Source organism: Callithrix jacchus, chromosome 7 (assembly GCF_049354715.1).
Source record: "Callithrix jacchus isolate 240 chromosome 7, calJac240_pri, whole genome shotgun sequence".
Taxonomy (NCBI): domain Eukaryota; kingdom Metazoa; phylum Chordata; class Mammalia; order Primates; family Cebidae; genus Callithrix; species Callithrix jacchus.
Window position 1 is genome coordinate 122,020,446 of NC_133508.1, and position 102,511 is coordinate 122,122,956.

A 102,511-nucleotide genomic window follows, 5' to 3' on the forward strand; every position below is an offset into this window, starting at 1 on the left:
TGTCTTTAGCCCAAAAAGAAGCCTATTTAGCCAGGCGCCGTGGCTCACACCTGCAATCCCAGCACTTTGGGAGGCCAAGGTGGGTGGATAGATTGCTTGAGCTCAGAAGTTCACAACCAGCTTGGGCAAGATGGGAAAACTCCGTCTGCACAAAATATATAAAAATTAGCCAGGTGTTATGGTGTGTGTCTGTAGATCCAGCTACTCAAGGGGCTGAGATGTGAGGATTGCTCGAGTTTGGGAGGCAGAGGTTGCAGTGAGCTGAGATCACGTCACCGCACTCTAGCCCAGGTGGCAGAATGAGACTCTGTCTCAAAAAAAAAAGAAGCCTGCTTATATGATTTCCTTTTCTTCCTCTAGATCTCAGATAATTCTATATCAAATTACAGAGGCCCAATCTAAAAACTGCAATGCCAATAGCCATTATCACCAGTGTTCCAGTGTAATGCCTTGGGGGTAGCTAAAGCAATACATACATGCCCATCCCTCATATTTTCACCTCTCTTTCACTTTACTTCTCCTATTTGTGCATTTCTGTATATGTTTGATTTATGATTTTTGTTTATTCTTTTAAGAGCAGGTTTTTTGGAGGGTAGGTCTCCAGCACCCAGGAAATGTTCTAAAGATGTTGGTTAAATTAAATGTAAAACAAATATGTGGTTTTCTATTTGGCTTGATGGAGTAAAAAGCAGCTTACACATATCAAATTAAGTTCACTTAGGAAACATAAGTAAATCATCAAGCTCTTCAGTTTTCCGTATGGGATAGTGGTTCCATTTTATTTTGAAAATCCTTTTTCCCCTGTATTGATGATGAATTTATGACGACACATCTTGCACCTGCCTAAAGCATATAGATTTTAGGTTGTCTCCCTAGATAATCCTGATGCACACTAAAGCTTAGCTTGAGACTGCAGTAAACGAAAACAGATCTCCTCCTCTTTGAAATCTCTATGCAAAGAGTGAAATGGACAGAATCCAAAGACTTGGGTCTCTTTTCCAGGATTCACATTTGGGAGATGATGCACAGAAACCAAATTTTGGAGCTGAAAAGGTCCTTATAAATCATTTAATTTAAGCCTCTCATTTAAGAGATCAGCAGTCATATCTACAGTTTCTTTGGCAGTTTAGGGCAGAACAGAAATCAGAACACAGGTGTTTTGAACTTCAGTCCGATGTGTTATCTCCACATATCAATCGTACTGTGGACAGGCATATGTATTAGCAGTTTTCTGGCTGGTAGCAGTGACGTTTTTTCAATAGATGCAAGTGTCTTGAGGAAGAGATATCATTTTTCTAATATCCAAAAAGATGTAACATGGGCTTGTGGTATGTTTTTCTTTCATATATGTTATTATCAATATACAGTGTAGAGGCTCTAATCTCAATAACAAAATATAATACAGATGGATTTTAAGAAAATTTGAATTAAACAAAGTTGAAATTGCTGATACAAAAAAAATTACGAAGTTTTGCTACATAAAATTGCAACTTTCTAAATGGTTGCCAAGAACTGCAATTTCTAAAATAGGCTGGTACAGTGAATTGCAAACCACATTCACGGACTGTTATGCAAAGGCACTGTATTACCTTAGTATGATGTGACCCATACTTTTATTGATGTACACTGGAACCTGCCTGCATGTGATTCCAGTGACCACTGTGCTATTATTTGCACTATAAACTTGTATTTAATAAAATTAATTCACACGATTAACTTGTATTGAATTAAATTATTTATTTTTGAGTCAGACTCTCACTCTGTCACCCAGGCTGGAGTGCAGCAGCATTATCTCAGCTCACTGCCACCTTCACCTCCTGGGTTCAAGCGATTCTCCTGCCTCAGCCTCCCAAGTAGCTGAGATTATAGGCGTGCACCACCACACCTGGCTAATTTTTGTATTTTTAGGAGAGGCAGGGTGGGTTTCTCCATGTTGGCCAGGGTGGGTTTCTCCATGTTGGCTCAGGTCTTGAACTCCTGAGCTCAAGTCATCTGCCAGCCTCAGCCTCCCAAAGTGCTGGGATTATAGCCATAAGCCACCATGCCCAGCCTGTACTATAAACCTTTAACTCAGAAGTTATAGATAATATAACATTCTTAACCTCTAGCAACTGCCATTAGTAACTTACCATATGTTAATTTAGGAGCGAGCACACACCAAAAAGCACTGAAGACAATGCTGTAAAGATAAAATTTAGCATTAAAGCCAAGAAAAGAAAATAACCCACACCAACAGCATCTTCCATCTAATGTTTATTTCTCTGTGAAAACTAGCCTTAAGCTGTATTTTAAACCATGTGATGTGTTCAGGAGGGCATCCGTCACAGAAAAATGCATCTTCCCTGACTTCAAAAACATTTCCAGTCTTTACTCCTATGCCTGAAAGACAATGTGTAAAATTGGAAGGAGCCCTAGGGGGTTCCAATTTAACACCACATTTTGTGGCCCCCAAAGGTTTATAATTCTCTGGTGAGTCTCCTAGATGTGACATCTGTTTTTGCATGTTTTTAATTCCTTTTAGTATACAGTGACATGCATCATCATGTGTTTTTACTCCAGGCACTAGCAGGGCCAGAGATTGTCACTAAGTCACCTTCACAGGCATCTTCACAGGCCTCACCTTCATTATGTCCGCTCAGCCAATTAGAAAAGAGAGCCAAGTAATCTTATTGCCCCCTTCCCAGAATGATTAGAGGATGAATGAGCTGAAGGAAACACTGTTAAGCTCAGGAGGAACACTAGTCTACAAACATGGAGAGTGACTCGCTCTGTGGTCTGTGTGGGGTGATATCTGCAGATGAATAGAACTGCACCCCCAGCACCGCCTGATGCTGCCGCTGCCGACTCCACCGGGTCCTTGGTCCTGGGCCATCCAACCACGGGCCAAGCATGTGCTCAGTGTGCCAATGAAGTTGGGGCACCACAATTTCTAAATTTCAATTAGTATTTATAAAAAGCATCAAAGTGCTGAGTGTGAGGAAAATTAAAACTTCATTGGAGGCTTACATTTATTTTACGGTCTAGTATTGTTTTTATTTGGAATTACATGAATGAGGGCAGGGTGGTGCCATAATCATTTCCATGTTTAGGGCTTCTCAAGTCACAAACTGGTTCCAGGTCTTCTACTCACTTGAAAAAGAAATTCACCAAAACATCCAACAATTTATTTCCAAAAGATTATTTCTTTGCAAGCACGCTATCTTCAGGAAGTACTAAATTCTTTCACTGTACAGATTTATCGGACCACCTTATACAGTGCTACAAATCTAAGAAGAAAATTAAATCTCATTTAGCTGGGTAGTAGCCTCTGCTTTGGGTCAAGGGCTGGTCTGATGAAGTCTAGATGAATGACCTGCAGATAAGCTTTGGATCCTGGAATTTGAGAACACACAAACACACAGAAAGGGCCAGTTCTATCAAGGGTCCTTGGTGAGCTCTGTGACCCCTGCCGCTTGTCATTTCTAAACATTCCCGACTTCTCTACCCTTGCACCCTTGCTGAGATGTGTGTATGTGTGTGCATACAAACAAAAACTATATATTTCTAACCTGCGTTTCCACACTTTGGACCCCCTCCAGACACCATTCTGAATATGACACTCTGCTACAGGGTACTAAAAATGGTTCTTTCCTCAAAATAAAACCTTTAAAGATCCCTTAGTAGCTATTTGGGGACTGGAATTCAATTTCAATTCTCCACCCTTTGGCCAGCTGTAGATTCAAATGCTTACATAAAACATCCAGAGAATGTACTTCATGGCAAATTTGATTTTTCTTCTGCAATAGAAATTTGTGCTGTAGTTACCACAAACTCTATTTTTACTTAGAAAATACACAAAGCAATAATGCACCTCAACAAGAGACAACAGACCTTTTTAAATTTTATTTTATAGGTAGCTTTGATAAAAGCTTCAGATAGACTCACATACTATACAGAGTTTGTGAAATCTACACTTTCAAATCATCATACTCTCTATTTTAGGTTATTATATTTAAAAGCATACTTCTCAAATCCTTTTATTACAAGTAGTTCTTGCACATAAATGTTATATCACAATAGCAAAAAAATGTAAACTTGTTTTGCAAACTACATAAATATTATAATATCCGCCTTGAAGTTATCCTCATTTGAAATCAGAATACACTCTAAATCTTTTACATAGAAAACTCTGGTCAGCACAACCTATGTGTATGAAACATTATTTTTTTCTTACTGACTTGCCTTTCATGTTGCCTACTCAGGTCTCAGAAGGAGAAAAATTCAAAATAGAACCCAGATCAAAATTCAGTTCACATGTAAGCCAGGTATCAGAAGTATGCCATTAACCTTGGGCAAAATATGAGATGTGAAATTATTCTACATGCTAAATCCAACAAGCCACCAGTTGGTATGGAGGTAACTGAAGATAAGGACTGGAGTTAAGCTCATATTTCATTCCATAGAAAAGGGATTCAGCCTACATGTCAATACAGCTTTCACTCTGATGTATAAAAGCATCTGTTTTTTAATGAACATCTCTTTCTCGTTTCTTGTACAGCACACAGATCATTGCTACAGCTCTCGTCCTAGACTGGAAAGTCTAGGTGGCCCGAAAATTGACTTCACCATCACTGTGCTTTCAGACTTTAAATGCAAAGTTAAGTTGTTTAAATACACACATGTGCTCCCTGACATTCTCTCTCCTTTTTTTTTTTTTTGAGACAGAGTCTCACTCTGTCACCCAGACTAGAGCGCAGTGGCACGATCTTGGCTCACTCTGCAACATCCACCTCCTGGGTTCAAGCAATTCTTGTGCCTCAGCCTCCCAGGTAGCTGAGATTACAGGCCATGCCTGGCTAATTTTTTGTATTTTTAGTAAAGACGGGGTTGGTTTCACCATGTTGCCTAGGTTGGTCTCAAACTCCTGGCCTCAAGTGATCCTCCTGCCTTAGCCTCCCACAGTGCTGGAATTATAGGTGTGAGCCATGGCGCCTGGCCTCTTTCCTTGATTCTTAACACGTTCTTTGGTCCTCTTATTCCTCTGTCCCTTTCCTGATTTTTCTCTACCTGCTCCTTCCTTAAAGGATTGGTAATCTCTTGGCTTCTTTTTCTCTTACTAGGCAAGATTATCAGCTGGATGTTCCACAGGCACTTCAAACATTCTCTTCTTGTTTTCTGCATTAAACCCTTTACTAGCTTCCCATTGTTTTTCATCATCATGCGGGAAAATGAGAACTGATGTGGGCTGGTGGGAGGCGGTCTGGGGCAGTAACCCCATATCTGAAATACTCCAGGGACCCATGTTCCTTCCAATAGTCAGACTAAGCATTCCCTAATCCCGTCCCCAGGTATCTTTGAATAAAATCAATAAAAATCAGTAAAAACAGAAAAAATGTATATATACATACACGCATGCATATACACACCCATGCACAGAGGACCATGCCAAGGCCTTTTCAGGTCAAGAAGAGTTTTCACATTGACCTTTTTCATTATTTTTAAGTATTTTTCCTCAGAACGTTCCTTCCGTTAAAAAGCAGGTTTAATCTGGAGCTCTCACTGATTTTTCTTCGATTCCTACTGAACTACTGGCCATGGTTTCTTTGAGGAAAAAAATACCACTGCTGAAGCATTTCTAAACATTCTCAATGCATGCAGAGAGAACTACATAGACTTTCCAAGCAGCTATATAAGATGGCTCAAGTAACATTATTATTTACTTATTTTGGTCTAAACTCTTTCATAACATCCTTTTAAAACACATGGAGAATGGCTACAAAATGGCACCAGAACCCAGAAAGCCCTGGCAGCAGCTCCAAGCAGTTCACAGGACAAGCAGGGACTGGCCGTGCCTCTCCCATTTCTGTGCTTTCTCTAAATGCACCACGTCCTCTCTTTACTGCCCATGCTTTCAAACCATGAAAAGCAAATTTTAAAGGAAATCTAGCATTGATTAATAGAGACCTCAAATAACACTGTACATGGGTTTTGTTAGAGACAGGTAACCATTCTTAACAGCTCTTTTCCCACAGGAGGCCTGGGTGGGTAGAGAGGCCTCCAGAGTTTAGGAACTGCTTTTATCGCAGGCTCCACCTTGGTTAATACTGTCCTCTGTGTACTGGCTGCCTGTGTCACTCCTGCTGAGGACCGTGGAGGGAATGCGAGAGGGGCGCCTCTCTGAGTTCTCCTGAGAGAAGCAGCAGATCATCTTCTTCATGGTGCTGTACATGTCCTCATCTTTGTAGGAGTAGATGATGGGGTTCATGACGGAGTTGAGCAGTGCCAGCAGCAGGAACCACCTTTTCACGTGCTGCACACCACACTGCCTGCAGTTCAGGCCGTCGAGGAGCAGAACCACCAGGCCCGGGGTCCAGCATACCACGAATGCCCCTGCAAGGAGAGAAGAGGAAGTAACACATGCTCAGACCTTAGGCTGCTTATTCAGGTTTTCTTCTCTCCCAGCCTTCAGTCAGTGACGTCAAGGGACTCGCACGATTTGTTTTGACGACTGCAAAGCAAACTTCCACCTACCATCTGAGCATTCAAGACCTGGGCTTGGTACAGGCAAATAGCTGGGAGCCTCCTTGACTATCAGCCACATTTCATTTCACTTTCTTTTCTGCTTACCCACGTCTTGTGATTATGAGAGGCTCACATTTGCATTCTGCTTAGGAGGCATTGCACATGCATTATCTCTGTTAGTTCTCTGAACCACACTGGGAGGCTGCTGCACTCATTATCCATATTGGACAGACAAGAAAACCAAGGCCCAATTCTAGGGGGAGATGAGGGGAGAACTCTGACTCCAGGGCTCCCACACTTCACCCTACATTCTGCTGTTCTCGAAATCAGATTTTCTAAAGGTACTCTTAAAAAAAGACACAATGAGTCTATGGCATTCTGCTAGTGGTTTAACTAAGTTGCCTCTCATAAATTTCATTCTTCATAAATTCATGTGGATGCTTAGTAAGCACTATATTCTTTTTGACATATTCATGGGCCATCTGCATAATCATCTGCTCTACATTTAGATTTTTTGGTCAGAAATAAATCTTTCATGATGAGACAGTTAGAAATCTACTTTTCAGACTCTGCAATTGAACACAAACAGTAATCTCTTCTGAGTCTCTAGCCACAGGATCATACTTACCTTACCTATAAATTTCGTGATGTTTTTCTCCTATAAGACATGAGTCCACTATTGCCCTGCTATTATCACAACCTCAGAGAGCAATAACGACTAGCCTATACAGCACTTACTATGAGCGAGGACTGGTGCAAAGGCTTTCCTTCATTAACTCACAGGACCATACTATGACATAGGCGTTATTATTATCCCCAGGAAACTGAGGCACAAGAGAAGTTAAGTAACTTGCCTGTGATCAAATAACTTTTAAGAGACACAATTTTGAACAGAGGCCATCTTTCTTCACAGGCTGTGCTCTGGGTCACTATGTGACCCGCCTCTGTAGTATGATATGGTTGCTTTTGCTGAATGTCCTTGTCATTTCTAAATGCACTTCCTTGTTCATTCATAAATATTCACCTGAATCTTACAATGTGCCAGGAGCTGTACTAGACAGTGGACGAGGTGACAGCCACGCACTCAGGGAGCTAAAATACTAACAGAGGAGACGATAAACAAGCAAGTCTATAAATCATATCACCAACTACTCTACTGGTTAGAATTAGTTCTGCACAGTATTTCCCTTGTTGCTTTCTCTTACTTCTAAGAGATATAATTCTAAGCAGGGCAAGTCAAGGATTATAGAGAGGCAGTATAAGGAAGGGAGGAGCCATGAGCTTTGGGGTCAGACACGTATGCACAGCCCAACCTATGAGCAACCCAAATTATGGGGATTACTTTACTTTTCTCAACCTCTATTCCTTCCTTCATACAATAAAGCTAATAAACCCAACTATGTGAGGGGTAGTTGTGAGGATCTGAGGAAAGTGGTGCCCAACAGTGTGGTGGGTTCACTGAGCAGCGGTTATCACGTGGTGCTGTTTCCACAAAGAATAGATGTTTACTAGCTAGCAGGAGAGTTGAATTCTTTATTTCATAATTACAGTTCAGCAGTAGTTCCCTTTTTTCTCTGCTCTGTATTGCTTTTGGTCTGGCTGATATATGTGAATAAAGAACTGCACTTGGAGATCAGAGATCAGAGATTTGGATCCTAATTCTTCACTTTCTGAACAACGCTGGGAGACCCATGTCATCGTCCTGGGCCCAGCCTCCTCAGCTGTAAACTGAGGACTGACTTTAGGTTGGGTCTGGGTTTTTCTAGTGGTGGGTCAGAACTCATTAGTGGGTGTGCAATCAATGTGACAGGTTCAGACAGGTTTTTTTGTTTTATTCAGACTGGTTTGAAACAAACAAAAGAACTGGATGGGTAGCCAAGTTTGGAACTACCAGCTTGAGAATTCATCTTAGTAAGTTTTTAGCCATACCACCTGATAACTGTGTCTAAGAAATAAATAAGTCAAATTTGTCTGAGTTTTATGGTGAGTTAAAAGCCACAGTTTCACAGAATTCAGCAGTTTCCTACTTGGAAAAGAGTTCAGAAGCTGCTGAGCCCTATCTTTCATTCATAGGAAAAAGACCTTCCCTTTGTACATCTCAGGACAATCCAGGCAAAGGAAATGCCCAGGTCAAGGGAGGCTCTTCACCTGCTGAACAATGGGTTCTTCTCTTAAATACCTTCATGTAGGCTGGGCACTGTGGCTCACAACTATAATTCCAGCACTTGGGGAGGCTGAGGTGGGTGGATCACCTGAGGTCAGGCGTTCAAGACCAGCCTGGCCAATATGGGGCAACCCCATCTCTACTAAAATGCAAAAATTAGCCAGGTGTAGTGGCAGGCACCTTTAGTCCCAGCTACTTGGGAGGCTGAGGCAGGAGGACTATTTGAACCCAGGAGGTGGAAGTTGCATTGAGCCAAGATTGTGCCACTGCACTCTAGCCTGGGGAATAGAGCAAGACCTCATCTTCAAAATATATATATATATTTATATTATATATTATATTATATATAAAATATATATATATATATACCTTCATTTACTTAAAAAGGCTTGCATCCAAACTCTGTCTGTTGTACTCTTCCATTTGTTTCATGTGACTTTCTGGAATAGCACAGGAAAAGTCTGTGCTTCCTCTATGTGATGCCTTTCAGGTTTTTGAAGATGGTTAACAATTCATGTCTTTCTTCAGCCTTTTCTCCAGGAGACACATACTAAAATTGTCTACTAAAATATGCCTCTGGACTCATTCATATTTGTTAATGCCAAGATTTTTTTTTTAAGTAATCTGGGCTTCACATAAACTCTTCTTTGAAACCTGCTGGTTCTCAGCAGTCATAGTCTGAGCATTGAGGCTAAATACATTCCTTTTAGTTTTTCTGGAATTTATGCAGATGATAGGGTACTGACTGATGTATATTTTCCAGGATCTATCACACACACACACACCCTCCCTCACTTTTAAGAATTAGTCCAGTCACCCGTTTGTATGTTCCTGACATCTCCACATTCTTTATGAATCCTCCAAGATTACAGAGCCCAGGGTATGGGGCTGTGTGGGGAGGTCTTATATTTAACTGCTGACATACAGTAAAACCCCGCAAAGAATGAACTGTTAGATAAACTGTGCATCTCTTCTGAGATGTGTTTAGAGAGAGATCTTGGCCTCCAGGTGGAAGAGGCTTGAATCAGCTGTTTCCCAGGGTCACTGCTGGAGAGCATCTGCTCAAGGCAACATCTCTGAAGCACCTGTTCTCTAGTTTAGCTGCCTAGTATGTTTGGGCTGTTCTGTCAAAGATTTGCCTTTTGTTGTTCATGGAAACAGCATAAACATAAGGTCAGCAGGCTTTTATTTCTCTTCTGACACCATGGCCAGCCAATTAGCCAATATTTTTGTGGGATTCCTTCCCTCCTTCCTCCCTCCCTTTTTTCCCTTCCTGGCCAGAAGAAAAAAATCTTACCTTTAACAAACCAAAGAATGATGTAACTGTGATATACACAACTTCACAGTCAGACATGACATACTATGGAGGGGCCCTTGAAATGCAGAGGTACCTTCCCACTCCTCCTTCACCCTCTTTAGTAGTAAGACGTTTTGTGGCCCACAGCTCAGCAGTCTAGCTTAAGAACAGGAACACGGCTCTGGTGACAGGCTGTCTGGGTTCAAATCCTGGTTCTGTCACCAATCAGTTGTGTGCCTTTGACCACATCACCTAACTTCTCTATGCTGTAGTCACCTCAGGTTTAAAATGAGGGCAGTATTGGTAACATTTCCAAGGGTTTTTATAAAAATTCAATGGATTAATTCAAATACAATGATTAAAACAGACACAAAATCATTGCTCAATAAAAAGCTTACAAGGTTTTGATTGAGTGAATTATTTTATGTAATTCAATGGAAAGAGAAAATATGTAGGAATTACCATATTATGCCAAACGGCATCTATTTGAAGACTTATTTGGAGTGTTAGGTCATGTGATTAATTCAAAACAGAGTTTTGTGCTGGGGAGAAAACTTTCATGATAAAAAAATCACCTCATTAAAAAATGAAAATAAATCACATTAAAAAATTCACATCTAATACCATGAGAGTGAGGTTTTAGAAAAACGTTAGCAATTTACTTTTATCCTTTTATTGAGTGTGCTGTGCATGTGCACACATGCGGGGGTGTACTATATTATTCAAACAAAACTACATAAAATATGTGTGAACTTTAAAAAGTAACACTTAAAAGAATAAAGAATAATACCTGTTTACTTACCACCCAACTTAAAAGAACCTTATCACAACTTTAGAGCCTCCTGGGTGCCCACCCCAGCAGCCCTCTCTCCTGTTGAGATAAACATATCACACATTTTGTGCTAATCATCTACTTGCTTTTTCTCATGGTTTTTCAATATATGGATGTAATGTTAGACATCATATTTAGATTGATCTGTTTTTTAACTGTACCATGATTTACATTGATTTTGGTTATCAATATATTGGAATTCATTTCTAGCATCTTATTTTGTTCTTTATTTTTTTCTATGCTTTGCTTGTTCTCCTCCTCTCTTTTTTTGTACTGAGATCTTTTGTTCATTTCCTTCTGTTTCATTCTCCCCCTTCCATTGGTTTGGGAGTTAGAGACCCCACTAAATTTTGACTTACATATTTAACAAAGCATAAAGGTGTCCAGTGTTTGTCCTTCCTTCTCATCAACACAAGGACCTTGGAACACTCCCACCCGGATTTCTTTGGAATTACACAATTTCATATAGAAAGGACTCTTAACATCAAAGTCGGTAGCTATAGCTTTTGATGTCTGCTTTGTTTAGTTTTCCTCTCTTGACAACAGAGTAACCCTCTCTTGGGAAGAGCAGAGAGAATAAAAGTGTAACTGTTATAGGAAATACAGACCACTGGAACTGGATAAGGCCTTAAAGATTACCAGTGTTTTTCAAACTTTTGACCAAGCCAAATGAAAAAGAAAGGAACTTTCAAAGTAAGTGTATTCCCTGGTCCCACATCAGACCAAATTGTTAGAATCTCTGGGGTGGGACATAGAAATCTGCAGGACTAAAAAGTTCCCTGGGTGATCGTGTTGTAACCTATTTCTTAATGCTGACCCGAAATGGTTGAATCAAGCCGACTCCATAAGCAAAACTGTAGATGCCATATAGACTTAGCAAAAAGCCATGGAAAAGAGAGAGGGCGCAGGGTTCTTTCAAATGAGAAAATAATATCTCTAAAGATCAATATCTTCAATTTGCATTTGGAAAAATGTTTGAGTACATGTGCAAAAATAAATATACAAAGAGTGGCAGTGAAACTAGTCTATAGGCAAGGCATCCACAGTCCTCCTCTGCTGCTCTTTGGCTCGCTGTGCCAGGAATGCCTTCTCACCTCTTAACCTGAGGTCCGCTTTTCTTTCTAAACTTAGTGCATACTCCACCTTCTCCACTGGAGCTCTCCGATCGCTCCAACCACAGTGTCCATTTCCTCCTGTCAACTCCTATAGTACTTTCTACCCATGGCATTCACATGGCACTGGGCATATTACCTGCTTAATTCCTCTCTAGCACTTCCTGAGAGCTCTGGGTCAGGCAGTGTGCTCAGAGCTTTCCATGCACTTCCCCTGTAAAACTTACAGCCCTACAAAGTTGCTACTTTTATTATTATCCTAGACTAACATATGAATTTGAAGTTTATGCAAACTCTTGAGCATTGAGCTACACCAGAGGTAGTTTTTAATATATATGTCTTGTGTCTCAGGTGTGTTCTAAGCTACCTAAACATGTAGGCTGTGACTCATGTGTGTTTGTCTTCTTAGAACTAAGTATTGAGCGCCACTCTCAGTAGCACAGGAGATGAGCCAGGTGAATGCAATTGAAATTTATTAATACCTTCAGGGATTGACAGGGATAGAACCTGGACGTAACGACTCGAACTCCTGTCAAAGAGGGTCTCAGTCAAAGTGACACTCAGTTGAGCTGGTGCTAACGGCAAGGATGACTGCACAGGTGAGAAACAGTGTGATGCATCTGGGTAATTCCAAGTGGTTCAGGATGGTTTTAACCCAGGAAGATGATTGAGGAAGTAAGATAAAGTCTGGAAGGTGAACACAGGGCTAGATTCAGAAGGGCCCTATGTGCAATAATCAAGAGTTTGGATTTATTACAGATCAGACACGAATAAGCCTTTTTCAACCAGGAGTTCATGCAGAAAATTAAGTCTGAATGCCCCTAGGCACCCACTGTATGTATGAACTAACTACGCTTCCAAGCATCTAGAATAGTATGAGTTATGTACCATCCTTGAAAAGATTAAGAATGTATTTCTATGTTCCATGGTTCATAAAGGAACCCCATTGAGAAAGGCTAGATCAAAGTTTTTTGAGACATAGCAGCAGTTCAGTGGGTTGTGAAATCAATTTAGTGAGTTGCAACCAGCAAATTTTTAAAAAAATGAAATAGAAACAGAAAACACCAGAGTGCATCAAATATAGTAAGGCCATGTTTCATGAAACTTGTTTCAATTACACAGAAAAACAAGTGTGAGAACTGGGCTGTGATACAAATGTACATTATTTCTTACTGTGGGTCCTGATTTTTAAAAAGTTTGAAATCTACTTCTATAGATCAGTGGTTTTCAAACCACTTTTTTTTAAGCAGAGGAATACTTTTCCCAAAGGAAATATCTTGTTAAACTTCAAAATCAGAGCTGCTCTGACTAAAGAAAGAGATGGAGGAAGGGGGGGTTGACGAAAGCCCTATGTAACAGAATGGGCTCTCATCTTCATACTCCAAACACTCGCTCCCCATACATGTCCACACACTGAGGCCCCCCTGAGGGACCCTTGGCAACTCTTCTGACCACTATTTTAAAAATACTGTTATAGAATGGTAGTTCTTTGAAGATTTTTGAATCAAGGATGTAAGCAAATCTTAGATTTTAGAGCAAATTTTTATCTGAGTGCTCAGGATGGACTAGAGGTATTTGTGGAACTAGAAGTCAGCTCCAACCTGCATCAGAATCATCCAGGCTACCTGCTTAAAATTCACATTTCTTAAAACTTAGTCCTGCCAAATGAGAAATTGATGGCCTACAAAGGGAGACTCATCTGAAGACTCGCTGAAATCCAGGTGTAACTATCAGGATCCGAAAGAGCAGTGGTGGTAGAGATGCTCAGAGGAGTTGTAAGCAGGAAGGAACCATAAGACCTGAATATTTGGATCTAGGAATTGGGAGGAAGAAAGACTCCACGGTGAGTAAGTAGCATGTGGCTATGATAACTAAGCAGGGAGACAGGAGGGACAGGTTTAGGAGGAGGAGACAGCGTTCAGTTTTAGGTGTCAGGCACGTAGAGCGTCTGTGGCTCCTCCAACTGGACAGGTTTAGGAGGAGGAGACAGCGTTCAGTTTTAGGTGTCAGGCACGTAGAGCGTCTGTGGCTCCTCCAGTTGGAGATGTATAGAAGGCAGCCAGGAGTGTGGATCAGAATCTGAAAACTCCAAATTGAAATGCTGACTTAGGTGTCATCAGCAATAGGTGGCAACTGAAGCAAATGTCCTTCTATTGATAAATATTAACTAAGCAATTACCTACCTCATGCCAGTGAATGCCTTCATGATGATGAGTTGTGTAACAAACCTATTTCCTTCTGTGGCCAAGTGACAGGCCAGTTATATTGATAAGAAGCAATTTTTTTTTTATTTTAGTGATGTTCTACATTCTTTCAGTACCTGCTTAAGAGACTCACTAAGAGTTCAATTAGATTACAAATAAGCTTTCCTCTAGTAATTAAATAAACTAGTTTGAGAGTTGTACTCAAATATCAATAACATGAGTTCAATGTTAATTTTTAAAGTTTAACGAATAGTATGCTAGAATATTCAATTATAGCACTGAGATGCTATCTTAATGACTGCAATTTAAGGTAATCAGAAATATCAAATTAAGGAATGTCTAACATTTTGGAAGGTACAATTACAAATGAAAATATTGGTGACAAGTGAAATAAAAGATCTTGCAAAGTCCCTAGTCAACATTATTTTTTAGATACTCAATAACAACTCCCCCAGCTGAATTTGGAAGTTTATAAAACATCTCAAATGGTATCTTTGTTAATAACTCATCTCCATACTATAGGAAATAAAAAGGGAAAACACCCTCCCATCTGGAGAAGCACCCTTCACTGGAATGCATTTAAGATGGTTCAGCACTCCTGGGGTTTTGGTGATAGATAAGGTCTCAGTTATACAAGGCCTGTTCAACACTCAAGCTTTTCTATTCCTTCTATTTAGACTTGCAGCCATATTTCCATTTGTTTAAAAATTCACCCATGCAATTAATCAAAGAATGTTGACATGAGTGGCACACAAAACATTCACAATGATAAAAACACTCACACAGAATACTCTCACTTTGGCACATAGACTACTAATTTCATCAAACAGGAAGATATATTTTAAATCTGTTCACTCTCTTATTCTTTGTTTCTAGTCCAGGAAAAAGCAGCAGGGCACAAGCAATAATACTAACCTAGTAAGCCGCAGGGCCATCTGATTTACTAAAATAGAAAATTATAACTCTACATAAAAATCAGGTTTGTGGACCTCATCCTAGGGAAGCATTCTTCTTATTTGAAAAGGAATTTTTAAGGAAGAATTTCAAAGTAAGCATCTACTTTTGGTTAGAAGCATTGTAATGTGTAAGTCACATATTAACAGAATACTCAAGGGAAAATGCTCTTACGACATTAAAGAATTTGTTTAACAATTTAAAAATAACACTTTCAGATGCGGTGTACAGTCAAATTCATATTTATTTACCCACAGCATTTCAGAAGTCCAGTAATTCAGAAAATAGATTGTCACATATGTGAAAGGAATGAAAATATATACCTTTAGTAAATCTAACTTATATTTTCACTGCAGAAAACAGGACACTAAGATGCTTCAAACAGATGAGCAGCAAGTAAACATTCCACAAATGATTCATTTAACACTATTGTTACTACTGTTGGATATTTTGACCCTAACAACTGGTTTTAGATACTTGTTTTAAATTTATGGCCAGCTTTCCAGCTTCAGAAAACTGAAAATCTTGATACCAAGGGCAATAAAAGATAAAATTTAAAGCAGAGGCATACCAGCTAGAACCACTGCCTAGACTAATTCTAGTGTTTAACTACATTCAACAGCTGGAAGTCATAAACCATGTATGTAAGAAAACACCATCTCTACTTCCAGATTCCACTTTAAATGTTGTATGTACTAAACAGCAATGCCTCAATACTTCACTATTATATCAAGGGCTCTGTAGCAGCTAAGAAAAGGTGTGAGGTCAGCTGTGTGCACTGACAAGAGTAGCAGCTCTTTGCCTGGTATTATCTTAAAGAGTGACAGATCCCAACTAACCTTCCCAAAGATTGGACGTTCTTCCTGCTGAAGTCACTCCTTTGGATTCAGAAGGCCTCTGTTGCAACTCACCTAGAAATGCTAACATATTAGGGTGTAGGCATGTAATATTTAATCACATAAACTGTCATTAGCACAGAACAGGGCCCTGGGGGAATGTATAAGAGACATCTCTAATGGAGTTAAAAATTTTTGAAAGGACTACAGCATTGAATATTGCACAGGAAAGTTGACCTAACTAGGTCACAAGATTCCGGACATAATAGATGGCACAAAATATTCTGAGCTCAGAGGAAAAGAATATGAATGAAGTAGCAGGCACTGGGGGAGTGGGTTGAAACGACGCTGCCTTACAGAGAGATGGGCCTGGAAGAACTACAACATGGGATAGCTCAGGAATGACATGGTCCTGACACGGGCTACCACTTCCCATCCTACACTCAGTGTTAATAAACCACAACACTATTTGTTTCTGGGCCCAGATATGACCTAGAATTCCTTGCAGCACAATGCTCCAAGCAGTCTCTGGCAGTCAAATAGAATCAGCCTTGAAATGAAACCTCCTTATCCCCGTTGTAGAAAAACGAGCATAGGCTTGAAGTCAAGCAGATCCTGAGTTGAAATCCTGGTTAAGACTAAGGGGAAATCAGATCACCTTCCTGGGCCTCCATTTCTTAGCTGTGGAATGAGCATAATGATATGACCCAACAGGATTTCTGGGAAAATTTAATGAGATAATATGCGGAAAGTGTCCAACACAGAAAGCACTCAGAAAGTGTTAGTTCTGACTACCCAGATAGTGTTGGTTACTTCCTCTGCTGTCCTTCTTAGGCAACTTATAAGCAGATTGGGAGAGTGTTTCAGTTGCTGCTGTGTGCCCACACTTGTGTGAGCACACAATTTCTCACACTCTGCCCTGTCTCTGCATGCATCTTGCTATCCTGCTAGACTGACACCCTCAGCAGAGATGTCTTTTGTGTCTTATTCAACTTAGATTACTCAGTGCTTAGCCAAGTGCCATATACCTAGTGGTGCTTAATAAATGTTTGCTGAATGAAGGAGTAAGGAGTCTTGATTCAAGTCCAGATCCTGGACTAGAGTGTGACTTTTAAAAAACCATTCTATTTCTCTGCTTCCAGTGTCTCCATCTATACATTACTGGGATTGGATGAGAATGTCCATAAGGGTCCTGCCTGCTCTTACATTTGGTGGTTGTGGGGTTCTCTCATAGCTTCCTTTAGTCACAGCCAACATGCAGTGCTAGTAATTGAGGAGAAAGGCACACATGGATGCTCTGCAGAGTACAATGTGAGAGATTCTTATGGTAAAACTTAAGATGCATATTACGTGACTCCAGCAGAAACTGGGACCTTGATGGAGTACAGGAATGCCCTCAGATATTCAGTATTTAATTCTAACATGCAATGGGCATTTGTTAAGTGTCAGGCACTGTGTTCATCACTGGGAATAGCAAGATAAGGAAACAGAGGATTAAATGATTCCATGCAAGATATACCCAAGATGATGTAAGAGTACGCTGCCTGTCTTCACAAGGGCTGGATTTAATGTTCTCTGCAGGGCCTCCATGGTTTTGTTTGTTTGTTTGTTTGTTTGTTTTTTGAGACAGAGTCTTGCTCTGTTGCCAGGCTGGAGTGCAGTGGTACGATCTCGGCTCACTGCAACCACCGCTTCCCAGGTTCAAGAGATTCTTCTGTCTCAGCCTCCCAAGTAGCTAGGATTATAGGCACCCACCACCACACCCAGCTAATTTTTTTTTTCAGTCTTTAAAATTTTATTTATTTTTTTACTGAGGTAAAAAATATACAGTTTACCATCTTTACCATTTTTGAGTAGATAGTTCAGTGGTAATAAACACATTTATCTTCCGTTTTTCCCTTCCCTCTCCCCTTGCTTCCTCCTCCCCTTCCTGGCCTCTGGTAGCCACTATTCTACTCTCTACCTTCATGAGAGCTACTTTTTAGCTTTCACATATGAGTGAAAACATTCAGTGTTTGTCTTTCTGTGCTTGATTTATTTCACTGAACATAATGACCTCCAGTTCCATCCATGTTGCTGCAAATGACAGGATTTAATTCTTTTTTATGGCTGAATAATATTCCATTGTGTATATATATTACATTTTCTTTATTCATTCATCCACTGATGGGCACTTAGGTTGACTCCATATTTTGGCTATTGTGAATAGCACTGAAATAAACACAGGAGAGCAAGTATCTCTTCATTGTATTTGTTTCCTTTCTTTTGGATATATACCCAGTAGTATAATTGCTGGATCATATGGAAGTTTTACTTTTAGTTTTTTGAAGAACCTCCAAACTTCTCCATAATGGTTATGCTAACTTACATTCCCACTAGCAGTGTATGAAGGTTCCCCTTCCTCCATATCCTCACCAGCATCTGTCATTGCCTGTCTTTTTGATATAAAGCATTTTTAAAAAATCGTACTTTAGATTCTAGGGTACATATGCAGATCATGCAAGATTGTTGCATAGGTACATTCACGGCAAGGTGGTTTGTTGCCACCATCCTCCCATCACCTATACCTGACATTTCTCCCCAGGTTATCCCTCTCCCACCCTCCCTCTATCACTCCTGTAGTCCCCCACAATGGGTCCCAGTGTGTGATACTCCCCTCTTTGTGTCCAAGTGTTCCCATTGTTCAACACCCACCTATTAGTGAGAACATGTGGTGTTTGATTTTCTGTTCTTGTGTCAGTGTGCTGAGAATGATGGTTTCCAGGTTCATCCATGTTCCTACAAAGGACACAAACTCATTGATTTTTATGACTGCATAGTATTCCATGGTGTATATGTGCCACATTTTCTTTGTCCAGTCTATCACTGATGGGCATTTGGGTTGGTTCCCCAGGTCTTTGCTATTGTAAACAGTGCTGCGATGAACATGCATGTGCATGTGTCTTTATAGTACAACGATTTAAAGTCCTTTGGGTATATACCCAGTAATGGGATTGCCAGGTCAAATGGAATTCTATTTCTAGATCCTTGAGGAATCACCACACTGTCTTCCACAATGGTTGAACTAATTTACATTCCCACCAATGGTGTAAAAGTGATCCCACTTTTCCACATCCTCTCCAGGATCTGTTCTCTCCAGATTTTTTAATGATCACCATTCTAACTGGCGTGAGATAGTATCTCAATGTGGTTTTGACGTGCATTTCTCTAATGACCCGCAATGATGAGCATTTTTCCATATGTTTGTTGGCTTCATATATGTCTCCTTTTGAAAAGTGTCTGTTCATATCCTTCGCCCACTCTTGGATGAGTTTGTTTTTTTCTTGTAAGTCTGTTTCAGTACTTTGTAGATTCTGGAAATTAGCCGTTTGTCAGATGGGTAGATTGCAAACATTTTTTCCCATTCTGTTGGTTGCCGGTTTGCTCTAATGTTTATTTTGCTGTATAGAAGCTCTGAAGTTTAATTAGATCCCATTTGCCTATTTTGGCTTTTGTTGCCCTTGCTTTTGCTGTTTTAGTCATGAAGTCCTTGCCTATGCCTATTTCCTGAATGGTTTTGCCTAGTTTTCTTCTATGGTTTCTTATGGTGTTAGATCTTATGTTTAAGTCCTTAATCCATCTAGAGCTAATTTTAGTGTAAGGTGTCAGGAAGGGGTCCAGTTTCTGCTTTCTGCACATAGCTAGCCAATTTTCCCAACACCATTTATTAAACAGGGAATCCTTTCCCCATTGCTTGTTTTTGTTAGATTTGTCAAAGATCAAATGGTTGTAGATGTGTGGTGTTGCTCCAGAGGCCTCTGTTCTGTTCCATTAGTCTATGTCTCTGTTTTGAAACCAGTACCATGCTGTTTGGATTACTGTTGACTTGTAGTATAGCTTGAAGTCCAGCAGTGTGATGCCACCAGCTTTGTTCTTTTTGCTTAGGATTGTCTTGGCTATGAGGGCTCTTTTTTGGTTCCATACGAAGTTTAAAGTGGTTTTTTCCAGCTCTGTGAAGAATGTCACTGGTAGCTTGATGGGGAAAGCATTAAATCTATAAATTACTATGGGGAGTATGGCCATTTTCACAATATAGATTCTTCCTAGCCATGAGCATGGAATGTTTTTCCATCTGTTTGTGCCTTCTCTTATTTCCTTGAGCAGTGGTTCCTAGGTATTTTATTCTTCTTGTAGCAATTGTGAATGGGAGTTCACTCTTGATATGGCTCTCTGTTTGTCTGTTATTGACGTTTGTCTGTTACAATCATGTCAGCTGCAAATAGAGACAATTTGCTCTGGCTAGAACTTCCAATACTATATTGAATAGGAGTGGTGAGATAGAGCATCCTTATCTAGCGCCAGATTTCAAAGGGAATTCTTACAGTTTTTGCCCATTCAGTATGATATTCAGGCTGTGGGTTTGTTGTAAATAGCTTTTATTATTTTGTGATAGATTCCATCAATACCTAGTTTATTGAGAGTTTTAGCATAAAGGACTTAAATTTTGTCGAAGGCCTCTCTGCATCTATTGAGATAATCATGTGGCTTTTGTCTTTGGTTCTATTCTATTTACATGGTGGATTACGTTTATTTGCCTATGTTGAACCAGCCTTGAATTCCTGGGATGAAGCCTACTTGATCAGGATGTATAAGCTTTTTGATGTGCTGTTACAATTGGTTTGCCAATATTTTATCGAAGATTTTTTCACCTATGTTCATCACGGAGATTGCCTGTAGTTTTCTTTTTTGTTGAGTCTCTGCTGGGTTTTGGTATCTGAACAATGTTGGCCTCATAAAATGAGTTGGGGAGGATTCCCTCTTTTTGGATTGTTTGGTTTAGTTTTGGTAGGGTGCAAGTGTCCATTAATTTATCCGTTTCTTCCAGGTTTACTGGTTTATGTGCATAGAGTTGTTTGTAGTAATCTCTGATGGTAGTTTGTATTTCTGTGGAATCTGTGGTGATATCCCCTTTATTGTTTTTTATTGCATCTATTTGATTCTTTTTTTCTTTTTTATTAATCTGGTTAGCAGTCTGTCTATATTGTTGATCTTTCTGAAAATCCAGCTCCTGGATTTATTGATTTTTTGAAGGGTTTTTTGTGTCTCTATCTCCTTCATTTCTGCTCTGATCTTAGTTGTTTCTTGTCTTCTGCTAGCTTTTGAGTTTTTTTTTAAAATCTTTTTCCTCTAGCTCTTTCAATTTTGACAATAGGATGTCAATTTTAGATCTTTCCTCATTTCTCATGTAGGCATTTATTGCTATAAATTTCCCTCCAAACACTGCTTTAAATCTGTCCCAGAGATTCTGGTACATTGTGTCCTCATTCTCGTTGGTTTTGAAGAACATCTTTATTTCTGCCTTCATTTCATTGTTTATCCAGTCAACATTCAGGAGCCAGTTGTTCAGTTTCCATGAAGTAGTGCAGTTTTGAGTTAAGTTTCTTAATCCTGAGATCTGATTTGATTGCATTGTGGTCTGAGAGACTGTTATGATTTCTGTTCTTTTGCATTTGCTGAGGAGTGATTTACTTCCATTTATGTGGTCAATTTAAGAGTAAGTGAGATGTGGTGCTGAGAAGAATGTATATTCTGTGGCTGTGGGGTGGAGAGTTCTGTAGATGTCTATAAGGTCCACTTGTTCCAATTCTGCATTCAAGTCCTGTATATCCTTGTTGATTTTCTGTCTCATTGATCTGTCTAATATTGACAATGGAGTGTTAAAGTCTCCCACTATTATTGTGCGGGAGTCTAAGTCTCTTTGTAGGTTATTTAGAACCTGCTTTATGTATCTGGGCACTTCTGTATTGGGTGCATATATATTTAGGATAGTTAGCTCTTCTTGATGTATTGATCCTTTCACCATTATGTAGTGTCCTTCTTTGTCTCTTCTGAACTTTGTTGGTTTAAAGTTGATTTTATCCAAGACTAAAACTGCAACCCCTGCTTTTATTCCTCTCCATTTGCTTGGCAGATCTTCTTCCATCCTTAAATTTTGAGTCTATATGTGTCTTTGCATGTGAGATGGGTCTCCTGAATACAGCACACTGATGGGTTTTGACTTTTTACCGTTTGCCAGTCTGTATCTTTTGATTGGGGCATTAGGCCATTTACATTTAACGCTAATATTGCTATGAGTGGGAGGATCCAAGATGGCCTAATAGGAACAGCTCTGGATTGCAGTTCCCAGTGAAAAACATAGAAGGTGAGTGATCATCACATTTCCAAACAAATTTTTACTGCCCACAGACCAGGAGATACCCGGTGGAAAAGTGCCATGAGTCTCCAGCATGGCTGTCTCAGCTGATGCAGTAGGTCTCCATACAAAAACTCACACAAATCCAGGTGCAGTTACAACTGGCAACTGAAACGACTGAGAGAGTCACCCAATCAATGGGAAAAAAGGGGGCTGAAACAGGATCACCTGTGATCTGGCTCCACTGGTCCCACCCCTACAAAGACCGGCAATCTGAAACACTCTGGACTGAGTTTCAGAGCAAGCACAGCTGGACCCAGGACGGTCCAGCTCTGTCGGGGGAAGGGTGTCTGCCATTACCAAGCCAGTCACCACTACCAAGGCAGTTCACTATCACTGAGGCACCCCACCATTACTGAGGCAGTCTGCCATTACTGAGGCAGTCTACCATTACCAAGGCAGTCCGCCATTACCAAGGCAATCTGCCATTACTCAGGGAGACCACCATTACTGAGGCAGTTCTAACTGTATTCTTATAAACAAAACTGCAAGGAAGTTTGCACAGCAGCTGGGTAGAGCACATGGCAGCTCAGCAATGCCTCTGCTGGCAGACTGTGACCAGGCTATCTCACCGCCGGACAGGGCATCTCTGAAAAAAGGCAGCAGAATGACAGGAACTTATAAATAAAGACCCACCTTCCCAGGACAGAGTACCTGGGGAAAAAAGGTGGTTATGAATTCTGCTGCAGCAGACTTAAATGTACCTGCCAAGCAGCTCTAAACAGAACAATGGAGCTCACAGCTCAGCACTTGAGTTCCTATAAGGGACAGACTGTCCCCTCAAGCAGCTCCCTGACCCTTGTATAACCAAAAAGACACCTCATAAAGGAGAGCTCAGGCTGACATCTGGCAGGTATTCTTCTGGGATAAAGATAACAGAAGAAGAAACTGACAGCAACCCTTACTGTTCTGCAGCCACTGCAGGTGATTCCCAGGCAAGCAGAGTCTGAAGTGGACCTCCAGCAGACCTACAGCAGAGGGGTCTGGCTGTTAGAAGGAAAACTAAGAAACAGAAAGAAATAAATTCATCAGCAACAAAAAGGATGTCCACTCAGAGAACCCATCTGAAAGTCACCAACCACAAGGACCACAGGTAGATAAATCCACAAAGATAGGAAGAAACAAGCACAAAAAGGATGAAAACACCCAAAAGCAGAATGCGTCTCCTCCTCCAAGGGATCACAACTCCTCACCAGCAAGGGAACAAGGCTGGATGGAGAATGAGTCTGATGAATTGACAGAAGCAGGCTTCAGAAGGTGGGTAATAACAAACTTCTCTGACCTAAAAGAACATGTTCTAACCCAATGAAAAGAAACTAAGAACATTGAAAAAAGGTTTGACAAAATGCTAATGATAATAAACAGCTTAGAGAGGAATACAAATGAATTGATGGAGCTGAAAAACACAACATCAGAACTTCGCGAAGCATACACAAGTTTCAATAGCCAAATTGACCAAGCAGAAGAAAAGATATCAGAGACTGAAGATCAACTCAATGAAATAAAATGAGAAGGCAAGATTAGAGAAAAATGAGTAAAAAGAAATAAAGCCTCCAAGAAATACAGAATTATGTGAAAAGACCTAATCTACACTTGATAGGTATACCTGAATGTGACAGAGAGAATGAATCCAAGCTGGAAAACACTATTCAGGATATTATCTAGGAGAACTTCCCCAAACTAGCAAGGCAGGCCAACGTTCAAGTCCAGGAAATACAGAGAACACCGCAAAGATATTCCTCAAGAAGAGCAACCCCAAGGAATCGTCAGATTCACCAGGGTTGAAATGAAGGAAAAAATGCTAAGGGCAGCCAGAGAGAAAGGTCAGGTTACCCACAAAGGGAAGCCCATCAGACTCACAGTGGATGTCTCAGCAGAAATCCTACAAGCCAGAAGAGAGTGGGGGCCAATATTCAACATCCTTAAAGAAAATAACGTTCAACCTAGAATTTCATATCCAGCCAAACTAAGCTTCATAAATGAAAGAGAAATAAAATCTTTTATGAACAAGCAATTGTTCAGAGGTTTCATCACCACCAGGCCTGCTTTATAAGAGCTCCTGAAAGAAGCACTAAACACAGAAAGGAACAACCAGTACCAGCCACTCCAAAACCATAATAAATGATAAAGAGCATTGACTCAATGAAGAAACCGTGTCAACTAATGGGCAAAACAACCAGCTAGCATCAAAATAGCAGGATCAAATTCACACATAACAATATTAACCTTAGATGTAAATGGGCTACATGCCCCAATCAAAAGACACAGACTGGAAAATTAGATAAAAAGTCAAAACTCATTGGTGTGCTGTATCCAGGAAACCCATCTTACATGCAAGGATACACAAAGGCTCAAAATAAAAGGATGAAGGAAGATCTACCAAGAAAATGGAGAGAAAAAAAAAAGCAGGAGTTGGCAATCCTAATATCTGATAAAATAGACTTTAAACCAACAAAGATCGAAAGACACAAAGAAGGGCATTACATAATGGTAAAACGATCAATGCAACCAGAAGAGCTAACGATCCTAAATATATATATGCCCAATACAGGAGCACCTAGATACATAAAGCAAGTTCTTAATGACCTACAAAGAGAGACTTAGACTCCCACACAATAATAGTGGGAGACTTTAACACTCCACTGTCAATATTAGTCAGATCAATGAGACCGAAAATTAACAAGGAATTCAGGACTTGAACTCGGACCTGGACCAAGCAAACCTAATAGACATTTACAGAACTCTCCACCCAAATTCACAGAATATACATTCTTCTCAGCACTACATCACACCCACTCTAAAACTGACCACATAACTGGAAGTAAATCACTCCTCAGCAAATGAAAAGGAACGAAATCATAACAAACAGTCTCTCAGACTACAGTGCAATAAAATTAGAACTCAGAATTAAGAAACTAACACAGAACTGCACAACTTCATGGAAACTGAACAACTGGCCCTTGAATGTTGACTGGATAAACAATGAAATGAAGGCAGAAATAAAGATGTTCTTTGAAACCAATGAGAACAAAGACACAATGTACCAGAATCTCTGGGACACATTTAAAACAGTGTCTGGAGGAAAATTTATAGCAATAAATGCCCACATGAGAAGCAAGGAAAGATCTAAAATTGACACCCTATCATCAAAATTGAAAGAGCTAGAGGAGCAAGATCAAAATAATTCAAAAGCTAGCAGAAGACAAGGAATAACGAACATCAGAGCAGAACTGAAGGAGATAGAGACACAAAAAAAAAACCCTTCAAAAAATCAATAAATCCAGGAGCTGGTTTTTCAAAAGATCAACAAAATAGACAGATTGCTAGCCAGATAAACAAAAAAGGAAAGAGAGAATAATCAAATAGATGCAATAAAAAACGATAAAGGGGATATCACTACAGATTACAGAAATACAAATCACCATCAGAGATTACTACAAACAACCTTATGCACATAAACCGGTAAACCTGGAAGAAATGGATAAATTCCTGGACACTTACACCCTCCCAAGCCTAAGCCAGGAAGAAGTCAAAATCCTGAATAGACCAATAACAAGGGCTGAAGTTGAGGCAGAGATTAATAGCTTACCAACCAAAAAAATCTCAGGTCCCAATGGGTTCACAGCCGAATTATACTAGACATATAAAGACGAGATGGTACCAGTCCTTCTGAAACTATTCCAAACAATCCAAAAAGAAGGAATCCTCCCCAACTCATTTTATGAGACCAACATCATCCTGATACCAAAACCTGGCAGAGACTCAACAAGAAAAGAAAACTTCAGGCCAATATCTATGCTAAACATAGATGCAAAAATCTTCAATAAAATACTGGCAAACCAATTGCAATAGCACATCAAAAAGCTTATCCATCATGATCAAGTAGGTTCATCCCAGGGATGCAAGGCTGGTTTAACATATGCAAGTCTACAAATGTAATTCACCACATACATAGAACCAAAGACAAAAACCACATGATTATCTCAACAGATGCAGAGAAGGCCTTCAACAAAATTCCACAGCCCTGTATGCTAAAAATTCTCAATAAACTAGATATTGATGAAACGTATCTCAAAATAATAAAAGCTATTTATGACAAACCCACAGCCAATATCATACTGAATGGGCAAAAACTGGAAGCATTCCCTTTGAAATCTGGCACTAGACAAGGATGCTCTATCTCAGCACTCCTATTCAATATAGTATTGGAAGTTCTAGCCAGAGCAATCAGGCAAGAAAAAGAAATAAAGATATTTGATTAGGAAAGGAGGAAGTCAAATTGTCTCTATTTGCAGACGACATGATTGTATATTTAGAAGACCCTATCGTCTCAACCCAAAATCTCCTTAAGCTGATAAGTAATTTCAGCAAAGTCTCAGGATACAAAATCTATGTGCAGAAATCACAAGCATTCCTATACACCAATAAAAGACTTAAAGAGAGCCTAATCAAGATCGAACTGCCATTCACAATTGCTACAAAGAGAATAAAATACCTAGGAATACACCTAACAAAGGATGTAAGGACCTCTTCAAGGAGAACTACAAACCACTGCTCAACGAAACAAGAGAGGACACAAACAGATAGAGAAACATTCCATGCTCATGGTTAGGAAAAATCAATATTGTGAAAATGGCCATACTCCCCAAAGTAATTTACAGATTCAACACTATTCTCATCAAGCTACCAATGATCTTCACAGAACTGGAAAAAAACCACCTTAAACTTCATATGGAACCAAAAGAGAGCCCACATAGCCAAGTCAACTCTAAGCAAAAAGAACAGAGCTGGCGGCATCACGCTATCTGACTTCAAACTATACTACAAGGCTACAGTAACCAAAACAGGATGGTACTGGTACCAAAACAGAGATATGGACCAAGGGAACAGAGGCCTCAGAAGCAACGCCACACATCTACAACTATCAGATCTTTGACAAACCTGACAAAAACAAGCATTGGGGAAAGGATTCCCTGTTTAATAAATGGTGTTGGGAAAACTGGCTAGCCATGTGCAGAAAGCAGAAACTGGACCCCTTCCTGACATCTTACACTAAAATTAACTCCAGATGGATTAAAGACTTAAACATAAGACCTAACACCATAAAAACCCTAGAAGAAAACCTAGGCAAAACCATTCAGGGTGTAGGCATAGGCAAGGATTTCATGATTAAAACACCAAAAGCATTGGTAACAAAAGCCAACAAATGGGATCTAATTAAAGTAAAGAGCCTCTGCACAGCAAAAGAAACAATCATTAGAGTGAACTGGCAACCAACAGAATGGGAAAATATGTTTGCAATCTACCCATCTGACAAAGGACTTATATCCAAAATCTACAAAGAACTAAAACAGATTTACAAGAATAAAACAAACAAACCCATTCAAAAGCAGGCAAAGGATATGAACAGATGCTTTTCAAAAGAAGACATATATGAGGCCAACAAACATATGAAAAACTGCTCATCATCACTGGTCATTAGAGAAATGCACATTAAAACTACATTGAGATACTATCTCACGCCAGTTAAAATGGCAATCATTAAAAAATCTGGAGACAACAGATGCTAGAGAGGATGTGGAGAAGTGGAATCACTTTTATACCATTACTGGGAGTGTAAATTAGTTCAAACATTGTGGAAGACAGAGTGGTGATTCCTCGAGGACCTAGAATAGAAATACCATTTGACCCAGCAATCCCATTACTGGGTATATATCCAAAGGATTATAAATCGTTCTAATATAAGGACACATGCACAAGTATGTTCATTGCAGCCCTGTTTACAATAGCAAAGACTTGGAACCAACCCAAATGCCCATAGATGATAGACTGGACCGGGAAAATGTGGCACATATACACCATGGAATACTATGCAGCCATTAAAAACGATGAGTTCGTGTCCTTTGTAGGGACATGGATGAACCTGGAAACTATCATTCTCAGCAAACTGACAGAGGAATCAAGCACTGCATGTTCTCACTCATAGGTGGGTGTTGAACAATGAGAACACATGGACACAGGGAGGGGAGCATCACACACTGAGGTCTGTTGGGGGAGGCTAGGGGAGGGACAGTGAGGGGTAGGGAGTTGGGGAGGGACAACATGGGGAGAAATGCCAGATATAGGTGATGGGGATTGAGGCAGCAAACCACATTGCCATGTATGTACCTATGCAACAATGCTGCATGTTCTTTACATGTACCCCAGAACCTACAATGCAATAAAATACATATATATGTATACACACACACACATAAAAATTTGGCAACAAGAAATCAAATAAATAAATGTAGGTGTCCTGAATCCATAGAGTGAGTTTCCTCACTAATTATATTGCTTTTCTTCCATAGTTTGACATTCAAGGTTACCTTGTGTTTTTAAAATTTACATTTCTATTACTTCTTTCATGTAGATCAGTAATTCTCCAAGTATGGCCATGGAGTAGTTAGACTGGTCTAGGTATTTGAGTTTTTATTTCTGGTTGCTGATGTAGCTCTACTGAATTGGAAAAATCTCAGCAGGATGACAGAATCTACCTTACTAATATGAACCCCAGTTAAATCTGATACACAATATAATTTGAAATCATGCTTCTCATCAGGTCATATCTACATCAATATACCTATTTATTTTCTGCATTTTCAGTTTAGAGTCATACAGATAGTTGGTACTCAGTAAATGCTTATTAAATCAAATTCTAAATATAATTTTAGAATTCTTGAGAAAGAAGTTTAATTTTCTTTTATATTTAGTCAATCAAGTAATTGTCCATGATAATAGTTAACAGAACTCTCCCATAACTTTCTAAATGATTGTAAAGGTTACAGGGGGCAATACAGAGAACACAAAAAAAAGGACTAGATTGCAAAATTTTAGCATAGATTATTGACCAATGGATAGCCTCTCATATATATTTTTAAATTATGTATAACAGCAACAAATAATATGTATTATAGGTCAGTAGCACTCAACAGCTATATCTTAAGGATAGATGTGATTTTTACAGATAGTCTGAAGAATTTCACTCATTTCATCATGCTAGTATTTGTCATTTTTGATGAAATCATATCAGAAATATTCAACAAGAACTTTATCTAAGCTTTTAGGTCAGAAATACTCTGAGAATACCACAGGTTTTCAAGACTATTTTTCCTTTCTAGCTGACATTTTCTTTGAACGGTTGCCAGAACTTGTTTTTTTTAATCTTAAATTTAGTAAACTGTAAAATCTGAAAGTCTATAAATTTAGTAAACTCAGCTATATCTAGGAATTTTATAATGCAGCTAACACCCCTGAAAATTATGATTTAGCCAAACAGTGACATACTATGCAGCTATTGAAAATAATATTGATATGAAAGATGTTTATCATATATTGTCTTTAACCAAAAAAAAGCTTACAAAACACTACGCATAGTATGATTCCATTCTGACTAAATTAATTAATTCATTAAATAAACTGATTAATAAACTAAGCAGGCATTTGTGCATGCATGTGTTTAGAAAAGATCAGATATCTGCAAATCCTAGCAGACATAATCTTTAGGCAATGTGATGCAAATGATTTTCACCTTCTTCCTTACATCTTTCATTATTGTCTTAATTTTTTGCCATGAGCATGTCTTTCTCTTAAGTAATACATCCTCACTAAAACTACCCCTGTTTCCATTTTGGGAACAAATATATTTGCATGCACTAGATTTCTATAGCAAGAAACACTGTAAGATTGACACAAGTTGAGAAACTTGAAAGATATGACTGACTTTCCCAATTAATCTTTTAATGGCAGTTTCACTTAATTTTATCCACAGTTTACTAAATAGAAAAATGCACCGCAACAGTCTGAGGGAGTCATTCAATGGTAAAACCACAACATAATCCTTGAAGTGGAACCAATAATTTAAAATTTGTTCTATTAATTATATATTGAGTCATAAAAAGCACAGGGCAACATACTGTACTGTACACTGAGCCAAAAGTCACAAATGATCATTTTCCCCTTCTCTCCAAGAGCACAACTCTGGCTGGTCCCCTTCTGAAAACAGGAGCTGGGGGAGATGGAAGTCACTACAGATTATGTATTATGGGGGTAGGGATTGTCAGAGGATGAAGGTCCATATGACTCCATCTTCCAGATACCAAAGCTTAAAAACCTTTCAAATAGAAGCATATCCTCCCGTCCTTGAGCAGTGGAGCCTACTGATCACATCTCTGTCTTTTCTTGACAAATTGTCATCACCTTGAGCATGTTACCCCCAGAGTGGGCATTATCACTGGAGTGCTGCCCTTCACTTGTGCCCTCATGATGGAGCTACACCGGTGGGCCCTGTGCCCCTAACAGGCACTGTGGACAATTCAGTTTGCTAATTTTTGGTTGGTTTAGAATGCAAATAACCAGGTCTGGTAAGAACTGCAACTGAATAAAGTCAACCAAGCTCTGAAGAATGACATCGTGACGAAGGCACATTGCAAGGCTTTGAGACAACCATTTGTGTTCAGAGGACATTTTCTACCATGGGTGTAGGTGCCAGAAGATTGTTTTATAGATTAAATAAATCCAGGGACACCAAGAACACACAATTCATATCTACATGGGCTAATTTTAAGAATTCATTCTCTCTCATGAAAGATGGACAACACATGACCATTATGACTACTGAAAATCAAAAGAAACAAAAAACAGCTAAACCAAAAGAAGAAGAGAGGCTGGAGGGGAGGAAGGGGGAGAAGAAGAAATAATTATTTAGCAAGTATTTATAGCTCAGTTACAAAGTTTCATCTGAGATCTGGACACTGGTACTAGGACACAGGAAAACGCATCTCTCTCTCTCTCTCCCTCTCTCTCATTTTCTATTCCAAGCCCTTGCTAAAAGCAGGCTAAGTGAGCCTTGGACACACACACAGATGTAGAGATATTCTGCTGTGAGTGTACCCTGCTAATTCTTAAATAGCTTCTCCAATAATGCATTTTGCTTTTTTTATGCTTTCTGCTGCCACAAGGGGAAAAAATTCAAATGGCAATCATTTATAGTCTTAACTTGGCAGGCGTCTGATTCAGAGCATCATTCAAATTCTATTGAAATATGTTACTTCTGATCATATCTAACTTTTCCCTAATCTTGTTAGAATTGGCATTTACTCTCATTTTCTTCAAAGGGATATAGTATAACATCATCTTTGTTTTCTAAAGGCTTTTGAAAAGTTTACTTTGTAATATACAAAGCAATGTTAGTAAGAGCACACTGCTCAATCCCAAGAATATGGCAATAATTACTGATTACCCTTTGAACAGCAGGACATAGGCCAGAGGTGCGAGCATGAACTTGTTTTCTTCCTCTCCTTGTTCCTTGGCTCCTTAGCTGACTCATGGCCCCCCAGGCCTCTTTTCTCACATGTTCTCCTTTATACACTTTCTTCATTTTCTCTTTTTCCCCAGGAATTCTGCTTCTTGCAGAATTTCCTCAGATACTCTACAAATATTCTATTTGTGACAGCAACCTCTCTTAATTTAGTAATCCTTTCGAACTTCAAGAGCACTCCATTGATTCCATTGTTCAGATTATGGATATGACATTGCTGTCCAAGGACTACATGCATCATCCAACAAGTATTTATTAAGCCCCCACCAGGAACCAATGTTAGTGCTAACCCTCAAGACACAGGTACACAAGGTTGACATAAGCTCTATCCCTAGCTCCTGACTTCCTCAGCTCCTTCTCATAGTTTATGTCTCAGCCACAAGGAGATATCTTTAGAGAGGTTTTCCTTTGTGCCATATAAAGTAGTACCCAGCCCAGCCATTCCCTAAAATATTATTCTGCTTGATTTCCTTGTATCCCTCTCTACAATTTTTTTTTTTTTTGCTTATTAGTTGATTGGTGGATGGACCGATTTGTTTGTTGTCTTTACCCCAGTTGGAAAGTAAACTTGAAGTTGGGAACTTTGCCCATTTAATTCATCTACAGGTACCTTCCATGTAAGATGTGCTATCTAGTTCCCCTCTAGAATTCTGATTCTATGAATCTGGAATGGGGCCCAAGAATTTGAATGTCTACCAAATTCCCTGAGGGATTCTCATGCTCAGGTGAAAGTGGGAAGTGCTAGAGTTTATACAAACCCAGATCTCTAACTCATCTTCCAATCCAAAAGTTTGATGACCATATCTGCTTCCATCCCATTGGAGGATCCTTCTGCTGGGGAAAAAAAGTGCATCTTCATCTCCGGAGGCTCCTGGGAAATGTCACTTGGAAGTAACGAATGGCACGGGCCTATAGGAACTTATAAAAGATCATGTCAGGCTCATGCTTAAGAAAAAAATTATTGGTAAGGCACAATTTGGTTAATAACATACTATGATGAATAAAATATGCATCCAGAAAAAAGAAACATTATTTGAAAATGTTTTCTTAGTTTGTACTGAGCAAACTTTCAAAGTTTGACACAAGGAATATGAGAGAATGGGAGTAGAGTAAGGAGGAAAGCAAAAAGTGGCCAAGAAAGGCACAGGACATAAAAAGAATACGTGTTAAGACACAGCAAGGGAAGAAAAGCAAGGACAGACACCGCAAGCAGTACAGGGCAATACCATTAAGGTATCCCATAAAAATCCAAAGGGAGAAGGCTGCTCTTTGAGTTAAGCCCTAAACCAAAGTCACCATACAGATATTATAGTCCCTTACCTGTAAAACCTTTACTGAAATCTGACTGAAGGCAACGACATCTCAGAAGAAAGAATGTCCTTGGAGCCAGGGAATGTCGAGAAGGACCCTATGCAATTCTCAGGGAGAAAAGTTCTTGGTCAAGATCAGCCTGTTCTCATAGCTAGGATGTCTCTCTTGTTCTGATTCTCTTCAAAAGGCAATCTGTTTGTAACTGGACTTGCCAAGTATTGAGTATATGAACCCCTTGGTAATCATATTTCCTCTGTCCAAATAAACATATCCCCATCTAGTTAATTAGAGACAGAAACGCACTACCCAGAGACAGGGCAGGCCAAGGGAGGAGGGAAAGAGGCAAATTAGCTGAATGAGGAAGAACATCCCTCATTCACGTTCTTCCCCCACCACTATTAGTGCCTGGTGACCTCCTCCTCATTCTTTGAAAGCCAGCTCACTTGTCACCTGTGTGCGAATCCCCATTCCACAGCATACTCTACACACTTACTGTCATATCAGACACCATCAGTGGATTATCCCTCTATCTGGCCAGCTAGACTGAGAGCACCTCAAGGGCAGAAACACTGCTCTTTTTAGCTTGGATTCTCAACACCTGACCAGACCAGATGCCAAGCAGGTGCTCAACTTTCAGAGAGGCAGCAAAGGAGAGCTGAAACGTCAGAAAGGAAACACAGAAGTAATGCAATGGAAAATTAAATGTGCTCCCTGCCAGGATGTCATTCCATTGTACTGTTTTCAGATGGAACATTTCTGGAACAATTGACCCTGATCACTTTTACCTTATCCCCAGGTGAGGGCAAGGCCACAGCATCACAGGAGACCCACCTTATGGATTTACCCAATAGCCAGTTCTGTTCCCAAGCTTTGCAAGTTGATTGTTTGGAATTTAAAAGGCACTATCATGAACACACTGATACATGTGGCTCATAGGTCACTCAGGAAAGCCTATTTCACCCATATATAGTTGATTATTTTATAGGCGATTCCAGACTTAGAGCAATTTAATTTGTAGTTTGTTTGTTTTTTAAATCTTGGCCACTGAAACCGTTTTTACCCTTGCTAATATTTAGAAGAAGTTCCAATAGTCTCCTCTCAGTGAACCTCACCTTGTGTAAGACCCTGCCGGTTCCAGTAAGGAGTAGAATTAGTCTGTCTCTGGTCTTTTGGTTATTTCTTCAAGACCCCTCAGTCCTTCCCACCACTCCAGATATCCCTTATACCTCTGTATTTGACAATAAGTTGGCCTGGTGCAGTGGCTCACACCTGCAGTCCTAGCTACTCGGGAGGCTTAGGTGAGAGGATGGCTTGAGCCCAGGAGTTTGAAGCTGTAGGGAGCTATGATTGTGCATTCCCACATGGGTGACAGAGCAGGACTCCATCTCTAAAAAAATAAAATAAGCTAAATTAAATCTTAAAACATGTAACTGGTTACCCTCTTTACACTGTATGATACATATACATACACATATATACACACACTTTAAAGATACATGCTTGCTTTATGTTATATAGGTAATGCAGAGTCAATAAAATAGAGTATTGGTAAAAATTCCCATTAGAGAAATACTGAATATTCCAGGCTCTTAGGTAGAAACATAGTTCCCTATTAAGACCTTGTTCCTACTGAAAATTTGACTGAAATGAGTTTCTATCACTTTGTTCTAGAAAACATGCGGCAAGCTCAAATACAAGGACCGCCTGCACTAACAGTACTACACTGCCGATCCACCATGATCCCCTGTGAAAGGACAGTCACAGTTCCAATCTGTGTTGTCAGCCATAAACAGGCCCCCTCCCCATCTTAAGTCAGGAACTTAAGTGAAGATATCACAGGTTGAGGTAATTGAAGACAACATGATGAAGAAGATAGGGTTTAGGGGCAGGGTCATGAAGGAGTCCCAGGAATTGAATTATTAGGGAAAAAGAGTACTCTCAATTTGTCCCTCTGCTCCTCTGGCCAATAACATATAAATACAGCAAACACCTTCGAGATCAGGCACCATCCCTTGGTATAATAACAACAAGCTGGGTCACCTTCCGATTTCACCCAAAGAAACTGTTATCGCAGGTGGCTGGGCAGCTAGGGGTTCTCCTCTAATTTTGAACAGAAGAGTGTTAGGCTCTTCTTACAGGCCATGGGTTTCCACATTTGGGTAAATCAAATGTATTGAAACCACATTATGTCATAGTTTGAAAGAATCTTCTATTGAAAAAGTTACTTGTACTATCCTAGTAAACAAAAGAGATAAGTCAAAATGTGTAAACATCAATAAATATTTTGTAAATTGTCAATCAGTGAAGAAACTTCAAAATACATAAATACAGAGGCTGAGAAAGATCAAAGTTTAAATGTTTCTTTCTTTGAATTGGAGACCGTCTGCTTTGGTTGAGGATATGGGAGAAATCAAACACCCTAAATTCAGCAATGGGAACATGGTGCACCATCTCTCTTAAACTGTGGCACTAAAGACATCATGAGAATCAAAGAACTAAAGTTTATACTCATGTCCTTTAGGCTTTTCTACTACCCACTAGGAAAAACATTAAAACTTCCTGTTTCAACATATTCCTTTTTATTTTCCTGAAACAAATGTGTTTGTTATTATATACAATGACTTACTTGACATTTTTACCTAATGATACAGATACGCTGAAAAAGATTTACTAGTTAGGTAAACTTGGGTAATACTCCCTAAGCCTTGTTTCCTCATCTGTAAAACAGAGGCAATAAATCCCCCTCCTGGGATTGGTAAGGACTGAGTAAGAGAATTGATATAAGCCATCTAGCCTTGGGTTGTCATCATGATCATTAGCTTGCTTTATCACTCCAGAAAAGACCTCTTAGGGTCTGACATTTGAAAACCTAGAACAGCATTGGTCAGAGGGGTGATATGGCACAGTGTTTTAGCATTGTGGCTTCTAGAGCCAGATTGCCGGATTCAAATCCCAAATCTATCACTTCCTTATGGGTGACCTTAGGCAAAGTGTATTTAACCTGTTAGCCCACGTGTACTTCAGTTACCTTGTCTGTCACACGAAGATAATAAGTAAGAACACCCAGATGCAGGGGTGGCTGAAAGGGCTAAATGACTTATGATACCCAAGGTGTCCAGAACAGTGCTTGGTGCAGAGTAAGGCTCTACGTGTCAGACATTCTTGTGGTTGACACTGCTCTCCAGCTTTAAAGACGGTCAGAATCAAACTCACGAGTCTGGGAAGAGCTGGAAAAATGCTTAGAAACCAGAGCTAAATGAGATGCAGAAACTAGCTATTCTTTCCTAAGTAATTCCAGAGGGTGCTGACTTTTTAAAAATAAATTTAGTCATTTATAACAAAGTTGTCCAGATGCAGCTAAGTGAAAAACACCTGAATGGCAGAAGTAGTGTGCTGAGACTGAGCCATTCAGCATGCCTCTATTACAGCCTAACCATGATGCAAATATATATTTTTAATTTTCATGTCCACTTTCTCAACTAGGTCATACAGATATCAGGGATTGGGACTATATATTGGTAACATTTACTTTCATATTTCCAGTGTGTAGCACAGTGCTTGTCATAAGGCAGACATTCAATCAATATTTATTAATGAGTAAATGATCAATGAGTGCATAAATGAATAACCTGAAGATACAGGTAGCTATTTGCCCAAGCGCAAGAGACCTCTGAATACTAATGGAGTAGAATTTGACCCTTAGGTAACCAGGTGGGAGTCGATAGCAAATGAGAAGTCAAATGAGCAGAAGTGATGTTACTATACCCTGGAAAATCAATTTTACAGCTCCTATGGGTCCATTTTTATTGAACAGAGGTTTTATAATGAATCATCTTGTTTGCTTGGCAATTCTAGTTAGTCTAGCCAGAGCAAATGTATTTCATGGGGCCTTTGGCAAGACTGTTTTCCTTTTCTTTGTATGTGTGTGTACAAGATGATTTACAATACATACCCATGCAATTAAAGTATTGGATGTTTGCGCCTAGTTAAAATGAGATCAGGTCATCATCCCATTCTTATAAAAAGTCTCAGCAATAAATCTCATAAACTTTTTTTTTGGTAGAACTACAGACTCTGAGACTTGCAAGAATTCTTAGAGGGTGTCTATCTATCCTCCAATGCTAGTAAGGCTAGAAGAGTAAGAAAGGCTGAAATACTAATGGTGGTAATGAGATAAAGAAACAGAAGGGTAGTAAGGCTAGAAGGAATCCCCTAAACAGCACTACACACAAGGGTCATCAATATCTACCTAACACTTCCCACAAGGAATTCACCCCACTGCACCAGGCTGCCAGCTCCACTGGAGAGTAGCTCCAATTTTTAGAAAAGTCTTCCGACAATGAGCTAAAATATTCTTTCTGTAGATTCTACTTGGTCCTAATTTTAGCTTCCAGACCTCTGAAATAAAATTTCTTTTCCAGGTAACAATTCTTAAAATGTTTTAAGAGAATTGCTGTCATTTATTCTCTTCTTTGGTGACACTTTCCCAATTCCTTCATCTGTTCTGGATCCTTCAAAATTCCAGTTACCTTCCTACAGGTGCCTACTACACTGACTAAATTCCTCTTAAAATATGAATTGGCCTTAAGATGCATCATGGACTTGTGACCAAAGAAAGCAAAACAATACGTTCTCCAACTCCAGATTCTACACCTTTGATTAACGTGCCTGCAATTGCATTTCCCTTTCTGGACAACCACTTGGCATGATGTCATCTACCCCACAGCATTTCTGGTTCTTAGAAACCCTTACATCTTTTGTTTTTCCAGAACATACACTGTTATCAAAAAGGTCTTACTCATCTTTGTGTAGTTAAGATTTGCAAACATGTGTATGTGTGTGTATGTGTGTTTTATCTAAATAATGAGTATATCTACTGTCTTAAAATGCTGTTCTTGCTTGTTTTGGCATATCATTCTACTCTGCTGATGGCTATTTAGATCTGGAAACTCCAACCTACATGTTAGCTATTCTTCCCACATATTTTACCACTTATATGCAATTTTTAAAATATCTTCTACAAGTCCAATATTACTATTTTGCTCAAGAAATACAGACTAACTGCAGACTTCTCTGGCACTCCTTGAGATTCTTGCTAGATTGACAACAACCTTGTCTTATCTTCAGGTGTAACTGTTCAGTTATTGATGAATCTCCTAACTGTTCTAGCACTCTGCCCACAGTTCTTGGTCAACCGAATATTGCATCCAATTATCAAAGGCCTTCTTGACAGCCACATACTACATACTTTCTAGAGCATTCTATTTAACTAGTCACCTTATCACAAAATGTAAATTAACTTGTTTAATTTACCTGGTATGAATACCACTTTTTTTTTTTTTAATTTTTCCTTAGAAACCCATTCTACACGGCTGGGTGTGGTGGCTCATGCCTGTAATCCCGGCACTTTGGGAGACCAAGTGGGCAGACTGCTTGAGCCCAGGACTAGACTCGGCAACATGGCAAAACTCTGTCTCCAAAAAAAAATACAATAATTGGCCAGGTATGGTAGCACATGCCTGTAGTTCCAGCTACTCAGGAGGCTGAGCTGGGAGGATTGCTTGAGTCCAGGAAGTCAAGGCCTCACTGAGTCATCATTGTGACACTGCATTCCAGCCTGTGTGACACAGTGAGACCCTGTCTTTAAACACACACACACACACACACACACACACACACACACACACACATTTTGCTGAGCATATAAAACTTGTCATCAAACATTAAAATAGTTTACCAATATAAATTCATGTATAATATAAAACCACTCATCTATAAAATATTTCCAATCTTCTGAAGGTGGCTAGAAAATGAAATTTAAAATTCTGTTTAAAACTGACATGTTCCTTTCTTCTCAGATATGTGGGAAGAATAAGAATTTCATTTTCAATCAACTATAACTTATTTGAAATTTAATTTAGAAAATCAGAACAAAATCTTAAAATCATAGTTCTCTCTGAAGCTGAGACAGCCTTTTAGGAAAACCAAAACAAAATGAAACCACAGTTCTGAAATTTACCAGTTACTTCTGTCCTTTCTAATTTCTTCGTTTTATAGATTAGAAGACTGAAGCTAAGTAAATATTAGCAAATAATACAATGAAAGCTAATCTTATCCTGCAAATTAAAACCCTGTTATTTGTTTTAAATGGATATACTGTAATTGTACATATTTATGGTTTACAGTTGGATGTTCTGATACATATATATGTTGTATAATAATCCACTCAGTGTAGTTGGCATATCCAAAAGCCTTATATTCTTAAGAAAAAAATAATTTATCACTAAAGGGAAAAACCTTACTTTATCACTTGAATATTTTAAAGGTTAGAAAGGGTGAGGATCACTGTTGCTAACAGCCCTGTGCCAATACTCTAGCCATTAGCCTCTCTGCATGAATGCTAAGAAATCTGTGCCAACCAGCACTGACATGGGGATCCATGGTGGATTCTTTCACAGATCACTCTCTTGCATAGTATACTCCACCATCTTCTCATGGTCCCATTCTCAACAATTACAGAATCTGCACTCATACATGGGCTACATGCTTTGAGTTACAGTGAAGAACATCGCTGTGCACCCAGTTGTCCAGGCTAGAAATTGGGTGTCATGCTTGACTTCCCTCTCCCCAACCCAACATGTGAACAATCAGTAAGTACCATTGATTCTGCCTCCTCAGTTATCTCCCTAATCCATCCATTTCTTTCTAACCATCCTATCCCTCTGATGGTGATTACATCAGACCACTATCATCTCGAGTCTGAACTACTTTAATAGCCAAATGGTCTTTTTGTCTCCAGTCTCAGCCACTCTAATTCATTCTCCATAGTGTGGTCAGTGGTCTTTATATTAAATGTAAGTCTGACGGAGCTACCTCCTTGCTTCAAAGAATTCCGGCCAAAGGACACAGCGGGATAGGCAGGTCTTCACGACTTCTCCCCGACCGACCCACCTGCCTCCCTGCTCCTCTAACCTCTCCTTTGACCCCTTGTTCCTGTTTTGTCATTTGCAGTGCCCCAGACTGGCCATGCTGTCCTTCATTTCTGGGCTTTGTCCCTGCAGCTCTCTTTGCCTTCGACATGCCTTTTAGGTCCACAATCCAGGTTCCCATACACCACTGCAGGTTTCAGTGCTCTGTCTCATGAAAACGGTAGCTTACACTTATTGTCCATTCAAACCATTTTTATGCATTCTGCCATTTAATCCTCACATCAACACTTTGAGGTAGGTATTATCACAGTCTCTTTTCATAGATTAAGAAACTGGCACCATTTGGATAGCATTTGGTGTAGAAACCAAGCACATGATCTTCAAGGCTGGATCATATGCATCTTCTGTGTGCTCCCAGAGCTCCCAGTGTTTATTATAAAAATTAAAATTATGTGTTTTTATAATGATCTGTTTTCCAAATTTTTTGTACCACAGACCATAGGTCCTTAAGGAAAAGACATGTCTGATTTTTTATGGTCTCCTAGATTAAGCTCAATAATGTTTGCTGAATTAATAAATGTGGACTGAGTATGGTAGCTCATGCCTATAATCCCAGTACTTTGGAAGACCAATGCTGGATAATCACTTGAGGCCAAGGGTTCAACACTAGCCTGAGCAACATAATGAGACCTGTCTCTGCACAAAACTAGAAAGAATTAGCTGGGCATGGTGGTACACATCTGTATTCCTAGCTACTTGAGAAGCTGAGGTGGGAGGATCACTTGAGCCCAGGAGTTCAGGATTACAGAGAGCTATGATCAGTGTACTCCAGCCTGAATGACAGAGCCAGACCCTGTTCTACATAAATAAATAATAAATAAAATAAAGATGACAACACTGCAATATGACATAAGGGTTAGGCGCACATCCTAGGACCAGCGTGCACTCAAATATTAGCTCTTCCAATTACTGTGTGACCTTGGGCAAGTTATGTAACTTCTCTGCCTAGAATAGGAATGATGATAATACATACTTCATATAAGAATTAAATAAGTAAATATCTATAGAGTGCTTATTTAAGCTCTTGGCAAATACAATTATATAAGTGTTTGCTTTTATTTTATTTTTCAAACAGGGTGTCACTCTGTTGCCCAGACTGGAGCACAGTGGCCAAATCCCAGCTCACTGCAGCCTTGAACTCCTGGACTCAAGCACTCCTCCCACCTCTGCCTCCCAAGTAGATGGGACCACATGTGTGTGCTACCATGCCTGGCTTATTTATTTGTAGAGATGGAGGTCTCTCCAGCTGGTTTCAAACTCCTGGGCTCAGGTAGTCCTCCTGCCTTGGCCTCCCAAAGTGCTGGAATTATAGGTATGAGCCACCATGTCTGGCCAGTGCTTGCTGTTATTAGCATTAGTGTTAATGAAGAAACCAAAAGCACCAAAACGAAATGAATATCATTAGTGCAATTTCACAGGCTATAGGAATTGACAAAGATAAAGTGGCAATTGTCAAATATGTGCTGGTCTTAGAATTTAATATCATCACCCAAAAATTTGTAACAAAGTATCAAATATCATGCTTAAGAATTTCTTTAAAAAAACTAAGACTTTGTCTCAGCCCAAAATCTCCTGAAATTGATAAGCAACTACAGCAAAGTCTCAGGATACAAAATTGATGTGCAAAAATCGCAAGCATTCCTATACACCAATAACAGATGTAAAGAGAGACAAATCAAGAACAAACTGCCATTCCCAATTGCTACAAAAAGAATAAAATACCTAGGAATACAACTAACAAGAAATGTAAAGGACCTCTTCAAGGAGAACTACAAACCACTGCTCAATGAAATAAGAGAGGACACAAACAGATGGAGAAAAATTTGATGTTCATGGTTAGGAAGAATCAATATAGTAAAAATGGCCATACTGCCCAAAGTAATTTACAGATTCAATGCTATCCCCACCAAGCTACCAATGACCTTCATCATAGAACTGGAAAAAAACACCTTAAACTTCATATGGAACCAAAAGAGAGCCCACATAGCCAAGTCAATTCTAAGCAAAAAGAATGAAGTGGGAGGCAACATGCTACCAGACTTCAAACTATACTACAAGGCTACAGTAATCAACGCAGCATGGTACTGGTACCAAAACAGAGATATAGACCAATAGAACAGAACAGAGGCCTCGGAGGCAACACCACACATCTACAACCATCTGATCTTTGACAAACCTGACAAAAACAAGCAATGGGCAAAGGATTCCCTGTTAATAAATGGTGTTGGGAAAACTGGCTAGCCATGTGCAGAAAGCAGAAACTGGACCCCTTCCTGACACCTTACACTAAAATTAACTTCAGATGGATTAAAGACTTAAACATAAGACCTAACACCATAAAAACCCTAGAAGAAAATCTAGACAAAACCATTCAGGACATAGGCATAGGCAAGGACTTCATGACCAAAACACCAAAAGCATTGGCAACAAAAGCCAAAATAGACAAATGGGACTTAATCAAACTCCATAGCTTCTGTACATGATTAGAGTGAACTGGCAACCAACAGAATGGGAAAAAATTGTTGCAATCTACCCATCTGACAAAGGGCTGATATCCAGAATCTACAAAGAACTAAAACAGATTTACAAGAATAAAACAAACAAGCCCATTCAAAAGTGGGCAAAGAATATGAACAGACACTTTTCAAAAGAAGACATACACAAGGCCAACAAACATATGAAAAAATGCTCATCATCACTGGTCATTAGAGAAATGCACATCAAAATCACATTGAGATACCATCTCACGCCAGTTAGAATGGCAATCATCAAAAAATCTGGAGACAACAGATGCTGGAGAGGATGTGGAGAAATAGGAACAATTTTACACTGTTGGTGGGAGTGTAAATTAGTTCAACCATTGTGGAAGACAGTATGGAGATTCCTCAAGGACCTAGAAATAGAAATTCCATTTGACCCAGCAATCCCATTACTGGGTATATATCCAAAGGAGTATAAATCGTTCTACTATAAGGACACATGCACACGAATGTTCACTGCAGCATTGTTTACAATAGCAAAGACCTGGAATCAATCCAAATGCCCATCAATAATAGACTGGACAGGGAAAATGTGGCACATATACACCATGGAATACTATGCAGCCATCAAAAACGATGAGTTTGTGTCCTTTGTAGGGACATGGATGAACCTGGAAACCATCATTCTCAGCAAACTGACACAAGAACAGAAAATGAAATACCGCATGTTCTCACTCATAGGTGGATGTTGAACAATGAGAACACATGGACACAGGGAGGGGAGCATCACACACTGGGGTCTGTCTCGGGGAAATAGGGGAGGGACAGCAGGGGGTGGGGAGTTGGGGAGAGATAGCATGGGGAGAAATGCCAGATATAGGTGATGGGGAGGAAGGCAGCAAATTACACTGCCACATATGTACCTATGCAACAATCTTGCATGTTCTTCACATGTACCCCAAAACCTAAAATGCAATTAAAAATAAATAAATAAAATAAAATGAAAAATGAGACCAAAAAAAACAACTTAGACTTTTAACAGTAACGAAAACCAACAACAGCAGATGAATGAGTATCTCCTTGCAAACTCTAAAAAGGAAACAATCTAGAAGTATCAGTCAGAACCCACTTACTTCCATAAATAACTCCTGTGCATAAGGACCAAATTTATAATAAAGATACAAGGAAATGTTTCCTCGGATTTTGCGAACGTTTAGGACCAAAGAAATGCCATTTTATGAGGAAACATTTTTGAATAATTTATTATCTAACAGTGAAAACAAATGTCATCCTCAGACTTTGACAGGGGATTAAGTTGTATATTCTTCAAAGTGAAGCAGATGTCTCTTTAAAACAATAATTTTGTTTAAGAAGAAAATATAAGCAAAGGAGTCAACATTGTGCCGGGATTTTGTAGTGTAATTAAGTTTTGCATTCCTCGTCAGGGACACAGTCTTTTGCTCAAAGATGACCGGAATGGAAATCCCATTTCTTGAAAACAATGGTCGGTGTTTACCAAAGAAGATACAGAAATACAGAAAAGTTTTATTCACTGTAGACCTTCTTCTGAGCAAGCCAAAGCCTTGATCCTCATGTCTACAACATATTTCAATGCTCACTGGAATTGCCTTGTGAAACAGTTAGAACTTTTACCTCAAATGGTAACCAGCCCTTCAGTTTCAACAGTTACCCAGTTCTTTGGCAATGAAAGTAAAGTATTCATTGAGCGGTCTTTTCTTTCTAGATCACAGATCAGAAATGAATTCCTGAAACCCCATATCCCGTTTTTGTGACACATATTAAATCCTACTTAAAACACAGCATAATCATGAAAATCTTGATTTACTTGAGAGGTTTACAAGGACAACCAATGGCACCTTGTAAAAGCTAAGGTTTGCTGTACTGATTATTAAAAACATTTTGAAACAAAAAAAAAACTCATTATAACTAAAAATCTGGAGAGTCCCTGGATTTCACTGTGGAGTTTGTCATTTGGAGGAAAAGAAGAATAAATGAAACCCCCGTGAGCGTCTAGGAAATTCTCAATGGTTTTAGTCAGTCTTCAAGCGTCTACATCTATACTTTCAATTAATTTAATGTTACAACTTCATGTTTTGAGATTAAAATTGACACCTTCTATTCAATATTATACTAGAAAAAATAAAAATAAAAAATAAGATAGGCCCCTACAAATCAAAGATTCCCCCTTCTATGGTACCTGCTTCTGTCTGCACACCCCTCTCAATCAAACTCTCTCACATGTGGCTACACAAACACATATCCCTCCATTCATATGGTTACACAGGTGAGGCTCCTGACAAACCTGATTTCACTCCTGAATTTCACTCCAAAATTGTTAACTTCAAAGCACCCGAGACAGACTGTTCATAATTCCCACCCTGGACCCTATCTCTGGCAAGACTTGAATGATCTAAGGGTTGCCATCTGATTCCAGACTGGAGCAATGAAGTCTGTTCCCAGAGAATTTGCAAATGACAGAAAGAGAGAGACCTCAATATATACACTTAGAAGCTACTAGTTGCCATGTTTTGTACAACATAAACAGAAGGAGGACAAAAAAAAAAGTTTACAGAGGAAGAATAAAAGTAGCACTTGGAAAGAAACTCAGATGAGAAGTGAATAGAGATAATTTCCTGAATGACAAACACAGGGCTTTGCGACACCTGGTTCCAGGATGTTCCTTAGGCATGGTAATCTCCACACCCTTGGGTTTTGAGACACTAATGTTCCTCTCCTTTTTCACTTAAGCTGAGGTGAGTTGGTTCCTGTTTTTGCAATCAAAAGTATAATGAATACAAGAAGTGGAATTCTACATTTAAGTATAGGGCAAGAAATTGAAATACATAGTTCCTTCTAGAGAAGTCATAACCACCACTATTGGATCAATCATTTGCTATAATTTTAAAGTCCCAAACTAAAGAAATTCAGCCACTGGTCAAAAGCCAAAAAGTTCCCAGAGTTTGAAACAAACCTATAACGTATGGTTATGCAAGCTGAATTTTAATCATGCAAATAACAAGCAGAAATCATCTTCCTTACATTTCTTTTAGCTCCGTAAGTTATAAGTTCTAAAAGATGTTTTAAAAGAAATGCACTTAAGTAGATTAGTTTACATTTTGATAAAACAAAAAGTATTAGTGCAAATTATAAACTTTATCAGTCTTATTCATAGCACTCTTAAAAATTGTCCTCTTAAAAAATTTATCTGCTAAAGTACTTATAAGTAAGCACATTTTTTCTTTATGTAGGTAAATGAGGGTAGACTTGGGAGTTCTTTTCAGAAGAAGATAATCATAACAGTCCTATGTTTGAATTTCAAGTTCAAGATCACATTTGGCATGAATTTCAAAGTCTTTCAGGGGTGCTGTTTTGTTCACAAGGAGGTTTTTCTTGTTTGAGCCTTCTTACATAAGACTCTTGGAGGAGAGCAAAGAAGAAAAAAAAAGATTCCCTACATGTAGAGACATGGAAGAATTAGAGTGCAGGAAATGAAAGCCACTGGATAAGCAGTGCTTCAGTCTCTGTAAGCTTTCTGCCAAGGCAATTTCAATCCTCCCCGTAAAAGATGAGGTCTGAAAGAAAGAGGACCAAGTACCAAGAGAAAGTGAGCTCCCGCCTTGGTCTTCATGCTGCTAAAAGTCAGCCAAGCCTGGGGTGAAGACAGCACTGAGCCACAAGTGCAATGCCTGTGGAGGCTCTGGCCTGCAGAAAATCTAGCTCCTGTCTTCACCTTCACATTTAAAACTGCCTTTCTTTTGTCCCCTCTTCTTTCGCCCTCCACACAGCTCTCAGCCAATACTGGAATCCTGAGCAGGGGGTAGTGTACCATTCTTAGATACCCAAGAAACTTCCCAAGCCTAGTAAGTGGAAGTTTCTCTTTGTGACCACCATCCAACAAACCTCTTTTTTCAACTGTGATTTCTTCTCTCCAATGGTATTAAAACACATTTAATGAACTGGGTTCTTATAAGGCAAAACATCAGGAAGAAGGACCTACCAGTCATGAGAGTGTGTTGATCTAGACTTTTCCAAGCTGGAGGTGCAGTGGGTCTATTCTGCATTAAGTTTCAACAAGGACAGTCTTGAGCTGTGGGGTTGCATGTAACACCACACCTGCTGGGTGTTGGCAGAGACTCGCTGATGGATTTTAGTGGTTAAAATCCTACCCTATGCTAATAACATCACTCTTCTAAAGAGACCTAAGTGCTTAACAAGTTCATTTGTCCAAACGTGGCATTCTATAAGGAAAGTAGGTAGCCCAATTATCTTCTCTGGCAAATCAAAAGTCTGCAGCTTTGGGGCTATTCCTGGAACCCATCAAGCTGGCTCCTTTCTCAGGCCTTTTGGAGAGCTGTTGCCTGCCACCTCTGCCTGGATGGGCTCTCCCAGGTCGCCAGTGGGCTCAGTCTATCTTGCATTTAGGTTTCTATTTAAGAAGTCCATGACCACCCAGTCTAAAGTAGCCTCCCTACCCTCATCCTGCCACCCTTACCCCTCTCCCCACTTTGTTATCAGAGGTCTTAACAATTCTTGACATTCTGCTCTAATTTATTTGTTGATGGTTCACCTACACTAGAATGCAAGCTCATGAAGGCAGGGACTTTGTCTTGCTCATCACTCTCTTCCCAGGGTCTAAAGAGGGCCTGGCCTATTGCAGACCTCAGGAAATGTTATATGAATGAATGAATAAGAATGGAGGTCAGATATCTCAATTTCTAGCTTAACATGTGCTCACTTTCCTGTCAGCTTTAATTTACTCTTCTATGCTTCCTGCCCTTGGTTTGCTGACAGGCGTTGACAGACAGATAGCTCTTGTCTTTTCAAATGTCTTGTGCTGCAGCAGAAAGGTTTCATTTAAAGGTATGTGAATTATAGAAACCTGACATTTATGGAAAGCATAAGGAGAAAGATTTACTGCACTGTTTGTGGGAGTGGAGACTGATGCAATCTGTTGGAGGACAATTTAGAGATAGCTGAATAAATTTTAAACTTGTATTTTCTTGACCTACTAATTATTGAATAAATACAATTCACAAAAATAGACCCAGGAACACTCAGATATGTATATAAAAGGACACTCATTGCAGGGATATTTTAAGGCAAAAAATTAGAAATAGCTCATAAAATATCAATCAGTATGGAATACAGTGTAACTTTATAAAGTAACTGAAGAATTAGACATATGTTTACAGAGACATGAAAAAATATTCATATACTGTCAAGTGAAAAAAGATGGAGAACTATTATGACTATTAAGAACACATTTCTATACAAAAATAATTACTCTGTGTGTGAGTACTGTACACACACATATCTGCCCCACCCCGCCGGAGTCTTATTATTTGCAGGCAAAGTGTCTTCAAAACAGCATATTAACCTGTTAACACTGGTTCTAAAATCTCTAAAGAGAGAGCTAAGGGGGACTTCCACTTTCTAAATCATAAATTCTACAATGTGTACATTTTAGAAACAAGCAAATTACATCCACAATAACAAAAACAATGAAGATTTTAAGCTTCATTTAAATTCTGGTGCCAAAGCACCTCAATATTTGTAAAACTATTTAAATCCTGAGCTCTGGGCCCAAAGTTCACATTAACAAATCTGGTCACTTCTCCAGGCTTTATTTATTCCTGATCCATAAATGAGGCTAAGAATACTTGTCCTTCTACTGCTTAGGGTTATTGGATGGATAAATTAAATCAATGGGAAGAACACTGAAAAACAGTTCTAAATCACTAAGTAAAGTCTAAGTGGCCATTACATACATTGTTTAAGCTTCTTGTTAGCATTCTACCTGTATTTCATTGACCCATAAGAATATACTCTAGGAGGACTTTGTATTATGACTTTACAGTGTATTATGACTTTACAGATGAGGAAACTGAGGTGTAGAGAAATTGAATTTCTTCCTTGGAAAGCAGAACTAGAATCAAACACTCAGACTTTATTCCATACTTTATCCTACTTCCACTTCCCACACTACTCAGAGAGCAGGTAGGTAAAAAGGCCATGTAAACTATAAATCTGTCAAGCATCAAAGGGACTAGGATTATAGTCAGGAGCAGTAATAAGCACCTTTTGAACTAGAAAAGAAAATAAAACTGCAGTGAAAAAATTGTATGTTTCTTATCCTGCACTGTGTTGGTCCATCATTACCAAAACCAATTAATCTTTTTAATTATGCTCAAACCTCTTTGTACACTCTAAACTAGAAATCAGAACCGTTTAGGAAAACCTCTCCAGAATATATATTCAAGGTTTTATAAAAAGAAAAGAAAATGTTGGCTTTGATAAACTCAACATCTGTTTACTTGAGGAAAAGTTAGATTTCTAGAAAAAAGTAGGGGCAATGAATTCACCAAGCTATGAAAAGGATACTTTATCCACTGGGAAGTTTCTGAGAGTTTGCTTGTTATAGGAATACTACCCATATATACAAACAAGGTATACAAACACAGCAATAGGACACATTCTACCAATTCCACACAGCTGCAATCCTGTCATTACTCTTACCAAGGCTTCACATAAGAGGGCTCATTTCTAAATAAGGTGAGTAGGCTCCAATTCCCTCAGCTTCAAGTAAGCAAATTTTAGCCTGATATTACAAATACAATCAATTTCCCAGTACCACAGGTCCAGTAAGAAAATAGACAAATTCAGAATTGTAAGTTTATTCATTATAAAAGATATCAAAAAGACTTTCCAGACAAATTCTCATGTTAAAAAGGGCATTTTAAAGATGTTTCAGCTGTATAAAGCGACAGTAGAGAACGACAAATCACACTGCTCCAATTAAGGTTAGAAATGCTGTCTAAATTGTGTTTCCTTGAAAGTTCCAGTCTTATTAGAGAGTCTCAAAACACAATATTGCAGAACTGCATACAATTTTTTATTTTCATAATGCTATAGTGATAGGCTCCTGTGTCCAATTCAGATTGGTGACATTCTGCTTGAAACTAGTAAACCTTGTCATCAGGCTAATTTTACAAGTCCCTTCTCCCTTCTCATTTATAGCTACTTATATTTCTCTGCTTTTCTTTATGCCTTTCCATACGAAGCATTCTCTAAAATATTTTTGGGCAAAACTTCATTCCATGCTTCCTCAAGAGTGCAGTAATACTGGAAGCACAGTTTGCAGGTCACTGTAAGAGGTCAGTGAAAAGTCCCCTGGTGTTAATAGCTTGAGTAATATTGTTTTCTCCTTCAGACCACACCATTAAATTGTTTTCATTACCCACAAAGGAGTTATTTGTGTCAGAGCAAATGAGATCCCATCCAAATTCAAACTGGCTAATTTCAACCTAATAGTTTTTTCCTAATAACTAGAAAAACAAGATGGTGACAAAAAATTGTAAAGTCTTTTTATGACATACAAGCAGAAGAGAAGAAACACATTTTTTAAATAGGTCCTACAAGAGCTTTAATGTGCTATCTGGAAATTTTTGAGGGGGCTACCCTGTAGTTTATTCTCCTATAATTGGGAGGGTATGAGGTATCTTCCAAAAGCTTTACAAGAAATTATACCTTATGTTCTCTGGGGACATCAGAGATGTACTTCTCTATTTCATTGAGTTTTCTCCATTTTTAACCCACCATCTTCTTTGTTCTTTTAGTCACCCAAATTTAAAACTCTGAAGCTAGATTCATCCTTTTGCTACTCCTGTCAGGCTCAGTGTGTCACCACCTATGGAAGCTTCTAACATTTTAATGTATTTTAAATCCCATTCTTCCTTTTGCTTTCTTGCTGCTTTCATAGTAACTCTTGCTTCTGAAATGCTTGTGCCTAGGGTAAGGGCATTCAGTTGTTTCTTCAAAACAGGCATGTCAGGGCTCTACTAGTGGACCACTGGATTAGAAACCAGCATGTGTGTGCAGGAGTAGAGGGAGAGTTTATGCATATGCTGGGCACGTTGCCCTGGTGATGTTGATATAAAGCACCACACCACCTCCTAAAACCACATTTCTGTGAAGAATTGTCTGGCTGGCTCTGTTTTGGCAAACTTCCAAACCCAAGTGCCTGAAGCCAGTTGGAGTCCATCAGCAGGCCCAGACAGTGAGTCCATCTCTGATCAGGGAATCTGAAGACCCCCAATCCTCAGCTGTGCCCATTGACTGGGACCTGGGCATCTGCTTTATATCCTAGCTCCACTAATTAGGGTTCCCAGGGTAACCTGCCACATACTCTAGCTCTGCTGACACTAGGGCCCTCCCTAAGTCCTGTAGATCTTTCAGGGACTTACCATCACTCCAGAAGTTGCATCTACCCTTCCTGATTCCCAAGCCACCCTACATCCATGGCCAGGCCCCATTAATTGCTGCCAGGTTTCCCTGAATTCCAACTACAGAGCCCAAAGTGGACTTAAGCACCTGACTGCTAAAGGAAGTGGAATCTGTGGTCCCCGAATCTCCTGCCTGGGTTCCACCCCTTCCTTGGTGACTCCTGGGCACTATTCTAGGGCCCATGTTTTTGTGGGAACTGCAGTTTTGCTCTGTCATCTAGGAGCTGCCACTTTACACTGGTCTGTCTGCAGCATTCTCTTAATACCACCTTCAACAGCAGGTATGGGCCTTTATGAGTATGCCCAGATTTAGCCAGTTCCTTCCCCCACTGAAGTGTTCAGTAAGCCCGGCCACAGCCCACCAGGCACCTGAGGCTTCTACCCACTGCAGAGCTCAGACAGAGGCTGCTGGAAGGGACAAGTGTTGTCCATCTGGATGTGGCCAGCCACCATCTTATATGGCTTCCTTCACCTTTAATGCAGGTCCTTTGACTTAAGAACCCCCAAATGCCCCTGCTGTGCCCTGAGGCTGGTGACTTTCCCTTCCAAATGACAGATGTACAGAATCCAGTGGTTGATTCTTGGCACTATAGAACACATTCAAAGAGCCTCCCCGAGCCAGGAGGCCCCGTGTATTCCCTTGTCATGCAAAGACCAGCAAAGAAGAATCGAGAAGCCTAAATATTCTCCAATTTGAGCTGCAAGTTGCCTTAAAGCAGAGAAACAATATTTCCTTCCCAAGTTGAACAAATGAAGAATGGTCCAGTTATTACCACATAAATTAGCATTAACCTCTTGTAAGACAATCTCTATTTCCTTCTGAGGGTGCACTCCATACAACTAAGACACAGTTTTAGTTTTAAGCTGCATGCAGATTCAGTTACAGCCTCCAGAACAACTGTGTCACCTCAGCATCTTCTGAGGTCTGCTGTGTCACCTCAGCATCTTCACTAGTTCTCTCTGTCCCAGCAGAAAGCACTGAGCTCCACTCTGAGATAACATTCATAAGTCTGCCACATGTCCAGAGTCACAGAGGGATGTCTAAGCAGTCGTGCAGATCCTAGGAACTCTGCTACATATTTTGCAACATATGTACCCTCAGAAGTAAACTTCTTAGTACGACACCTCTGGAGCATCCTTCAACAACAGTACAATGTTTAGAGATCCTTCAATAGAACACCAGGCCTAATTGTAAGACCCCCTAGAACCAAGGAGCTTGGAACATATCCTGGGGAGGAAAACACGGACCTTCCAAGGGAAGAGTTATTTAACCTGTATGAAAAGTTTTGGCTGGGTGTGGTAGTTCACGCCTATAATCCCAGCACTTTGGGAGGCTGACATTGGAGGATCACTTGAGACCAGGAGACTGAGACCAGCCTGGACAACATGGTGAAACCCCATTTCTACCAAAAAAAAAAAAAAAATAGCTAAACATGGTGGTACATGCTTATAGTCCCATCTACTCAGGAGGCTGAGGTGGGAGGATCACTCGAACCTGGCAGGGGCAGAGTTTGCAGTGAGCCAAGGCTGTGCTACTGCACTCCAACCTGGGTGACAGAGCCAGATGTTGCCTCAATAGGAAAACAAACAAAAAAACTAACGACGAAGAGGGACTCCGGAGATCCCCCAGCCTCTAGTCCCAACCCTACCAAAGAAATGTTTCATGCCTTAGGATCATTCACAAAAGTCAATTCCACACCCAGGCCTGCATTCCAGGAAGCAATTCGTGGCTGATGCGCAGAGTAAGAGGGGTCCCGGGTGACCTAGAACCAGTCCCAGGGGTTATGAACAGCACAAGGACCCAGGCTGAGCCAGTCTAGGTAGACCAGCCTGGAACCACTGACTGTCACCCAGGCTGCCTCTCCCACCTGCTGTGGTGCTGCTGAGATGGTGGCTCCCAGCACTGTGAGGAGAGCATGCCCCGGGCCAGGGGGAGCCTCCAGCACACCTTGACATATGACCTAGGGCAGGTTTCCATCTATCTGACCCTCCATCTCCTCATATTTAAAACAATGAAAGCAACAACTTCCAAGAGGATTAAACGTTATATATAAATGCCTGGCACAAAGTGGTGATCAGTTTTTTTAAATCTTTTTTTTCTTCATAGGACTGATATTAGAAATGAGACAATTATACATAAAAATGCCTGACAATTCAAAGTGCTTCATAAACGTTGATTCTCTTCTTCATTCTACTTTCTGATCCCTCTGACCTTTGTTCTTGTGACCAAACCCTCCACTAACTGCCAGTTCCCACCCCAGGGCCCACCCAATAAGCATGTTCATTGGCTCATTATATAAACATTTACTGAGTGTCCACTGTGTGTCAGGCACTGCACAAGTGAAAACACACACACACATTCTTGTCCCTGAGGAGCTTACAGTCTGGTAAGAGATAGAGGCGCTTAGCAAATAAATTTTAATAGAGTGGGTTACTTTTATGGGTTCTTTTAATATACAAATAGTATACTACAGAAGCACTGGATAATTAACTCTGTCCTGGGGAGTCAGAGAAAATATCATAGAGAAAGCAGACTCTTGAGTTGGATCCTGAAAGATGGACCGGAGTTTGCCATGCTAAAAAAAACTGGAAGGAGCCTCGAGCAGTCACTGCACATGTGCAGGACAGCGAATAGCTTGGCAGGACAGAAGCAGGGGCCCCGTGGGGAGAGTGCATGGAAAAGGAGGCTGGGAACAAGATTGGGAAAGCAGCCTTGTAATCCCAACTAATTTGGGCTTTATCCACTTTGCAAGAGCAGACAAGAAAAGATCAGAGCTAACTGTGCTTTTTAAGAAAATGCCTCAGCTGGTGGTTGGGGAAGGCCTGGAGTAGGAAAAAGTTGGAGGAGGGAATCCAGACGGAGATGACCGTTAGCAACCCACAAGTTTTGGTCTAAAGGCATGTAGTAGGATCTGAGATACCATTGAAGCAGATGTGGTGCCTTCTTTCTTCCTTCCTTCCTTCCTTCCTTCCTTCCTTCCTTCCTTCCTTCCTTCCTTCCTTCCTTCCTTCCTTCCTTTCTTTCTTTCTTTCTCTCTCTCTCTTTCTTTCTTTTTTTGAGACAGTCTTGCTCTCTCTCTCTCTTTCTTTTCTTTCTTTCTTTCTTTTTTTGAGACAGTCTTGCTCTGTCGCCAGGCTGGAGTGCAGTGGTGCGATTCCGGATCACTGCAACCTCCCCATCCTGGGCCTAAGTGATTCTCCTGCCTCAGCCTCCCAAGTAGCTGGGATTGAGGCACGAACCACCACACCTGGCTAATTTTTGTATTTTTAGTAGAGATGGGGTTTCACCATATTGGCCACAATGGTCTCAATCTCTTAACCTCATGATCCACCCACTCAGCCTCCCAAAGTACTGAGATTACAGGTGTGAGCCACCATGCCCAGCCGATTTGGTGACTAATTTAGGTTTGTGATTAATTGGTTATAGGTGGTGAGAGAAATGGTACTACTAAGCTTTCCAGCTTGGAAAGCAAGGCAGATGGAACCCATTGCAGAGATCCTATATAAGAGGTGGAGCAGGTTTGCAGGGCAGCTGATGCTTGTGGTGCCCCCAGGACATCCAGGTGTGCACCTGACAGCAGCTGGAAACAGAGATTGGGATCTTCTGAGAGGCTGAAGATGGAGAGTCTGCTTTGGGAAACGTTCACATGGAGGGGTTGGTTAAAGCTGCAGAAGTAACATCACCTGGAAAGGACTTGGGGGACCAAAGGAGAAGGAACAAAGTGCATTGCAGAAATGGTCACAAATGAGAGACTGGAAAAGCAGCAGAAAAGGAGGAAGACACTATCAAAGGGAGCATGAAACAAGCAGCCACACAACAGGAAGATTAAGTAGATCACTGAATTTGGCAACTAGGAACACAATGGTGGCTTAATCAAACACAGCCTTATTAGAATAGTATAGAAAGAAGCTAGCTTACTATGGTTTCAAGTATTAAGAAGACAAACAAGAATTTTAAAATCTGCTGGGTGTGGTGGCTTGTGCCTATAATCCCAGTACTTTGAGAGACTGAGGCAGAAGGATTGCTTGAGCCCAAAAGTTTGAGACCAGCCTGAGCAACACTGGGAGACCCTGTCTCTATTTAAGAAAAGAAACAAAAAAAAAGAATAGTAATCTGGCAATGAAGGAGAGACAGCAGTAGTTAGAAGGGGAGTTAAGGTCAAAGCTTACATTTTTGAGTGATCAAGTACATAGGAAAGCAAGAATAAGGATGACAGTAGGCTCATGGCTCCAGCTCCTGGCTGGAAGGAACAGGCCCTAGTGAAAAGCTAGGATGGTAAGGATGTGGCCTGTGCAGATGGACTGAGATATGAAGGAAGGGAAATTAAGGGAGTTCATGCCAGATGAAGAAAGAAAATACTGGAAGGTCAGCTGGGGAAGGAGAAAGGGCAAAGCTCAAAGACCTTGGAGAAAGTGGCAAGGCTTGATTAGGTCTTGCTCTTGCCTGACCCTGTCTCTGAATTTTAGTTCCCAAGATGAATCCCTCTTCCTGCTTCTTCCATCTCTGCCTCCCGCTAGATTTCCATAAGCTTACAACCCACTGGCCTGCTTCTCTTCTCCTTCCCTGCAGCCCCTGACAGGCCTTCCTGCAGCATCTACCATGATGGACCAGCTCCGCCTCTCTCTGGCATCTGAGCTACCTCCCATCCCCAGATCCCGGGGACTCTCCCACAGTCTCCTAAGTGATCTCTCCCTCTCAAACCCACAACTTACCTTTCTCTGCTTTGCATTTTGCAACTCCCACCTTCTCAACCCTCAAGATCCCACATGAGCTCTTTCTTGCCAGATGAGGCAGTTCAGCCGTGGGCTAAAGACTGGCCACAGGCCTATTTAATTTGATCTGCATGGTCTTTTAACAAAAAGTGAAACTGAATGTCTTTACACAGGGCATGATCTGTCTAGTTAGCCACAGGCACCACCCCTCCCTATTACCTTATATCCACTCCACACCCAATTCACATACCCATGTTATCTGCCTGGTCTTTGTTAGATATTTGACAAAAAGTCCACAAGACCCTAGGATCCAAGGCCTTCCATTCTCTGGCTCCAGTATGCCTCTCAAACCAGATTGTCATTACTATTCCAACTCCTCATTCCAGAAATAAGTCTGCCCAGTTTCCCCTGTCTACCCACGGCCCTGGCACGGCCTCCCTAGGTATGTGTATGCCTGTCTCCCGCCCTGCCTCACCTCCTATCTGCAATGCCTTGCCCTTTGCTCTCCACCTGTTACACTGAAATCAGGTTTATATTCTACCTCATTGAAGAGGCCTCTGTGGACTATCCCAGCCCACAGGATTTTTCAGTCTAGGCCCCCTCACTTGGCCCTTGTGTATAATTCTTTGTGACTTCAGTCATCTTTTTTGAGTAAGTTTCTCATTTCCCCAGATAAGCCTGGAAATAGGGTTCTCTATCAGTCATACACAGGAAAAGCCATACAGAACAGATGTGCCTCCATGTCATCTCTCACGTGAAACAACCGTTGACTCATAACCCTCGGTCATCACCTGACAACCATAAAACACTACAGCAAGCACAGATTCACAATGCCTTCAGGGTAGAGGCCATGCCTCATAGCTAGTGCACTGCCTAAAACCTAGCAAGGTAGACAATAAATGTTTATAATGAGAAAACATAAAATGCAGAAATCTCCTCTTGCTCAGAAAACATAAAGAATAAAATACGCTCACTACTGAGCAATAAATTCTCTGACTTGATGAAAACAACCCCTGTTGTGATTCACTGTCACTCAGGCATCCAAGGACAGGTATATTTTGCCAAGGCAAGAAGTTGAGACCCACTATAAGAGGCAAGAACTAGAAAGTCCAGAGCTCCAATCACAACGCTGCAGTAATTTACACGGTAAACTTGGTCAAATCTCTCAACAGATATTGATTCTTTGAGGTAATGGGATCTTTCCACCACATTCTCTGCAGAGCTAACAACAATCTGGTGATGAGCGAGAGCAGGTGGCTGAGCTGGAGGGACAACTGTCAGTGCACAAGGGAAGATGACCCCAGCCAATAACCCTTGGTTCCCCTACCCTTTATCCCAGCTTCTGTGTTGATCCCTAGGTCCACGATAGGGCATAATTCCAGCAAACACCCTTTACTCCCAATTCCCATCCATGTTTGACATAGCCACACACTGAACACAGAAGTCCCCAGTGGAAATTTTCAAAGTACAAACAGTGTTAACATGGAATTTAATAAATTCTACCATTGGTCGGCACACACCATACCATTCCAGATGTTACATTAGCCCAGTGTTGTGACTCCTGAGTCACAGACGATGACTACATTTCTCCTTTGGCAGAAATCAAAGCCCAGAGGGAAGGCGTTCCTGAGTTCTGGAACACAAAACCTTCCAGGGGTCTGGGTGTTGGCAGGAGGGTTGGATGTAGTTGAGTTCTGGAACTTCTCTGCAAACCTTCTTTTCAAAGAGGTCAAATTTGAGACATGTTTCTGTACCTTGCACTCAGAAATTATTCAATAATTGTTTGCTTCAGCTTAGGAGGAAGGCTTCAGGTTTCTAAAAGGAAGAAAAGCCAGACAGAAGCTCTGAAGGAGGGTGCATGAGAGGAGAATAAAAGAAGCCAAGTGCACTTGGTGTAACAGAACTGAAGGGGTCTAGACTGGAGGAGATGGAAGAAGGAAGAGGGCAGGGCAGTGGTTACATTGGAAACAAGAACACTGATTTGGGAAAAGCACTTCTGAACTGACTGCAAAGGGTGGTGTCTGAAACAGTGGCATGGAGGAAAAAGAAAGGACCAAGAACCAGACTTGAGGTAACAAATGGCTACAGATGGCAGAGAAAGGAAAGAAGACAGACTCCTGGAAATGTGGTGTTGGAAGAGGTGTCAAGATGGCATGGAGTGCCATATGAAGGATTTTCTTTTTTAATTTGAAGCTGTTTTCCTTCTAGCATCAGACATAGAGGTCATCTCAGCCCCCACATTTCCCCTCAGAACAGGAGGGGATGTGTCAAACAGCAGCGTAGAGGGGGCAACAGAGTGGCAACTACATTTTTGCACCTACCCACTGACGGCCTGCCCTGAAAGCAAATATCTCCCTCCCATAGCGATGCAAGCACACAGGAGAATCATCTGTGACAAAGGTACTCTTGAGACTAGCTGTTTCAAGACAAAATCCAAACACCCCTGGACTCAATGTACTGAGTACTGGTGCCTGGATGGCTTAACTCTGAAAAGAATCGTTTTCCATCTGATAGGACTCTCTGCACAGCAACAAGAGAGCCCCTGTGTGCCAACAATCTGTTCGTTTCACTCAGCATTTCTTAAGGCAAAGCTTTAACGGTTGGTTTATTTTACTTTTTAACAGATATTTGATTACTAAGGCGTGCAGGTGGTAAACACTGAAAGCAGGCTTCTGTGTTGCGGAAGCAACTACAAGGCCACAGAAGCTGAAAACATGTTTCAGAATTCCTCACGAACATATGCACATGGACTTTTTTCTTTCTTTTTTAATGGAGCAAGAACAGTTCATTGATGAAGCCCATGAACAATACAAAACGCCTGTGTTTTGGTCACACTTCTTTTCAGTCACAGGGCAAATTTTCCAATCCTAGCAAAGATGGTAATAGCACCTGACAAACTAGCTACTCTCAAAAGATTTGTTAGCAAGATGGGGAGTTTCTTACGAGGACCGTCTCATAACATAGCTCTATACACAAGATGTTGGTGCTGTATCACAGGACTCTTGTCAAACTAATGTTTGGTGGCCAGGGTCTCATTTATAATGTTTTATTCATAAATGTTGCAACAGTGTAATGAATTATTAATAGAAAGATCATCTGTCAGAGACAGGAATCATTAACAGAATTTCATGGGGGAGAGGGTGGTTTATGGGGACTAGCGATGCAAGCATAGAGCTTTTCAGTTCTATTGTGACCATGTGTTCAGACTGTCCTGGGTTTCCAGTATCAGAGCTGGTAACATTTGCCATCTGTCAAGGCAGCCTCTGCAAAGCACACCCAGTCAGCTTCCTCTTGGCTACTTGTCCATTTTATAAAATCTGCCATCATGATGGCACCAATAGTAAGCTTCTAGTGCCTGTGTCCAGGATACTTGGTAATATTACTGGACATAAAAGGGCATTCTGCTTGAAAACAAAGCATGGCTCTTTAGAGACAAACTGAGGTCTAAGAAGAGTAGCTAATATTTACTTAGTACTTACTATGTACCAAACATTATGCTAGGTGCTTTATGTCAATTATCTCATTGAATCCTCAAAACCTCACCATGCCAAAGATAGGAATATTATCCCCTTCTTACAGATGGGAAAACTAAGGCACAAACAAGTTAGATGAATTGCTCAAGGGTAGACAACCTGGACTTGACAAAGCTAGGATTTAAATCCAGTTCCCCCCTTGACTCCAAAGCCCCTACTCTCACCAACGATTTTAATAAGCATAAAGTTTAAAGAGTATACAGCTGTCATTTTCCAGGAGATGCTTTCATAGCTGTCACTACCATGCTGCAAAATATCTGGATCAAGGGAGAGCTAAATGTTGAAAGAGGATGTGACTTTATAGGAATAAACTTCACAGAAACCCAGGGAGATACAAGTTGTAAACCTTATGACTTGGGTCCACATCATTCCAGCCTCGTCACTTACAAAAGTCTATTAACTGACCATGAAGAGTAGAGTGTGGGGCCAATCTCCTGGGTTGGAATCTCAGCTCTGCTACTAACCTTGAGCAAGACATTGAATCTTTGTGGGCCTTGGTTTCCTCATCTGGTAATAACAGAACCTCCCTCAAGGGATGTCATGAATACTAAATGAAACAAAACATGTAAATTACTCAGAACCGTGTATAACCCACAATGAATATTAATTAACTATTAATAATTTTACCAATTTCCTCATCTGGTAATAACAGAACCTCCCCTAAGGGTTATCATGAATTCTGTGAAACAAAACATGTAAATTACTCAGAACCGTGTATAACCCACAATAAATATTAATTAACTATTAATAATTTTACCAATTTCCTCATCTGGTAATAACAGAACCTCCCCTAAGGGTTATCATGAATTCTGTGAAACAAAACATGTAAATTACTCAGAACCGTGTATAACCCACAATAAATATTAATTAACTATTAATAATTTTACCAATTTCCTCATCTGGTAATAACAGAACCTCCCTTAAGGGTTATCATGAATTCTGTGAAACAAAACATGTAAATTACTCAGAACCATGTATAGCCCACAATGAATATTAACGATTAATAATTTTACCAATATGGGTCTGTGGGCACGAGGCTAAGCCCACTTGAATTTCCTTGTCTTAAAAACAGATCTGCATAGAGTTGTTATGAGGGTTAAGTGAAATAAAATCCTAAAACCATGGAACACGCTGATCTCATCACAAGAAGCATTCAAAAAAATGCTCATTTCTTTTCTCCTTCCCAAGATAATACTATCACTTAACCTTCAGAAACCTCAGCTTCTCATATTATAAAATTATAAAATAAACAAGGGCTGGGCACAGTGGTTGACGCCTGTAATCCCAGCACTTTGGGAGGCCAAGGTGAGCAGACTACTTGAGGCCAGGAGTTTGAGACCAGCTTGGGTAACATGGTGAAACCCTGTCTCTACTAAAAACATAAGAAAAGTAGCTGGGCGTGGTGGCACACACCTATAATCCCAAGTATACAGGAGGCTGAGGCACAAGCATCACTTGAACCCAGGAGGTGTAGATTGCAGTAAGCTGAGATCCACGCCACTGCACTCTAGCCTGGGTGACAGGGCAAGATGGTCTCAAAAAAAATAAACCTAAAAAACATGATTCTCACCTATTCCCATGCCCTTGTCTATCTCGCAGGCATGTCCCAGCCAGAGCCCGTCAACGGCCAAGATGGAAGTGAGGAAACCTGGGTTCTGCTTTTAGCTCCAGCATTTGAAAAGCCACTTACCTTCCCCTCAGCCTCAATTTCCTCATTTATTCATTGTGGTACATCTCAACAAGTGTGTGCCAGATACAGTGCTAGCTGAGAGTACTAGCTGTTAAATATGTAAAGACAGATAAATAAATAAGGTACAGTCCCTGATTTCAAAGTGTGTACACTCTAGTGCAAAATAAAGGCATGTAAACAATTAAGCGCATTGACTGTTGTATGGACAAGACTGACAGGCCACCCAAGTGAGGCTGTAATCCCATTTACTCCAGTAGGGCAAAGGGAGATTCAAAGAAGGTAGACCTTTGAGTTAGGTCTTACAAGATGAATGGGAATTTCCCAGGCAGAACTAGAAGAAAGGTATCCTAACATCTGCAAAGGCTTAGAGAGGCAAAATGGGGAAGTGTAAATAATTCATTATAGCTGGAGTATAAGATACATCTAAGAGAGTGGCAGGAAAATCGAATAATAATATCTTAACTACTTACTTGGCAGGATTCCATGAGACCAGAGAACAGTGTATTAAAACACTGAAAAAGACACAGTACTGCAGAAACATCATGTATGATTATTATTAGTACTCTAGCAAGGCTCTTTATGGTACTTAATTTTCACCCATTTCCTCCTAGCATGAGAACTTGAGCTATTGTTTCTTTGCTTACTGCCAGTTTGCCTCCTTCCTTTGTCCCCTAAGAGAAGAAAGAGAATGATTTAGCATCAATCTAAGTGGAGAGGAGGGAGGAAGAAGTAAGAAGAAAAACAACCAGCTCCTGTTTTTAATTACCACAAACCCTAAGTCTCTTTTCTAAGTCCCTTAACAATGATACTTTATATTTTAAAAGAGTTCAGTGCTCTCTGGCAGAAAAGAAACCTTGACCCTAAAGATCATGTTTTTTTCAAACGTTCTTGACAATAACTCATGATAAGAAATACATTTTATATCACAACCCAGCACACACACATGCACACAAAGAAAGGTTATAAAACAGTACTGATACCTGTTAAATGCAATGCACTCTGACATTTTCTCTTCTTGTTTTATGTCATTTAAAAAAGTATTGCTTACAATCTCACCAGTGCATCAAAACTTAGTTTGAAAAACGTCACTAAAAGACAGGAGGGTTCATGGAAGACTTCAAAAGAATGGTTTGCAAATCCCTCCACTCTTTCTTTTCTCTTGTATTTTAAGACATTGCACAATAGAGGAAAGTCCCCCCCGTTTTCTGGGAAACAACAAAACATTTCTGTGTGCGTAGCTCAGATGGTGTGTTGTTTGACAATAAGTGAGACGTTTCCATGTGGGGTTTCTTGAGTGTTTGTTTGCTGTAGCTGACTAGGCGTGTTGACAAATAGGATTTCAAAACCCCTTCTTAGGCAGGGCCTTGGTGCTCTTTGAAAAGCATGTCTCCAATGTCTTTCCAATGAGAACATTCAATAAGAACTTTTTTTACATAAAGGGCCCATCATACATTCTAACTCAGAAGTGCCAAGCATTTTGCCTCAGGGCTGCTGAAACGGGAACATGATGCCTAGATGCCTTTCCAATCGTGCACGATTGAAAATTCACATCACCATCATCACTACTACCACCACCCTCAAGGAAAGAGTCTGCATCCCTATGCTCTGTTAGCTTTTGTGTTCAACCAAAATCCTAAAGCTGCAAAGGAACACAAAGGTCATCTGATCTACTCTCCTTCCAAAGAGGATAGCCAACTAAGCTTTGCTGGTTCACAGGTGAGTTATTTTCCACTGCACCACAGCAAGTATTTGTGCTCTGTGGGGCCTTCCTCATGGTAATGCACAAGCTTTAAATGTTTTTACCATCACACTTCTGAGTATGCCATTTCTCCCTCTTAGACTATGTCTTCCTCCAGCCCATGCAAATCCCATCTATCCTTCCAGATTACATCTTAGCCCACTAAGAAGCCACCTCCATACTCAACAGTCCCTGTCCAGCCTTTCTTCTTCTGAAATGAGATTAAGCTCACCGAATTCATGCAACCATGTGTTTAATAGACAGTTAATATGTACTTAGTGACTTTCTAATATTTAAAAGAAGAGTGTTTGTCACCGTATGTTCTCACTCATAGGTGGGTGTTGAACAACGAGAACACATGGACTCAGGGAAAGGAGCATCACATACTGGGGGCAGTTGGGGTGGGTAGGGGAGAGACAGTGGAGGGGGAGGGAGGGGAGGGTGGGGAGGGATAACAGGGGGAGAAATGCCAGATATAGTATGCACCTAAAGTAAAACAAATAAATTTTTAAAAAAAGAACAGTGTTTGTAAGAAACTTTAGGATTTAATCTTTTTTTTTTTTTGATACAGAATCTTACTCTGTCACCCAGGCTGGAGTACAGGCGCGGTATCTCGGCTCACTGTGTCATCTGCCTCCCAGCTTCAACAATTCTCCTGCCTCAGCCTCCTGAGTAGCTGGAATTACAGGTGCCCGCCACCATGCCCAGCTAATTTTTGTATTTTTAGTAGAGACAGGGTTTCACCATCATGGCCAGACTGGTCTCAAACTCCTGACCTCAAGTGAGCCACCCACCTCAGCTTCCCCAAAGTGCTGGGATTTTAGGCGTGAGCCACCACACCTGGCCAGATTTAATCTTAATTGAATCTTTCTTACAAAATATGTATCAAGGAGTAAATAGAAACGTTTAGCATTTTATCACAAAGATATTTAAAATCCTGCAATTATTAAAGACATGACTATTAAGCTATTCATCTTCATATGATCAGAACCAGTGATTATATGACGGTTAATGCCAGCACTGTTGATTTTTCTAATAAACTATCATTTGGGAGATGGCTGCTTTCGGCAATTGAATTCCTACATGTAGTAGATAGGGAACTGGGGGCTTCCTCCCTAGTAAGATACTGTGGTAGTTGCTGCTGTCATGGAAAGAGGCTCTGTGCTTTGATCCACAGAACTGTGTTTGCTGCTGTCCCACAAGATTCATATTCTCTCTCAATCTCTCTCTCTCCTCTCTCTCTCCCCACTCTTCCTTTTCATTCCCACCTTTGGTTACTGTTATAATAGGATAATTGAACTTTGTAACTTGTAAAGAACTTAAAGGTGACTGATGCCACCTGATGAAGAATTCGAACCAAGAAAAGATTAGCTGACGTGCTTCAGATCATCCTTGCAGAAAATGAAAGAATTGGGGGTAAAACCCAAATTTTTCTGTTACCCAGAGAAATCAGGAGCTAGAAGTATTAAGCCTGACACCACCTAGCTCTTGAGTTTCATTTCCCTTGCCCGTGAACTTCCTGTCTTCCACCAGCTTCCTCTGTCTTACCACTAAGGAATCTCCCTAGGTCCCTGACGCCAAACTGTCTTCCTTCCATTAACCAATTCCCCAATGTTGTCTCATCTCAATTGCATGATTTCCCTTTTCCTACTTGGCAATTTCACCGTTGATTCTGGTTTTCTCTTACCCAATACCACACCTTCCAAAACCTCCTAGCTCCTTTCTTTTAACCCTTTGCATAACTATTGCAGACAGTTACATACAAAACCGAATCCTGTGACCATGACTGTCTTGCAGAGTCCTGTTTCTCTACCTAGGCTTTCAGAATCTGTGTCTATACCATGCTGTATGCCGTACTATAATACGATGAGAAAAGAAAGTTTTCTCTTTAAGCGGGCAGGTAATTTCTTAAGACATATAGCCAAGCAAATGATTATGCCTAAAGTTAAGCAGGGACAGAAGCCCAGTTCGTTGACACTATCTGTAAGTACCAAAGTTCATTATTTATCAAAAACATCAATATCTTCTCCAGCTTGAGTGGAAATGTTGATTAATGTAAACCCTCTCTTTCTTGTTCTTGTCCATTTCTTTGTTAAAGTGTCAGTGGTGTCAAAGCAGAAGACAGGACAAAAAGATGGGCAGTAAAAAGTCCGACAAATCAGAGTATGGTGGTAAACATGCAAACCCTGGAGGCCAGCTGCACAGTGAGTCTTGGTTAACAGCCGAGTGACTGGATACATGGCTTAAACTCTCAGTTTCTTCATCTGGTAAATGGGTATCATAGCAGCATGGACCTCACAGGGTTTCCATGAGAATTAAGTAAGTTAATGTTTGTGAAAACACTTAGGACAATGCTTGGCACATATTAAGCATTATATAAATATTTGTTAAATAAATCTTCAGTTTGAAATTATTTTAATAATCACACTCTGTGTCTGCTGACCTCCATATCTTACTAGCAGGACCTAGAGGCATTGTGAGGGTTTCTATACCACACCACACACACTCTCACTATATATCCTCCAATATGAACTGCTGCCTGATAATTCATTTTATAATTCCTTCTCACCAGGAATGGACAGAAGTGTACTCCTGAACCTCTCTCAGCAACAGTCCCCATTGCTGCAGCCACACACAGTGAGAAATGGCCTCTCTGCCTTAGAAGACAAGGTCTGATTCCTCAAGGCCTTAGAAATAGAAATTCCATTTGACCCAGCAATCCCATTACTGGGTATATATCCAAAGGACTATAAATCGTTCTACTATAAGGACACATGCACACGAATGTTCATTGCAGCACTGTTTACAATAGCAAAGACCTGGAATCAACCCAAATGCCCATTGATGATAGACTGGATTGGGAAAATGTGGCACATATACACCATGGAATATTATGCAGCAATCAGAAATGATGAGTTAGTGTCGTCTATAGGGACGTGGATGAATCTGGAGAACATCATTCTCAGCAAACTGACACAAGAACAGAAAATGAAACACCGCATATTCTCACTCATAGGCAGGTGATGAAAAATGAGAACACATGGACACAGAGAGGGGAGTACTAAACACTGGGGTCTATTGGGGGGAAAAGGGGAGGGCCAGTGGGAGGGGGAGGTGGGGAGGGATAGCCTGGGGAGAAATGCCAAATGTGGGTGAAGGGGAGAAAGGAAGCAAAACACACTGCCATGTATGTACCTATGCAACTGTCTTGCATGTTCTGCACATGTACCCCAAAACCTAAAATGCAATAAAAAATAAAAATAAATAAAAAAAAATAAAAAAGAAGACAAGGTCTGTGAAACCACAAAAGTTCTTGTTTGCCCACACATTACAAATTCTACCTGTAATCCATAATTAGCACTGGGGAGGTGGGGCAATAGGCCACATCCCTCAGAAAATAATAGAAAGGGAAAATTCGATCAAACCACATATCTTCTTGGTACAGGGCTCACAGCCTTTCTCTCCTGCCTTTCTTATTTTTTTGTTTCTGTTTTTGTTTTTGTTTTTCAGGCTCTAGCTCTGTCATCCAGGTTGGAATGCAGTGGTGCAATCACAGCTCACTCAACCTCAACCTCCCGGGTTCAAGTGATTCTCCCACCTCAGCCACCCAAGCAGCTGGGACTACAGGCATGCACCACCACAGCCAGCTAATTTCAGCATTTTTTGTAGAGATGGGGTCTCTCACGTTGCCCAGGCTCTCCCTTTCTTTCTTAATTTTACTCCAGTCAGGCTCTTAGCTACGCCAAATTTGACCGTCTCAAGATCAGCACAAGTCCACAGCTTTGGTAAGGCCAGCAACACCTGGTCTTATGCCACCTCTCAGGGGTACCGACACTGCTAATGCTTCCTCTCCTCGACTGCCTTCTTCTCTTGCTTCTAATTCCCCAGAGTCTCCTGGGTTTTCCATTCCTTCTAGGGCTCCTCTGCTGGCTGCCCCTTGCCTCCTGACCTCCTTACATTGCAGTGCCTGCCCTGACGCTCCTTCCTTGGTCCTCTTCTCCTTCATATCAACATTCATGTTTATGGTGAGTTCATATAGTCCTGTGATTTAAAATACCATTTTCCCCCCAGGACTCTCAAACGTCCAGCCCAGACCTAAATCTTGAATTCCTGATTCATACATCCAACTGCCCACTCAATAGGATTGGCATACCCCCGCTTGGATGTCTTAATAGGATCCTAAATTTATCTTGTCCAAAACCAAACTCCTGATCTTCCCCTCAAACCTCCTCCTCTTTAGTCTTCCCCATCTTGGTTAATGACATTCCCCACTTTCACCTCCACCTCTTATCTTCCCTTCTACCTTATCCATTAGTAAATCCTTTTAAAAATATCCAGAATCTGGCCAGGTGCAGTGGCTCACACCTATAAACCTAGTATTGTGGGAGGCCAAGGCAGGCAGATGGCTTGAGCTCAGGAGTTCAAGACCAGCCTGGGCAACATGGTAAAATCCTGTTCCGACAAAAAATACAAAAATTATCCAGGCCTGGTGGCATGGGCCTATAGTCCCAGATACTTGGGAGGCCGAGGTAGGAGAATTGCTTAAGCCCAGGAGGCAGAGGTTGCAGTGAGCTGAGATTGTGCCACTGCACTATATCCCGGATGATAGAGCCAGGCTCAGTCTCAAAAAAAAACGAAATCCAGAATTTGACCATCCCCTTCAACTACCATCTGGCCATGGTGATCTCTCCCAAGTACTGAAATACTCTATTAACCCATTTATGCCAGAGCTTGCAAATTTTTTTGTGAAAAATCAAAACTTGGTGATGAGCTTGAGCAGTAGGATACAACCCCCACAAGCTTAGTGTTCCAATAGTGGAATACTAGGCATAAGTAGGTTAAACAATTTTCCTGCTTTTGCAGTTTCTTAAAACAGTAGCCAGGAAGATAACCATTAAAATATAAGTCAGATCATGTCTCTTGTTTAAAACCTTCCCATAGCTTCTCAACTCACTTAGAGAGTAGCCTGGCCAACATGCAGAGACCCTGTCTCTACTAAAAATACAAAAATTGGCCAGTGTGGTGGCACGTGCCTGTAAGCCCTGCTACTCAGGAGGCTGAGGTAGGAGAACTGCTTGAACCCTACCTCAGGGAGGTGGAGGTTGCAGTGAGCTGAGATCATGCTACCGTACTCCAGCCTGGGAGACAGAGCGAGACTGTCTAAAAAAAGAAAAGAAAAGAAAAGAAAAAACATGACCCTACCATTATCTGAGTAGCCCACCCCCTACCTCATCAGCTCCCTGGCCTTATCTTCCCCTATTCCCCCCGCTCACTCCATGCAGCCACAGTGGCATCCTTGCTGGTCAGGGCTCCTGTGCTTACCGCTTCTCCTACCTGGAACACCCCTCCCCAGACACCAGTATGATTCACTCCCTGACTGCCCAAAAGTCATGTTCCAGGCATCCCTCACAACACTTTTTAAAGTACTAACAATACCTGCTTTGCTTAGCACTCCTCACCTCCCTTCCCTGCTTTATTTTTCCTTCCTTACCTGATTCATTTTTCCACAGGAGGCTCATTGTATTTTACTTATTTTGCTTACCCCCATTAGAATATTTATTTTGTCTTTCCTTATTAGAGTGTAAGCTCCAGATGGGTGGTGATTTACATTTGTTCTTGTTCACTGCTGCATTCTTACTGGCTAGTACATGCGTGGTACATCGTAGATGCTCAGTAAAGATGTGCTGAATGAATAGGAATGATGGCTTGCTTGGTTCCTCTTACCTACCTAAGACAGTCATCACTGTCTTCATTAGCTTCATGGGTGTCCTCCGGCGGCTGATGGACCCACTTGTATGTGGAGACAAGACGTTGGTTTTCCTCTTGACGTACATGTAGATCCGCAGGTACACCACAACCATGACGAAGAAAGCCATGAGGTTGGAAACCGTCCAGAAAACAAGGTAACTCCTGCTGTAAATGGGGGCCAGGGAAGAGCAGGCAGAGATGTTGCAGAGGCAATTCCAGCCCAGTGTGGGGACTGCCCCCATAAAAATGGCAATGGCCCAGACAAGAAATATGAGCAGCGTCACCCTCTTTTTGGTCAGGTTGCTGTGGACCCGCATCCTCATGATTGACATGTGCCTCTCCACGGCAATAACCAGTAAGTTGGTCAGGGAGGCAGTCAAGCTAGTATCCAGAAGCCCCTGACGGAGAAACCAGCGGTTGACAGTCAAAGTTTTTGAAACTGGGCCTGTGTTAAACATCAGGAATACATAGGCAATTCCAGCGAAGAAATCTGCAGCAGCTAAGTTAGCCAACAGGTAGTAGAAGGGGAAATGAAACTTTCTGTTTTTGATCACTGCCGCAATGACCAGAGAATTAGAAAAAAAAATAAACAGGCAGAAAAATGTCCCAACACACAAAACAATCACAAGCTTTGTTCCTGTCCACTCATCAACAGTGTCAGTGTTGCTCCTATTATAAAAAAAGTCCATGTGCTTATCATAGTGACATTCATTCATTGTGGAGAAGAAGTGAACATCCTAGAAAGAAATTTAAAGAAGAAACAAATATCATTTGTAAAATCAGTCACTAAACCATCAATTACTATTTGTAAGCCCCTTCTGGCAACTCCCATCAATCACTTAAGGTCTCAGTGCAAATGTCCCTTGCTCCAGGACCCAGCCTCTGACCTCCTACCATAGCATTTAGCTCACATTTTCATTGTTTACCACGCTGGGCTGCTCAGGTTAGGAGGGTGTATCTCTATTTTGTTCACCATTATAACCATAGGATTCAGTTGCTCTGTCTGCCTCATGAGGGGTAATTGTTGACTGGTTGGCTGGCTGGCTGAATGAATGAATGCTCATGGAGGCATCAACAGGGCAAATGTGCTGAGCCCTGCAATATCCACTCTGCACTGGTAACAATTACAACACATTATGTTAATGCTTCCCCTGGCTCCCAGTTCATTTCTTGTTTATGAATATGTTCATTGATCAAGGGGAGGTTTTTAATTCCAGGTACATTCTTCCCAAGACAATGGGAGTTGAATTACCATTCACATAACCAAATGAATTCTCCAAGACACCAATTTTCCACAACTTCTGATTTCACTCCTGATCCTCCTTAAGAGACAACTCTGGTATTCATCTGTTAAGTATATGATACAGGGATGGAGACTTTGGTTCTAATACCCACCTCCTTCACCTTCTGTTCACTTCTTCCATATAGTTTCCTAACCCAAACTGTACCAATGTAAACTTGCTCAACACGGCAGCTGGTGGAGGATCAGGCCTCCATAGGCAAGACTGAGATTTGGAATTGGGGCAGATCTCCAACTCAATGTAAGAACATACCTACTAAGTGAGGGCATGTCCTTGGGACACTTTTCTGAAAGAAGACCCCAAACTGGGATATCAGGCAGACAAGGAAGACACTAATCCTCTCAGTAAAAGATCTCTTGAATCCCAAAAGTGGGGGATCCTGGCCAAGAAGGGGCTGAGCAGAGGCCCCACGGATGCCCATCTGTCTACATGTGGTGGGGAAAACCAAGTATTCTGCCTCACAGTGACATGGTCACAGCCATGAAGGGTCCTACGGAAAAAGATTGGGTTTAAGGCCAGGATTTTAGCTTCTGGGAAGAATGACATCTGCTCTCTCACTGAGAATGAGGCTGCAACTTATTCTCTGGAGAAGCAGAGATTCAATCAGCACAGGGACTGAGCAGCCCTCTAGGGGTGAATGCAGTGGCTGTGACAGTAAAAGCTTAGTAGAAGTCCCCAGAAATTCTAAAATCTAATCCCACGACCAGAATCAAGGAGACCAGATAATAATATTAAGTAGTACAAAATAGAAATACATCTCAGTCTTCTTTAATTTATATTTTAATGGTATAATAATACTTTTACAAGAATTAGATATTGCGTTTCTGCCACAGCAAATGGGAGGTAAATATCATTTTATAAGCTTAAAAAACAAAACTGGGAGTAGTCTCAAATGGTTCCAGGGTCTTTCAATTATAAGAAAGACAAACGGTTTTCAATCACAAGAAAAGACAATTACAGTAGACAATGGTTCCAGTATCTTTCAATTACAAGCAAGGAAGACTCAATTTTCATAATGACAACATAAAAATTACTCTCTTTGGCAGACAGTCACCAATATTTAACTGTAAATATCAAATAAATTCATAAAATATATATTTATACTATATCATAATTTTACCAAATGAAAAATACAGAAAATATAATGTTAATAGTTTCACAATATTCTATTATATGACTAGACCACACCTTACTTAACTAATCCTAAATACTGGACATTAGTGTTGCTTCCTGTATTTCACTTTTATAAGCAAGGCTGCATTCTTGGGCATTAGTCTTTATATACCTGGCCAATTATTTCTTTAGGAATAACCCATAGATTTCAAATTGAAGTAAAGGATATAAATCTATTTAAGGGTTTCTGATACGTCTTGTCAAACTTCACTTAAGAGATATCTTTTTGTTGTTGTTGTTGTTGTTGTTTCAAGATGGAGTCTTGCTCTGTTGCTCACCCAGGCTGGAGTGCACTGGTGCAATCTCAGCTCTCTGCCTCCCGGGTTCAAGCAATTCTCCTGCCTCAGCCTCCCGAGTAGCTGGAACTACTGGCACGTGCCACCACACCCAGCTAATTTTTGTGTTTTTAGTAGAGATGAGGTTTCACCATGTTGGCCAGGCTGGTCTCAAACTCCTGATGTCAGGTGATACGCCCATTTCAGCCTCCCAGAGTGCTGAGATAACAGGTGTGAGCCACTACACCTGGCCTGAGAGATCATATTTTTAACTCTACCAGCAGCATGTGAGAATTAAATACAAAGTTACTAATCTACTGAAATTCAATTTAAATACCTAAAGAGAAATACAGCTTTCAACCATGTTGAAAGAAGCCTGAGGAACTTGTGAGACTCTTTTTGCAACACTACCATTCAAGGACACAGCATTTGCCCCCTTCTGGAAGCAGATATCAGGCCTTCACCAGACACTAAACCAGCTGACGCTTTGATCTTGGATCTCCCAGCTTCCAGAAAAGTGAGCAATAAATTTCTGTTTATTTATTAATTACCTAAAGTACTTTTGTTATTATAACAGGAACAGACTAAGACACTACATGGGAAATTTTAATAATACAATTATTATGTGTCTTTTCTAATTAAAAATAATGTATGTATTTTACTTTACATGCCCTATATATCTAAGAGAAACACATTTCTAATTCTAAAATTCAGATTATCCTTGACTAATTTATTAAAAATATAAAGATGAATATGTCACAAAGACACTGGAATTAAGACACTACAAAAATACTGCTCAAATTTTCCTAATTTTATTTTGAAGGGATCTTAAAATTTTAGTTTTATTTCTTATGTTTGGTCAAATTTTTAATTATATCAAGCACTAAAACCTCAATGATTTTTACTTCAAAAATTTCCGAATGCAACTGTCCCTTGTCAAAACCAAAACAGTTTAAGACGTGTTTTGAGCAAAAATTGCCCTGAGACTGAGAAGCAATTTTGTCTTACAATGTTATCACAGAAAAACTATGATTAGCCAGAACTCCCACTAAGCAGTGCTGTACCCTGGCTCCAGATCCTACTTTTGGGAGAAACAGGGAATGAGAGCAAAAAACTTCATATAGGAAATTGGTGAAAAAGATTCCACAGAATGGAATTCTATTCAGTCTATAAAATACATACTCATTATGAAGTTGCAGTAATATAAGAAAAGGCCCATGTCATTACTTTAATACACAATACACATACAAAAATTTGTGTAACTATTTTAAATGATATACAAGTCATTACTTTAAGATGTAATATACATACAAAAATTTAGGTGCGTGTTAACTATTTTAAATGATATAGAAAAAGATAATGAAAAAATCTCAATACGTGAATAGTTAATGGTGGAACCGTGAGTCATTTTTTAAAAATTCTTTCCAATTTTTTTTCATCTACTACCTTTTCTGTAATAAGTAAATCAAGACTTTTAATCAGGAGCATATATCCTACTTAATGTATTCTATCTTTCTTCTATAATTATGGCTTTGAAAAATCAAAATTAATGTTTAAAGAAAATGCCTCAAAGATTTGCATATGGTCAGTTTATTCTTACTAGCACAGCATACTTTAGGGTTTTTCAGTGACAACAAAAATAAAATAGTATTCTACTTAATCTTCACATAAACCAAAACTTGGCTTGCTAAACCCTGACCACACCAGGGCATATCTTTCACCAATTCTATAAAACATTTCCTAATGCTATCACCACAGATCTCCCCAGTACATAACATACTATCTACAGATCAACATATTGTCTTAGCTAGAAATTACCAAAAACTTTTAGCAACCTTATAACAAATGACTGATTAGTTATCTCCTGGCCTCTCTTAACCATTAAAACATGATTCTGTAATTTTCGACAAATTAATAAGTTACTTCAGTTCTAGCCTAAATGTCCCCTCCACAAAGATACCTTCTCTGACCAATTCAAGATTGCTCCACAGCTCTCATTCTCAGAAAGTCCTGGTTTACCTCCATTAGAGATACCCAGTTGCCTGTGACCCAATATTTTCTTTTGTGTTTAAGCATGTATTGTCCCACCCCTAGACAATTCCACGCCAGCAGAGCAGGGAACTTGCCTTTTATGCTCACCTCTACAGCATCAGTATTTGTTGAATGAATGAAAGAATAAATCTCTGCCCTACACTATCTTTTTCCATATCTAAAATGAAAAGTTTCTGTGAAGTGCCTTGGTGGACTTACACATCAATCACTAAATATGACAATTAGCGAGCTCTGTCACCTATTAACCAAGTGTTCTCAGATACATTACCTAATATCTCTACTTTATTATTACTATTTTTGATTATTAATATTTGAGTGCTTATTCTCTGCCAGGTGTTGAACTATAATTACATAGATTATCTCATGGAATCCTCCCAACAATTATGTAGATACTATTATTATACTCATTTTACAGTTGAGAAAACTGAAGCACCCTTGTCTAAGGTCACACAGCTAGAGATTCTATTCAGGCAGCCTCGTTGTACAGCCTGCATTCTTATCTGCAACACTGCTTTCTCTCCACAGGCATGTGAAATGCCAGACAGAACCAAGAACTATATTTATACATACAATAGTTACAGAATTACCAAAATAGAATGATCTGATCAAATCACATTAAAAGACTGCCCCATACTATAAAAAACTGGGGCCATTCTAAACAGTCTTTGGCTTTTTCTTTTTTTCTTAAATAACTCTGAGAAGGGTAGAAAAGATACTTTTCTGAAAATATGTTTTCAATTTTCAGGTCAATTTCAGGACCAGGTTGACACTGCTAAACTTACTTCTGTCAAATCCCAAGCTGTTTTTTGTTTGTCTGTTTTTCTACTAAAGGTTTAGAGGGTTTGACAGTTCTAACCTAGAAACAAAAGATGCTAAACTTTGGAGCAATTACCACAACTTCAAACTTCAGTAATTTAAGACTTCATAAAATGATGGTTTAGAAAATCTATATGTGGAATCCAAATGAAAACTTCATGAGCAAAGCTTTCATTTAGACTCTTCCAAACTTGCTTCCCTGAGAAAACGTCCAGCCAGCCTAGAATGTGGAAACAATTATGAAAATTAAGACATCTGAAAACCACTCAAGCAGCTTTTATTTCTAGCTACTTCTTATGAGAAAAGTTGCTGCCTGGCCTTTTAGCTGGCTTTCAGTAACACTTTCCTCTTCCTCCTAGGAAGTATGATACATCAAAGACATGGTCAGTCGATACTGTGCATATCTTCTTTCTCTATAGTTCACAAATGTAGAATGGTCCTCTCCTCTCAGGAAACCCCATCCAAATGGGAGTTGGATGTTAGGTTAGTTGGTACTCTAGCAACCAATCCTAGGTAAGCAATCACAGTCTGTTCATGAATTCCTTTTAATAATTCACGTTAATGGCAAAATCGGATAGCATGGAAGATTTACATCCACATGGAATTCTGGAGGTTCATTTTAGCCATTAGTTTCAAGGCCTTTGCACTTGCCATTCCTTCTGCCCAGAAGCTTTTTCCCCCAGATACCCAGGGGGCTCATTTCTCTACCTCATTCCTGCTCAAATTCACTTCCTCAGAGATCCCTTCCCTGCCACTCTCTAAAGAGCACCACATGACCTCACCCCCTGCTGCACTTAAGCCATTTACCCTGCTTTATTTTTCTCCACAGCATTTCTCGCTACCTCAACTATCTACTTGTGTTATGGTCATTCTTCCCAACTAGAAGGTATGCTTAGGAAGGCAGAGAATGTATGTTGTTACGGTGCCTGCAACAGTGCCCAGCACACATTAGGGACTCAGTAAATTCTTGTTAAATGTAGAATTAAATGAAGTATTCTTGTGCACTCATGCCTACAGGCCCCCTAACCTTTACCCAAACTGAGCATTATTACTTTATACTTCTGTTTATTCTCTAATTTGGGTCTCACGACTCATTCATTCCCTGGGTAGACTTGGCTCCAAGTCCTGCAAGCTGAGAGGTATGAAGAGTGGGTTCCCTAACTCCAGAAAAGCAGCTCACCTGAGCAGACCAGTCTGGGTCACACGGAAGGACAGTCCCATAATACAGACCTCTCCCTGTTAGTATGAACACAAGAAACAAAGATTCCTCTTTGAATAATACTTCAAAAGAGATAGGAATCCAATGGCCAAAGCTAGAACAACCCAAGCAACAAAGTGAAGTGTATTGAATTATAACCCAAAGTATATAATCAACATCCATGAGTCCATACTGATATAAATGACTGAATAAAATAATAAATGGAAAGATGAGACAAACCTCCCAGGCAGAAGAATACCAAATAAACAATATAGATATTACCCCGTAAAGGAGGGGGAGCACAGCTTCTTTATATGAAGGCAGCACATAGGGGCCTCTTTCCAAAGAGCACAGTACAGAAATGGGGTTGGGAGGGGTTAGTGATGTCTCCACAGAGAAACTTGACAAACACTACTTCAGGATAAGTAAAAGTAAACATGCTAATCAAAATGCTTAAAATTAATAGGATTTATATATAATATAACTGCACATGGTCTATTATACAGGAAATAATCCTTAGGTCATTGTATAATTACATTTCAGTAGCTTTACTGTTTTGTTTTGTTTTTTCTTTTTCTTTTTTTTTGAGATAGAGTCTCATCCTGTCACCCAGGCTGGAATGCAGTGGCGCGATTTAGGCTCACTGCAACCTTTGCCTCCCAGGTTCAAGCAATTCTCCTGCCTCAGCCTCTCAAGTAGCTAGGACTATAGGTGCGTGCCACTACGCCAGACTAATTTTTTTTTTTTTTGTATTTTTAGTAGAGACAGGGTTTTACCATGTCAGCTAGGATGATCTCAATCACCTGACCTTGTGATCTGCCTGCCTCAGCCTCCCAAAGTGCTGGGATTACAGGCATGAGCCACCACACCCGGCCTTCAGTAGCTTTACTGTTTTAAGGGGTTGAGAATGTCAACATCAACAGTGATCAATCACATTGCTAGTCTGTAATCTTGATAAGATGTGTTACTCCATGACGGAGATCACAGAATAAATCGCAGTTTACTCTGTGATCTTCCTCCCAAAAACCCGTAACCCCAGGCTAATCATGAAAAAAACATCAAACAAATCCCAGCTGGGGAGCACTCTACATTTCTGACCAGTACTTCTCAAAACTGTCAAGATCATCGAAAACAAGGAAAATCTGAAAAAACTGTCACAGCCAAGAGGAGCCTAAGGAGATATAATGACTAAATAGGATATGCATCCTGCGGGGGGGATCCCGGAACACTGAAAGGACAGGGGTAAGAACTAAGAAAATCTTAACAAAGTAGGATTTTAGTTAATAGTAACATATCCCTATCAGTTCATTAATTATAACAAATATACCACAGTAATGTAAGATTTAATAATAAGGGTTACTGTGTGTGGGAGGGGGTATAATATAGGAACTCTCCGTACTGTGCTCAATTTTTCTGTATATAGAAGATTGCTCTGTAAATAAACAAATATTACAAATAATTTTTAAAGAGGAGGCATGTGATTGACTCTACTACACTACAGTAATTTAAAATAAATAAAGCCCCTGTGTTTCATAAGCAGTTACTTTACTCTTTGATATGGTAAAATAAACAGAGGAGTAGCAATTTGTTCAAGATTAAATTTAAACAGATATTGTCTGTAACTGAGAATGAGATGCCTCTGATATTTTTGGATAAAGCGAACATGTTTATTTTACCCTTGTTAAGGGTAGGGCTACAATTCTGTTTCCCTACCTTTATATTCTAGATCATTTCTCTGGAGAAAGCTAAACCCTCAGCATTGCTAAAGTTTCGTTACTCTATTTCTTTTGAACAATTTATTTATTTATTTATTTTCTGAGAGGAGTCTCTGCTCTGTCACCCAGGCTGGAATGCAGTGGCAAGATCTCTGCTAACTGCAGCCCCTGCCTCCTGGGTTCAAGTGATTCTCCGGCTTCAGCCTCTGAAGTAGCTAGGATTACAGATGCCTGCCACCATGCCCAGCTAATTCTTATATTTTTAGTAGAGATGGGGTTTCACCATGTCGGCCAGACTGGTCTAGAGCTCCTGACCTCAAGTGATTTGCCCACCTCAGCCTCCCAAGGTGCTGAGATTACAGGCATGAGCCATGGCACCTGGCCTCTTTAGAATTCTTTAGAAATCTTAAACTTGGACATCTAAAATTGCTCTGATCTAGATCCTCTTTCATGTAGCAACAAAGTCTCCATAGCACACTGGTCAGTAGGGGTTTCAAGAGGAGAAGCCACAGAGAGGCAAGCACACAGTGGGTGTGCTTGGGAAAATACTTAATACAAATGTAAAGCTTAAGGGTCTCAGGTCATCTTCAGCTCAGAGATGGTGACACGCTGGGAAAAAAACTGCAGCCTGAGCTTAGCAGAATAAACAGGTTGGTTCTTGTGTCAGTGCAAGTTTCGGAGCCCTTCAGCAGGGAGGACAGCCTATAGCATGTCAGGGGACTCACCTACTGTTCTCTCCCCATCAAGTGGGGTTTATAGAAAGCCTTGGTATATATACACAGCTTCTACCCTAGGACTTGTTTAATAAACAACTAGAATCAAAGATATTGTTCCCCAGATATTCCTGATGGCTGAAGACTGTCTTAAGCCTCTTGATTAAACAGGAAAGCATACATGAAAACATACAGAATTGAACTAAAAAGGTGACACATGAATTTTATGTGATCAGCAAATGCCTTGACTTAGTTTATTCAAACATAACACAAATCTTTACTTGTGTTTGCTTTATATAATTTTAATCTTTGTCTAACTCATTAGGCTAGAAAGATGACTAATACATTTTGTCCTTTGACTCATAAGACAGAAAAAGTAAACATGCTAATCAAAACACTTAAAATTAATATTATTTATATATAACTGCACATGGTCTATTATTCAGGAAAAAATCCTTAGATCACTGTATGATCACATTTCAGTAGCTGTACTATTTGAAGGGGTTGAGAATGTCAATTTTTTTTTTTTTGAGATAGAGTCTAGCTCTGTTACCAGCCTGGAGTGCAGTGGTGCAATCTCAGCTCACTGCAATCTCCACCTCCCAAGTTCAAATTATTCTCCTGCCTTACCCTTCTGAGTGGCTGGGACTACAGGCCCATCCCACCACATCCACTAATTTTTGTATTTTTAGTAGAGGCAGGATTCACCATGTTGGCTAGGCTAGTTCTAGATCTCGAACTCCTGATCTCAGATGATCCACCTGCCTCAGCCTCCGAAAGTGCTGAGATTACAGCATAAGTTACCATGCCTGGTCAAGAATGTCAAATTTTGAAGTGCGAACATTCATAGCTGAGAGATATTCTTCTTATACAAAGGACCTTGCCATATGCAAAAATATATTTTGAGACATTTCAAAGTGCTCATTTATACCAAATGACTTCTGCTATGGCATAAATATGTCCCCCAAAGTTCATGTGTTGGAAACCTAATCCCCAGTGCAGTAGTATTGAGAGGTAGGACTTTTAAGAGGTGGACTAACGGATTACCTCTGTTATTGCGAGTGGATCTGTTATCACAGGAGTGGGCTCCTGATCAAAAAGAATGAGTTTGGCCAGATTTCCTCTGTGTCTTACATGCTTGCTTCTCCCTTCCACATTTCCACCATGAGGTGACCCTTGCCAGAGCCAGTACCATGCTCTTAGACTTCCCTGTCTCCAGACTCTGAGAAGTCCATTTCTTCTCTTTATAAATAACCCAGTCTTTGGTATTCTGCTTGATAGCATCAGAAAATGAACTCAGGCAAATATCCATGAAAAGGAAATTCTATTTCTTTACATTGTAAAATTCACAACAGACAAAATTTTGGTTTAAATTTGTTTGTCCTAGTCGAACTGTGGTACCGTATTCCCTTTCTCACTCCATTTCATGACCTGTCTCCCATCTCCAGTCCTGAGGTCTCTTTCTCCACATGGTTTGTTCTAAACAATCCTGTTGCCAGCAACAGGTTAACAGTGACCTATGGCATCTCCTTCTTGGTTCTGGAGATCATACATACCCGGGTTAGTGCCTGTCTGAATCCTCAAACTCTACATAGGAGGGAAAATAGTATGTTTAAAGCATGCAGCTGTAGTGGGAAACAGTTCTTCTAATCAAAGCTTCAAAGATATTAAAGAAAAGCACTGTTACTGCTAAACAAACAAGCCAGAAAGGCTCTTCAAGAATCCTATGCCTTGATCAGAAAGCAGGATCCATCACTGGAGAGGAAGGCTCATACCTCATATCCCTCCTCTTCTACCTCCCTCCCTCTCCTACCCTTGTCTGGTAGTAAAGGTATTCAGGTCGTGTAAATGAATATAACACATATTCGAAGGCTGTGCCTAATCTCATCACGTGCATCCTCCAGCTCCCCTCCCTACGCTGTATCCCACAAGGCTGGCCCTTAGGGACTGCTTCCTTGCTTTCCAGCTTCTGCCAATGAAAGGCACATCAAGAGATGGGAAGGAGGGAGGAGGGTAAGGTTGAGATACTGATTTCTCCTGCCTCCTCCCCTCCAGGTTGCTGTAGGTTGGCTGGGTAACCACTGTCAGGCAGCCCTCTATATACAGGAAACCTCCCTTAGCTTTCAGGTTGAGAGGTGTTAACCGCTCCCTGCTGTTTCTAGCTCAGGGACACTGTACCATCTCTTCTTGGTTTCCATGATCTCTGCCCTTACTCTGTAAATAGTACCCCTCCCTGCTGCTCCAGTTCCAGATTGAGTATATCACCTCTTTCCCATGGAACTCTACAGTTGTCTCTTAAAGTACATTGTAATAACAACATAAACTGTTATTTGAAAAGTCATACATGTTATGGACTTTCTTAAATATTTTAGAGTGATTTAGTGCACATTTCCTAATTATAAATACAACAACTCTCAGAGAAAGAATGAGGAATACATCACATTCCCAAGAGCATGGACCAGTATCACAATTCTTTTGATGTCCTCAATGTCCCCTCACAAATACCAAAATCCTAGTAAATTTCTCTGCAGATAGTAAGTGATTCAATAAATGAGTGATCTACCCATGGTTTCCTGCATACTAAAGTCTACCTCACAAATGTCTTTCAGTGACATTCAGAATCAGTTCCAACTCTAACTGTATTCCAACCTTTTGCACCAGGGAAATTTCATATATGATATGAATACACGTGTTAATTCTAAGGATTAGCCAGATTTGAATTTAGACACTACAGAGAAGGAAGCAATAGACTTTTCTTAAGATATCTGGCAAGGGATAAGGTAATGACAACCTGAGCCAAAGAACACTGCAGCCCGATGCAAGGCAAAAGCAATCAAATGTAGCTACAGAGCTACACCTAGGTGTACACCATGGTTCATCCTACACAGTGGTGTTTCCATAACTGGCCAGCCACGGGGGATGCTGGATAAGTGTTGCTCTCAGAAAAGCTCTGTTGCCTGCAGCCTTAGTGGAACTGCTATCATGGTAGATGATCTTCAGACCCTGGGGACATAGTCCCTAAGTAGACAAAGCAGCTTGGGGGCTCAGAGCACTGAGAAGGGGGCTCAGGAATAAGCTCTTCCATATTCCACAGCCTCATCTCATTGTAGCATTCTTAACTTCTGCTCCTCCATCTGCTCCTCCCAATCTGAATACAAACAAGCTTCGGGAAGATCAGAGGGAATCCTCATCTTTGGAACCTCTGTAATCTGTACAACTGGAACTTTTCTGCATGTTACATTGATGCTCCTAGAGACGATTTTTATTTACCAGATTCAGACTCTTTCAGCCACTGGGTGGGTGGGGAGTCCCCTGATGTTGCACTGCATATGCTGATGGCTTGACCACCGGACCACAAGCTTCTTAAGGAAAAGAACAGTTTCTTACTCATGATTGTGCCCATCATGTCCAGTACAGTGGCATGTAGTAGATGCACAACAAATCTTTAGTCGATGAGTTAGTTGATTACTTTCAGTTAGTTGGATATAAGAAGATTTGGAAACCTGATCACAATTGTGTTGAACAATGTTAGGATGATACCAAAGAAGAAAGCAAGTATAGGGTACACTTGAAAAAAAAATGGCTGAGAAATACTTGTGACCTCTCATGACATTCAACATATTTTATTAAATATTTGTCTTAACCTCACTTCTAAACTTGTTAGGAGTAGGGCTGGTATCCTTCTGTCTCTCTGATTTTTGAACCACAAACCGAATCTGGCACAAAATTTTTTTTAAAGTATTCAATTTTATTGGATAGTTCCCAAATCTTCTATTTCCAGTCCTTATTTTCTACGGTTTCACTGAGGAAGCTGACAATAGTCATTGTGTTCTTCAAACTCCCTTCCTGCCACTTCCGTGACTTCAATCTCCTGGTTTTTTCCCAATGTCCTCAGTATTCTTATCTCCTGTTTTTCCACCAGCCTTGAATTGCAGACACATCCAGACTTGGTTCTCTGCCCTCTCTTCTTTTCCCTTTAAATTCTCTTCCACCAAAAATATTATTGCTTAAATTATTTCCTCTACGTGGATGACCCCAAATAATTATCACAAGCCCCAACACCCCTCCCAGCCTCTTTCATGCTAAGCTACCACTTAGCATGTCAGGAACCCAGTGTGCCTTGGAGATAAAACAAGAAGAAAGGCACCATGAGGGGAACCCTCTGAATCTGAACCACTCACCTCAGTACTGTTAATATGAAAGAAAAATTAACTTCTGTCTCTGTCAAGTCATTGTAGTTTGGAGCCTCTTTGCCCAAGAAGTCTGCAGCTCTAGGTGAAGGAGCTAGAAGAACCAGAACATGAGCCTGTTTTGGCTGCTCTTTACAGCTTTTAGCTAGCAAGACAAGAGAGAGAAGAGCTCAGGCAAGACTTGTTTGCAAGTATGTAAGCAAAGGTGGAAATAAATGGACAGTGTCCAGAAACCGAGGGCCTTGGAGGATCCAAAAAGTCAGTTGGCCTGTGTAGCTCCAAAGAGTAGAAAAGTGTATTTACCACTCTCAACCTATCTCAAAGGCCTCTCAGTAAACTTTTGCCAAGGACAATGGCAGGCAGGCCTGCAGTAACAATTGGAGTATGGGTGCATCTTCCTACCCAAGTCCATACTTCAGAGAACTTCAGAGTACACGCTACTGAAGAGAGGCAGAGACAGATGGGCCAAGCACAGAAGCTGGAAAATAAGTCATGCTTAAGAGCTTGACTCAGAGTGGGATTTGGATGTGGTAACAGACCTGTCAAACTGATTAAAAGTCTATCAAGTTTATAAGGAACTGTAGTGCCAGGGAAGCCATAGCTTGGCCTGGAAAGGCCCATGTTCATTCTCCCACAAGGAGTACACCCTTCAGATGTGGCCACAGAGGGTAAAGAACAAGGAAGGACTTCCCAGGGGACAAAGACAAAGTCAGGGCTTCTGGGAGGCCCCACCCAGAGAGCAGAAGCATGGACCAATCATGGAACTGATTCCAGCAGGGCTTCATCATTTTTAGGCCCCTGTTACGTGTCTTCAATTCTTCTAAATGGTAGGTCTTATTTTGGTTTTCTTGTTTCTACTCATCCATTAAATAGTGGATGTTTGTCAGAACAAAGAAAAGAAAGGACATTTTAGAGTGGGTATTTAAAACAGAGGATAAAGAAAGAACAGCCAGACCCTGTGGAGTTCTGGGGTCACCTACATGCTGAAGGAAAGCATGGCAGGCTGTGAGTCACAGTAGGGGCAGGATGGTGAGGGGAGAGAAGGGGAAGCTTTGGCATCAACTGGACCTGGGTCAGAGGCAGGTGCATCACTTTCAGCAGTGGCTCTTACCTGGCACACTGCTGATCTGGCCAGAACCTTTTCCTTCTCTAAAAATAGCATAATCATGATGACAACTGTATAGGATTGTTGGAAGGACTAAATTAAAGCAATATTTCTACAGTGCTTAGTGAGATGCTTAGTACATAGGATGTACTCAGTAAATGGCAGACAGCACTTCCAAAGGTTAGATAACTCAAAATTTCTAAAAAGTTCAGTGAAACAGAATTTTTCTAGCATTCCAGAAGATTAACTGTTCTTGCTCTACCACCTCAATTTAACAAGCAATGACAATAAAATGATCCTGTAACTACACTAAAATACCTATAGTCCAAGAAAGAATTTCCCCCTGCCTGAGTATAGCTCAGTGATGCAGTGACTAAGCTTAAGACACTGACATTTTTATTCTCCTGTTGCTTGAAACAAACCAGGGAGGCAGGAGTGGAAAGGGGGAAGAGGAGAAAGAGGAGAGGAAAGGCAATGCAGTGTGGCAGAACACAAGATTTAGGTCCAGACACTAGCAGATAAGCAGGTGAGCCAAGTATTGAGAGAGCATGGCCCCCACAGCTAACATCATACTCAACGGCAAAAAACTGAAAGCTTTTGCTCCAAGATGAGGAACAAGGCAAGGATGCCCACTCTCACCACTTCTATTTGACATAGAAGTCTCTATGGAAGTCCCAGCCAGAGCAATTAGGCAACATAAATAAATAAATAAATAAAAGTCATACAGATTGGAAAGGAAGAAGTAAAATTATCTCTGTTCATCAACAACATGATCTTATATGTAGAAATCACCAAAGACTCCACCAAACCACCCATTAGAACTCATAAACTAATTCAGTAAAGTTGCAGGATACAAAATGCACATATAAAAATTAGTTGCATTTATTTCTATGCACTAACAACAAACAATCCAAAAAGGAAATTAAGAATACAATTAAATTCACAATCGCATTAAAAAGAATAAAACCCTGAGAAATAAACTTAACCAGAAAGGCAAAAAAGACTCATACACTGAAAACTATAAAACACTGATAAAAGAAATTTTTAAAGACACAAATAAAGAGAAATACATTTCATGCTCATGAGTCTGGAGACTGTGAAAATATCCATACAACCCAAAACAATCTATAAATTTAATGCAACCCCTATAAAAATCTGAATGGCATTTTTTACAGAAATATTTTTTTAAAACTCCTAAAATTCATATGGAACTACAAAGGACCATGAATAGCTGAAACAATCATAAGAAAGAAGAACAAACCTGGAGGTGTCACACTTCCTGGTTTTAAAACATACTAAAAAGCTATGTATGGTAGTATGGTACTGCATAAAGTCTGACACACAGACCCATGGAAAAGAAGAGAGGGTCCAAAAACAAACCCACACACACGCACATAATCAGCTGATCTTTGACAAGGGCACAAGAATTCACAACAGAGAAAAGATAGTCTCCTCAACAAATGGTGCTAGAAAAAAGTGGATATTCACATGCAAAAAAGCCCTGGAGCTAGCCAGCCTGAATCTAAAGCCTTGCTTACCAACAAGTTAGTTAACTTCTCTATCTTAATTTCCTCATCTACAAAACGAGGATAATGAGGGTAACTTCCTCCTAAGGCTGATAAGAGATTAATATGAGGTACCTGGACTAGCCCCTAAAAAATAGTTCTAATTTAATTATTGTTATTATCAGTGGGGCCTGAGAAATAGAGCCTCAATTTCCTTTTTTGTAAAAGGGAGACAAGATCTAACTTGTTATTGGGACAAAGTGAATGACGTAGCAAATGTAAAGCCCCAGTCCACTCCAAGGTCTAGAGGACTCAGAGAAAGTTCACTGAGCTCCAGGGTGAGCTTGTTCCCAAAAGGCTGGAAAAAGGGGGCCTCAACAGAGAATATTGGGAAGAGGAAGCCAAAGAAGAATCCTTTCCCTCAGACTGGGTGGGTCACCACAGTAACATCCCAAGGCTAAGGCTTTCTTTCTTCTACCCCCTTAGTCAGAGTCATGAGCTAGTGTTTTTCACTACCTTTTAGTCCCAGAGTCCCAGATGAATGTGTACAATCAGGAAAAAGGGGTTTAACCAGCCAGGCTGAAAACCTAATGTTTAACATTCTTACCATATTACCACACTTCCTCTAAGCCACTCCATTAGGATCTTGGAGTTATCCACCAAAACACATTCACTGACATACCAGTGAACAAATTTCAAAGTTTACCTCTCTTTCGCCATTTGATCCCTCAGTGAGATGGGCAGTGCAGCATTCTCCATTTCCATAGTGGAAAATTAGAAATGGAGAACTGATTCACCCTGACCAGCTCTCATCCTTCTGGCCCAGGGCTTTTTTTTTTTTTTAAACAATACTGACCATTGGAGCCTCTTTTTGGAAGCAAAATCTCTGCCACCTGACCCCCAGAGAAATGACAGATGTAGATTTGTTCTCCGTAGTAACATTAATGCCTTTTGCAAACATTTTCTGAATCTAGAAGAAATATAATGATTGCAGTGAATGTCAATAAAAATCTTGCAGCACATCTCTCCTTAGAATTTTTGATAAGAGTTTATGAGGGAAAATCCATATAATCAAATGAAAATATCAGAGTAAAACTCTAAATACGTCATAGAAATTACCAACCATTAGTCAGTTTGCCTGTTTTGGAGAAAGCTCCGAAGAGAAGAAACTCAGTTTACCTCTACAATTTTAAATGACATTAATTAACACCTTCTCCTAAAACATTTTACTTTCCCCATCAACAAAAAAAAGTATATCAGCTGAAATAGGCCGCAGATCTCATTGTCTGTCTATACGAAATTGGGGTGGAAATGAACTGAGAAAGACAAAGAATAACCTGCTAGCAATCCATGGAAAGTTAACCTTGCTGACATTCCTTTTCACTTCCCTCTGTTGGATGCTCCTGGAATTTGCATTTGTAGAGAGTTGCATACTTGCAATGAACAAGTTCCACTGCTCCTGATGTAGTGGATTCTACCTAACCTTTTATTCTTCTCATCCCTGTCCAACTAACATTCCCTCACTGTTCACCATATGTAAGACAAAGACAGAGGTAAATGAAGACCTGTATAAAGATGCAAAATTTTCCCAGGAACTCATTATCTAGAGCAGCCAGGGCCAATCCTCTCCTCCTCCCAGGGATTCTTAGCACTATCTGGAGGCATCTGCATTACTCATGACTGGGGGTACTATTGGCATCTACTGGGCAGAGGCCAGGAATGCTGCTGCACATGATACAATGCACAGGCCAGCTCTCCACAACAGAGGAGTATCTAGTCCAAAATGTCAGTAGTGCTAAGCTTGAGAAATCCTAACCTAGAGGGTGAGATTAGATATACAATGCAGGGTTAAGTGTGGCAGAGCTGTAATAGAGGTAAAAGTGGAGTGCTATTAGACTGACAACATGTAAACAGGTGGCTACTACTCAGTGTTGAAAAGAACATGGGGACAATGTACCCTTGAAACATGTTGGTGAGAATGTAAACTGATAGGACTTTGGGGAAAGACAATTTGGCAATGTATAATGAAAGAGTTTAAAATATACATAGTATCCCTATCTTTGCTTTCCTTCCATTCCTATCTTCTCTCTTCTTTTCCCTTGTCTTTTCTTCCTTCCACAGAACAGAACAATCAGCATGCAGCTGAGAATGCAATATGAGGCGGTGAAGGGGGGCGGGTGGGGTTGGGAAGGTACATGGAGACTAGAACTATGGCTGGGAAGCCCCACGGAGCCGTGAGCTAGAGGGACTGGAGGCTGACGGTGAAGCTGCCTAGAGACACAGGCTAGCAGGCCTGGCAGCCAAGGACAAGAGGCAGTGGCAAAGGTGGTGGACACAGAGGAGGCAGAATGACCTTCACATTTCAAAGACTGGTTACTTTAGGCAAATAAGCATAAATATTGAAGATAATGAGATGCAGGTTTTCTAACTGCACAGAAGATATGTACAAACATATAAAGGTAGAAGAACAGAAAGCTCCTTGGGTGTTAGAAATTGGAGGTATTAGTATGAATCATGATTTTATAATAAACAGCCTAATACAGAAAAATTTATAAATGTTATGTGTATACACATATACACATATATTTCCCAGCTCTGTCCTCTGAAAGCTCTAGAAGCAATAATATCCCAGTAACAATGGGCACATCAAAGTTCATGTATTCATGTCTAAATATAATTCTCATATTGTATATTAGAGCTCAAAACTTATTCATTCCACAAAACTGCAACTTTGTAGCTTTTGATCTACATCTTCCCTTTTTCCCTGCTTCCACTAATAAACAACACGAGTAGTGCAGAGTACAGTTACTAATACTGTATTGAGGCTGAGCATGGTAGCTCACACCAGTAATCCCAGCACTTGTGATGCCAAGGCAGACGGATGATTCAAGGCTGGAGTTGGAGGCCAGCCTGGGCAACACAGTGAGACTCCTCCTCTAAAAAATATTTTTTAATTAGCTGGGCACAGTGGTGAGCACCTGAAGTCCTAGTTACTTGGGAGGCTGAGGCAAAAGGGCTGCTTGAGCCTAGGAGTTAGAGGCTGCAGTGAGCTATGATCACACCACTGCACTCCAGCCTGTAGGACAGAGATACCCTGTCTCCAAAAAAAGTAATAAATCCTGTGGTTTGCTAATTTGCCAAGAGAGCAGATCTTAGGTCCTCTTATCACAAACACAAGAAAGGTAACTATATGAGATAATGGGCACGTCAATTTGCTTGACTGTGGTAATCACTTCATTATATATATGTTTATCAAGATAAATACATGAAAATATCATGTTGTATGCCTTAAAGATATAAAATAAAAATAAGACAAAAATACTATTCTCTACTAAACGGGAAGCCTAACTACATCAAGGAAAGTAAAAGATGAGCCTAGATCATCTGGGGAAGCCAGGAAAGAAATACACAATGAATGATAGGGATATGTTAAAAGGACACAGGGGCCAGCTCCAGGGGGTCTCCACTGGCCAAATTGAGCACAATTTGAGCATTAAAATAAAAAAAAAAATCGTGAGACTTCAACATATTGAATACCTAAGGAATCCATGAATACTTCCAAATAAAAACTGACAGAAAAAGAAAGTTCTTCATTATAGTAGAATGCCAGCAAACAAATGTAGAAAGAGTGATGGCAATAAAGAATCACCATTTGAGGCTGGGTGTGGGGGCTCATGCCTGTAATCCCAGCACTTTGGGAGGCCAAGGCAGGTGGATCGCTTGAGCTCAGGGGTTTAAGACCAGCTTGGGCACTATGGTGAACTCCATCTCTACAAAAAATTCCAAAAAAAAAATTACCCAGGTGTGGTGGTGCACACCTGTAGTTCCAGCAACTTGGAGGGCAGGAGGATAACTAGAGCCCAGGAGGTTGAGGCTGCAGTTAGCCAAGATCATGCCACTGTATTCCAGCCTAAGCAACAGAGTGAGATCTTGTCTTAAGAAAAAAAAAAAAAGAATCACCATTCGGCAACATTCATAGAGTGGCTGATTCAGGCAGATGTCATCAATTAACGTAAGTCTGCAGGTAAAGGTTTAATGAGGAACAGGCTATTTGCATAAACTTAGAATACTTCCCCACAAATGCCAATACATTTCAAAGGAAAAATGGTGAATTTATGATGGAGAAATCTGGCAGACACCAACATAACCAGGTGATTGAGGTCAGTAGGCCAGTAGTGGGACGGGATGGCACCATGTGCCTTTTGTTGTGAGAAGCTGAGTTTCATTTCTGAAGGATTTCTGCCAAGAATGCATGACTTCAATCAGGTTCTGAGGAAATATCCAATATACCCAGGTTGAGAGTCATCCTACAGCATGTAGGACCTATACAACTGCAACGACTTTAGGAACAGGGAAAGTCCAAAGAACTATTCCAGAAGAGACATGGTAACTAAATGTAACATGAATCCTAGATCAGACAGGTAGAAGAGACATTTGGGGGATAACTGACGAAACAGGAAGGGGCTCTGTGGATTGGATAGCAGTGTTGTGCCAACGTCCATTTCCTGATTTGATGGGTGTATGCTCGTTACATAGAAAGCCAGAGTGCTTGTTTTCTGTTTTGTGTTTAATGCTGAAGTGTTTAAGAGTGATGGAGAATAACATCTACGACTTGCTCTCAGTATAAAGACCAATGATGTATATGGTACGTGTGTACGTGTGTGTCTATATATCTATATATATGGAGAGAGAGAGAGAGAGAAGGATGGAGAGAGAGAGTGAGAGATTGAGATTTCAATCCTAATACCATAGAGACATAGAAAATGATCATACTACTTATTTTCTCTTCACCAGACGCATGTCATAGTTTTTGTCTAGAGAAAGGCCTTCCTTACCCCCATTCAAATAACTGACTTATTAAAAATCAAGCAGGGCAAGGGGTAAATGACTCACTGATGTGCTCCCAATAAACTCTATACCTGATCCCTTGCTTTGGTCTTCTATAACTAGTCACTGCCAATGGCTCTGAACCTTAACTCTGGATTTCTACCTTCTTAGAGAGTGAATGCTGCTGACAGACTCCACTGCCCATCTTTGAATTACATGGTCTGAGTCTGTCTGGGGGCAGCTCCAGAATTTCTACAGAGAATGTGTTTCAGGACAGCTTGGCTTAAAGGGGAGATCAGGGGCTTGCCTCAAAGCTGCATTTATAAAGCAAGTACACTACTTTTACTTAGATGGCATGTTTGCTTGGATGGAGGGGCTAATGTGCCCTGACAAGCCCTGTCAACCCAACCTATCAAGTCATCCCTTGATAACACCTTGGTCAATCTGCATATGGTAGAGTCAAGGCCGGGGTAGAGAAGTTCCAAGTTAATGTCCCAGGGAACAGTGCAGACACAGAACTAGCTGATGAGTAATTAGGGAGGCTGATAAACATCCTCAGGAAGAAGTGAGGCAGGCTGTGCTGGGCAGGTTCTTTCCAGAGTGACACCCAGTCTAGACCAGCCTGAGGTGTACAAATGATTTACATCTGAGAAGGGGTAACAAGGTTCATGGCATTAGGGCAGTATCAGGGTTCATGGGCAAGGGAGGAGTTCAAGGCTGTAGACAGATACAACAAGAGGCCAGGCAGGGAGGGGAAAAGGAATAGAGGACATATGACTGGGGGTGATGAAGAGTGGGGTGGGACAACCCAGGATGTCAAAGCCTCCCTCTCAATGGGTACTTACCCCCTGGCTTGCCAGGACAGGCAGATAGCAACAAACACCTTTCAGACCAAATTAAATAATTAGTTTAATTTAGGGGTGGGGGGCAATGCCTTGGGTCAGTTTAAAGCTTTGCAGAGTGAACTACAGATCCAAGTCAGCAAGAAGGCACAGTGGAGTGAAGATGGCCTAGGTCGACCCAATACATTGTCCAACGCTGCCATCAGCACTCTCCTCCTGACACATGGAGTGGGTGGCCAGCTGTTGGTGTTTGTCCACTAAGAACAGAGATGTGCAGACAGTACAGGTAATTCCAAGATGAAATTAAAGCTTCTCTGGAAGTTTTCCCTGTGCCTTCCACCATGTAGTGTTGGGTAACCTCAGTCCTGAAATTTATCTTCCTCTCATATTCCCCACAGAGCAGTTTCTCAACCTTTGATTCGATTTCCTTCTTGAAGTCCAGTATGATGTCAGAGGACAGGAGGGAAGAATGTGAAGGAACTGCAGGAGTGCCCCCTCAGCACTCAACCCCTGCTCGTGGAGATACTGCCAACTCCCCTGCCTGGGGCAGCCCACATCTGGATGCCCTGCCTCTTTAATTCCAACATTTATATGCTCTTCACAAGGTACAAAGCTCTTTCACATATATAAGTTAATGGACTCCATCAACAACCCATGCACATAGGTACAAAAGTAATTATTATCCCCATTATATAAATGAAAAAACTTATTCAAACATAACAATCTATTCAGGGTCACAAGAACTCACAAAAGTGGGACTAGGATTCAAACACAGACCCCTGTATTCCAAGTACCTCTAGTCCACCATTTGTAAAAGCACAAAATCTCAGCACTTATGCAGACAGCTCCCCAGGCCCACCACCACCTCTTCCATCCATAGCAGGACTCCTCCACAAATACAGAATCCAGGATAAGGGACAAAGGATCATCAAGGCCAGAAAGAGGGAGGCTCAGTACCTGTAGGAGGAATGAAGGAGGAGCAAAAGGCCCATGGCCAGGAAGAGAAAAAGCAAGTAAGAAAAGTGTGTATAACATCTCTAAGTCACCTAAGGCTTACTGTTTACACAAATGTCAATACTTAAATTTTTATCTAGGAGGAAAAGAGGGCAACCTGCATTTAAGGAGTACATCCTGTACATGACAGACCATGCTCAGTGCTTTCTCTTTTAATCTTGGAAAATGGTATAATCTTCATTTTTACAGGTCAGGAAATTAAGGCTTAGAGAGGTGAAGCTATGTGCCCAAGGTCACAAAGCCTGGACAGGAACAAAAGCTGGTCTGACTGCAAAGCCTTTGTCTTCCCTTTATGCCACATTAATAATGCCTTGGGCCTGGTCTCTGCCATTTAGAGGCTTGCAATCAGACTTAACCACTCTGTTGGGTATAATCACAGGTCAGAAAGCATTTGAACTAATGTATACTCCAAAGAGAATGGCTAATGGGTAATTTGAGTTATAGTAATTCCCATTTGAGTTATAGTGATTCCCCTTGCCCCAACCCAAAGAAATAAGAGGTTGGTCTTAAGCTATCATGCACTGCCACTCCTCAGCAGCAGGCTGAGAAACTTGGAGAAGCAGCAGCCAGCCTTAGGCATGTGTGAACAAGTGATGTGCACACAAGTGATGTGCACAAGAGAGTGTGTGTCTGGGTGCTGCCTGGCTACAATGCTGTGTGTGCATGTTTTCCACTGTGCACATGTTTTAGAAAAATTAGAGAGTTAACATGCAGTTTCTCAAATAGATTCCTGTGTACACACATGAAAAACAATCTCATATTTTAATGTTTTCAATTCAGTCTCCATTCATAGAAAATATATGCAGGCCTGTTCTAACAAGTATCTTGCAAAATAGTGAGATATCTAAAATAGGTCTGACCTGATTTTTTAAAAAAAAGAGTCTGGTAGTTGATAAATGCACTTGAAAGGTTTAGACAAGAGGAGTGTCATCTGTCATTAAATCCAAACCTCAAAGTTTTGAATTCTAAAGACAAAAAAAATTTTGCCAAAATGACTTATTTTCCTAGTTATATGGTAGTGACAATCAATGTAAGTGTTGTCCAAACGGTTAGACGCCCAGATCTCCACAGGATAACGAGGTCCTTGCAGTCTCAAGGCACAAGAGACGACTCGAAGATTATCTCAGTTACACAACCCTCACTGGTAGGGTTTGCTTGCTGGTCTTTTTAGGATAGCCCAGTTTGTTTAGACAAGCCTGGAGTTAACAAAGCCAAGGTGTGTGTTTCTAACTGTATCGCTTCTGTCCAAAAAAGAGGAAAACTATTTACCCGACTCAGACCACTAAACAATATCGGATCCACTTGTCCCTGGGAAGCAGGGTTAGCAACTGTTGATAGATCACTGGAACACCCAGCAACTCTTCTTAGCAATACAAAAGTCCATGCATTAATGAAACGTGCGGGTACATGGAAGAAACCTATTTGCAAAGAGGAGATTGTCTGTTTGTAACGGACATTTGCTTTATTCTCCAACTGATACAGACTAAGTCGGAACCATGAGAAGGTCCTTTATTTCTAAATGTCATCCCAGGACTAGGTAATGCTACTTTAGGAGGAAAAGCAGGAGGAAGAAATGCGTTGTAATGACAACAGCAAATTACAGGGGGAAATATTTCGTGGAAATTACTGAGTTTAAAAACACTGACCTGCAAATGCTTTTCAGGGCTATTTTAATGATTACCTTAATAAGACTAAAATGTTTCCAATATTCACAGTCACTCCTCAAATTACACGCTTGAGGAATTTCTAAGCAATTTTGTGTAGCTGCAACTTGTTGAGGGAAAGCGATAAAGTAACTCTGCTACAGAACAAAGCACTTTTGTCACAGTGGTGAGGGGCCATACCCTGAACAAACAACCCTGACAGTGTTGCTAGTTACTAGTTCCCCAATCTTTAGAAGCCTGCACGTGGTTCAAGATGTTCCCCAGCGGACACACCCCATACCAGACGTAACTGGAGGCTGAAAAATGTTACACCCCTAGGCTTCACGAGGGAACCCCGTTTCCTAATCACCATCGACGGCAGTGAGACTGAGTTTGCAGAGAACCACCTGTGCAAGGGCAGAGGCAACCTGTGCCGCGCTCTCTTCGCCTCTGCGCCCAGCCCGCCGGCCCTCAGCGGGGACCGACGCAACCCCGGTTTTGCATCTAGATTGCTTTTTGCTCCTGGGGGGGAAAAGGTGGGAAAACAGTAGGTTGTGCCACACACCCGCCGGGAGAGCCTGTCCCAGGAGTTTGGAGTGGGTCTGGAGCCCAGGCTTGCACGCCAGGCAACCCCGAAAAGCGGCCGGTTGGGCCCCGCGGGCGCCCCTACGCCCGGGCCTCCCAACGCGCGCTCCAGCGACGACGGCTCCGGGAACCCTCCCGGCTCCGGACCCTCACTCACCGCTCACGCTCACCCGCGCCGCCGAGCCCGGGAGCGGCGGCACCTGCGGCTGCTGCATGCCCTCGGGGCCAAGCGCGACGGGGTGACCAGGCGCCGGGTTTCGACAAGGAGCGTAGTAGCAGCGGAGGACGCGGCGGGCGGGCGGCGAGGCGCCTCTTCTCCAGCGGCCGCCGCGACTCAGCCAGAGCAGTAGCAAAGTTTGGCGGTGCGAGGGAGGGACCGAGGGGCAGCGGCCCCGCCCGGCCCCGCCCTACTCAACCCTGCGGGGCGCGTCCGACGTTCCCACGGGAGAGCGCCCCCAACCGGCGAGGCCGCGAGCTGCGTGCTCTTGCTGACGAATTCCTGCCTGGGATCGTCCCCAGGTGGGTGGTTCGCCCTAAGCGGGAGAGGCGCCCAGTAAAGGACCGCTAGCACCCACAAGCCTTTCGGAGCCATACCTCGGAGCTCCGATTTAGAACGCAGTCCCTCTGTCCCTCTGGCCTCAGAGATTTGTTTGAAGTGGCTGCGGGAAGTGCAGCCCACACCCACTACCCGTGGGAGGCAGGTTCTAGGCCAGGCCCACCTAACGCTGGAGAAGTCAAACCCAAAGCTACCCCAGGGTGCAGACAGCCCCCAGAGGCAACCAAAAATATTTAAGCTTCTTTTAAGAGACTTCTTGGTCTCCTGAGACAAATAGTCCTGAATGCTTTGTTTTTCAAAGTTGAAATATAAAACCTCCACTGACCCACCTTTAGTAAATTAGAAAGATGCAAAGTAAAACAAATGTCATGAGGGCATTGTTCTCTCTAAATTCTGCAAAGCAATAACGAAGTCACAGAAATGTTCAAAGTTGTGCTTTCCTGGCGACCCTACAAAAAGCAAATACTGTGAGGTGAGGTCCTTCCCACTCAGGCTTCAAACCCTTGAGAATCAATGAGAGTGATGTGTCCAGGGGCCGGGTGTGGTGGCTCACGCCTGTAATCCCAACACTTTGGGAGGCCGAGGTGGGCGGTTCACGAGGTCAAGAGATGAGACCATCCTGGCCAACATGGTGAAACCCCATCTCTATTTAAATAAATAAATAAATAAATAAATAAATAAATAAATAGAGAGTGGTGTGTCCAGGCGTCTTCCTGTGACCCTTTGCCATCCATCTATCCATTCATTCATTCATCTTGCATTCAGCATTACTACTGGGCCCTTCTGTGTGCCAGCTAGGAACCACATCCTTGCAAACGACCTGTTAGATAATCTGCCCCCTACCATCAAAGAGATTCTGTTCTCTCTGCAGAGGATGTTTTAATAAGGTTACATCCCTTACCAGTGGGTCTCATCCTATAGACAATAATAGCCTACTGTGTCTCAAACCTCCCCAGGGCTACAACTAAGTTTTTATCAGCACGTGAAAATTACTGTTTCATCTGAATATTCGGAAAATTTCTGCAGTGTCTTGCAGTTGAACTGTGTAGAGAGAAGTACAACTTGCAAAGGTAAGGCCAAGGAAAGATCATGTGTTTACCAGAACAAGCAGAAACCTTGCATATGATAGAGCTCAGTGGCCAACATGGTGAAACCCCATCTCTACTAAAAATAAAAAAAATTAGCTGGGCGTGGTGGTGCATGCCTGTAATCCCAGCTACTTGGGAGGCTGAGGCAGGAGAATAACTTGAACCCAGGACACAGATGTTGTGGTGAGCAGATATTGTGCCATTGCACTCCAGCCTGGGCAACAGAGTGAGATTCCGTCTCAAAAAGAAAAAAAAAAAATCTTGGTCAAGGGAGAAAACAGCTCAGCTCAAACATCACAGTGTTGAAGGGCAACCCGGTAAACACAGAAATACTCAACCACCAGCATTTAGTGAATACTTGACTCATCAAACGGGTAGTATGTTGAGTAAGTTGTAGGCTAGACTGTAAACAACACTAAGAGCCTTCTTTTGCTGGGAAAATCTGTTCTGAATCCAAACAATTTACTAACAAAGGCACTTTGGAAACATATTATGTTGCATTATGTTGTACCTTGGGAACTCTCTGAACTTGAGGTAATTGCAAAGCAGAACAGGAATCCCACAGAGTTGAATCTGAATCCTTAAAAAGTGAAGAGGGCATGAGGAGCTGTGCTGCAAAAGGAAAGGACATTCTAGCTAGATGGTTTGTTTGTTTGTTTGTTTGTTTGTTTGTTTGTTTGTTTGAGACAGTCTTGCTCTGTCACCCAGGCTTGATTGCAGTGGTGCGATCTAGGCTCACTACAACCTTCACTTCCTGGGTTCAAGGAATTCCCTGCCTTGGCCTCTTTAGTAGCTGGGATTACAGGCACCAACCACCACGCCCAGCTAATTTTTGTATTTTTAGTAGAGATGGGTTTCACCATCTTGGCCAAGCTGGTCTTGAACTCCTGACCTCGTGATCCACCCGCCTCAGCCTCCAAAAGTGCTGGAATTATAGGTGTGAGCCACCACACCTGGCCTAGCTAGACAGTTTTTAACAAATGTGGGTCAGGTCTGAGGGGAAGGCCAGAAAGTAATACAGAGAAACAGATTCGGAGAGTAAGAGCAGTGATTAAAAAAAAAAACTTAAGGGCTGGGTGCGGTGGCTCATGCCTGTAATCCCAGCACTTTGGGAGGCTGAGGCAGGTGGATCACAAGGTTAGGAAATCAAGACCATCCTGGCCAACATGGTAAAACCCCGTCTTTTCTAAAAATACAAAAATTAGCCAGGTGTGGCAGCATGTGCCTGTAATCCCAGCTACTTGGGATGCTGAGGAAGCAGGATCGCTTGAACCCAGAAGGCGGAAGTTGCAGTGAGCCAAGATCATGCCATTGCACTTCAGCCTGGTGACAGAGTGAGACTCTGTCTCAAAAAACAGAACAAAACGAACAAAAAATTTATGGGCAGAACCAGGAAAGACAAGACAAGAGGCAAAGGATAACTAAAAAGAAAGATGCGACTTCCAAATCCTAGTTTTTAGAGGGTAGCCCAGGGATTATCCCACCAGAACCTCTTACAAAAAATCCTTGTTCGGCCTGCAGTGTCTCACTTCTCTACCAAAATGTTTTTCTTAGCAAAGCCAAATTAAAATTAACATCAAAATGGCGAGGATGAAGGCTGAGGGTATACTTTGTCCTAGACATCACTGGCTGGAAAGTCATTCAAAACTTTCAACAAACATTTGTTGGTCAGCTTCCTGTATACAAGCATTGTGTTTTGCGTTCCTGGAAACACTAAGAGTTATAACATTGTTCCTGTAAGGGGGTGAAAGGGGTGTTCCACTGTGCTTGACAGAATGGAATTGTGATAGCTAAAAGAACAATTGGGGACAGATGTGGTGGCTCACGCCTGTAATCCCAGGTCTTTGGGAGGCTGAGGTGGGTGGATCACTTTAAGGCCAGAAGTTTGAGACCAGCCTGGCCAACATGGTGAAACCCTATCTCTACTGAAAATATAAAAAAATTAGTTGGGCATGGTGGCATGCTTCTGTTATCCCAGCTACTCAGGAGGCTGAGGCAGGAGAATTGCTTGAACCTGGAGGCAGAGGTTGCAGAGAGCCGAGATTGCACCACTGCACTCAACCTGAATGACAGAGTGAGAATCTGTCTCAAAGAACAAACAAACAAACAAAACTGCCTCCTGCCACAGTGAGAAGCAATGTTGGACTCAGGCAAAGTTTCTTCCTCTCCGGATTTATGGAAAGAGGCCATGTTCCTTTGTCCCCAACTCAGCTTGGGGCTTGAGTCATATGGGCAGGAATTCACGGATTTGTTGTTCTTAACTTTGTGAAGTATATGAACTGAATCTCTGCTGAATTTTACTCATCTGTACTAATCAGCAAAGAGGATGCCTATAGCAGATGAATAGTGTGGGAAAGTAGAATGGGAGCTGTAAAGTGGCACCTGAAGTAACAGTTCTGAGAAAAGACTGAGCAGGCAGTTAACTCCATAGAAACCACGGGCAAAGAGAGTACAAGAAAGGTAGGTGGCCCTGTGGAGTTTCTCTCAGTAGCATGTGAATAACTTCAATTGAAAGTTATGGAAATAGTCCCTAAATAACAAAAAAATCAAACATAAAAATCAACGTATGTTCATTTAGATTGAGCAAACCATATATCACATGTATTATGAAGTAACTTTACATATGAAGAAATAAAAATACTTCTTAGATATTCATCCTGTCACTAATTCTGGTTTTTGTTTGTTTATTTGTTTGTTTGTTTGAGGCAGGGTTTTGCTTTTAATACTTCTGAAACCGGAGAAGTTCCCTTATCCCCCTCCCAGGGTGTGCCACAGGGGTGTGGCTCACTTCTTCAGTGCCCTGCTGCTCAAACCCCTAGGTGGACCGTGTAGACAGGCAGGTCATGGGAGCGTTTTGGGGCTCCAACCCCACAGCAGCATCTAGGGTTGAGTGCCTTTAGCTCCCAAAGCCCCAGTATGCGCGTGTTACAGTGTGCTCTTTCAACTTAACAGTGAAAAGCTTAACATCACTACAGAAAAATAAGCCAGAAATATGAACGATGGGCAGAAGAAGAAATACAAATGACCAAAATGATATGAAAATAAAGTTCCAACGGTCTAACAATAAAAGAAATATAAATTAAAATGAGATGTCAAATGCTACCTATCAGATTTGCAGAGGCTTTGGATTACAGAAATTCCCAGTACTGACTAAAGTTTAACAGAAATAGGTAACTTCACGTGGGAATACAAACTGGTAAAATTTTCCTGGTGGGCAATTTGCAGTATAACATATTTAATTCATTCTCAGAAGTACTTTTTAAATCTCTCTACATTACCATGTGTTTTATGATCATTGTCAGGCAGGCAGCAGTTGTGGCTTAATTGTCCTTGCCTGACCTTATGCATCAAATTTTAAAGAATAGCTGTCAGTGATTGGAAGAAAATCCTGGAGGAAAGTATAAAGCACATTTCCTTTCTTTCTTTTTTTTTTTTTTTGAGATGTAGTCTCACCCTGTCCAACCAGGCTGGAGTGCAGTGGCACAATCTTGGCTCACTGGAATCTGTACCTCCTGGGTTCAGGTGATTCTCCTGCCTCAGCCTCCTGAGTAGCTGGGGCTACAGGCACTGGCCACCATGCCTGGCTAATCTTTTGTATTTTTAGTAGAGACAGGGTTTCACCACGTTAGCCAGGATCTCCTGACCTCATCAAGCACATTTGTAAAAATGCAGCATCACAAGGCTTCTTATGGCACTCAGATCATGGACCACATGCAGTCGTCAAGTGATTCAGAAGAATGAGTAAGTTTGGAGTGAATACCTTCACCAAAGTTTTAGCTTCTACTTTATGGATACACGAACATAAGATATACTACTAATTTTATGTTTCAATAAGTCCAGAAAACTCTTTCAAATTGTAAAACAAAAGATATAAGTGGTGTTTAATTGGTATTTTCTTTCTTAGTGTTAAATAAAATAATAATGCATCTTATAATTTATAAGGTTCTTCGATGTGACGAACTATGATATATCAAAAAGACACCATTTAACCCAGTAGTTTGCCATCCAGAAAGGTATCCTACAGACACCATTGGAGGCACACAAAGATTTTTATAAATGTAAACATTTCAGTATTGTTTATACAACTGAAATGATAAAAAGAGCATAAAAGCCAAGCCTAAAAGTCCCATAGGAAGTTGATCAAATAAATTACCAGACATCTCCAGATAGGCTATTATGCAGCTGTAACAAGCATGTTCCAAAGAATATATAATGACATAGGACATATTCATCACTTCAAATTAAGTTTTTTAATAAAAACAATATAAAACTATATAATCAAATCTGTTTCTGTTTCTTTTTTTAAAGTGTGTTCATTTGAAGGAAAAAAATACTGCAAATATATACCCCTCTATGTTACCTGTAGTTATTTGGGGATGGTGAGATTATATGTATTTTTAATTTTCTGTATTATTTTGCATACTTTCAAAATTTTCTGCAATTAATATATAAAACATTTATATCACAAATTTCTAAAATATAACATTTTAGTGAACTCCCAAAAATTAAGTCATGCCTTTTCAAACAAATACATATAAAGAAAAATGTATACAGCCAAATAGAAATTTGAGGGTCTGTTAAATGTAAATTGTCCAAAAAAAAATCAGAATCTAAGGTAGGTTTTCTATTTTACTCAGTTTCTGGTTCATTGTAATTTCATGTATATTCACTTGAGTGTTATTTTAGCATACCTGTGAGCTTCGCTAGTGCAATACTGTGGGCAAATATTGTAATTCTCGAAGGGGAGTTTCAAGCAGAAAATAGAAAGCTAGCATTGTAAATCCTTTACAAATCCTTTATAAAGAGCATTGGAGATTACGGGACGGAAAGTAATAATCCACCACTACTACAGTAAGCATACTTTAGAACAGTCAGGGCAACAGCGCCTTAAAGCTCCCAGCCAAACGCCTTTATTTTCACAACTACTCTGCCTACCTTTCAGTTTTGAGGAAATTCTATTTGAAGACAATAATTGAGGTTTTCTTTTACTACCATTTCTTGTTGCCCTCATGACTCCTCAGCTCATTGAACCAAGAGACTCTATTTTTTTGAGTGCATTTATCAAGGGTGGACATAAAAACCACAAACAACAACAACAACAAAAAACAACAAACTTTGAAAAGAAAAATCAGACAGCAAAACTTTGGGAGGCCAAGGTGAGCCGATCGCTTGAGCCTAGGAGTTCAAGACCAGTCTGGGCAACATGGCAAAATCCAGTCTCTACAAAACATACAAAAATTAGCCAGGCATAGTGATGCGCACCTGTAGTCCCAGCTACTCGGGAGGCTGAGGTGGGAGGATTGCTTAAGCTCGGGAGGTGGAGTAAGCCATGATTGTACCACTGCACTCCAGCCTGGGTGACACAGCAAGACCCTGTCTCAAAGAAAAAGTAAGAAAAGAAATGAAAAAGAACAAAAGAAATCAATTCTCAGCTTGTAAATAGATTTTCTTAAACTCATAACAGAAAAACTAATTTAAACACCAAGGTTTATGATTTGCAAGAGATGGGTTCTCTGAAGCTTCAAAGGGCTTAAGTGCAGAAAGAAGTGAAACATAAATGTTTTGTCCATAAACAGTCAATCAAAAGAGAGCAGATAAAGAACCAGACCACCCTCCCTGGAGGTTAGATAGGGTTTCCCCACCCGGGGAGGAGAATTTGAATTGAAGAAGAGATAGCACGGAAAGCCATGAGCATGATGTTTCTGACCCCTCACTATTCCTCAGGCTGAGTTATTAGAGACATTTAGGTCTCTCCTTAAGTTTAGGAACCCAGGAATAAAGTGGTAGATTGCATTATTATTTAAAAATATAAGCTGCCCCTTTCCAGAGGAGAATTCAACTTCTCTCCCTTATTGATGTCAGGCTTATCCATTTGACTTGCTTTGGCCAATAAAGTGTGAGCTCTTCTAGCCAGCACACGGTTCACATTTATTCTCTTCTTCCTCTACCCTGATATCGGCAATATCAGCATCCCCAGCAAGGCCAGGCAAGTGAAAAATAAACCTTTGTCTTTCTAAGCCACTGAGATTTCAGAGCATTTGTTACCACAGCATAATGTAGACTATCCTGACTGTTACAAATAGAGCAGAGGTCCCCAACCTTTTTGGAACCAGGGACCAGTTTTGTGAAAGAGAATTTTTCCATGGACGAGGGTGGTAGGCGGATGGTTTCAGGATGATTCAAGCACACTGCATTCATTATGCACTTTATTTCTATTATTATTGCCTTGTAAAATATAATGAAATAATTATACATCTCACCATAATGTAGAATCAGTAGGACCCCTGAGCTGCTTTTCCTCTACTAAATGGTACCATCTGGGGATGATGAGAGACAGTGACAGATGATCAGACATTATAATCATCCTAAGGAGCTGCACCTAGATCCCTCACATGTGCAGTTCACCATAGGGTTTGGGCTTCTATGAGAATCTATAATGACACTGCTAATCTCACAGGAGGTGGGGCTCAGGTGGTAATAGGAATGATGGGGAGTGGCTGTAAATACAGATGAAGCTTTACTCACTGGCCCACTGCTCACCTCCTGCTGTGCAGTCCTGTTCCTAACAGGCCACGGACTGGTACTGGTCTGTGGCCCTGGGTTTAGGGACCCCTGAAATAGAGTACTGTGCCCTGCTTTCCACCTGAGACTTGGATAGAAAATATTAATGGAAGTGCTTCATACCATCCTGATATGGGGAGCAGCAGTAGACAGCAGAAATAGACAGAAGGGACTGAATCCAGTTTTCCTGTGAGCCTCAGAGTGATGGAGAACAGCCCTCAAGTCAGTTCTTTGCTTCTAAATATCTAAAAGGAAAGCTGGGTAGGGAAGGTGGTGAATGCAGCAAGGACAGAGGCCAGCATCCAAAGATTAGGAAGGAGAATCACCCCCAAAGGAATGTAGCGAGCCAGGTGTTTATCACCCACCCACTCTACCCCAACACCTGAACACCTTAAAGTCCCTTCAGAACCTAGATGCCACACAGGGAGAAAATGAAAGGAGCAGAAGCCTAAGTATAAACTTAAAATGACTGAGACTGCTGCATTTGCCTGAGTTTACCCGGAAAGTCGTAAGACTAAATTCTTTGGTCAGAGAGAAATAGGGGGTTCAAGATAGAATTCAGATCCACTTTTATAAAAGCAGTTGTATGTTTGCCTGCCTGTTTGCAGCCTGAGAAATGTATACACACTTCACCAATATACTTTAAGAGAACATTATGGAGATTGCATGAGTTCAACAGCTGTGGAGTGCTGAGGGTCCACCCAGGCAAGATGAAGTCAAGCGTAGAAAAGAATAGCAGCCTGTATAACAAGCTACCTTCCCCCAAGCCTGATGCCATGCTATGCCTAGATATTGGCTTTGCCTAAAGCAGCCATCAAGGACCTGCTTCTAGCAACACGTTCAGCTGCACAAATATTTATTCTAGTAAACCTGAAAAAGAAAAAGGAAATAGTTGTAAATAAATCCTGCCAGAATTTTCTGCATTCTATGCACTAAACCTTTTTCCTTGTTTTGCAAAAGAAAGCTGTAATATGACGCTAACATTCTCATCTCCGGGATTGATTTTTTTTTCAATTGGATTTGAGGGACACTGGCCAGATTAATATTTAATGTTTTTCTGTAATTTGAATACTAATACAGGAGACTAAGATAATATGAATGCACTATAAAAGTATAAATCTGAGCTTTAACCCTTAGTTCCTCTAAAATAGAGGATTGATGCCTTAAAATGGAAGATCAAGGGCTAAGAAGTTTTCAGCCTTTAATGTCATACAGTTCAAAATTAAAAAACATGTAAGATTAAATAGGACTATATAATATGAAAGAAACATACTATAACAAGTAAATCACATAATTTTATACTTCACTTTGAAAGAAGTTAGTATTACTTATCAGCAAAAAAATATGTCATGATAAA

General features: G+C 40.7%; 1 protein-coding gene across 1 annotated transcript; it reads right to left on the reverse strand.

The window, feature by feature from the left end:
* Positions 1-3,867: 3,867 nt before the first annotated feature.
* On the reverse strand, positions 3,868-93,300 carry LPAR3 (lysophosphatidic acid receptor 3). Its single transcript, XM_035252026.3, has 3 exons — positions 93,107-93,300; positions 67,976-68,732; positions 3,868-6,369 (listed from the first exon to the last, which is right to left on the reverse strand). Exons 2-3 carry the CDS (start codon positions 68,709-68,711, stop codon positions 6,044-6,046), a joined length of 1,062 nt encoding a protein of 353 aa, XP_035107917.1. The 5' UTR covers positions 68,712-68,732; positions 93,107-93,300; the 3' UTR covers positions 3,868-6,043.
* Positions 93,301-102,511: the final 9,211 nt, after the last annotated feature.

What these genes read in the sequence shown, in the direction of transcription:
- LPAR3 (XM_035252026.3), bottom strand. Translation starts at nt 68,711, where the DNA reads ATGAATGAATGTCACTATGATAAGCACATGGACTTTTTTTATAATAGG. An exon ending in GACAGTGATGACTGTCTTAG is followed by an intron (nt 6,370 to 67,975) that starts GTAGGTAAGAGG and finishes CTCTCCTTGCAG; the next exon opens with GGGCATTCGTGGTATGCTGG.